The sequence below is a fragment of the Plectropomus leopardus genome, chromosome 5 (genome assembly GCF_008729295.1).
Source record: "Plectropomus leopardus isolate mb chromosome 5, YSFRI_Pleo_2.0, whole genome shotgun sequence".
NCBI lineage: Eukaryota > Metazoa > Chordata > Actinopteri > Perciformes > Serranidae > Plectropomus > Plectropomus leopardus.
Window position 1 is genome coordinate 19956002 of NC_056467.1, and position 144179 is coordinate 20100180.

Genomic DNA, 144179 nt, shown 5'->3' on the forward strand with positions numbered 1-144179 from the left:
CATCAAACCACTAGATAAGGTTAAACTGATCCTAGATTTAAGCAGGTAACCAGTAAAAATTATTTTTTTTTCTAGAGCAACCTGGCCAAGACGGCAGCATCAACACTGTTACAACAATAACAAAACTCAAGCAGACAAATACAACTGTCACACACTGCAAAGGAGCAAGCACAGCCTCCAGTTAAAATACAATACAAAACAGATAAATACATAAACATGTTAAATTTTCTAAAATAATTTCAGTGACAATTTTAGAAGCAATCACAGTGACTGAGAGTGCTATATTCACAATTGCTTAAGATGGACTTAAATTCCCTCATATCAGCTCAAACAATCTCAGGTCCTTGTGTGAATTATTCATATCAGAGGGGCCAGCATATGTTTTTTTTTTTTTGTTTGTTTTGTTGCCAAGCTCTGTTTAAACTGTGGGAACTAACATCTGTACAGAGTACAGACTTACTAGTGAAGCAAAATTTAACTAGAGCTCAAAGATCTCAGGTAATTTACCATAAGCTATAGAAAAACATGTGTTTAATGGTGTCCCTGAAAAGAAAATACTGCATTTGTTTTGTGTTTTAGGTTGAGATCAAACTTACAGTCAATTTCCTGTTGTATTGTTTTTGTATGACGATTTAAGGCCTGCACTTTTTAATAATATGCCCTTATTTCTGAGGTTTTTCTTTTTGGTGGATAATGAAAAGAAAGAGCTCTTTTTAGGAATTAAACTGTTTTTCTTTGTTAGCAATATTGTGTTATATATGGAAAAAAAAAGTTATGTACACGTCAGACAAATGTTTCACAGTTCCAGCAGTGTTTTTATGTGTTGTGGGCTTGGCACTTATATATGTATGACACAATAAATGATACAATTAATAAACAAAGTAAGTAGATCACCTTACAGTATTTGAAACAATATGTTCGTTAATAACCACAAGACAAAGTCAGCACTGACAAAATGCATTTTGGAGTTCAGATGTTACAACGGTGTGATCAATTGAGTCATACCTGTGCCATGAATACAGGTTGTGTTCCTTTTTGTTGTGTGTTTTCTTTGTGAGACAGTAAGAGAAAACTATACAAACACATAATGGACACGCTGCAGAGCTACTAAGCCTGTAGGGATTATCTCAGACCTGTATTTCTGGTTTGGCTTAATGATAGGTAGCATCACAAGTCATGTAGGCTGGGCCAAGAAAACACTGATTAACATGGCGAAAAGGGGAAGAAATGAAAGGATTACACACAGGATTCATGTGCAGCATTTTGTCTAAAAAGTTTTTATTATGTATCTCATTGTGCAGACCAGTTGCTCATATTAAAAAAGAGATAATTGTGATATATAAATAGTAATTGACCCTGACAGTAACACGAATCATGCTGCTATTATGTCTTTTTTCATTTAATTCTTTTAGCAGCTGTTCCTATTTGTTAATTCAGTACATTTTATGAAAAGCATGTGACTGAGTGTCATGGGCAAACTAAAGACAGCCTTTAATTTGCTGTAATATATTTATAAATGAAGTATAAAATAAGGCAAAGCTATTCACGCTGGTTGAGCACTGAACACCATTCATACTGTTGAAGGAGGGAGACACAAACAGCGTCAAATCAAATCAAGTAATGACCTGAAAGTTGAGCTAATTCAAAGCACAAAAATGCCCACCTTTGTATGCACACAAGTGCAGTGAAAGAGGCGCTATTATGTATGGCAAATTCTTGTCTTATTTTTAGTGAATGCAGTTCAAGTTCAGTGGCTGTAAAGAAATGAGAATGATCGGAGAGGGAAAAAATAAAGCTATAACATATTTCTTTTTAAACACTGTGGCCCCCGAGCATTCGAGAAAAAAAACCAAGTGTGAATGCAGGCGTTGATTTTCCACACGACGCACTCGACACATTTGGGAACCCACAGAATGGTAAAAATGAAAACAACGTGTAAAACAGATGTGTTGCCCTGATAAAGCGGAGCAGCTCGGCTCGGCTTTGCAGAGGGATTGGAGATTGATGTGTTTTAAGGTGCACAATCGACACAGTTTGACAGTGGAATTTAGGGCGCTCCATAAATACATACAGTGTAATTAGAAATTCTTTGCATATCCACAAGCTGAAGGGGGTCAGAGGACGTGGTCAGCAGGAGTGACGCCTCAGGAGCAGCTAGGGTTCAGTGTATTGCTCAAGGTCACTTCAACAACAGATATGTATGCATGCTGACACTCTAACCACTGGGCTGCCCTGCTGCAGCAGTGACTGGATTAACAACACAACAATCTGATTTGAATAGCTAATCTGATTAATATCTGTGTAGCAAAACATTGCCTTTAAGGAAAATATCAGTCTTACTTTCTTAATCATGTTATAGTAAAATGGGAAGATCATGAACTTGGGAATACCTTGTGCCAAGTGTGAGTCCATTTCATCTTTTACCCATTCTGAAACGACCAAGTTCAGCAGGTTTCCAGCAGCCCTGCTTTGTTACATTTGCTGAATTTAGATCCACCGTGTAAATTAAGAATGGCATAAAATACATGCATCATGAAACTGAAATTATTGTGGTTGATTTGCATTATTGATTAGGGTTGAATGATTTAACAATTTAGTAGGATTGGGGGAAAAATGATACAGTCTATAGGGATATTTTGCATGGCAATAATGTTTTGAAATATGGATGCTGAGTATTTTTATTATATGATTATTAATATTTCAAATACAAATAAAATATTTAATTTTCCTAGGATAATAAAATCTCTTACTCTCGACTCTTTATTCCACTAGATGATTTTTGCTGCAAAAAAAAAAAAGGATTGGAGGATGATGAACAGACTGAAAACTTTATCTCATTAGACAAAACATTTTTTCTCCCTTGAAAGAAAAAAAGATTAAATTGCAATATAATTTCAATAATATTATATTGTGACTAAATTATCCTGATAATAGTGTATTGTGGGGCCACTGGCAATTCACAACTCTGCAATTTAGACAGGCATGTTTAGTCTGGATCATATTCCAACTATGTAATAGCATTTAGTTACATTTATATTTGACTTAATTTTTATTTTTTGCAATTGCCCTTCATAGTTTTCCATATGAAACAAAGCAAAACCCTTTCACTGAGATCACTCAAAAAACAAACAAACAAAACAAATCAAACAAAAAAACCCCCAAAAAACCACAAATTATGTAGTATACATAAGTTGCAAAGAAAATTGAGACAAAGGGCTTCGGCATTCTCTAGCCAGGTGAAGCAACAAAGCAGTAAGAAGGTGCTCTTTGGTTAAAAAAAAGTGAAAATATTTGAAAAAAGGCTAAACCAAGGCACTCTTCTCATGTTAAAAAAGCTTTATTTTCAAGGCTAGTTCATAGTGGCAAAGTTGCATTCAAGTTTTTTAATTGTATGCACCCCCCCCCCTTTTTTTTTTTTTTTTTTTAAAAAGGTGCAAATTAATTAGAAAAAAAGAACATTAGTTTGAACCTGTGGCAAAAAAAATCCAAGTAGGTGTATGTAAAAAAAAATCATTTTTTAATCAATTTGCGTTTTATTTCTAAATCTGGTTAATGATGATTGAAATAATACATTATTTCATGTTGGTTTTCCATCTTGCACAGCTGCACACTGCTCAGTGTGCTCCTTAATGCTCTCCGGGTGGGATTTTTTCTTTTTTCTTTATTAGATATGGCTTCCAAGTAGCCTCCTGGCATTATTTTTGTATGATCTTTGCTCTCCATAAAACATAATGATCACACAAGACTACAACCCCAAAATATCTGGCGCTCACACTTTCGTGCATTTTTATGTAGGCTAATAAAAATAAAGAGCACTTTAATGCCAGCTCGGTTATTTACCTGTAATATCTGTATGTTGATAAAAAGCTATTTAAGCAATTATAATGGCGTTATTAAGGCAACACTCCTGTGAGCCGACTCCGGTCCGTACTCCCGCTGGTGCCCGGAGGAGCGGTGGTGGTGATCCGGTCCGGGTGTTCCGGCCGCCCGGTCCTCTCCACTGAACTCCAACCCCCGCGCTCTCTATCAGCATCTCATTCCTGTCTCAATATGTCTCAAGATGGCGGCCAATGCAGGATCGATGTTTCAATATTGGAAGCGCTTTGACTTACAACAACTACAGGTCAGTTCAACCTCTGTCTCAACCGTCTCTCCTCTATTCGCCTCGGCCGTGTCGCCTCTCTCGGCCGCTGTGTTTTGTGTTTTTTCCGCGGTCGTCTCGTAGGTGTTTCGGAAGAGAATTCAAGACCTCTTCCTCACATTGATGAAAGTGGCTCTCTCGCTGATCAGAAATTGATCCTCTTTGTTCAATTCAACATCGATCGGACACTGCAACTGGGCAAGCCGGGGCGACGCCGCGGGGATGCGCCGAGATAAAAACAAAACGGCGGGGCTTTGGCAGAAAGCTTTCGGTTAGCTTATCTTTATTGCGTGTTGTTCAACTTTTACTGGAGCGAGTAGCCGTAGTTAGCCCGACGCTTTAGCCGTTGTAAGGTTGGATAATTTGGGGGAAAAATAAGTGCGACTCATTATACGGTGGCGCTGTGGTGACACCAACCGTAGAGACGGGCAGCACAGACACACAACACCGCTTTGCTTGTGTTTTTTCCGGTCAAATTTGCAAGTTTAGTTGCGAGTGAAAACATTAGCAACCTTGTCGGCTAACGGTTTTGAAGCAGTTTATATTGAAGTGATTACGGTTGATCAACTCGGCCGTTTTTTTCTCTCTCTTCACGGTGACGGCAATTATACACTGTGAGGTTTTTACAGACATTGCCACGTCTGTGGAAGTGGACTTTCTTGACGCGATGCAATTGAATAAAAATGATGATAGGAGGGGAAAAAAAAAATGAAAGATCATGACCTTGTTGATTATGATGAACTCCAGAAATGTCTCGCGCACGCCGCTAATCTCCGCGTGCACGGAGGAGACCCACAGTGTGAGGGGATATGGGGAAAATATTGGGCCTATTCAGTGCGTGAATATAGCCAGTGTATATTAGAGCGTGTTTGACCTATCACAAGACATTCAGACAATGGCACTGTTGTGTATTCCCGTGGCATTTAACGTGCATTGCTGAATTTCAAATCACAATTTATGAATATTAGCAGCCCAGTCGCCGTCGTCATTTACATATTATGTAGGCTAGCCCAATTGTTCATACATAATTTTAAACATGGCACAGGCTTGGGATTTAAACTTTTATTTAGGTCATGATGCCCCTATGACTGGGTAGACAAAAGGACAGTGAACAAGTCTTCCCAGCGGGCTTTGTGTTGCACTTATGCCACATCATCAAGGCTTCACTTCTCCTATTTATTTGATCCTGTTTGGTCCTCCTACTCGTGCCCCCTTGTTCATGCATTATGTAAAAAAATTTGCTTTCTCTTTTCTTTGCTCACTATCTATCTCCCCCCCCCTCCCTCCTCCCCCTCCTGCCCCCCCAATCATCCTCCCTCACCTCCCCCTCCCCTCCTCTTTGATTTTTTTCCTCCTCTCTCTTCCCTGGCCCTTCACCCTGCTTTCACCCATTTCGCCCCGTCTGAACTGGTGTGTGTGTGTGTGTGTGTGTGTGTGTGAATTTGTCTGAGATCAGTCTTTTTCGTAGATTGACTGCCAGCGCGGACAGTGAAGGCACTGCCAGCAGCCAGGACATGAAAAATGCATCGCATAAGTTTGTGATAAGGCCCTGGGTAATTATGGCAAAGGCCCCTATCACAAGCGATTAGTCAGGACAGTGAATCTGAGCGTGTGCAAAAAGCCTGGCGGTTGGCAGGCCTGTCTGCAGGATAGGAATCAGTCGGAGCTCGTGTGTTTGTGTGCATGTGTGTGCATGTGTGTGTGTGTGTGTGTGTGTGTGTGTGTGTGTGTGTGTGCAGAACTGCTCAGAACATTCACTGTCTATTATTGATGACATCTTATTTACTCTCCCTCCCACTGAGAGGCTCCGAGAGGAAAGCCTTCAGAGAAGAACCTGTTTTTTATTTTCCGTTTTCTGAGGATAATGCAGGGTTAGTGTGATATGATCGTGGTCCGCACTTGGCCTTGTCAGCCAATTGCTTTCTCATTTGTGTCCTCCTTGTGATCGAATGGACAGTGTGGATTCACAGTCTGTTTTGTCTGTGCGCGAGAGGCACCAGCAAAGGAATGTTTTCTTTTTTTGTTTCGTTTGATGATGAAAATCCAACCCAACCTAGATGTCAGTAGCTTTAAGCCATCATAGCGTCTACTCCTCAGGCTCCAACTGCTGATGTTCATTAAAATCCTATTTGATCAGTGTGTCCCATTCCCCGTGTGAGAAACTAGCTAGGTGGTTGTTACAGGACAGAGAATGCTTTGAAACAGCACAGCGAGCTGTTAACTTGTCTTTTCTGCGTGCTTTTTTTTTTTTTCCTCTCCTAGTTCCCCCCACCGCCACTACAAACACAAATGGGTGCAACAGTGATGCTTTTAGCAAGGTCTCGCACACTTGCAAAATGGATCAGTGATTCAGAGATGATGGCAGGGTGACAGTGAATTACAGATGGAGGAGGTTTTAACGTCTGTAATCCCTGTCCGTCCATTACAGAGTTGAGTTTCTTTAGAGGGGATCATCACTCTTCTCTCCTGTTGTTTTTTCTCTTTTTCCTTTTCTTTTTTTTTTGACCCAGTCGAGCACTTTGCTGGAACATTGTGTTTCTACTTGAGAGATTGCGCTTCATTACAGGCGAGCCTTAATAAGATATGAGCGAATGGCTGAGCCTAAACCTATACTTTAGATCTTCTGTGTAAGCTCGGAAAATTAACAACAGACGTTTCTGCTATACGCTATTCCCAATTTAGGCCTAATAGCCTACATCTCACCTCATAACGTTTCCTGGAACAAAGCACCCTAGAGCCATTTTGAAAAAATAGTTCACTATGTTAGCGTACAGCTAAACAGTGACTTAGGTGTAAACTGATCCAGAGCCCGTTCTTATTCACCACCTCCTAATGGGTAAATTTAGGAAAAGGCTTTTGTAAGCTGATCCCAGAGCTGTGGTCAGTGGCAACCTGAGTGGTTTAAATCTCTCAGCGACTGGCCCGCTGTTGTCTGCAGGAGTTTTAGTGTTAATTTATGAGCTGGTTGTCTGAACTCACTGGTGGGATATTTTTACCCCTCTGTTGCTGCACAGGCTGGGGGAGCATAGAGGAAGGGGCATCACGTCATGCTTTTACTGTAGCCAACCGCTTCTCTGCCCAGTGACAAAACCTGGCATTGGGACTGAGGTTTCACTGTGTGTTGGTGGGTGGTGAGCGACTAAGCATGAGTCAGAGTGAGGGACGAGTGCATGTCAGGTCTTTGGTCTGCCCTCGCTCTACTTTGGTCAGGGCCATGTCATCCCACTTTCTAAGAGGTTATAGTGAATCCTTATGAACGGTAGACTCCATACGACAGAGGAATGTGCAGCTCGGAAAAAAAGAAGAAAAAAAAAAAACTTCTCCTCATCTACCTTATCAGTGGCTAATTCTCACCGGAGGCCCATACTCCCCAACTCCTCAGCGATTTATTGTACGTCACACTCGGGCTCAGTTTCTTCACCCTCCCTCTGCTTTGAGGAGTGTCTGCTCTAGACTCTGTTTATCCGATTTAACTCAAAAAAGTAAATACATTTTACCCTCTTGAGTCGATACCAGAATATTTAATGAAACAACTTTCCCCACGTTGTAAAATAAATTTTGACCAATATCATCTGATGTTTGAACAAAAGATAAAAAAGCACTTCACACAAGTCTAAAAATAGGGGTACCCAAACGGACGGAGCTCTTAATGCAGGCTTTATGCAGAAGTGTGTGACTAACAGACATGTTTCCTTATAAAACTAGAAGGTGTGGAAGTCTGTGCTTTGGATAAAAATATCGCATGAATGTGTTTTTGTTTCCACTATTTGTAATTATAGATAAAGCAACCAGAGCTCGAAATTAACTTTTCTGCTCATCGTCCTGAATTCTGCTTTCAAGTGTCCCAGACTTAACACCCAATGTCCCAAATTGAAGCTCCTTTTTTCATTCTACATAATAAATATAGTTTTATTATAAACTATTTAGTATAAACTATGCGCATCACTTCATTTACCCGCTCTGGGCCACCAGGGAAGTTCTGCTAGTTGGTTCCTCCGCTTACATCTGAGTGAAAAAGATGAAATCTTGGTGTCTGGCCACAATTGGCTTTCTAGGCCTGCAACTAAAACTTACTTTCTTTGCCGGTTAATCTGTCAATTATTTTCTTGATTAGTTGTTAGGTCTATAAAATGTTAAAATATGGCGAAAAATGCAGATCAGCGTTTCCAAAAAGTCTAACCATATGCAAAAATGTTCAGTTTACTGTCACAGAGGAGTAAATAAACCAGAAAATAATCACACTTTAGAAGCTTGGAATCAGAGAATAAAGAGAGAAAAAAAAAAACCCCGATGAATCAGCTATCAATTCAGTGGGTGTTTATTTAAGAGTTGACAATTAATCGATTTATCACTGCAACTCTACAGTTTTCATTATTTTCCTCGTGAATAGTTTAGTTACTGTTGTTTATTTATGACTGATCAATACATGTATCACTGCAAAGTGTTGTGCATAAATGCAAACCATCATAGTAAACACATTTTTTTATGCCATTTTAAACACCATAACAGCTTCATTGTATTCTTTTTACTGCTGGTAATCTCCGTCTCTTACGTGCTCGCTGTCTTTCAACATTCGTGTTTTCTGATGTGTCTTCGCTGCTATGTTGTGACCGCCTTCTCTGCATCATAGTCTAGGGGGCTTTCTTGCTTCGCCACCGCCGTTGTTGTTCAGCCAGCTCAGCATTTTGATGACCACGGGTTTGTTGTGCTGTCCCATCTCAGAGAGCTATGATTGATTTTGTATGTGTGAGGTAGCATAGAGCTCATGTCTGACAGTGCCACCTCACATTTTTCTAACGTGAACGCCTTACAATTAAAATAATGTGGACTCCATGACTGTTGTGGTTTTAAGTCTGACTGAAACAACAGATTTGGATCGTTCTTCTCTGGTATTTGCCGTGTTGTTGACGTAGCCTTTAATGCCTTCTACTTGCCCAGCAAGAATTTGGAGACAGTTTTGCATTCTAGTGTGGATGGAGATATTTTATAAAACTATGGTTTTGTGGAGTGGAAGAAAAATAGACACATCCATGTAGACAGGACATGAGACATGCCTCAAAAAAAAGAAAACTGACACCTTAAAGAGAGTAGAATTACTTTTTGCCACATTGACTTTTTTGTGTTTTTACACTTTGAAAAGAATCACCACAACAGATTTCATAACAGACTTATTATAAGCAAATTTAAGTTGCAGCATTCCTCCACAGGCCGATTGTGGACATCTCAATATATTAGAGGGGCCTACTGCCCATGTGGAATTTCTGTATCTGGCTTCTGTTAAAGCATGTTTCCTGCTTTCACCTAACTTTATAACTTTTTAACTTTTCTGCTGCTCAGAAACAAATTGGGATCAGTAACTTATACCATCACAAAAAACAACAATGCAGCTCTTAAGCCAAGGTAGTATTCAGAAAAACTTCAGAAACAGCTACTTATATTTAATGTGGCTCAGAATATATTTGCTATATTGCTTTCACATTTCCACCACTTAATACTAAAACACTTTAAATATAACTGCACAGACAAAACTTCCACCCAACAACCAGCTACAAGAGCACAGGGGGCAGTTTCCAGAGACCTATTTTCAAGTGGCAGGCATTATTTACAGACCCACTTGGAGTCTCTCTCACCTACAGCATCATAGAGTTTCACCGTATCTCATGACAGAAGCATCCATTATTCTGCTGCTCGGTATTCCTGTAGAGAGAGCCTGGGCTTCAGTGACTGGACACTTCTCTTTAGGAGTATACAGGCGGTTTCCACTCGTAAGTTTGAGGATGATGCCCACTTTATTTAAAAATCAAGCGTACACTTGAAACAGTGCCTCCAAACCCGATATAATCTCGTTCGTATTGTTCATCTTGTAATATTAAGCCTACAGTTTTCAGTCAACAGAAATCCTGCATTCCACAGGGTGTAAGTGTCTGCTGTTGTCTGTAGTTGACTGGTAAAGTAAGAAGGTGCAGACCAACAGTGGGCTAAGATCCAGTCTTTAATCTGCAACAAAACACAAATTCACTGTCTTTTTTTGTTGCTTTTGTTCCTATCTTTTCACCTGTCTACCACATGTTGTCAACTCACCGTCATCAAGGTGATCTAGTTCAAAATGCCAGCTTTTTATTAGGGATGCACAATAATGTCGGCACTTGATAGGTGTCAGCCAACATGCCGATTTCTATAACACACTGATTTTTTTTTTTTTTTGGTCAAAGTGAACATGTATAAAACCTCAGGTAAATGATACAGCACAGGTAACAAAACAATATATCTAAAATATTTATAAGTATGTCATAGGGGTGGGCAATATCGAACACACACACACACACAGACACACAGAGCAGGGCGTCTGCAGGACTCCAGTCACCTTTTGGAGCAGTACTGCAATGTGCAAATACTATTAATGTATTATTTGTAGAGCTAGTAGTTTGTTTCCAGCTTACAGTGATCTTAAGAAGTGGTAGTGGGGGTAGTGTGAGCGGTTGAGGCATGGTTATCTGCAGTGCTCAAATCGTGACTATACAGTCATATTTGCAACCACGGAGTACCAGTGTGACTTGCAAATATCAGTAATACATGACGTGGAGTGCCGTCAGTTTGTTGCCAGCTCACAGGGAGTGAGTCCTCGTGGTTAAAGACGTCGTGGTGTCTGTGTAACTCTCTGCTAATGCTAAAAATGACCGGACAGGTCCTTCAACATGGGTCCTGGTTTGATTTAATTATAACAATACGTTTTAAAATTGCATTATAAAAGTACTTTATTCAACTTTCTCATATCCTTATTTATTAAATGTTATTATAACAGCAGTGTATTAAACTATTAAATATTTGACAGTAGCTACTTTAGCTTTATCGTACTTAAATATCATTGTAATTGCAGTTCATTCAATTTTTTAAAAATTTTGACAATAGTTAAAAGGACATTTAAATATTACAATATATATCGAGTATGGTGATATTGCTTTAAAATCTTGCAATATTATTTTTAAGCCATATTGCCCAGCCCTAGTATGATACAAGTATGTATGAAGAGTATAAATGACAAAACTTAAACTAAAAAGTAGGTAAATAAATTAAAATACATATAAAAATAAACTTAAACGAGTGAACAGGCATACAGATAAAGTCGTATTTATTCTGAGGATTTCAGAAAGAAAGTTGCCTAATTGTACCTTTTTTTTGTTGTTTAATGAGCTAAACAAAAAAGTGGATGTATTGATATCGGTTAGCGGCCAAATGATTTGTTTTACTTTGGCATATTGGTTAAAAACCCAATATTGTGCATCCCTACTTTTTACGAAATTGTCAATACTTAAAGGTTTAAGAGGTATGTGACCCGCGTAATCAAACCGTATTTGGATCACACGGTGCATCAAAGAAGGGCTGTAGCATTTTTTTTCAAAGCTGCAACTGAAGATTATTTTTATTTTCACTTAATCTCTTGTTTATTTCCTCAATAGCTGAATAATGATTTGGTCTATAAAATGACAGAATGTAGAATGTCTTATCTTAAGGTTTCTTTTTATCCAACCAACAATTAAAAACCAAAGAGAAATTCAGTTTACAGTAATCGAAAATGCAGAAAATCCTTACCACTCAGGAGCTGGAAGTCAGCTGTGTTTTTACTAGAAAAGCGGTTAATCAATTGTCAGAATATTTGCTGATTAATGTTCTGTTCATTCGAGCAATTTATTAAATTTTCACCAATACATCATTCTTTCCTGTATTTATCATTCTCCAGAGTCATTTTACACTACACATGCAATACATGAGGATTACAGCTAAGCAAGGAAACCTAAGAAATGTGTGGTGGGAATAACTTTGAATAATGACAACTCTGGTGAAAAACTGACTTAAAGCAGCTGAGGAAATCTGAGCCTCTGAACACCATTTGATTGGATGTTAAGGTGCGGATTTCTGATGACCCAGCAAGCCGGGCTTGGATGAGATTTGCAGTATTTTTTAAGGAGCTAAACAAGATGTTAACATGGAAATATAAACAGAGGCAATGGACCAGAAAACGAAAACGGAGTCCCGTTTCCACAAGGTACCACAATGTGATAATTTAGACCAACTGCAGACGGTCACACACTGGTAGCCAGTGTTTGAGAGCGTTTTTGACGAGTTTGGCTGAGCGCACTGCTGAGTTTGAAGCTAATGCAGAGCTTCATTTTGTTCAACAAACGTGTCCCTCTGCATAAGCCTGCCGAAATGTGTTTCTACAGCAAACACTCTGTGGCCTTCAGCGTCTGGTGTATTGGTGAAGCACTCGCCCTACCTAATTTTAGTGTTGTTTATCTCGCTGTTATCAAGGAGTCTGGGCTAAATAAGGCCTGATGTGCAGACCTTATCCCATGTCAACCCATGACTCCAGTATCAGTGTCCTGTTAGATCATTGACCATAGGTATTGAATTCTAATAGGCCTATTGGTGTGTCCTAATGGTCCAAGTATTGAATTATGATATTGGCAAGAGCTGATGGCCTCAGGATTGAATTATGATATTGGTGTGCTGCAGGCTAATGGTTCTTGGCATTGAATTATGATATTGGTGCACTTTGATGGTGTAGGGATTGAATTATGATATGGCCTGCTATCTGCTAATAGCTCACTCTGTGTAATTTTCAATGTCAATCACGGCTTCAGTTGCTGGATCCATAGCCGGCCTTCAGGCTCACCCCATCAGTCACATCTGATGGGAACAGCCTTCAACCTTTAGCCTCGGTTCTCTCTCCAATTTCGGTTACCCTTTCTCCTTTTCTCTTCACTTAATTTTTATGTGTGTTACGGACTTGGAGTTTGTTTTTTTGCTAATGCGGGAATTTTATCATTCTAAAAAAAGGGGGTTTGTGTGAATAACGCAAAGGTGAGCAGTTTAGTGTTTAATTGCCGAATTTAGCTTTAAAATTAAGGGATTTACAGGGTCCCCACGGTCATGGAAAACCTGGATAAGTCATTTTACAATCACATTTTCCAGGCCTGGAAAAATCATTGAACTTGCAAAAATGATTGAAAGTTTTGGAAAAATCAATGGAATTTGTTGTGTCTAGCAAATTATTACATTAATCTAACATAATGATGAATTCATTTTCTGTAGCTGTCAACATGACGTAGCTTTAATATATGTTGACGCGCGACGCCTTGATTTTGTAAATATTTTTCTGCTGATTTTTGAAAAGGGGTTTATGTAAAAAAATGCCCAAAAGAATATACATATTTTTTAGGGGTTTTTTTGCTTGCTATTTTTATATATGCTTGCTATTATATATATATATATATATATGTATATATATATATATATATGTATTTATATAAAAGAAAACCTATTTGGAGCACATTATTTCTTTAAAAATCGCCAAAATTACGTTGCTTTTCATAACCATAAAATGTAAATCCAGAATTTTTTTTTTTGATTTTCAAATTTCTGACAGCCCTTGAACACATCGTTGGGAATGCGATAATTATGTTGTTTTAATATGGAGTTTGAATCTTATATGTTTGAAAAATCCTGTGCAACAGAAAAAAAATGTGGGGTCCTTCCAAATGTTTTGAAATTCTGTCTACGAAAACAAAAACTTCTCATAACGTTGTGAATAAAATGACCAAAAAGTCAGACTGCAGCGAATTAGTCCTAGAGTTCAAATTTTCTCCTGCAATTCCAGGCATGTATCGTCATAGCTATAAGATGATGTGATGTTTGTCGGTTTAATACGTGTGGATTTTCACAGACCGCCTTGTTTAATAAGGGGCCTAATGTCAAAGTAATGGAATTGTAATGGCCCTGAATCCGAGCTAACTTCGTCTCTGCTAAGTGTCCACACCTTTGCAGTGTTTATGTTGCTGAGCTCGTTCCCATTTTGGTAGTTTAAAAGCAACCAGAGCTGTGATGGTCCTGCTGCCAGCTCACAGAGTAAATGGACGGCCTGCTTCTGTGTCAGCCCTCTAAAAATAACACAGACTGCTGGCTGGGCTCAGCAGAAAACTACCACAGATTATGATGATTCAACTACCCTGTATTCACAGGTGCGTGTATGTGTGTGTTGGATGGGGGTGGTTTATGCTTAACAAATTGTTCTCTGCATTAAGTAAGATATTCACTGCTTTAGTTTTACGTCGGAGGTTGACGAACTTTGCCCAGGCGGAGGAACTCAGCTGAGGAAGTATACGCAATGACTGCCTATGTGTTTTTCTTAGTTTTTGAGGTGTAATCATTTAAGAAAAGAAAGGCTGACTTATTTAAGTGACCTGAGCCGAAATCATTGTAGTGCTTGGTCTGCAAATTTCTAAGTGTGGAATTACCCTGCTATTATAACTGCGCAGGCCTTGTCTAATGCACAATTGATAAATATAGGAAAGGTTCATCACAGTTTCTATCAAAATGCTACACAAACAGAGAATCCTGTATCTGTAAAATTCATTGGATGACCTGAGACGGTACCTTAACCCCTCCCTGACATTTGACCCCAGCAGCTGTCAGACTGGAGCCAGGGTTCAGAGGTGGTCTGACCCTGCAGACCCCAGTATGACCTGGGCTGTCTGACTGGTCTAACCTTTAGAGCTAACAGATGATGACTTCACCATCTGTCTTGCTGTTAACAGGTCTAGCCTCCTTGAACTTGAACTTGTTTGGATGTGGAAAGAAGGAAAAAAAACTACTCAAGAAGAGAGAATTGTTTCACAATTAGTCCAGGCTGTCTCCTATGCTTATGTTTTTTTTTTTTTTGTTTTTTTTTTAAGGGTGACCAAATGTGAATTAAGCAGTTTCAAACTTAAGTCTTTGTTTACTTATCTGTGAATAATTTGTGAGATCCTGCTTGAGTCGGAGGAGTCTCTGTATTTAAAAGTGTAATGCTGGATGTGCATGCTAAACTCTGTAGCCTGCCGTCTCATTTTTAAAAGTGAGAGTTGTGCTCTTGAGAAAGGGGGGAAGGGAATATGTGTTTAGTAGACACAGGCTCATCCGCTGACTGCTGTCTGACCCTGAGTTCAGCGGTATGGTTATTAATAGGCCCAGAGGCCTCAACTTCCAGGAGGCCCTCTGATCAGCTCCAGATGTGGAATGAGAGAGGACAATTGTACGTTAGCCTATCCATGTTTCACATGAAGCAGAAAGTAGGGAGATAGGCATTTGGTGAGACTGATAAAGAGTGAGGGAGGGAGGAAGGGAGGGACAGGAGACCTTTCCACAGCAGGAGCGTGTTTTGTGAGTCTTTGTTTTCATGTGTGTGTGTTTTTTCATTTATTACACTCTCTGCCCTCAGACCAAAAGACCATAAAAACGTATGGCATCACCATGGTGACCATAATAACTACCTATAAAACAGCGTGTAAACTGTGAAATAAGACAAACAGACCAGAACAGCCCTGACTGGCTGGCTGGCTGACTGAATGGCTGCCTTCCGCCATAAAACTATTTGAGAGCCAGACTGAAGGAATGCCTTGGAGGCTGCTGTGGCTGTCACGACACATGAAAGGATTAGGCTCTGTGTTTTATCTCCTCTTTATCTGATGGTAATGGATAAGCTGAGTGTAGCCTATCATCTGACGCTTGGGCCGGGGGTTTGATGTTTTAGTAGGGTGACGGTTTGTTGAGTTGACCGCTTTGGTCTATTGATTGCTGTTTGATGGTTTTGATATGTAGGCTGTGTGGAACAGGTCAAGTCTTTTATGCAGTGGAGGCTCCAAATAGCTTTTAGCTGTCCTTCACTCCTCCCATTACTCTAGTGGTTCGTTTGATGTTTGGATCAATCAATAGAAAGAGCCTGAGCTCTTACACATGCTCCATCCTACTTCCCACTGAGCTCAATTCCTCTTTCTTCATTGTGCAGGCTTTATATCACATTCTCCCAACACAGAATAAATGATATAATTACAACCCATTACATAGTCTAATGCAAGCTAATTATTCTGTCATTACTGTAAGGATTAGCTATGCTCATTCTCTCTTTCTCACTGTGTTTCTCTGCCTTTTCCTCTCAAAAGTCGTGCAAGCAGAGCAGAAAAACTCTTACTCATAAAGGCTGAGTAAGACTTCGCCCCAGGACATGCTCTGTTGACGTTGATCGTATAGACCATGGGTGTCAAACTCAGTCAGAAGGCTGAGCTGTGCTAGAAAATAGTGACAGCATGTGCTGGACACATTAAAGAGTCTAGATATATCTAACCTAATGGGGCATTTTCATACATGCTTTTGATTAATGCATAGAAGTCAACATGCTGATTTTATAGGCTATGGCACAACTCCTGCTGATGTGTCATCATCGGGGCTCTAGAAAATGAAATGACTGGGTACAACAGATAGACAAGGCTAAATTAAAATGTGGAAAAGGGCATCATGCAGAGAGGGGATTTAATGTGCCAGAGGCACATGAGAGTGATGCAGACCCCTTTTTCACTGTCCTGTCCCCGTGCCAATAGCATGAAGCTGCTTGTAGTCCTTAAATGGAAGTTTAAGTGAATTACACCAAATCAAATAGGCTAACGAATTGAGAACAGATCAAATCTTAACAAAATTAGATAGACTTTGAACACTGCTCCTTTGTGCAGGGGTCATAGACTTTCTAGGCCAAAAAGACAGGCTCGCATATGAGAATAGGATGATGAGCCTGCAACATTGCAAGCCTGCACCTGTGACCCTGTCATTATCCACCCATGGTTACTTGTATGTGCATTTGATGTCATATAAACTAATAGCGGGCGATGTCAATTGCTTGCCCGAGTCCTTGGGACCCAGGCTTGTGTAAGTGCTACAGGGCTTGGAGAGCCCCACTCTTCTTCCAGACTTGATTAATCCCTATCGCCCCTCTCCATGATCGCCGTTTCCATTTTTTAGTCTGTATCTGTGCACTCATCCCCTCCCCAATCTCCTCTCACTGGCACAGAATGGCTTCCTGGCAGAATGGAGGCATTAATTCAGGGATGAGAGGTGTGATACTCTCTCTCTCTGCTTCTCTCTCCCTCTCTTTCGCTCTCTCTCTCTCTCTATCTGTGCTCTGTTTGTAATGCGTGGCCTTTATCGTAGCTGAAACAGCTCACTACCCTCTGATCCTATCTCAGATCTCAATATCCTAGCCGTTCCACCCTGTAAACGCAGGGATGAAAAATCTTGCCCTTTCACCAATGCATTACACCCTAGCATATCGCCATAGCCCTCTCCTCCCATTGCACCCACCGCACCACTCACCCTTTGTGACACAGGCCTCCAGCTAAATTCGAAGTCCGCAAAATGAGACCAAGTGAGCTGCACTTCCTCCACGCCAGGAACCATCTTAGTCTCATTATATTTGTATTTAGGCTCAGGCCCGGCCTCTGAAACCCCTTGTCAGACAATAGGTCGGGCAAAATAATGACTAGCTCTCAGTAAGCTTCAGGAGAGTTAAGGCTTGGATGTTGGGGAGATAAAACAACAACCAGTCTCTCAGCAGAGAAACATGGATCAATACAAACGAGGCTGTGGTGTAAAAAGCCTGTTTTTGATCCGGGCTTGCGTCAGCGTCGGTGAGGTGAGTCTTGACAGCTCCTGTGCTGTTGGTAGATATGGATCTGTGTTCAAAAAAAGGAGCAAAACGCTCAGGGACCACAAGCATCTTGTTAGACTGTGGAGAGTGGTAGGCTGACCCCCCCCCGCCCCCAACCGCTCTGCACACAAACACAGACACACACGCAGTTGCACACACACATACACACAAAAGCGTTTTAGACCGCAGTTGTCACAGTGAAACTATTGTGTTAGCTCACAGTTAAGAAAACTTTGTGGCTTTGACTCCATTGGCTGAGAGGAAAAGCAAAAACGGAGATTCAGGAGGATGTGACTTGCGTCTTCAAACCCTGTGTGGTTTGTGAAAACGGCGTCTGCTGGCACATTTAAAGTTCTGCACCCTGCTATGTCAAAGGTAGGAAGGCAGACAGGCAGCCAGGATTGTAGTCTCTTATCTGTGCTGCTGTTGTGCTGTGTTTTGAGGGGGCGTGCCTGTGATCTGTGATCATGTACCGTGTCGTTGTAGCAAGCGTGGCTGTCGCTCCCGACTGAGCCACCACTCCACGACTCCACCCCCACACAGTAGGTTTGGCATACAGAACAGTCAGCCGCATAGGAGGTGGAACGCTGCGAGGGGAGATGGAGGGGGAGTTTCGGAGGTAGGCCTCGTAGATTTCAGATAAGACATCTTTCCAGACGCCTTTACTGTTTACTATCATAACCACATAACAGCCTCAGACATGTCAGAGATAAAAGGAAAGATTAGCGGCTGCTCTGGCAGGACAGAAAACTTCATCTCTTAAACATCTGTGTCATGTTGCCAAGAACAGGGCCTGTGAAAAGGCTTCTCACTTTGAAATGCACACAGAAAAGTTTTATTTCAAAATATTAGCCTCTTCTGCACTGTGACTAATATGGTGTTAGTGTTGCTGAGAAGAAGTTAATGTATTTTTGTCCGTCTCTTTGTGCGCCTGGCTTGAATTCAAGAGTGGTGCTCCATTAGATTAATGTGTAATACATGCACCGAATGCGGAGCAGTTAACCTACATTGTGTTTGGACTAAAGGAGCGGTGGCAGACTACTTGGCATGTGTGATTGCAGACGAGGTGTAAACAAAGTGTTTCTAGCAGTTACAGTCCCAATTATTCCCAGCAAGAATGAGATCTGAAGCAAATCCTTGTGTGGTGTTCTCCCCTCTGTGTGCACTCCTGGTCACCGTGGCGGCACAGACGGCAGCTGCAGATTGACTTCATACTGTGTACATAACAATAACTTTGTTGTCATTCCACCAGCCTATCTGTCTCGGCATCGTCAGAGCGTGAGGGCATAAGGAATTCTATGAAGTTTTGATACCTCAATTAAAGTGCGTCTGTCTCCTGTTATCTCATTTAGTCTGTAGTCGATATGATTGGCATAATCAGACATGCCTGATTGGTGCCTCCCATTTAATTAATCAGTCTCACTGTATCATCACCTGTGGCTCATTAGAGTAATTAGAGCGAATTAGTCAGATAGAAGGCCTCTTTCTGCCTGCAGACGAGTGGAAGGAATTTCATTAGGGGAGATGAACACACACACATACACCTTGGGTCTGATGGCCAGTGGTAATAGGATTTGTTTACCCGTGACTGTTATCAGTGATTAGTATTATTACCACAGTTGTAGGACGGAGAGATAGTCATTTCCATTTGGCCCAACCTCCCCTGCTAGCTGCAAACATAGCTCACCATGCCAAATTTCACTGAGCGAACATGTTAGCAGACTTCCTCTTTTTGAAACAGAGTTCAAAAGAATGTGGAAAGACTGGGCTCCCCAAGTTACTGCAGCGGCCTGTCTGTGCATTCATGTGAGAGCACACGCGTGTGGAGCAGTGTGCGGGAGGCTTCTTGGCCAAGTCAGTGTTGAAGTCTCTCTAGGGAGTGTTGGCAATCTGTTCCAATCGTCTTTACAGCTGACCAGACGACCAAATGAACCAGGACAGGGACTGCTGCTGTGGGCCAGTCCAGCCAAGCCGAGCAGGGCTGTTACAGCAATCACACAGACATTACAGCCCACTTAATGCTCCCCTGCACACACCATATTCCATCCTCTGCAAAACTAGACAGTGCAGTCCTAACCAGCCGTAGCCAGATTTAAAAATAGTGCCAGAGTTAATGTGAAATAGTTAAATGAATTAATTCTCCAGTAAATTAAACTGTTTTCACATTTGAAAAAGTAAAATGTTTCAAAGTCAGGCCAAGGAGAGCCAGAGAGAGTTGACCTCGGACCGAGCCTGAAGGCCCTGAGCACGGAGCGCACAACTTTTTAATGCATGTTGTTTGGGGCTCTGTGATGCAGCCGCTACATTGAAGCATCAACACAAGTACTGGTATTCGCACTTTGCCTCTGCAATTAATTACGTTTCTTGTCGTTACATTAGCCATGCATTGTGAAATATAGACCCCTGCAATTTTCATGTTGTTGGATTGTGTTAATTACTTTCTTCATGTCTTGGCTCCTTGTCAAACATATTAATTTGTAAGGTTCATCAAAGTAGCGTGATGTCAATCACTGATGTCAGACATGATAGAAAGAGTCTCGGTGGTATGCCAGATGGCAGAGCCCCTGTAGTTCAGCCTTGCCTAAACTTAACAGTGCTGCAATCCATGAGTTTGGATGCTTGATGAAGCCAACAGAGTGGCTGAATTAATTTGCAGCTAGTGGATGCCTCTCAGTAATTTCTAAATAAACCCCGTAATAAATGACACTTTGGAAATTAAGTTAAAAACCTGCATCTATCCATAGGCCTTTTTTACACAGAGATGCTCTGCAGGGCCACTGCAAATTCCTTTCTTTACGAACCAGAGGAAATCGAAGTTCCAGTGCACACCAGGATCCTCAGGTTGACACTTTATTGACAGCTTCCATTAAAAACAAAAAGGAACAAACTAAGCGCTTTGCATTTCGCTTCATCAGTTTTGCTCTGTGCTTAATTGCCATCAGGTGTGCCTTTTAAATAATCACATGCTGATTGGCAAATAATCAAACAGGTGCAATAGAAAACATCAACAATAAAGGCAATAGCAACTGTAATTGTACTTCACAAAATTAATTTCAACATAAATTTCATGAAATCGAAAAGCAAATGTAATTAGGGATTTATTGCATTTTTTTTTTTTTTTTTTTTAGCTTGCATGATTGCACTTTTTACCTCTTTGTCCAAACTGAAAGCTACTCAGTCTGCACACAGTTTTGCCATTTGTGTTGACCGTCATGACTTCAGATGGATAGTGACAGATGCCACCATTGAAGTCATGATAAAATCGAAAGGTCTTCATCTTTCTATTTAGCCATCTATTAATCTGCTATCTTTAGGCACGACGGTAATATAAACTGCGATGTTGGTGCTGGCAAGGATCAAGTAGCCGGACCAATTGGGCACTGACAGTTCTCACTGCAGAGTTCAGACAGGATATTGACTCTCTCCAGTCTCAAATTAAAATAAATATCAATCCGTTTTAATCATGCAACTATATCACATACATTTTTATAAGCTTGAGAATATCATCTTGAGAGGTAGCTGCATATGGTGGTCCTGTGTAAATATTCTTAAATCAGTTTCAGAGGAAACGTAGCTAAATGTGTCTGACTTTCTATTAAAAAAATATTGCATAGGAAAGGCCTTTGCCAGCACTTTGAAGATTAAAGTTTGTTTATATAAAATACTATAAATACTGTTAAAAAAAAACTCCGATGTGCCATTTTACAGTTGGTCAAAACAAATAACAAAGGTATAAGGAGAAAAGGGGCACCTCCTGTGTGTTTCGAGCTTGAGTCGGCACCTTTGTAACATATAAACTGACCACAGTTCAGTCCGCTTTTATTTTGCTAAAAACCCACGTTCTACAAAAACACCATCCAGCAGAGCAAACACCCAAACATATTTGTTCAGTATTTCACTTGAGGTACTTAAATATGACGACCTGTCTCGCTTATTTGTTGCCTAAAATGGGAATAATATCGGTTCCCTAATGGTCAGTAAGATTTGATGTGTGTGTGAACGGGGGGCAGGCAGCAGGGACTGTGCACTTTTGGATGTTACGCTCTATCAGCAAGATGAGTGTAAAGTCTGCCTGTGTCTGCTGATGTGGGCAGAGAGTTTGCTGCATAGTCAAAACCTGACTGAGTCTGAGGGTCCTTTTTTTTTTTTTCAAACTGAGACCATGCCCATAATTACTTGCCCAGTTGGCATTGAATCAATCCTCTTTCATGTGTGATGTGTTTATTTAGCTTAGCAGTGAGAATTTTTTGGGGGGGAATGGGGATTTGGTAACACATTGGGATATGTGCAGGGTTTTGGAAGGGGATTGGAAAGAATCAAGGGCGTCAGGGATTGGCACATGACCTCCTAAAGCAGGAACCTAGTGGAGGACTGTGGTTGCTTCAGTTAGATGCCAAAAAACAGCACATTAATCAATTCATATGAATAGATTATTGTGTGAAATTCCTTTGACTTTTTTGGAAAACAAGTTGAAAATAAAATTACCGGACGTTTGCATGGGCACATATGCATATCAAAGAGCAATCTGATAAATGCAATACATTTATTATATTCCATTTGAACCCTTTTAAACCTGAGTATAACAGTATAACATAGTATAACATAATAACCTAATTTTAAATAGTTTAAATGTAGAAATATTTAGTTGTGAAAGATATCTGAAAGCAACGCACGAAAACTGATGTCGACCCAGGTCTGAAAAGGTTACTGAACTTTCTCAAACTTCCTCAAGTTGATGCGCTTAATTGTGTCCTGAGGTGCGCAACCCACACACTTCGTTATCTAAACTAATCGGTCGACCATAGTATTTTACCTCCGCAGCGATTGAGAACATGCGCGATATATTTTCAAAATTGATTCCTGGTGTTAAACGGCACAGTTTGAATGATTAACTGCATTATCTCTTCGCTTTTGGGATATACCTAAAATTGTCCTGATTGCTGCTTCTGGCCTCTGAATTCTGATCAGTCTTTAAACTGAAGTGTCTCAGTGAGTCATTATGTTTAACTGATTTAAGATGTATTAGCCTTAAGGCCTAATACGTCAAATTGTGATTAATAGCTACCAAATTTGATGTTAGTATCTTGAACCAACTGGGCCCAATATTCCTGTTCCTGTAGCTAATCTTTACCAATATAATAATTACACCTCTATTCCTGAACTAGAGCATTCATTTTTTGACAATTAATTTAACATGATTAAAATTTATAAGGTTCCTCCTTTCATCAAGCGATGCACAGGCTTCTGCGCACGCTCGAATTCACTAACAGATAGTGCAGCTGCTCCATGGCCACGGGCAGACAGGCTGCTACATCAACTGCTCCATGGGCAGCGAGAGCAAGATGGCATGTAAGCAAGTGAGCAGTCTTTTTTTCAAACGTCCTGCGCTGCAGCGTAAAATCCATTGCAGGGGACAGTCGACTAACATTTGTTATATTTTTTATGGTTTGTGGATAAAATGAGATCACGGCTGGTCAGGGAATAAAACTTAATGCTGATGGGGGAAAAATCTCCTAATTAGCACTTGATCACACGATTTTTTTAGAGGGTTGTATTTTCTGGTGTGAGTTGGAGGGGGGGGGGTGTGGGGAGGTGGGCATGTGTGCGTGAGTGTGTTTTGGGACCTTGTCAGCAGACTGAGCCACAAGGGCCCCTGTGGTAATGTGTGTATTAAATGATTAGTGTGTTAGTTAGCATAACGGCCCTTCAGCAGCGTTTAATCACTCTCAGGGGTGGGCGGCCTCACAGGAGGTAGATGGGAGGGGGCAGGAGAAAAAGGGGGAGGCGGAGTAAAGGGAGAAGAGAGAGATTTAAGCAGAGGAGAAGGTACTGCTGGTTGAATGAGTGAGTGGATGATCTGCAGGGAGTACGGAAAAATGAGGGGGGAAAAAGGAGTGAGCGTGACAGGAGGCAAGAATCCAACAGAAACATAATCCAGCAACACTCACACACTCAGCAGAGAGAGATACAATCTTTACAAGGCCTGAACGTCTTGTTAATGTCAGCACTTGGCCCATCATCTGGAACAAGTCCCATAAATAGCTATTAATAACAATGCAAAATGGATGTGGATAAAGGCGGGCCCTGCCTCAGTCTTGACAACACTGCTGTTGTTGATAATTGTGCTGTTGTTATGTGGGGAGGGGAGGGGTCGTCTGGTGCAGACAGTCAATAATTGTTGTGAACTGTGTGCGGAGTAGTAGTCTATTGCTACATAAGCTGTCATGCCTGACACAGTGGTAACTGATTGACTGACAGGCTAAATGGCTCCAGATATTCCTTGCGATGGTAGCGGATCAAACTACCAGTGGAGCCGGGTTTTCTTTGGCGGGACATCGGTGTTGCGGTTCTGCTCTCCGCCTCTGCTGCTGCACACTGGCTAAGTTCAGCTGAGGCAGGATGGGTAGTCTGCAGCACGCCAGATGGGTCAAGGAGTCGGCTGTCTAGTCATAAAACAGCTCCTTTCTTTTTTTATTCTGAGTGATAACAATGATGCAGATTATAATAATAGAGACGGTAATGATAAGTATGAAAAACTGTGCCGCTCTCCACTCAGGGAGCTGAAAAAGTTGTTTGTTTGTGTTGCAGAAAGAACTAGATGCCACCGCCACACAGCTTGCCAACAGACAGGACGAGAGTGAACAGTCCAGGAAGAAACTAATCGACCTGAGCCGCGAGTTCAAGAAGAACACACCAGAGGTGAGAAAATCAGATATTCACAGACACGCACCAACACACAGCCACGCATACATGCCGCGATTCTTTTGACAATTTGCCTCAGCGTTGCCCCGTGTCTCTTCTCCTCTTCATAAATGTAGCCGTGATTATTTACTGAGAAAGCAGGGGAGGAGGAGACGGCGCAGAGATGCGGGCTTGGCTCCCAAAAATAGTCTCTCCATTAGTTTCCCTGAAATCCTAAAGAGACAAAACAGAAAACCCCTCAGGAGTTTGTATTATCTGACCTAGTTTTTTATGCGTGCGGAAAGTGTGGTCCGTGAGTGTGTATGTGAGAGAGAGAAATGAGAGAAAGGCAGAGCAGGAGGGAGAGAAAGAAAGAGAGTGTGACAACACTACTAAGTGGGATCAGGAGGGAATTCTGTCCTGTTCCTGTGTTCCCATCACTCCTCCTGGGAATATTTGTTTCATCTCTGTTACCAAGGCAACACATTTTAAACCACACAGCGAAAACAAAGTATTGTTGTGTTATTATTGGTAATGTCACCATGGTGAATTATTGATGGTAGTATGAATTATGTATGAATGGAGTAGACTGTGGATAGAAAATTGTCAACTCTCGGTGGAGTTGACAGTAGGCCTATTATAGTTTACCACAGGATGAGGATTGTGACTATTGACTTCAGCTTGTAGCCCACCCGGCGTAGAGGAATATACACCAGAGGAAACTCTACCTGCATACAGAAGATGCTAATTTCACTTCACCCTACACATTCATCTCTAATCTCATTTTCAAGCATAACCACATAACTAGCAACACACAGGAGGCGAAGCAGACACACACACACACACTAACGGAGGTGGAGAGACACACACAAAGAAAACATGCAGAGAGGCGCACACACAAACACACAGAGGCAGATAGCCTAGATCACAGAACAGGACACACACATTCATCAGTGTAACAAGGCTGTGATTTAGGAAGGCTCCTCTGGCGTCTGTGTGGCCCCTGGCATCTCCCTGGTATGTGGAGGAGGAATCTGAGCCAGGCCAGACGAGCGACAGGATTCATTACAGGGCTGTAACAGGCTCAATAGGAATCAGTACTAAAACTCCCGGCGTTTCGAGGTGTACAAGCATCAAGGCTGCCTACCAAATAGGCTGCTTCATAACGTGTGATGGCCTGTGCTTGATTAAAAATGCCCCGATCGTCTTGTGTGTGTTTGGCAAGCTGTGTTTTCTGTCTCTTGCGTAGCTGTGTGTGTGTGTGTGTGTGTGTGTGGTTGACCAGCCTATAGAGTGGGCTGTCAGCTCTCTGTGGTCTGCACCAGTCAGCGGAGATCACAGTCACATCAGATCAGACTGCATTAGGCTGAGCGGGAGTCCGTCTCTGATCCATTATTCAACAACCAGGAGACCGGCCCACGTTGACTGTGTCTAGTCTGCTGAGCTGTACTTGGTGTGAACTGCACTCATGGTCTGCATAATAACACACACACACACACACACACACACACACACACACACACACACGCAGGCTTTTGTAGCATTTTGAAAGTAGTGCAAAGAAATGCAGCGTGAAAACAAAGTTTTCATAATTCATTAGGACTGACACACTGTTGATTTTTTTTTTGAGACTACATCTCACTGTGCTTCCTAAGTTGCCTGAATTATTCATCCAGTTCTTAATTTCCTTTTAGTTAGTCAAGACTCCGCTACCACACTGTTATAAAGGCAAGGGTGGGAATGGTTGTAAAATGTCCCAAAGATTGCTAGCCAGAGGCAGTGGTAGTAAAACAACTTTGTGTGTGCTTGTGTGTGTGTGTGTGTGTGCGCACGCATGCACATACACACGTTTGTGTTTAGCTGCAGGGCAGACAGACAGCGAATGGGAGTTCCATACTCCCTGGAGGATTCCTCGGGCTGGCCTGTCTGCTGTCTGCCGGCAGCTCACACACCAGCCATCCATCTCCTGCTGCCTGGCCCCCTCCACTCCCCTCACTACACACACTCACACACACTCACACACACACACACACACACACACACACACACACAGATTGACCATGGTGTCTGTGTACATTGTTATGTTATATGGTCATAAATCTTTGGAAGTGGAGGGGGCAGGGGGCGGAGCACTGGAGAGTGGTCCAAAGGGGGTTCAGATCCCGGGTGTTGAGCAAAAGCAGTGGCTCACCTCTGCATGTTATTCAAATGTGTTTATTTTTGTGGGTTAAGCGTGTGCTCGCAAGGAAGTGTTTGTGCATGCCTGTCAAACTGCTGCGTTTTGTCACCCCAAAACTTCGAAAAATGCAAGATGAGAGGATAATCGTCTAAACTCAAATAACACCAGGAATTTAATTAACTCTGCCTAAAACATTCAATAAGATTAATGAATCAGCTTCAGTATATTATGGCAGTGTTGAGGCAGCCCGTCATGCAGACGCAGTCTCAACAAAAGTTATGATTTGTGCAAAGGTAGTAATTATTGCAGGACTGCTGGAGTAGACTGCATAACATGAAACAGAGGTTTCTTTTTTTGGTCTTAAATATTTACATTTGTTTCAAGCCACAGTGATAAAGCACACTGTTAGTGGGAAAGAGTGAAATGAAAAAGGTCTTATGCGCTAATTTACACTAATGCTACAGACGCACTTTTGAGTGTTTTTATTTTGAGTGTATTTTGATCGGCTCTGGCAAAACAATGGGAGCTCAACAGAAGCAAAATTTGATAAAAAGAAAAACATCTTTGTGTTAATCCAAACAGGTGCTAGCGCAGGCCATCCAAAAACTTAACTGAAGGAAACTGAAAAATGGAAAATTAGGATATAATCAAAAGCTGATGCAAATGACAGAACGGACGCCACTCTGGTGTTTTCATGAGGGCGTTTTTTGTGTGTGCATGCCTGTCCTGTGTGTGTGTGTGTGTGTGTGAGAAGGGGAGATCCAGAGCAGGGGAGGGGGAGTGGGGGCGGGGTGGAGGTCATTATCCCCAGCAGGGGAATATTGAATTGGCCCAGACAAACAGCCACAACGACCCCTGATGAGGTAACAATGGGGTAGGGTCACTGAGGTCATGACCTGTCCTCAGCCCCAGACAAGCAGCCTGTCTGGACCAACCTGGGATTAGGCTAGCCCCAGACGCTGGTCCCAGGTCAGTTTGGGATGCACGCTTCCCTCAGCATCGGTTAGGCTTTTAGGCAGAGGTTTCTAAAAGGCGCAGAGTCTCTCGAGCACACATCTGTCGGTGCCCTACTTCACATCTTTATTAGGCAGTTTTGTGAGTATGTGTGTGTCCATAAACTGTGCAAATCAAATGTTCCTGTACAGAATGTCCTATTCTGCCATGCTTTTTGCCGTACGCTCCAGTGCAGTTTGTCAGGATGTAGGCTCAGCTAACAGCATGGTGATTTGCATGTTCCCCTGATACATACTCGACTGGCTATCTAATCTGAAACCGCTGACTCGTACTGGAAAGTCATGCAATGGGACTTGCGGGATGAAAAGCATTTGCTTTATAGTAAAAACTTGGTGCGCAGAGACAATTTGCATTAGTCCTACTCCGTGGCTCATTCACTCTCTGTCTCACACGCACTGGTAGTGCCTCTGGGTGGCCCAGGTGGTGCTGCACCTGTTCTTGTGAGAAACGCAGTCCATCAGAGTACCTCGGGGTACAAACCTGGCCTCCTCCCTACCATCATGTTCATCATTCACTCACGCATCGCTCATTATTCATCGGCAGTGGCAAAATGGTTGCTACTTGATTTCAGTGAGTGGCTTATTTGATCATGTGGTCCTCTAAAATTCACGAGGTTTCCTCTGCTTCTGAAAATCTGGGACTGTTAACGTGCACACCAATATTTTACCACGATTCCAATTACGACAATATTTGTGTGTCTGATGCGGGTCATGTCAACGGCATATTACTTTTGGATATTCCAAATTGGGCCTTTTTCCAAATTTAGCCTTTTCTTACCAAGACGTGGGTTATGCAGGTATTATTCGGGTTTTAGGAGCCTACTTTTATGCATGTGGACAACACATTCAGGATATGTCACTTGAGAAGTTTTTACTGCAGTTTGCGACACACGGCCTCTTGGCTGTTTGCGGCCTGCTCTGTGTGTTTTCATGAAGATTTTGTGCACAAACCGACGAGGTGGCTGAAAGTAAACCCCACTTTCTGTTCAGAAGGAAGAACTCATCTAATTTTAACAGGGTTCCCCACATATTCATTCACTCGTGGTGGCCCGCCTTATTTAAAACATATGCTTCCATGTATTCATTTTCTATTTTTGCAGCTTGACTGTTCATTAGGAGTGCAATTTAAATAAACATACTGTTCAGTTATCTAATATATACTGTGAACTGTGCTTGGTCTAAATCTTTACTTTAACTAGCTGCAACAGCTGCTCCTCTCATCTACCGATCTGATCAGCTCGACAGATCAATTATCCGCCCCAACCCGACTCTCCTCAAACTGCTGCTATGGGAGAAAAGAACTCATGGCGAGTTCTGCCTGTGCTTCATTGAAGGACCTGCATAGATGTCCGTATTTATAGAGGGTACCCAAAATGATAAAAAAAAAGTGAAACACACACACAATATAGAAAAATTGGAAATTTACTGACAATGCCCCAACCCCTCCTCCCGTCCCCCTCCCTTGGCTATGGCCATACGTAATTCTGTGGAAAACACTATTTAGAAGAAGAAGAAGGGAGGAACAAGAATTTTGTTAGTCATTTTTAGTCATTATTAGTCAGTTTTATGAGTCATTTGTTTGAAAAACAAAATTACCTTTGTCCTTGATCCTGCTACATCTTTGGAGTTGAAGGATGAGTTTATTAAAATTACCTGCTATTGTGAAAATTCCTAACTCCACACAACTTTTCCCAATGTTAAGTGCTTCTCTATCGTAGAAAAGTCGTGCTTCAACAGAAGGGGCCATGGGATCAAAAAATACAAAAACAGCGAAAAAGTAGCAAGGATTTAAGGAGCTACTGGCTGCTGCATCGACATGTGCTGCTGTTGTCATAACAAATATAAAAAAATGGAATTAAATAAAAATATACCTCTTAATAATAACTAATTTAAAAAAAGACATGGAAGACATTAAAGTCCTGGATATTAAGAGGCTTCTGAATATGTAGAAATATCTCAATGACAGCCTTTTCAAAAAATGTGGTTGAATGAATTCCATAGTTTGACGTGATAGGGACATGTAAGGGCACATTAATCGGAGTATGCACGGCTGCATATAAACAGGAATATTTGTGAAATATATTGATTTTCATTACCCATGTAAACAGCTTAGCAGGCATGTTGTATTTTTTTTTCAGAATAAGGGCAAAAATGAAATATTAACATATTCACTGTCACATGTTCCTGTATTAACTGTTATTTTACGATAAAAATGATCTGTTGTTCATCTTACTTTTGTGACTCACTATTACTAACCTCCTCTTCTCTTTATCCTTTATAGGATTTCCGGAAACAGGTTGCACCTTTACTCAAGAGCTTCCAAGGAGAGGTGAGTGTGTTATTGGGAATTTTATATTGACACAGTGATAGACTCACATGCTCAAGCACAGCATTCAAACAGTGCATATTATAAAGCCTGTTTGACATTCGTTGACTGGTCTTGCTCCCTCTCTCAGTGCCCTTCTCTCCCTTTTCCGCCTTAGTCTTTCCTCTTAAATCGTCATCTCTTCTCTTCTCACTTCTCTCTCTCCTCTCTTCTCTCCGCCATCTCCTGCTCTCTCTCTTGCCACTATCTCATTTCCCCTCTTTCCTCTCCCTCTTTTCTTCGCTCTGCTCTGCTCTTGATTTTCTGTCCTATTCATGAAGTCCTGTAGCCCAAGGGTGTGTTTAAATTGCATCCTGCAAAAAAAAAAAAAAAAAAAAAAGGCACCACAAAACCCCGGCTCTAGCCAGTCACAACTCACCGAATGCTATTTCCTCAGACTTTGTTTGTCTGCATGATTCGGTGGGGTTATTTGTTGATCTGGTGAATCATGAGCCAGTTTTGTTCATTGTGGCTCATTTATTTACTTTCAATTTAATGTTGCGCCTTAGGTTTCGATGTACCTTGACCCATAAGAGGCGACTTGTGTGTGTTTGTGTGTGTGCTATATCGTACTCCCACCATTCCCCTCTATCTCCTCCTCCATCATTTTGGCCTATTTCCATCATGACTCCTCCTTTCTGGCAGCCATGCATTTCCAGTTCACTCCCATATGTGAAAGTCAGAGGGTAGGAGTGGAAGCGGCTGGTTTAGACTGGGGCGTTATTTGGGGTTGGAGTGGGTGGACATTCAGCCCAACAGTATCTTTTCCCCCCCTAGCACACACACATGGACACACACATACACGCAAACAGAATCATCTGAATAGATAGTGACAGGGCTGCTTTGCTATTGGCCATAGAATATTACAGTTTAACACTGGGTTAGTTTCCATATTCTTGTGTTAGAGCAGCAACCACAGCCAGTGGTTATGTAAAAATGCTGTAATTTATAGTGGTCCCACCATGTTCTGCTGATGATCCACAGTCTATTTAGAGAATAGAAACGGCAGCAATATAATTGCGGCTTTGTCAGCTGTTTCCACCATCCTCATGTTGACACACCTCGACGACGTGCACACCAGAACATGCTGAGGCACATAGTGGGTGGTCGCGGAACTGAGAGAGACATTATCTTATGATTATTGAGATAATACTGTACACCCGCGCCAGTCTTAGAGCAGCCCATCAATCAGTCGACTATTTTGCGCGCTCGCATGCCACAACATGAGTAGCTCTGAGAATGTGTAATTTTAGCCTGGCTTTGTTTGCTTACCCCTCCGTGCTTTGATCAAGGACAAGACAGCACCAAAAACCAGAGGGTCTTCCTGCTGAATCCCACAGTAACTCGTCCTTAAGCATTTTACCCCTCGGAGCTTGAATCTTTACTAAGTGAATGTGGAACCGGGACTGAACAATAAAAAGTTTTATCCCAGGAACTTGGGGGTCTTGGTACTCAGTTTAATCTTTGTCATTGAAAGGTGGATGCCCTCAGGTCATAATTATTACCAATAACAGTAGTTTCCACAAGGCCCTCAGTTTGGTAAACGGGTTATGTGTGTGTGTGTACGTGTGTTTGTGTGTGTATGTTGCATGCTCAGTGTTCCTTGTTGGTCCATCGATCAGATAAGCTTTTCCATTATCCAAGGCTTCAGTCTCTGCTTCCCATAGCCTCCCCTTATCAGACTCTACTGGGGCCACACACACACACACACACACACACACACACACACACACACACACACACACGCACACACACACACACACGTGTGTGAACACACATGTCAACTCTGATGAACAGGTTTGGTGTTGGTGTGTGAGAGGTATTAGTACTCGGCATCAGTAATCTCCCATTAGTGGCCTTGCATTTGAGGATCCTGATCAGCCAATGTCACACAGCACATGAAGAGGGTAAAGTACATGATGCAGCATGATGTGAGAATGAGATATAGTAGTGGGGCAGTGTGTGTGCATGTGTGTATGTATGAGAGAGAGCGAGAGAGAGGGAGGGAGAGACAGGAGCCCTGAACATGTCAGATAGACATGAGAGTGTGACAGAGAAACATGTGAGAAAGACTGACACCGAAAAAGATTGAGGGAAAGAAAAAAAAATGAGTCAGGGAACATGGAAGTGACAAGAGGGAGAATTCCAGAGAGAGACTGAGAGAAAGACGTAGAGAAATAAAGGGGGGAGAAAAGAGGGAGGGGTGCTGGCACCAGCCGACTCAGGGCCAGATGTTTTGCGGCTAAAAAACTAGAGATGAATCAAAGCCATGTGAAGAGATTTATTAGGTTCCCATAGGAGCCCAGGCAGTATTACATGTAGCCCGCTCTGTTTACAGTGGCAAGAACCCCTAAACCACCCATCAACTACACTACTGGCTTGGCTGGGAATGTGAAGACTTTATATTTGGACTTATATAGGCTTTTGTCTTTATTCCTTTTCTCTCCGTGAATGTGCTGGAGGAGTTGGAAGGGAAACACAAGGCTGTTTAGTCTGAGTGCGTGAGCCAGAGTAGTCAGCTGTAGCTCTGCCCAGTACAGTAGCACCCTCCGAATGTCTTTATTTGGCATCTGTTTCCCTCGATTTAGACTTTATTTCAGAACCATTTTCGCCTACTCTGTCTGCTTCTCATATTGAAGTGTGACACAGAGACCATAGTAGAGCTCGCCGTCTAATGTTTCCACATTGAAAACAGTGTAAAAGTTCCCCCTGTATCATTTTTAGAATTAATCTCTTATGGATCCAATCTAATGCTGTCCATTTCAATAATATCGGTGATGGAATGCATGCCGTGCCCTCTTGTGTTAATGGCTGCATCAGTAATGGATCCACACTGTATTGCTGCTAAGAGCTGACTGAATAATCTGCCCCTGCTGTGGCTGGAAAGACTGAGCCAGCTGTTTAATGATGTCAGCGTGCTGGAGGGGAAACGAACACACACACACACACACACACACACATACAGACGGACAGATGAACTTGGGCACACACACACACCGAGGACAGACAGACACGCACGGGCACGCGGCAAATGAAACGCATCACTCATCGGCTGAACAGCTGAACTGACTTCACGGGAAGGAAACACCAATGCAGCCGCTGTCAAGACGGCCGTGATCGCATTCAGCATACCGACGCATAGTGAGGAAAGACAGATATATAGACAAGCCTCACTGTGAAATTAATGGGTCTGACTTCGGAGCGTATGGATGTGACACCCAGTTGTGAGGTTGTGTAGCTGACAATTAACCAATCTTTTTCCCCTCTCTCTCCTCGCAGATCGATGCCTTGAGTAAGAGAAGTAAAGAAGCAGAGGCCGCCTTCTTGAACGTCTACAAGAAAATAATCGATGTCCCAGGTAAGTTTCACGTCTGCGTGTGCGTGTTTGTCTGTGTAAGCGTGTTTGTCTAGACACCTCCAGAGTCCAAAATCAGGAGACTCCCTTATCCATGCAGACAGCACCAACAGGGGAAGAGAGAAAGCATGACACCGTCCCTCTGGTGCTCCTTCACTGTGCATCCAGGCGTGTGCAACGCCTTAATATGTCCCCACGAGATCTCATCCCCACTGGTGAAGCCTTTAGAGGGTCTTAACAGAAGGTGCGTCCTGATATGGGTGACAAGTGTGCCCACGATTGGCTGCCGCGAAGTGCACACATGAGCAGTCACGTTCAGCACACTGAGGCCGTGGAGGGACACGGAGCTCAGAGTGTTACAGAACACACACACACACACACCCACACACACAGCTACTGGTTGGAGATTTTCAGCTGTATGGGAGCCCAGGAGGGGCCGTGTATGTAGAAATGAGAGAGAAGTTGAGTTCATCTATAGCGTAAGGAGGTCATCATATTCCCACATGGATAGACCTACAGTAATATCTTTGGATTGTACTGCTCCCAATAAGTCAGCGCCAGCTCTGACGGGGCTATTCTTAACTTGCAGCGAGACAATGATGTAATGCCTGATGCACACACGCACACAGACACAGACCAGCCTGACTAATGCAGCAGTCTTGAAAGAGGAAACAGTGTGTTTTGTTCTGTCTTCTATCAACTGAAGGCCTGGTTAGTCAGCCCAGTGTGCTCTGCTTTAGATTAAAGGTGTCTGGCGAGAGCGCTCAGCACCAGTGGCCCACAAGTCAAACTGCTTTTAACAGGCTGTAGGAGGTTGATTTGGAAGAGGGGGGGACGGGCTATGTGAAGGACGAAGGTTTGATAAGAGGGAGAGAAAGTTGATTTTCAAGGGCACTGCAGCAGATAGGAGTCCAATTCAGGGCGCTCAGTTATGTTCCTTAGCGTTTGTTTGTACTTGTGCATATTTGTATGAGACTATGCAATGTGTGTTTGCGACAAGGTGTGTGTGTGTCAGAGCTTAGCCCTGCATGGTGTGTCACCTTGACAGCACAAAATCAGCATGAAATTCCCCAATCGTTCTCTGCTGATCTCTCATTAGCATAGTTAAGATATCTAACTGCGTCAGACATGACACACACACACACACACACACACACACACACACACCACACACACACATACACAGCCCTTACCCCCAGCTGTAAGCTGTCAGTTCCTCTTATCTGTACAACACACACACATAAACACACACACACATGCAAACTGCTCTTTTAGCTGGCATGCTGATGAGCGTCGCCTGCGTCTCTTGGCTGCCTGTCACCAGTCTGCCACCCATGAGCACCAATCAGATGTGATTGGCCTGACTGACAGGGCTCTCTTCATCACACTGACAGTTAACCCTGCTGTGTGTTCACAGAGATGTTGGTAAAATGCCTCCAGAAAGTTGTCTTTCTTCCCTCTGTCTCGTGTTTCTTTAATCTCTTATTTACCTTTCGCATTGCCTGTTTTACGACGCCACTTTGTCCATCTGTCTGCTGCCATGTTCCTCTTTTTTCTCGCTTTCAAGCCGCATCATAGTGAACACTTTAACTGATCATAGCCCAGTAATCTCTGCCGTTAATATGTCTCATCTACGGCACTGTCTGTGTCTCCCACAGCTTATCTTGCTCTCTTGCTGTGTCAGCAGTTGATTCATTCCGTTTTTTCCCCCATACAAAGTTTATCTCATACAGGGACAAAAGTCTTTGTTGATACAATGGCTGATAGTGTATCATTCAATAACCTTTATGGATAAACAGATTGTGAAAACTAACCATGACCTTTCAGTGTTGTTTGTTGTTAAGCTAGCCAGATCTCTGTACTGTTCTCACCAATCAGTGACCTGCACCAATGTTTGGTACACACTTACTGTAGAGCCGGACCAATACTGGATATTATACTACAACCCCAACACTGTGTAAAATGTAAATAAAAACAATGATTGAACAATGATTTAGAAATCCTTTACAAAAATATATTAATATGAGCACACCGCAAAGACTGATGTTTAATGCTCAAGCTTATAAACGTATTTGTTAGTTTTTTTGTAAATATTCACTCATTGTGTGTGAATTTGATACCTGCAACACGTTCCAAAAAGTTGGGACAGGCTCATGTTTACCAATGTGTTACATCACCTTTTGCTTGTTACAGCAGTCAGTAAGTGTTATGGAACCGAGAACACTAATTATTAAAGTTTTTAAAGCGAAATTTCTCTTCAAAATCCCCCCCCCAAATCCTCAACATTTAAAGACTGTCTGTGTGGAAGAAAAGGCCAAAATCCCACCTGAACATTGTGAGAGTTAAGTTTCTTCATACAAGTGTCTTGAGGCGGGCATGGCAGACCAAGTCTTGGCAGGGGGGAGTTTTTTCTCTAAAATCTGAGGATTTTTCAGGTTCATGAGTGCAGTGCAGGTGGAGCTCTTTGTGAGATCTTTTTTTTCCTGACTAGCAGTTTTTGACTCACAGGGTGGAAAATTGATCTGTCAATCTGTTCTGAGCTGATCAAATCAAATCGATGGATTAAAGGAGCAGCTGCTGCCAGCGAAAGTAAACTTTTAGACCCAGTAAAATGAACAATTTTCAATGCACCTGACATTCTGCTACTCCACCTGTGCCCAGAGTACACGTAAGGTGGCTGGTGCAATGAATACCGGAACAGTATACATGCTTTTCAGCAGTGCTGATAATGAACAGTCCAGCTCCATCTATCTGTGGTGGCAGATGTTTTACTCGTAGCTGGCCGCCATAAATGAATGAATGTGTATGGAAACCCTATGATTTCTTTGTCTGTGTAGTTTTTGTTGAGTTGATACCGATGTCTGGTCTAAATTTCATGTGATTAGCTGCACTGGAAAAAAAAGTGTTTTGAAAAAAATGGCTTGTTGAATACTAATTTCCCCCGCTGTATGTCTTAAAGGATTTGCAAATCATTGTATTCTGTCTTATGTATGTTTTACATGTCCCATGTTCCAACTTTTTTGGAATCGGGGCTTTAGGATGTGAATATTTGGGAATAATTAAAATGATTAAGACATATCCAAGGTAGGATATTTTAACATTAAACAATAATGTTATAATTTACAAAAGATAAAACAGTGGAAAAGATACCAGAAATGAAATCTTATGAAATGTATTGTGTTTGCACATTTGTTAAAATAAACACAGATCCCTCTGATCATTGATGAATCTATGATTAATCAGTATCAGAAGACGTTATTAGTTCTGAATATACATTCAAGCTTTGGCCTACAGCTGTCTGACGCACCACTGACTGTCCCTGTAACTTACCTTGTCATAATGTTGCTAGTAATTATGACATTTTTTGGTGCTTGTCTGAACCAGTAATCCTCCACAGGGGCATCAGAGGTCTAGGTCAGATCCAGAGCAGTTTACCCGGAGCTACAAAAGATTCATTGCCTTGCTCAAGGACACTTTGCTAGGGCGCAAACGCTTGCTCTCACAGGGGCCTTGAATGTAGTTATTCCGAGCTTGCAACACCACCTCGCTGCCCTTGTTTGTGTAATCTGCTTTGCAGTGTGTTAACGTGGTGTGTTTTGTCTCTGCCAGATCCTGTACCTGTGTTGGAGCTGGCTCAGCAGCTGCAGCTGAAGCTCCAGAGGATGCACGACATTGAGACAGAGAACACCAAACTTCGAGAGACACTGGAGGACTACAACAAAGAGTTTGCAGAGGTCAAAAACCAAGGTTAGAGATGGGATACATGCAAAGGCAAACAGTTTGGAATTTTTCCTGACTTTGAGAGGGGCATGGATGTGGGACACACAGTTTATCATAGATCAGCACATCTGAAACTTTCATATACCTCTAAGTATTTGTATAAGTCGTGTACAAAAGTGCATATAAATGGACAGAAGTATCCAAAAGAGGAGTATACAGTGGCTATATCAGAACCAATCACCAGCCAATACGGTGAAGCAGGTTTCTCCAGTGAGAATGAGAAAACTACATATGTATATTTTTTTTATCTGAATCACATTTACAGTGATACAGATCAATGTGCATCATTCTTGTAAAAATAGATTAAAAAGAAAAGAAAAGCATACAGATCTGGGGCAAAAGTGAAAGGACTGGATTTGTTATGAACTTAAAGTTTTGGTGTCTTGGATTTAATGAGATACATTGGCAGTAACATAATAAAATATAATATGTATGTTTTCTTTAGTGTATAATCACCTGACAATAAGAATTGTTGTGTTTTCATTACTTAAGAATGAGCTGTGGATAATTCAGCTCCCTGTAAAAGCTCCTGAACAAATGAACGCTGGAAGAATCCCAACCAGGAGTGCACACTTGGCACACAGATGAAGTTTGCAGCAGTCCTCACAGCTAGATGCAACTAAAAACCTACACAGTGTTCCTTTAAAAATGTAGTATTACGAAATTCCCGTATTCCTGATTCAATTTGCAGTATTGTACAAAGAAAGAATGCATTTATTTTTTGAACATTTCAATTTGGTTACACCAAAAGTAATAAAATTGTAAATATTTGAAAAACTTTCTAATGGCCGCTAGTCTGAGAAATTCCACACTGTAAAAAGTAAGAGTAAAGAACGCTAAAAATATTCAAAATTGCAGCAAAAATCATTTCTCTTATGCTCGAAGGTAATCTGGCTATTATGTGTGCATGCTGATGAACTTTTAAGTGCAAATATAAGGTCAAAGAAACATATTTAGACGCCCTTTTCAAAGGAAGAGGCCACATTTGAACATATTTTAATGCCTTATAAATTTTTAAAAAAACACAAAAAATGTACAAGGTTTTACATTTTCAAATAGGTTTTCAGGGGGAAAAAAACACGAGGCGCAGATTCATGAATAAAAAACGACAGGCTACCTCGGGGTAAAGAAAGATGGAAAAACTGACAGAGGCAGAGAGATGAGTGAGAAGCAGTAATAAAAGTGGTGTAATTTCAGTCGAAAAGGAGGAGTGAGCGAGCGAGAGGGGAATGTTTTGGAATCCCCCTTTCCTCAGTGAGAGTTAATTGGAACAGCTCGATAGCGGCAGGGTTCCATTCTGCCATTGATTTTCCTGTTCCCTCATCCTTTATCCCTCCTTCCCGCCTCAATAGATGGGGGATATTTAAACCCCAAAACACACTGTGGAACTCCCACTCCTGTTAAACGCACACGCCAACCTGCCCGCACACTTGCACACGCACGCACGCACACACGTACAAAAGAGCGCGATGGCCATTGATCCCCGCAACCTAAATGTTTAAAGTTCAGTTAAGCAGTTAAGGGGTAAGAGGGCTCTGAGGGGACTCTCCTCTATTGATTATGTGTCAGAGCAGTGAGACTGGAGTTTAAATCACACGCACACACACACACACACACAAAGTGCTAAGAGCCCTCAGTCAAAGGCAGCAAGCAGCAATGCTCTTTATCATTGTCTCACTCACTTATATCTTTCTCTGAGAAACACTGGCGTGCGCGCGCACACACACACACACACACACACACACACACACACACACACACACACACACACACACACGGAGGCCTATTTATTACACCAGTTATGTGTTAGATTTATTTCAGGCTGCCCCATACAGAGTTCAGCCGTCAGCAGGTTATGGGGTTTCAGCACTAATGCAGTCCTAATGAATACAGCATATCTACTGTTGGTGAATGGTGAATATTCTATACCAGTCATGGATGTAAAGATTAAACCAGAGCCATAGGGGCCAAGGCCTTCGTCCGTGCTGACAGAGAAAGAATGTGGGACATGAAACGCTGTTCCTTAAGCAAAGGTCAAACCCCCCCATCAAAAGCATTATCGTCATCACTACCATTTATCACGTCTAGGAAGCAGCTATAGTCTGTTGATTATGTATTTTGCACGTATTTCAATTCTTCCTTCCTTTTCTCTCGACTTTCTGCCTCCTCCAGAGGTGACCATTAAGGCCTTGAAAGAGAAGATCCGTGAGTACGAGCAGTCTTTGAAGAATCAAGCTGAGAACCTGGCCCAAGAGAAGCAGCTCCAGCTACACAACGACTATGCAGAGAAGGAGAGGTATGTACTTTGTTTGTTTGTGTTGGTGTGCTACAGCAGCGATATGGAGTATGCTTACACAATATGCAAAAAAAAAATAAAAAAATCTGCAGTTATTTTGACAAGTATTATGATGTGTGATTTTTGCATGTCTTTTTTTTTTTTTTTTACTTAAAAAAGATGACATTTTTGTTGGTGTCTTTACCACACAAGCATGTTCCCTTACATATGATTTACAGGTCAGTGTGTCTCAATAGCACTACAAAGCTTCATTTATAATGGCGTCAGGGTTCCTAGATCATAGAAAACCTTTAAAAGTCACTGAATTTCAAAAGTTTGCAAAAGCTTTGAAAAGTCACGATAATAGTAAAGATCATTGAACATTTTTGAAAAAGTAATTGAGTTTTGATGTGTGTAATTAAATTAATTGTTATGGTAATTTTTTGGGGATACCCATCCACATAATGTAATATAATAGCACATTTATTTTCATCAAGTTAACTGCTGACATAGTGTAGCTCTAATATGTGTCAATTCAGGGCAGCACCATTTATATGTATCGTTTCAGCATAGTTATTGCGATGCATACTATTTGCATCAATGGCAAGTAATGCAAATTTATTTGCATTACTCGCCGGGCCTTCCTCTTTATATATATATATATATATATAGGTGAGGTTTTGTTGCAGCGTGTATGCTGGCAAGTGCCACAGACACTGTGAAGGGCATACTTCTTGAAAGTCTTTGAAAAGTCATTGAAAAGTTTTGTCAATGAAAATATGTAGGAAACCTGCAGTGCGTTGTGACACCTTTTACCTGTTTTGGATAATATGCTGATGAATGTGCAACCCTAGTGCGGAGTAATAACCTCTGCGTTATGTGGTCAGACCTTTGGGTCACTGTGCCCTCAGGCAGAACCGCTATGATTCTAATCTTTGTCTGATAGATTTAAAATTTCTGCCTTTATTCAGCAAAGCTATTCACGGCTTAATTATTTCTCCTCAGCTAATAGTCCTTGGACTTTTCCTCATAGTTATCAGTTTAATCAACAAATTGCTGCTTATTGCTTTGCCCGACACTCACGTCCTTTCACAGAAGAATGCACAGACAAAGCCAGCATTTTTGTCATGTGGGTACTTGCCATTCTTCTCTTGATGGGAATCAACACCTCAGACTCCTATTTTCTGTCTTTACCACATTATCTTTCAGCCTTTTTGGTTCCGAATAATTGCCACCACAGACATCTGCTGTGTCTGAAAATACACGGCAACTGAATGAAACCTACCAAATTACTATATAATGGCAAAAATTATGCTGAGGTGTTACTTTATTTTGATACTAAGTATTTCATTTTGATTTAATGGGTTACTTCCTCTCCAAACCCATTTTGAAGTGCGTGATTTTCAGATACACAGGAAGCCTGTGGCAGTAATAAATAAGCTCAAAATTGCTGCCAGATATTTAAGGAACATGAAAAAACAATGCAGGCTAGTGAAATGATGTATTAACTCTTACAAGGGCTCAACTGAGTCACTCTGGTACTCGTTTTTCCCAGGAAGGAGCCCATTCAGCATAGAGACGCAGGCCGCTATTATACAGTCTTGGGCACCCCTTCCTCTTACATCGCTCAGTAAATCCAGATTAATATGATAGTGGCCACTTAGAATCATCAAGTGAATCCACATCACGTTCAGTTTTTTAAATGCAGGTGGAGAATTGACCTGTCAACCTTTAATGTAGTTATCTTCGATAACTGTGTGCTCCTATTTAGAATTAAAGGGATAAATAAATGTGTGCAGAGTTGAAGAGAGATGATGAGCACTCATACGATTAGCTGGTGCAGCCTCAGGGCTTAAAGAGACAGCACATTCTCACTGAGGGGAAGCAGGAGTTGTGATGGATGCATCAAACCTGAAAATGTATCTTAACTATGAAATGCAGCACTGCCAATGTCTCAAAACCTGCAGAAAATCACAACAGGCCCACAACACAGCCACGTTAAAGCTGTAGTTGATGACTTTTGTAAAAAAATAACTTTTGTCATATTTGCTGTCGTGAAAAAAATCGTGTATTCCTTTGCCTACTCTGTTGCCTTGTAGTGCTTCTAATCTTTCCCTCTGGGATTTTGCAGGCTGTTTTTATGATTGTTGGTGCCTTTTTTTTTTTTTTTTTTTTTTTAATCAAAGGAGTTTGTATTTTGCTCCTAAATTACAATTACATAGGATGTACATCATGATGTGATGCATTTTTTTAGAGCCAATTTTGGCGTAAAATAAAACAAATATTTTAAAAGTCTAAGCTGACCACAGATTTTCTTTGTAAAATCAGTCACAGCTAGTCAGGAAGATTTAGAAACAGCGAGATGAGATGGGCCAGCAAATAGAAAGTTCTACCGGCTGGTGGGCGATGCTTGGTGTGTCAGTCGACTATTTCCAAATTTTACAGCTAAACAGCGCAATAAAATATGTTTCTGTAATCATCTGAGGTGAGAAATAGGCAATAATCAAATTATTACAAAATCAAATTATTTTTGATCAAAGTTACTAAATTTGGCAGTTTGACAACAGTTACCACACCATGACTGACAGCTGCGTCATAGACTCCTTAGCTCTGATTGGCTGTTTTTAGTTCAGCACAGTTTAAAGCAGCAGGAAAAAGAGGCAAGACTTGTTTTTTTTTTCACAGATTATCTTTCTCGTGTAGTTCTTTCAGAGTATAGTGACACTTTCCGCAATTATGACCAAAAAGTTATTTTCATAATCGTTGTCAACCGTAACTTTAATGTGCAGTTTTAAGTGTTGCGCCACACTCCTCCATGCAGATATAATGATGATGTATTATGGAAGGCTTCATGTGTCCTCTCAAAAGAAAAAAAATAAGTGGAAAAGATTCTCCCATGTTTTCCACTGCATCAGTTGTTTTTTTCTACATGGGAAATTATTTCCTCTGTGGTGGTTGATCTTTTAGCAGTATTTTGGATACAACTTTCAATCTCTTTTCAGCGACTTTTACCTGCAAATTAAAAAGTTCTTGTCATTGTTTCAGTTTGTCTTAAGAGAAATAGTTTTTAGTTTAGATCACTTAGTGTTAGCTGCATCATATTCTGCTTTAATTCCAGAGTCTGATGCACTGCCAACACCTGCCGGTGTTTTTTTTTTTCACTTCATTACAGTCATTCGAACACTTTAGAAGAAACTTTCTCTGTGATCATTTTGATAAAAAATCTCTAGCCCACTTTCAGTTAATTTGTAAAATTTGTGTTCATTAAATGTACATTACAGAGCTCATATTTCCCCTCGTGTCAATCATCTTGTTTGCAGTGTTAAAGCTCATTGCCCCTTTCAGACGCGCAGCCGAAGATCAATTGTCCAACTGTATTTCCTTTACGTCAGTGTTTTATAGGCCCCTTCCTGTCTGCAGAGAGCTGACTTCCTGTGTCTGAGAGGGGCAGTAAATGGATGGCACCTCTGATGCATTTTATCCTGCAAGGAGTGAGGGAAGGAGGGAGAGAGAGAGAGAGATGAAAGGATGAAGTAGAGGGCAGAAAAATAGAGATGACAGGAGAGACAGATTGGCGGAGAAGGGGGGCATCAAAGAGTGCCATAAAGACCGTCTTTGTGCTAGATTATTGATGTTTTTACACGCAGTGGCAATTTCTCTGCAGAGCCCAACTTTTTATATGCTAAGAATGAATCTATTTTATCCTTGTGGTTTCTGACGCCCCCTCCCCCCCTCTCTTACTCAACCCTTGCTCTCTCTCTCGCTCTCTCTCTCCCCCCGGGTGCAGTGTGCCCCAGTGGCCAGACATTCCTGCCTAATAGGGCTGCTTAATGAGGAGTGGGTTGTGTTGGGAGGATTTTAGTGGGGAAAACACTTCAGAAATGGTGGGAAAATAGAGAATAGTTGCAGTTGCCACAAAGTGTGAACCCTAGATTTACTGACTCAGTATCTCTATCTGTGACTCTCTGCTCCCGGCTTTCTTTTTCTCTCCTTCTGTCTGCCTCTGTAGGAAACTCCAGGAGAGCCAGGACTCCATGTCCTCAAGGTTGGAAGAGGCCGAACACAAGGCCCAGTCCCTACAGACAGGTACCAGCCCACTCAGTCTTTACAAACCTGTGAACAGTTTTATAAAATGGCAGCTTTATCACTGAATGTGAAGCGGTGCTAGCTTTAAAGCCTCTGCAAACTGGGTTTCAGATTTTAAAATTCAGAAACATAATCTGCTTCATCTGGACTTTGTGGGTGTGGTTTGATCAGATTGAAAGTGGCCCAGCAACGTAAGCAAATTATTCAACCATAGCTGTCGATCCAGGCCACTGAGAGAAGCACAGGCAGCAACACAAATACAGAAATATCTCATGTGAAAGAAAAGAAATGTTTTCTTTGTCAGTAAATTGTGCGTTAAAATTGTAGGAAGCTGTTTGACAAAATATGTTTTCAGGTCCTTGAAGTACAGGATTCCTGCAGATCCGTAAAAAAAGTCTTTAAGGATAATGAATTTGCTAATTTTAAAATAAGCCTTAATTGGTATGAAAGTACAGGGTTTCCCCACAAAAGTGAAGTAAAAGTGAAAGTGACACAGCTGCTCCTCTAATCCATCGATATGATGAATGTCAGCTGCCGCCACAGATAAATTCTAAGTCTGTGGGAAACAATGAAATCTCTGAAGTCAGTCAAGTCTTAAAATGCAGACATGAGAATTAAAATTTTAACGAGCTTTCTTTTTCTGGTGTTGTGTTATAAAGTCTCAAAACATAACTGGAAACATCAATTTAAAAAAAATAAAAATTTACTGAATGCCTCTTGCATTAATGTCACGCAGATTAGGATGGCAACACTAATATTTTGTTTCCAGCTGGGATACTCAGAACAGAGGATCCATTGTCTGCTAGCTAGCTGTTACTGTACCCTGGACAACACAGGAAAGAGAAAACTCAATGAAAATTGGCTATTTAACCAAGATTTTACAGCATGGCTGAAAATGGTACAAGGCTCTGTGTATGTTATGCAGAATTTTTTTGAAGTCAAAACATAATAATCCCACATGCAGAGTGAGAAACACAAAATCGCCAACAATTGACAGGTATTTAGGTATTCCCAAAGCTGCCCTCTTCCCCACCATATATAAGTATGTAACAATAACATTTGGGAAAAATTATCCTCGCCCTGATTAATTGATGTTGGTACAATTTTTTTTTCTCTTCGATTTTTTTTGTAAAATCACTCTTGAATTTAATTGCATCAATAAGTGTCATAAAAAGTCTTAAAAAGTCTAACTTAACTCTAACACGCCTTAATCTGAAGGAACACTGAAAAAGTATGGTAGTTCCTCATTTGAAAGCCGACTTGTAGCAGGGGAACTCACAACTTTACACAACTGATTCTTTTTTCCCATCTTTTACAGCACTTGAAACAACTCAGGCCGAGCTCTTTGATTTGAAGACCAAGTATGACGAGGAATCCACAGCAAAGTAAGTGTTTTGGTGATCTATGTGTGTGTTTGCGGGTGACTTCTCCCCTCTGGCTCCTCCATAGTCTGTTCCTGACATAATCATCCTGTTTAGTGAATCTCCTTCCCTGGAAACTCCCCCCTTCTCTCCTAAACAGCTGGATTGTCTCCCACAACGCTCAGCAGCCTCCAAATCCCAGCATTACCCACGCACTGTAAATACTGACAGGGACTGTAATGCATTCTGCAGCCACAGCAAGCACCAAAATAGAGATTTTTTGTGTGTGGTCAAGGCTAAAGCACTCTCTGATTCACCGGGGTCATGACAGAGAGGAGAGGCTGACGAGGGTCACTTTGAGATCTCTTGACTAAAAGCCACACAGGCCTCTAACAGGACCTGTAAGATAAGGTGGCTTCAATTACTAGAGCTGTGGGCATCTATCATTATCGATCTTATAGTGGTGGCGAGGATGAAAACAGAAGCTTTTCCATGTCAGCACTCCTCGCTGTGAAGTGGCACTTTATGACATTCACACTCTTTGTTCCCCTCGGGGTTAGTAGCAAGAACCAGAACCACTCGAGCACCCAAACCAGCATTCACAACGCTTAATATTCTGAGAAGAAAAACAAAGCCTTTCATGGTGTTTTATTGGTAATTGGTGCACTGAGAAAAAAAAACTGATCGCACTTGAACTTTTTCTTTAAATCCAGGACTATTTGTAAAATACTCAAGGACATCTTGTGTGCGCCCTACACACAAAGTACGGCCGAGTCTCAACTTGGCTTTTAAGGTTTTCCCCCACCCCATTTACCATGCCCCAAACTCACTGTGTCTCTCCATTAACAGAGTTGTTAAATTGATTGGCTGTTAAAAACAGATCGATCCCTCTTCTCTCTTCCTCACAATACTTTTTTCCCCTCTTTTCTCCATCCCTTACTCCCACACTTTGTCTTTTATCTCTTGCATTGTGTGTTTGCGTGTGTAAGTGGAAAGGCGACAGGAAGATATTGCATGCAGTATAATGGCACTAATCAATAGGTTTCATGGTCTACCAAGCCCCTCCTCCTCCTCCTCCTCCTCTATATTTCCTTTCCCCATGACTTTATTTCAGCTTCATTTCTTTGCACTTCTTTCTTCCTTTTTCCGTCCTTGTCTGCTCCTTTTATGTCAGAAGAAAACACATTTTGAAAAGACACATATAGCAGGCCCCATTTGCTTACAGAAGCTAATAAACACATGCCGACCCACAACCACACACATCCACATACAAATACACACACACACTCACTCACTCGTGAGCCTGAGGCAGTCAGGGTCCTTGACTATGTGGCGTGCTGTGATCTGAAATTTTAATGCAACGCTTTAAAGCACACACAAACCCTCTCTAACCCTGCACCCTCCCAGTCCTTGGAGTCCTTCCCCCGTTTACTGCTTGGCTGAGCAAATCGCCAGTGTTTGGCTGAACACAACTTTTAACCCTTTGACTGCATATATTTTGGCCTTGCAAAAACACAAACGCCATACATATCATGCACTTTTTCCACACACACACATACACACACTTGCTCTAAACTTTCCACTAAGGAGGACATTGCGTGACAAATCCCCCATCCTCTTGCTGCATTCGCGTAATCTGCCTTTTAAAATACACACTAACACACACATACACACACACACACACACACACACACACACAGGCGCACACACACTCCCTGAGAATTTGGTCGATGTTGCAGTGCCCAGAGTGTGTGAGCTTCAGCGGGAGGCAGGCCTGCAGATGTAGCGTAGCCCCCTCTCTGTGTTGGCGCTGTGAGGGTCTGGCTGGCCGCATTTTACCCGTTTAGTCCCTGTTAAAGATTAATGATATATTGATCCCCAGCCCCACAGGATGCTGTGTGTGTGTGTGTCTGTGCGTGTGTTAGTGTGTGTGCTTCTCTGTATTTCTGTGTGTGGCCTTATCTTTGTATAAAAGCTTGATGCCATTTTGGGAAAACCATTTAATTGCTGATAATTAGGAAAGAAAAGCCTATTGACTGTTGCCTGTGTCCATCTCAGAGCGCACACAAACACAAAATGACGCACAACATATACACACACGCACAGAGACACACTCTCGCAGCTAGCTTCTTTTTAAGCCTCCTTGAAATCCCCAAGGTAACACGCTGTGAAAACGCAATGTGGAGAAAGCCAAGGAAAGAAAAGGAATGGAGTGATGAAAGCTAGAGGGCAAAAAGCAAGTCAGGGGCTGGAGGCTACAGCGAGGAAGAGGGGATAAGAGTGTGATAGAGGAGGGAAATGAAAATCTAAATCAGGGGAATATCCTGCTGGCAGCGAGGACAGAGGCCGAGGAAGAGAGGGCGAAAGATGAGAGAGGGGAGGTGGAAGGGGAGAAAAAAAAGATGAAAGGAGAAAAAATGGAGGGCAATGGGAAGCGAACGGGTTAAGGGGAAAAGGATAGAGGCTGGAAAAGAAAAGGAGCGGTTGAGTGAGGAGCAAGAGAGAGAAGATGATAAGAGATGAAAAGGCCTGTCTGAGATGGAGGAAGTACAGTAGGGGCTTAGAGGCTCTGGGCTTGTTTCAGAAGTCCTACAGTACTCACTGATGTCACCGGGTGCACCCATTGGCTTTCATGGTACAAAAGAGTGTGTGTGGTGTTTGTGTGTGCGGTTGCCCATGCAGCTGTGCATCTACTCTATGGCTCCTCCCTGTGGCTGCTATATAGAGCTTTGGAGGTGCGTTTTGGTGGCTAAAATCAGGATTTACCATTTATGAAGGACCCTCCCTTCACTGTTCAGTGTTTGATGAATTAATTCCACTGGGTGCATTGGCTGGCTGCGGACAGTCCCTGCCCTGCCGAGCGACTGACTGACTGTATCAGGATATGCAGAAAATCCCTTCCCTGTGATCTGCTTTGGCCCTCAGCCTCTAGCTTTGCCTTTATAATTCCCAAATACAGCCAAATCCAAAGGTTATTTAAGAAGACTTTGTGCATCTGTACTTTGATTAAATGATCACATTTGGAGCAGGAGCGGTGGTGTATTTGGGTTGCATTACTACCCATAAACGCTCTCCATTACAAGCTTTTCTGGCTTGTTGGCTCTCTGACCTTAACATTTGTGTGTGCGGGAGCGCAAGTGAGTGCGCACGTGGGACCCGCACACTATAGCTTAAGACAGGATAAAAGCCAGTGAGGTAGTGTACTATTATGTTGCTTAAATGCATACTAGATCCTTTTAACTGTTCGGGAAAGAATAAAAGCGGAGAGTGAAAAGCTCTCCCACCCACATCTGATTCTTTTTGCTGCATCGCCTGTGGCACAATGTTGACCTAATATCAACTGTGTCTGTTTTGTTAAACACATTCAAATCAGTAGTACTCAAGCCTATGGGATATAACACTGTTTCTCATACTGTGACACACAAATACAAAAGCTGCGTGGGCTATTGGGTTCACTATCAAAAGATCGCAGCAAAATCAAAAGGTCTTAATGGACAGCGCAGAGCACATACGCGCTCACGTCTTTGCACTCAGCGCCGCCCATGTTTTCTTATCAGCAAGTAATGTTTTAAATAAACACCTATGAATACAGACTGTGACTTTGCTCTGCATTTAACACCAACCCGGGGGTTTTGTGAAGATTTTCACACATTTGTTTATTGTTACTCACTGATACGGCAAAATGTATTAAAAATTTATCTAGGGTTACACCAAGAAACACACACATTGTGACAACGAATCAATGTTGTGTTCTCATCAAATCAGGAAGACGGTAGACAGCAAACCAGATGTCAATTTAGTGGACAAGAACAGGAAGGTAATATTAGGTGAAACCAGCAAAGAACACCGGCAATGGTAACAGTAGACAGACTGAAGTTGAATTTATTATCTTTTAACTTTTTGCCATCCTCTGCAATGGAATTTAAAACCAGAGAAAAGACGAGTGATCTGGAAAATTAGATTATTGGACGTTACTACAATAATTCAGGGTTTCCCACAGATTAATTTATTTGTGGCGGCCATACACAATTACAATATTTACTGCTACAAAGAGATTTTCTATTTGCTGGATTTGGACCGTTCATTAGGAGTGCTGTTGAAATATATATATACCGTTTGATTAATAACTTCACTGAACTCTTGGAGTGCAGAGTGCACTCTGGACACAGATGGAGCAGCAGAACATCAGGCGTGTTAAAAGTTTACATTCACTTGCAGTAGATGCTCTCTTATCTATCAATCTGATCTGATCAGCTCTGAATGGATCAACAGATCAATTATCGGCCCTGTGATTCACAAACTGCAGCTGAGGAAAAAAAGAGCTCATGGAGAGCTCTGCCTGTGCTGCCTTTACGGACCTGCAAAAACCTCAGAATTTAGAGAGGGGACACAGAATAATACAGGCAGAAGGTAACGACACATATACACTAATTCTGTGGGAAACCCTGTAATACAATGTAATAATAAAAATGTAATATTTTCATTTAATGAATTTTATTCCGTTCTTTGCAAACAATACAGCATCACCATCACAACATATCATCATGAATGTTTCATTTTACCGTCCTGCCATTCCGTCAGACTGTCTGTTTCTCCCATGCGTGTTTCTCATCATCACGTGTTTCTGTGTTTTATTTTGTCCCCTAAGTTTCCTCCACGTATCTGTCATTGTTTGCAGGAAAAGGTATCTCATGAAAGAGGGTTGTTAAAATATTTTTCCAAAGTCCTAAAAGATGTGGCATTACGGGATGTATTCCTGCTGTCTGACCTCTAGCAAGTGAGAGGTGAACCATGGCCCCCATCCAGACCATTAGTCAGACACAATCACACAGCTTCATAGCAGATTAGTCTGCTGTATTAGGACTTAGAGCTCTATTAATGTAATCCCTCTGTTTTAGTGTGGCCTGGGTTTAGGGGCTTACATGTGCACACCCACACACAGACACACACGCATACACACACACTTAAATACATGTATGCATGCACACATTCAAGCTGTTTGGGTTATGGAGTTCACAATCAATGGATTAAGGTGAAATTTAGACAGTAGCTTAATGGGCACGGCACCAGCATCCTCTAAATGTGTTCTCTCTGAACAATTGTGCGTGCACGCGCACACACACACACACACACACACACACACACACGTGTCATGTGCACAGAGTGTACTTTTCTTCCTGGGATTCATCTATCCATTCCTTGTTTTTATTTGTGTGCTCTGTTTCAGTGAGTCTCTTAAAAGCCCTGTCACATCCTCTGTAATAACAGTAAATTTCTTTCTCAGGGCCGATGAGATTGAGATGGTGATGACAGACCTGGAAAGAGCCAATCAGGTAACCCGCTCAGCATCATAACTGAACATTTTTACACTCATAACCCAACAAGTTCAATCATTGCAATACAGAAGAAGTAACAAAGTTGCTTGGCTGAAAACGTTAAAAAAAAAGTTTCATGGAAAAAAATGTGTGTATAGTGATGTAAGTAGTTTTTTTAATAGGACCTTGTCTGGCGATATCCCTTATTTTTCTTTCTGTCCACAAATGTTAAGAAAAGGCCAGAATTGAACAAATTCATTCTACTTACCAGGGTTCCTGCGGATCCATAAAATGTCTAAAAAGGTGCAGAATTTATTTATGTAAAAATAAGGCCTTAATTGGTATTAAAATGTCTTATATTAATTTATTTTTTCAAAAGTCTTAAAGATGCTTCAACATGGGAGGTAGGATTTTATGAAACAATTTTCTCGGACCTATTGTAAAAATCTCAAAAAATGGTAACTTCTATTTTTTTAAAGATGAATTTGGGGGATTTTTCCCTTTATATGGTAGGACAGATATATTAACTTGAAAGGGGGAGAAAGAGGGGATGACAGTCAGCAAAGGGATGAGGGTGGAATTGAACCCTCGACTGCTGCAGCAAGGACACAGCATTTGTACATGGGGCGCCCGCTCTACCAGGTGAGTTATTGGGTGCCCCATCTGTTATTAAAAATGATATACTTGATGCCTCTCATTGCAACGCAACCAACAACACTCATATTTTGTTTCCAGCTATGATGCACAACTATCTGCTAGCTAGCTGTCACTGTATCCTGAAAGACATGCAAATTCTGTTTTACCAAGATTTCACAGCATAGATGAAACTGATACAAGGCAGTGCATACGAGGCTTAATGTACTTTATGCAAAATGTTTTCCAATGGCAAACAGCGAGAGACACAAAATAACACAAAAGAAAATGACGGATATTTTCCAGTTTTGTTCTACTCTTGTCTCCACCATGAGACAAAAATAGTCGTCACTGTATATATTTTGGGAACATTTTCACTAACCTTAGGTTTTTGATGTTATTACATGTTTTTTTTTTTTCTTTTAATTTTGATTATTGTAAAATTAGTCTTCAACTTAATTCAAATTGGAATTAAAATGCATTTGATAGTCTTATATGTAACATGCCTCAAGCTGTAGGAACCCTGACTAACAAGTATCATCTGTGTTTACAAAGCCTGATGCAGATAATTGCTCTGTGCCATAGAGCTCCATTGTCATTCAAAAACTATTAAAATTACATCAGTGAGCCACTAAGTTGCTTTGAGTGGCATGTTCCTTCATTATGTTGAACATGGGAACTACAGTTTATTTTGAGTTGATCCCACATACACCATCTTGCTGTTGTGAATATTCACGAGAGCACCAAATGTCTACTAATCCACAGCCAAAAGCAGTCCCCCCAAAATCCAGAAGTTACTCGTTTGCTAAAAACTTAAGTACCCAGCTTTTCTGGCAAATTATCTAGCTTTTTTTTTTTTATATAAATGAAACTTTCTGTTCTTGACCCATTTTAAAGAGAGAGGCTGGAAAAGTTGGAAAGTATTGAGTTCTGCAGGAGTGAGTCCTAAAACCTGGAAATGAGTCAGCATTTTAGCACTGCCGGATCCCTCAATTCAAAGTCAATGGGTTTTTGGTGAGATGCCGGAAATATAAGCAATCCTATCATATTTCTAGTGGTTCTTTTACATGTATCTTAGTCAGGAATACTAATTTTTAAGCATAATACAGTATTTTTCTCTGTAAATTCTAGGGTATTTGGCCTTTTTCCAAAACATTACAATAGCACTGGATGCAAAAAACTATTTGTTTGTTTATCAAGACAAGGTACTTGTTTTTAGTGTAGCTTACAGGTTTTATGATACATTACCTTATGTCTCAATAATTGTACTAGCATTAGCTGAATTTAAACACATTTACATACATATTAAGAAAATAATTCTTAAATATTTTCAAATATACTTGCTTTCAATGTGGACACACTAGTTTTAAGATATCTGTGGGTTCTTTAAGGCTTGATAATTTTAGTTGTTTAAAAATAAATAAATAATAATAGTTAATAGTAGTTCTTTTGTAGCCTGATGTTTGCTTTTTGTTTTAGGCGAGTCCATTTAGGCTTCAAAAATCCTAAAAGTGCCATTCATTTGTGAAGTTTATCTTGCTGAACAAACCATGTTAGTAACATAAACTTTGGTCTGTAACTTAGCATATCTCCTGCAATAACCCAAAATCCAGTGTAAAAATCCTGATTGTCTTTTTGACGACCAAACCTCCACGTCAGCCTCCAAAAAATTGCATCCCTGCAGTAATCTACTGAAAAAAATGGACTAAACTGCTGTTGATTTTTATGGGATGGTCTTTTTTTATGGGATTTCTCCACAACACCCAAAACATAAAACATTAACAGACTTATCTTTTCAAAATATAATTATTCTTATCTGTTATGAATCTATGAAATGTTGCTTACATTAACAAGTAATGACTTGCTTATCACTGCGAGGGCTGCTGTTTGTTTTACATGTTTATCACACACCTTCTAAACCCATCCAGCTTAAATAAGCCCCCCAGCGTGCCCTCTGCCCCTGTGTTGTAAATATTCCTGTGGTATCTGTTAATGTCATTGTTGTTAACTTTCATTATTAGCCCAAGAGTATGATTTGTGGCTAAAGGGGTAGCATAGGCATGTAATGTTAATATTAGCCTAAAGGTTAAAGCTCCAACTATAATGCCACACACAAACACACACACACTATTCACACTTCTGATTTGAGGTTTACAGAGGATGACAGCATGGCCTCCAGCTCAGTCACAGACTTTTTATATGCTTTTATAAGGAGTAAATGGAAAACAGGATTTTTTTTTTTTTTCTCTTGCGACTAGCAGTCCAACTCCCACCCAGTCAATAACAGCTCTCAATATGGTTGCAATTAGAAACACTGTGGAATCGGCTCCCTGTAACTCCTAATGATGGCAAGTTGGCCAGTGCTGCAGATGATTCCCAACTGGAGCACGGCAGTTTGGCCTTTAATACAAGGCAGCGGGTATCATCTCAGTTCTCTGCACTAATTTGATCATTTCAATTAAGGAAAAATCAACTGTCTGCCATCATCCTACACTTTGCATTCTCTCTACCCTCCTCCACTCTGTAGTATGTGTTTGTTTCTGCTGAAAGAGGATGGACTTCTTTTCTATACCAACAATCAGTCGGCCGATAGAGGATGTTTCTGAAAACGTATTCACGCTTGTGCATCGTAATAAAAACATGTACTTTGCATAAAAATCATTGAGCGGAAAACATATGTTGATAATTACTGGTAACTAAGCAATCTACTGCTTTGGAGGGATGTGTTGTAAAATGGTTTTAGCCACTTAAAAAGTCCAACCCTAGAGGATCAATATCACTTTAAGTGTACATTATATTAGGAATAGTTTCACTACTTTTCCTTGCCGTCAGTCATTTACAATTGAAAAATGAAGCCATTACATTACTCTCTCCGAGGCCAGACTCCATTGAGAAAAACTGTGATTTATTGTTGCTGAACACAGGAGCTACTGGAGCTACTGCTTTGATCAGTTATTTGTGTTATTGTGTGACTTTGGCATTTAAAAGGGTTAGTTTGGATTCACTTAAGTCACACAATAGCACAAAGTAGCTAACTGATCGAAGCAGCGGTAAGTAAGCGATAAGTACACAAAACAACCCCGCTTTAAAAAATCGGAACTATCCCTTTAAGTTGCTGCTAAAAGCCAGATTGCACTTTGATTAAGGGGTGCAACGGCCCTTTTAACAGGAAGAACTTTTCTTCTCTTGGCTGTAATATTCTCTCAACGCCTCTCTGTCTACATGTATTAAGTAGGTTTTCAACTGTTCTGTGGGGTGAGCGGAAAATCGAGACAAGTTGAAGAAATGCCAAAAAAAAGAACATTACACAGTTGCATTGAATCGACTGTAGGACTGAACATGTTTGACAGTGTGAGAATCTGCACTTGTTGGTTTTCTTTAACTGTTCTCTCTTCTCCTTCTAGCGAGCAGAAGCAGCTCAGAGAGAGACGGAGTCGCTCAAAGAGCAGCTGTCCTTGAGTAACCAATCCCAGCAGCTTGGCAGCCCGGCCAAGGCCGACCCCGACATGGTAACACATTTCACTGCTGCGCTGATTCACTGCATGGCTGACAAAGAAGTATTGATGGGCTAAAGATCAGCTCGGCTTTTTGATGCTAGAGGCGATCAGCTGATTGTAGCTTCAATATATGGATTACTGTAGTCGTTGTTCTTAAAGGTTGGGCTTCAGGGTCGCCAGTAATGCATTGATTTATTGTCAGATGTTCTGATTTCTAAGGAAAGATTGCAAAGGTAGCAGGAGTCGATTGGTATATTGATAAACTGATTTATTGAACTATTTTTCTGCCACAATTCACTGGTTGTGATTGGTTGATTGATCACCTCAGGTTATTAATCTAAAGGATTTGAATCAATCAATCAGTGCATTGATCAGCTTCTTTCTGATTGCTGTAGTGATTAAAGCCGCGTTTCCACCAAGCACTTTCGGTATAGTACCCTTGCAACTGGTACGTAATCTGTAGAGACACGACCATAGATTTGTTTAGTGTTTCCACAGACAGTACCTGAAAATGTACCCGTTGTTGTAGGATAGTAACAAACGTCACTGCTTAGTCCAGCTCTCGCTGTATTTCCTCTTTACGGGCGATGCAGAGGAACACTCATCATCCAAAGAGCAGGGTTGCACCTCAAAATTTTCAGAAAAGAAAAGAAGAGGATAAAGTCTTTGCAGTCTCCGTTGCAATTGATGGGATATTAAGAATAGTGGGTTTGTGGATCAAGTCCTTGGAGCAAGAGTGATGATTTCATGTTGACCAATCAACAGACTGCAGTGTTTCTAGCTCCACCATTTAGTATAAGATTGTGTGCTTTGTATGTCAGCAGAGGGGTTAGGATATAAATGGTACAGAGTTGAACTGTCCTATTGGTACCATCGAGAACTATTGACGATGGAAATGCAAAAATAACCGTTCTATTGCGTAAAGAACTGAACTGGACTGCCAGGTGAAAATGAGGCTTAACAGAATGCACCCGAAAGTAGGACTTTCTGTGGTTTTATAAATACTTGTGTAGATTTTATTTTGCTCTGTAGATTAAAGCAACATCTTATTTGACCTTTAGGATCAGCCGACGGAGGTGGCATCCCAGTCAAGTCTGGAGGCAGAGCTCAGGGCCAAAGAAAGGGAGACCGCCCAGCTGGTGGAGGACGTCCAGAGACTGCAGGCCAGCCTGACCAAACTCCGAGAGACCACCAGCTCCCAGATCTCCCAGCTGGAGCAGCAGCTCAGCAGCAAGACTGCCATTCTCAAGGTAAGAGCAGAACACAGCTGCAGTTTTTTGTTTTTCGTTAGATTTAAGTTATATTCAACTATTTTAGCTCTTAATTTATCACAGGACTATTTCTGTGTTCTTGTCTTTTCTCCTGCTTTGTTGTGTGTTGTAATCACACCAGTAACTATATTCACACATTTACTCTGTTCTGTTATCTAAATCTGAGTTACTGAAAAAAATACATGACATATGAAGATCTAAGGATTGCTTTTCTTATTTAATTCATTTTTATGTCATCTCTTTATCTACAGGAACTGGAGGAGAAACTGCAGAAGCAAGCTGACTATGAGGAGGTGAAGAAGGAGCTGAGGTGAGGAGCACACACAGAGGAGTGTGTCTGTGCTTGCGTGTGTGTGTGTGTGTGCGTGTGTGTGTCCAGCACAGATCTATTTATTGCATGCGTTTGATGTCTTTAACAATGTTAAACAAGATGCGTGTCGTCATTTAAGATGTGTAACTCAATTGAGCGCCCTTATGAAGGTGAAGCTTGTATGTCTGTAGTCTGTGTTGTCACTCTGCCCCTCCATCCTTTCTTTGTCCTTAAAGAGACAGAAATAGAAAAGATAGTTTGTTACACTGTTGATTTGTGTGTCTTTGTAGAGGGTTCATTTGGAAATGTATCTCTCTTTCTGTTCTCAGTATCCTCAAGTCTATGGAGTTTGGAACATCTGACTCTGTGCAGGTAAAAGTGACCCCTCCCATCTATTTACACATGATAGGCGTTGTAAGTTCAGGGGACTCCCTGACAGGAAATGCGGACTGGTTGCATTCGCACCACTAATAAGAATGCTGAAGTGACGCACTGTAAGCTGTAGGGTAGTTTAGACAGCATTGTAACTTTCGCTTTGACGAGTCAAAATTGCATTGTAATCCACACGTTTTGCATGTAGGCTCAGTAAAGCCTGAACTTCACTGTCGGTCCATTTGTTCATGTTTTCTTCCATTTTTCATTTCGAGCTGTTGTTTGTGTTTTGTGTTGTTTGCCGTTAACACCGCTAACAACATTTTAGAAATGGCAGCTGCTGCTGTGTTGGCTTGGTTTCAAATAATCAACATAAACTTTTAGCACTCGTGGTTCCTCTTGTGCTTGGAGAGAACCTACTCCGAAAGCAAAATGTTGTTCTTAGAGTTACAGGAAAGGCCTGGAAAAGTCTTAGAATTAATAAAAATAATTGAAAGTTTTGGAAAGGTTATTGAATTTTGTTGTGTGTAATGAAATTGTTATTGTCATTTTCCATGGATTACCTTAACATAGCTCTAATATGCATTGATGTGTGACGTTTTGTTGACTGTCACGTATGTTTTTTCATTTTGTCTGCGTGTTCTGTCTCTCCCTCTATGTACGCCACTTAGCTGAAATTATGTTTGAATAGAGTTTGAATCTGATATGTTTGAAAAACATCGGGCAAGCGGGGCAAGAAAAAAAAGTTACATAATGGGTCCTTGAAAAATTCGAATCGAAAAGTTTGAAATTTTGTTCATAAAAATGTGTGGGAACCCTGAAGAAGGGTTCTTAGAAATGTGAAAAAGTCTCCTGCTCCGAAAACGCCTAATCTCACAGTAATAGTAATTAAGTTATAGATAAAATTGTACATTTGAAAGGGGAGGCAGGGGCCAGGTTATTTTAGAAAGTCTCATTTCATTTCAATTTCACCTATCCCCCATCAGGATTCATCCAAGCCTCTGGAGGTGCTGCTGCTGGAGAGAAACCGTAGTCTTCAATCTGAGAGCGCCGCTCTGCGCATTGCCAACACTGAGCTCAGTGGTAAGTCCATCCAAATGTCAGGTTATCGTACAGGCTGGGTTCATAAACACTGGCCAGGCTGTCTTTGCAAAACCTTCACTCAGACCAGCAAAAGTGGGAAAAAAATGCAGAAGTGGAGTCCAGTATTCATTGGAGCTTAGATGAGAGATCAGCAGCAGGTACGTCTGTTAAGAGGTTGCATCAGGTCAGTGCATACGTACTGTATGTATGCCTAAAGATTCTTTTTCTCTGAGAATACTTATTATTTTTTTGTTAATGATTTGCAATATTGGGTCCACAAAATGCAAAAAGGAAATATGCAAAACTTTTATTATGGTACAGAAATGTTTCTTAAGTCCCACACATTATGGAGAGGAAGAAAATGCATATCTGGTGTCTTTGAGTACCGCAGCATGAGGTCAACCTGAACAGTAGCAAAGTGGCAGTACACAAAAAACGAGGACACCATACTCTCGCCCCTACATCAAGACTCTTGCCCTCTGCAACAGTGTTTATGGGTTTGAAATGTCATGGCTTTAGGCTTGAATAGTTGAATAGCTTTGAATTGATTAACATTCACAGTAAGGGGAGCTTACTGTCTTACTCAATCATGTTATGGTCTCAATGGTTATGCATTAGAATAATATTTCTCCCAGCGCTTCCATCAAGATGGATTCTAGTACTTACAAGACTGAGGAAATAGAGTTTATATCTGTGTTTGTTTTGGTGAATGTATAAATGTAATCAGTCTAACAATTCAGAAGTGAAATATGGCCTTTTCTTAGCACAGCTGTGCAGTCTCTGTTTTTGGTGACATGCATCTGTTTTCTGTTCAGCCATAAAAACTGTTTTTCAGTTCGGTTTTATTGCTCCATTTTTCCTGGATGTTTTGTTTTATGAACTAAAGACTGTGATGCTGCATCTACAATGGAATAATTCAGTGTTTAGGAGCACGTCTCAGCAGCATGGAAGAGGACTCACATGGTGTATTGGCTGTCTAAGGACATCATTTTGCCCTGTCCAGTTACTTCCACTTTGCCTGCGAGAGAGAGGGGGACACTGAGCCCTGGGCCAAGCTAATCTGCCTAAGTGGAACAGTGTCAATTGTTTTGTTTGTCCTTTTTTTTCTTCCAGGCTGTGGCTTACAAGAAAGGTTGAAATCACAAATGCATGGGCACTTTGTCTGGGGGGGTTGGCAAAAAAGGAAAACAAAGTTCACTAATTTGGAAAAGACTTGAAATAAGATAACTTTCAACTTTTGTTTTTTTTTTCTCTCTCTTTTTGGAACCCCTTTTTTGTTGACTCCCCCATAATGCATGGTGTGTTTGACCTTTCTTGTAGGGTCAGCCGGGCGAAAAGGGACAGAAGAGCCCACACCGAAGGAGGAGACCATGCCCAGCGACCCCTCTTCCTCGCCCCCTCCTCCCCCTCCCTCTCTTCCTTCCTCCTCCCAGCTCCCCCTGTCTCGCACTCACACGGACCCCCTCAACACTGCCACCACCACCACCAGCAGCGGCGAAACGCACCCTTTCACTCCTACGGGCATTGGACAGGACTTCTACTCCCCCGTGTTCCCTCTGGTGGGGGGTAAGATGGCTTTGAACTCTCTGATCCAGCGGCAGCTGCTCCAGACCTTCTACTCCAAAGCCTTGCAGGAGTCGTCTGGGATCCCCAGTGGGGCTCTGCTGTTCACCCCCTTCACTCCAACCCTCAGCTCCATCCCTACCTCCACCCCCGGCTCTGGGTCAGCTGCCATCCCTCTGGCGGCCAGCAGCCCCCAGCCACCTCCAGCCAGCCCAGACATGGCTCCTGTTAACGGGAGCAGCACCGCTGGCAGCGCCCCATCCCCGTCACCCAGCCACTCCGACGCCACCACGGGAAGTATATTGGATGGGGAAGACATGGACACGGCAGAGATTGCCCGACAGGTGAAAGAGCAGCTGATCAAGCACAACATTGGCCAGCGTGTGTTTGGCCACTATGTGCTAGGACTGTCCCAGGGTTCAGTCAGTGAGATCCTGGCCAGACCAAAGCCGTGGAACAAGCTAACCATCCGGGGAAAGGAGCCCTTCCACAAGATGAGGCAGTTCCTCGCCGATGAGCAGAACATCCTCGCACTGCGGAGCATCCAGGGACGGCAGAGAGGTGAGTCTTGTGTATCTTTAATGTGCCTATATGTGTGCGTGAGAGTGGGTGCGTGTGTGTCTTGCATGTGTACAGCCCTGCACAGAGCCATTGATTAGCTTGTCAATATGGACTAGCTTTTTATTTTTCTTTCTCTCTCCTAACTCCCATCCTGTGCCACACCTGTGTGTTTTGAGCGAGTTCCTAGTCACGCACTGATCCCAAGAGCCTCTCCTAGCTATCGTGGTCAATACAGAAACCTTTCACACATCAATAGTATTGATTGGTGAGAACTAGCAGGAAGGCAGGGCTACTGTTAACTACGGGTAGATTCGATTAGCCTGGGCCTGCATTTGTGAACGCATCAGGACATTTCTGATTGAAGGTGGTACACAAAAATATAACCACCCCAGTCTTAGAGTAGTCTGTGTTAAAAATAAGGCTGCAGTTAATACGCCCCTGTCTGATACTTCCTATTAAATAATTGATTCATTGCTACTCTGCCTTTGCAGTAGTTTGATAATCCTGTTAGAGGTTTGATTCCTACTGGGGCCACAGATGGTTAAGATCAATGCATTTATGGAACTATAATGTGCACTGGATGGAAGTATCCACACATTCCATATATTTGCAGAGCATTATAGGGCACCATGCAGTCTAGCTGTAAAAGGAAAAAAAAAAGAACACACAAGTGCTGTAACATAGTGTGTGGTATATTGTTTTTAACAGAGGGCTCAGGCCAGCCCCAGCTTAGCCGAGTGTTTCAGGATGTTCCGAAGCGGAGAACCCTCTCCAATACAGCTTCACACACAGGTCTGTCCCCTTCACACACAGAGATTCTAGCACGTTCTGTCTGTGTGGCATGTTTGTGTCGGGGTGAACTGTATCTATGGTGTGTTTGCGCGCGAGTGTGTGTGTGTGTGAGTTGGTGTTTATTAACTTGCGGGCAGGCATACAGATATACATGTGCCTTGAAGGTAACCGCACAGCTTCAGAGACTTGCGTCAAACGAGACGCCAGCATGTGTATTTAGAGATTTTATTGGTAGTTGTTATTCTGTGGGGAGCATTTACTGTACGAACCCTGTAGCACGTGTGCATGTGTGAGCTCCAAAGGGACCAGAGAAATTATGACAATCCCTCCAGTGTAGTTGCCTCTGTAGCTCAGTGGTGGGAATGTTGTTCTTTGTGCTGTGCTATGGTGTAGTTATTGGATGTGGTTATAAGCTACATTATTTTCTTCACCCGCTTTGTCGTTGGTTATCTTCGCTTCTTAATCTGACATGACTTTTCATCTCCTCCCTCGCCCTCTTCCTCTCTTTCCAGGTAACATTACTGCCCGCGTCCGCACCCCAGAGGCCGGTTCAGATGAGGCTATCAAATCTATTCTGGAGCAGGCCAAAAGAGAGCTGCAGGTGCAGAAAGCTGGTGAGTTTTCTTGGGTTTTTTTGCATCTCGAAGCACAGAAGATAATACAATGAGTATTTTTATAAGCACAAAATACCTGGATTTTTGCCCCTGTTCTGAAAAAGAAAATAATCTTACCAACCTGTTTACATGGCTAATGAAAATGACTATTCCACTGACACTGATGTTCACATGCAGCCGTGCATACTCTGACTAATGTGCCCCGACATGCCGTTTATCACATCAAAATATGGACAAGTAGAACAGCTGGAGCCGCTTGTCATTTTGCTTCTTTGCATCAAAAAAGGAAATTTCCTACTGATGGTGGACTTACTGGACCATGCGAGCTCAACCTCCCTCTTTCATTCCTTCAACCTCCCTCTTGAAAAGTTTGGCGCTGTGATATTTGTGGATATCCAAGAACCTGTTGATATCCAAGTCTGTCATAATATTTAAAAGCAGATGTGTTTCTTCTTCCGACCAGTAATCTGGGCTTTTCTGCATGCATCTCTGACCCTGCTTTGCTGACTGTTGGCGAGTTGGTTTGTGTACAGCATATCCATGACAACACACGGAGCTGACCGTAAACACACAAGAGGCCTTGTGTTGCAAACTGCAGTGAAAACCCCAGCTGAGATGCGTATTCTGAATTTGCTGTATACAAGCTCAAATAATGCTCCTAAAACCGGAATAATACCAGCATATCCCGCGTCTTAATCGGAAAATGGTAAATTTGGAAAACTGCCTAATTCGGAATATTTAAACAGAATATGCTGTTTATATGTTCTGCATCAAATTCAGAATATTTTCATATTCTGATCAATAGGGGACTACTGGTGTGCATGTAACCGTAGCTACTGAGGCTACTTTGTGAGCTATTTTTTGAGCGTTTGTTGGTGTGTGTCATGACAGCCCTTTTTTCTCCTCCCTCAACAGATTTGTCCCATGCTCAACCCTCATATGCAGGACTGAAAGGAGGGGGTGGAGGCGGGGTGGGAGGTGGAGGGGGCAGCGGATCAGACGAGGCTATCCGCTCCATCCTAGAGCAAGCTCGCAGAGAGATGGAGGCCCAACAGACTGCACTGGAGCCCATCCTCAAAGCCTCATCTTCTTCGTCTTCCTCGTCAGCATCACTATCTCAGAGGGACCTCCTGAGCTCCTCGCTCACCGCGCCCCTTCCCCCTTACAACCCGCTGGCACTCTCCCTCAAAAAGCCGCCCAGCTCCCTCCTGTCCTCCCCCTCATCCCCGTCTCCCATCCTGGACTTCAGCTCCAGCGTAAAGAGAGAGGGCAGGGCTTCTTCAGGGATTGACATGTCTATGGATGGAGCGCTCAGGCTGGGTCGGAGCTCCGATGGATCGTCCCGCTCTGGAAGTTCTGGAGGAGTGGGTTACTGGAGAGAGCAGTGGTGGAGCAACATGCACACAGACCCCCGCAGGGCCATTTCTAGCCAGACAGGAGAGGAGAACCACAACCAGGAGGACTCCAAAGAGGTGAGGCAAAACAAAGCACGTGTGTGTGCTTTTTCTGCCCTGTTCTGTTTTTACTACTCTGCTTTTACTCTACCGTGGTTGCATGTCTGAGCCATTTTGCATCTGGGTGTTTCAGGGAATATTGAGTGACAGTCTGTCTCGACACAAACCGTGGAACAAGTTGAACCAGAGGAGCAGAGAGCCATACCTCCGCATGCAGCCGTGGCACAATGGAGACCAGGGGCAAAACACACACATCCAGCAAGCTCAGAACCAAGGTAAACAAATCACACACACACACACACACACACACACACACACACACACACACAGAAGCACATGTGTATAAGCATTCACACAACAAGGCTCTTTGGGCTAGAGCATTACTCTGAAAGCCTGATTAGAGCTAGTGGCTAGTTGTTACTGTCAGTCTGTCACTCATACAGTCCCCCCCTCCTCCCCCTCCTCTTCCACCCTCCCTCCCTTCTCCTCCCACCATCCCCCCATCCTCAGTGCTGTGGCAGTGTCAGCCAGCAAGCTGCTGGTTTGTCATGTCATAGACAAGTTAGTGTTGCAGCGCCAGATGGCAGCTCTGTGTGTGTGTGTGTGAGCGCGCATGTGCGTGTCTCTCTTTCTCTCTGGGGGTGTAAACAGCAGCTAATGTACACTGACAGCTCCTCATGACTGCTCTCTTCCAGCCTGCTGAGCTGCACAGCAGTACTACACAGACAGAGACAGGGAGATGAAGGAATAGGAGGAGGAAGCCAAAAAAGCTTCAAACTGAAAACTTAAGCACCTTTGCTGTTTGTTTAACAGGAATTAAATTAGTTGATGTAGTATGACTGAAGTCCCTCCCAAACCCAGCAGGAAGAGGAGATGAAACTCTTGTTTTCTTACATGGTAACATGTCTTCTAACCCGCATGATATTTCTCACCCTGTCTGTTCTCCTCAAGCAGAGGGTACTCCCAAGACATCAGCGAGCTGCAGCCCGGCTCCAGAGTCTCCACTCAGTTCAGCCGAGGAGTCTGTCAACGGTCTCATAGGGGATCAACTTGCTTCACAGCCCTCCAGTCTAAAACCTGCGTCTGAGGATCCCTCAGGCGGGGAGTCTCAGCCTGGCACCCCGCTGCCTCTTCCCGGTCATTCGGGTCTCAGCATCCAGGAAATGGTCGCAATGTCTCCAGAGCTTGATACTTACGCCATCACCAAGAAGGTTAAGGAGGTGCTGACTGATAATAACCTCGGTAAGAAACACGGGAGGTGCAGTCCGTGTACTTTATTTACTCTTTTTTTCTTTCCCCTTCTCTCCCCAATGATGAATTATTCAACCTTTGAATCAGTTTTCTGAAACGACTGTTTCATTTCCCCCCTCTCTCTAACCAGGCCAGCGTCTGTTTGGGGAGACTATCCTGGGTCTGACTCAGGGTTCTGTCTCAGACCTGCTGGCCAGGCCCAAACCCTGGCACAAGCTCAGTCTCAAGGGCAGAGAGCCCTTTGTCCGCATGCAGCTCTGGCTCCAGGACCCACACAGCGTGGAGAAACTCATGGACATGAAACGCCTGGAGAAGAAAGGTGTGTAGTAAAAGCTCAATAATGAGGAAATAAATGCACACTCCACACAGAGAAGCCTCTTGCCTCATGAACAAAAGACTCTGACAGAAAAACTTTCATGTTATCATTATTATCTGCTTTGGCGTGCATTTATTTTATAAATACATTCACAGAAAAAACACAAGCAGCAGCCTTTGAATTACGCATGCACATCTGCACACACAATATCCTTTGTGCAGGACAGCAGAGCATGTTGTGCAGATCACAGTCATCTTGGTGTGATGTCAGTACCAATCAGGACTGCAGACATCACATACTGTATTAGATGTGACAGCTAGGGGACTGCCGGGGGCCTGCTTACTCACAGTCATCAGTACTCCTCTTCATCATCGTCATCATCATAATAATCAGCAGTGTCTATAAGCTCGTATTTTTATCATTTGTTCGCCCATAGCCCTCTATCGCTCCATCGTTCTTTATTCCCCTCTGTTTGCATGATGCGTTTAAGAATCATCAAAGCCAAGAGGCCTCGCCCTCCTCGCTGCCTCACAGTGACCCCTGACATCCCACTTGAAGCTCTCTCTGTAAAGATGGGACGCACATATTTGAACCTGTCAGTAGGCGCAAGCATCCAGGATCAGTTTACCCTCCTGATATCGCAAACCAGTCACAAGGGCAAAAAACAAAACTGACCTTACAACAGCGTGTTTGGGGTTTTGGACGCGTGGGGTTACTCTCCATTCAACTTTGTTTCAGATTATTGACCCCAAAGTAATGCATCCAAATAGCAACGGGGAATAGTCCTGGCCGATAGCAGGGCCCAGAGGAAAGACATGGACCTAGTCTAGAGTAACCATATTTGACCTCTCACCCGAGCCTGCGAGGCAGCACACAACTTTCAGAGTGGTCTAACCTTGCTCTGAGGGGTTTATCCCTCCAACACTAATATATCTGGCAGCATGTATCGGGGTTGAGAAAATGTCAACCTCATGCAAAGCTGCCATGAGCTGTTCATTTTCAGCTGCTGGTGCCCGGAGTGAATGGTGCGGCTTGTTTGCTTTAAAATGGAAGAGATGCTTTCATTGTTAGAGTTCCTGAGAAGGAGGATAGCACCACCTAGTGGCCATTGAAAAGGATGGCAGAATTATTTTTTTAGAATTATGTTTGGTGCACAGTAAGTAACACAGAATGTGTCCTGGCAAGCGTTTTTTAGACATTAAACCACTTTGACAGACTTCTGATGAATAAGACTGTCTTACAGTCTGCATAGCATTTAAGTAGAGCTCAGATTTAGACTTCAGAAACCTCCTGTTTGCAAATATAAATGCACTTGCAAAAAAAATCTAAAACAGCCGAAACAATATAGAACGGTCTAGAGCTGCAACAAACGATTATTTTCACTGCTCATTTATTCTACAGATAACATTCTGGATTAATTGTGAAAAAGTCCATAAGTTAATTGTTAACCCTTTAAATATCTTATGTTGTCTGGCCAACAGTCCTAAACTCAAATATATTCAATTTACTGAATGAACCATGGGACATAAAAGTTTCAGCGCACACCAGAATGTCAGGTTGACACTTAATTAATTGACACGTTACATTATCAACAAAAGGAGTACACTAAAAAACATCAACAACGAAGGCAATAGCAATTATAATACTGCAATGCAAAATTAATTTCAAAATAAATATTACATTCAAGAAGATAATGAGATACAACCAATGTAAGAGTACAACAAAGAAGCAGTAGATCCACACTGCATATATTTCAGATACCATAAATAAATAGTACATATAACCATTAATATTCTCATAATAATATATCAGAAACTACAGAAACTTATACAAAAAAATAGTACAAATAAAACCAAATCCAGATCTACTAATCAAATAGTCAATTAATAACTAACTAATCGCTAACTGATAATTCTCCAATCCATATAGCTAGTCCATTATATGTTTGAACAGGACTAGTTGTATTTAAGATGTCATGCTCACTAACAAAGATACCAGCATCTGTTAACTACAGCGCAGCATCAAAATATACTAAAAATGGAGACTTATTGACAAGATCACCAATCTGCTGCAGATATGTTTTCACTGACATGGTTATTCATAACATGAATGTGTTCACTGAGGCACTAACTCCCCCCTTTTGTTTTTGTGTCACTGTTCAGCTTACATGAAGAGGCGGCTGAGCTCCTTGAGTGATAGCCATTCTGTGGACGTGGGCTTAGTGGGGCCGGACTTCATCCAGGGTTCCCAGAGCCCGGGACAGCAGCACCTGAAGAAGCCCCGGGTGGTGTTGGGCCCCGAGGAGAAGGAGGCCCTCAAAAGGGCCTATCAGCAGAAGCCCTATCCCTCTCCCAAAACCATAGAGGAGCTGGCCTCCCAGCTCAACCTGAAGACCAGTACTGTCATCAACTGGTTCCATAATTACAGGTCAGCATTTTGGAAAAGAGACGCACTTAAATATTGACCCATTGCCCTCTAGTGTTTCATGAGCTTCTTCAGGGGGCATTTGAGAACGTTTTAAAGAAATCTAATTTTATTTTCATTTTAAAAAGAAAAAAAATATTGCTTGCAGTTGTGTTTGTTTGTCTAAAATGAATTTGTATTTTCGCGGTCGTAACTGCCTGTGTACAAATGAATCTTCAAGGAGGTATTTGCATTTGATTTGTGTGTGTAAAAGATCATGTTGTATTGTTAGTTTCTCTCCTGTTCTCAGAGAAGGACGTCAGTAACCTCATGCAGCATTTCGACATCAGTAAATTCTAAGATGACAAATTAAATTTGAGGATTTGAGTAGCGTGACTGAACTCATGTGTCTCCACCAGGTCACGTATCCGGCGAGAGCTCTTCATAGAGGAGATCCAGGCAGCTGGAGGGATGGGGCCTGGCAGTGAGGGGGGCTCCCCTTCCCTCCGAGGGTCCAAATCAGGAGAGGGGGACAGCTGTGATGGGACAGAATCTGAGGGCACAGTGGAGACACGACAGGGACTGGGCATTGGCCTGGAGGATCACAGAGGAGCATGCAAAGACGACATGGAGGTTGAGTCTGAGGCAGGGGGCTCTAATAACTCCCCTGACCAGCTAGACTGCACCACCTCAGGCTTAGCCGGGCCAGGCTCCAGCTGTGGACAGGGTGGACTGGGGCTCTTCAGCCTCACAGAGGCATCCTCCAGTGGCTCTGCCTCTAGTACTAACATCCCAGCCTCTGGCCCTGCCAGAAACCCCAGGGACAACAATCTGCGCAAGAAGAAAGCAGCCAATCTCAATAACATCATCCACAGGCTGGAGAAGGCTGCCAGCAAAGAGGATCCCTCAGAGTGGGAGTTCTAGCTCCCCCTGACCATCCTTCATCCCTCTTGTCTCATAACCTCACGACCTCTAACCTTGGACCCCTCCTGCTCTGTTCCAGTTGGAGAGTGGACACAGCCAAAGTCAAGCTCAGCAGCCATTTTTATCACATAGAAGCTTTCCGAAAAGAGGAAAGAAACAAAGAGTGGTTGGCAAAACCCTTAAAAAGAAGATTTACTGAATACCTAGAAGAACAAAATAAGAGAACTTACGTGTCTCTCCGTTTTTTTTTTAACTGAGTTTTGTTTTTGTACTGAGAAAAGCACTTAGCCGTCCTGCTGGCCTCCGGCCCTGCTGTACCTCCCCCTATCACCAGCCACTGGTGCACCAGACTGGTTAGTCCTGAGCTGGGGTCTGACCCACAGCTGGGGTTGAAACCTGGACTCAGTAACACAGGCAAGGCCTGACACAGCAGCTGTCACAGTGATAGACACTGATAGATGATAGATAGAGACAGGAACTCTCTTACAAGAACTCTCACTTTCTTAAAGGAGATTTTTTCCGCTCTTCTTCTCACCTCCCAAGTGTCCACAAACCTCCCCTCACTCAGTGAGACGCCTCATTTTTCACACTGTAGAGTGACTGTTACAAACCCTTTGCCTTTTTCACTCACTGCGTGTGTGTGTGCGTGTTTGTATGTTAGGGGTTGTGTCAGTGTGCACCTGTTTGTGTGTGTATACACACCCAAAAAATGGTGTGTATGTGTGTGTGTATTCTCTTCTCAATGGCAGCATGTTTTCTTTTTTTTTTTTTTATCTCACTCCTACACTCTTAAGAGGGTAGTGGAAGGCCTGCCGGCTGAGCTGCCATGGTTACTGATGTTAAGAGAGATGAACTTTGACCTGTTGTGTCCCATATCCTATCCTGCTGACAGCCATGTGATGGCCAGAAGGATCTCTAATTCCTCACAAACACACGCACTCATCTGAAGAGGAAGGATGGAAGGAACCCTCTTTTTGCCTCCTTAAACCCTTCTTTTAAGGATGAAGGATGATCTCTTTTTTTGATATTGCAATTTGGTTGCCAATAAGAGATTGCACAGTCTATTGACTCTAAAGAGTACAAAAATAGGGAATTTTAGGAAGCATTTTTAATTAGTACACAATAAAAACATAAAATAAGAGAATAACAAGTTACTGTTTTTAAAAAAAAAAAAAAAGAAACTGAATTAGAATGGAATAATGTTGCGTTGTTGAAATACGATACAATTCACGTAGTACTGTAGCTGTCTGACATGGTGATACTTTACGTGTCTCTTGTTGTTTTCGGTTGTGCACGTCACAGCTTTACACCCAGCACTGGACCTGCTGGGTGTGTGTGTCTGCACCACTGACACATTTTTCTCTGTTCACAAACACACATCTTTTTATAGGCCAAATCAGGAAGAGTGTGTGTGTATGTGTATGTGTGTGTGTGTGTGTGTGTGTGTGGGTGTGTGGGTGTGTGTGTATGTCTTGTGTGCATTTGTATTTGCCTGCATGTAAGTCAGGGTCGAGGTCAATTCACTCAGAATTAAATTAAACAAGTAGATCAATAATGACATTCTTGACTGACAAAATGGATTTTATCGAGTACTTGATGAGTACTTTGCGGCCAAAGTGAATTCACCCCAACCCTGGTATGAGTAGTTACCACTCTCCTCCAATCTATCCTGTATCCAGGGATGTTTTGCATTGAATTCTACTGTATACACTACAAATTATAAGGCATATCACCTCCTCCCTGTCCCACACAAGCCCTCAGTGCCTGTCAGCCTACTGCCTCCCCTTCGTGTGTGTGTGTGTGTGTGTGCGTGTGTGTGTGCGTGAGTGCATGTACACACATGCCTGTCAATACATGCGTGTGCACAAGTGTGTGCGATTGAGGAGTGTTTAGTGTTTCCAATGAGTGAGGTCATATTTCGTATCTACTTGCACACACTACTAGTGCACAACTGACACCCTTCTTTAAGCTGTTTGATGCGTTACCATTACATTAATCTTCTCACAAAGTAGTGTAATACTATGATTTACTGTAGCTTGGTTTTATTGCTATTTTGCATTTATAGTTTGGTTTTTATTCTGCTTATTTATAGGTGCTGTATTTTTCATTTAATGTCTTATCATTTGAGTTGTCTATTTTTTAAGGGATTATACTGTTCCTGAGGGCAAGTAACATTTTTATTAGACGTATAGACTGCCGGCAGTATTGGTTAATATTTACAAAGATGTACTAGTTCTCATTTGTTTGTATATTCATGAATCCTAAAGTTTAGTGTCATTTCAATAGCTTTGAAATAATGTGTTTGCTACAGTTCATGCTCCCGTAAGCATTAAGCTTTCATCACAACAGTTATGCTCTTAAATTGCTAGCTAGAGAATCAAAGGACATATCAAGATCAGTGAATATATGATAGCATATCTCTTTTCCTGTTTTCTATCCTCCATAATGTTTTTTTTTTTTTATTTTATTTTGTGGCTGTTTCTTGGGCAAGCCCAACACTAACGCTCGGCAGGGCATGCAGCTTTCTTTAGATAGAGGTCGCCCACTCGTCAATCACATCATTTACAGGTCCAAGTGTATACACTTTGTCAAATAGGTCAAATAAAATTACCTAAAACTTGAGAACACAAGTTAACTTGAAAAGAGGTCATATCTGCCAAATTGAGATTAGAGAAGTGTACCAGCTAGCAGGGGTGCTACGCCAGATTGATCGCCAGCCTATGATTATGCAGAATTTCTATTGCAGTCCATAACAAAGCACTTATTAGGATCTTTTTTGAAGACTTAACTCGGGACAGGGTCTGTAAACACTACTACAGAGTACGATCCAGGAATCCTGGGAAATGTATGCCTTTTTAAAAAAAAAAAAAAAAAAGTGGGTGTGAACCAAGCACAGACTCTTCTCCGCATCCTAACACTAAAATGTAAGCGTTTTCTACGTGATAAACTGTATTCTTATACAGTAGCCCCTCGTTTCAAACTGCAGATAACTGTGTGACAGAACGGGCCGTTGTCCTGTACAGTTGTAGATACTATGAGTAAACACCTGTTTTGGTTTCTATTCAAAATCTCAGTCCATCCTGAAGCCCCCCCCCCCTTCCCTTTTCCCTGAATGTACATCCAGATATATTGGCAGCCTGTCAAAAGATACTGATAATCTCATTGCACTGCATTTAGATGCATTAGCTAAAATTGGATTTTCTAGTGTATCTAATAATTGTAAAAATTCCTCAAACATTGGCGCTTCCTGTGGACGACTGATGTGAAACATCTGTCTTCTGCAGAATACCGAGGGCTCGCTGCCTTCTGTTGGACTGCTTGGACGGAACAACCACAGTAATGGTGATGAATAGCTACTGTAAAGTTATATAAGCACTTAACCCATTTGCCATTTTATAGCCAGATCCATCGACTCACCCGAACCACGTGAGATCATCAGATTTGTGCCTTTAACTGCCAAGCAGGGCACCAAACTAGTGATGTCATTAGATGTAGACGATTTCACCTGATTTGTTGGTGATATATCTCGACCCAAATTCATTTCTCATACACTTCATATTGGTACTTTCCTCAGCTCTCAGGAGAGGGTTGTATATAATTCCTGGAGTGCGGTGAAAGAGTAAAAACGAGAGAAAGAAGCTTGTGCATTCTCATGACTGACCTCCAGACTCTTATTTCAGACAGTTGTTTTCCCACAATGCATTTCTTATGTTGTACATACCCTTCCTTACCTAGCAGCGGAAAGGCCAGAGCATTGAATGAAGGAGGAAGCATGCAGAAACAGCGTACACTGTAATAACACTGAATTTATTCATAGGGCATTTTGTATTTTTCTGTTTGTGTCAGGTTTGCTGTGACATTAATAACGGCACTACAGGTATTGATAATGACGTGTGCCAATTCTAATGGTTATTTGGAAAAGAGACGTGTAAATACGGTCGATCAAGTAGCTATCGATTCACTATTGTCACAGTATGCTTTTGTTTTGAAGGCAGGAGGAGAGAAGGGACGATTCAGGACTTTTCCATGATCCACAGATATTTTTCTACAAATTTAAATCAGATGATTCTATACACTGTTGAATAACATTGTAAAGGTGTAACAGATGCTGTATATCATATCATGTTTTCTGAAGTCGTAAAGCTTTACTGTATGATCTGTTGAAGTAGTGGTTATTCATTTGACATATTAGTTGTAATGGAAGCCCGAACAGCAGCACTGGTCACCATATTCAGGAAAAAAAAAGAAAGAAAGAAAAACCTCAGATGTTTTTGTAATACTTTTAGAATATATCTTATGAAGTGGGTTTTGTAAGGAAACACTTTCCGAATCAGTGGTGCTGTATGCATAGCACACTCAGTAATACGTACACACATAATACAGCACAATACACTCATCCTTTGAACCCCCTCAACTTTACTTGCGTGCTTTTTTTTTTTTGTTTGTTTTTCGCTGACCTCTCACATTGGCTAAGTCTTAAACCATTTCCTCTTCAGTTATTTCACGCTTAACTGTGCGATTTTTAACGCCCAGAGATCGACTCTGGAGTGATGGAACATTTCAGCTTAAAAAAGAGGAAGCAAAAAGCCAAATAGTGAAGTAGTTATCCACCTCTGTTGAAAGGTTGCTGACAGTTTTCTGAATGTTGCTACCTTGTGTCGTCGCTTCAGTTCACCCATAGCTTACACCACAGCGTAGTCTGACAACCAAATGACCTGGGGAGATCTTCACCCCCCCCTCCTTTTGGAAAAGCTTTAAGATGCTTGTTGAGGCTTTAGCGAGTTCAGAGTGTTTTTTTAGATTTTTTTTTTCCCCCAACCTTGTCATCAACAATGTGGAAGTAATAATTCTCATAACTTCTCCCACTGCTTATTTTGTGAGTGTGTGTGCGCGTACATGTGTGTTGTAGTACAAAAGGCTGCATGACTGTAAAGGGATGGTTAAGATGTTTTTTGAAAGTCGTTTCCCTAGCACTTCTGTCACTCCTGAGATGCTTTTTTCTCCTTTAGGGGTCTCCCTCCCTTTTGTTCTTCCTCATGTATCATTGTTTCTTTATCTTTCTATTTACTAAACGTATCATGTTGTTTGTTCTCAGCACTGTAAAACAGTCCCTTCTACAACATTGAAAAGCAATATCACTGTATGAAACGTTCACAATGTATTTGTTATGATTGACATTTGATTCATCATCATTATTATTCACATGCACCCTAGGTGTGATAATTGAAGTAAATCTCTTTTATACAAATACTAAAAGTGTGCTGTGGGAGTTTTTTTTTCTTTGCCTTGTTGGAAATGTACTTTTGTTGGATGATGCTGTGAAATAAGTATTCTCAGAGAAAGAGATCAGGTAGAAAGTCAGAGTGTAGGAGTGTGTAGCAGTAATAAAATTACAGGATATTGGACTCTTTCTGCCATTTACAGCCTTCACAGGTGAGTTATTTTGGAGACTTAAACATTTGCTTACAAACCTGATTTAAAATAATCTTCAAATTATCTCTTCTCTCCCCTCTGTCCTGCACAGGCCGCTATGCAGAGCTGCAGGTGGAGTTTTCGTCTGCCGTGCGGACCAGCGCCGAGCAGAAGGAGCTCATCCTGAAGCTGGAGCATGACCTGAGCACCATCCAGACCATGTCCTCCCTGCCGCGCCCCGACGCAGACGGATCGGAGGTCAGCAACATGGAGAACATCCCAGAGCCAATCAAAGAGGCCTCTGCAATGTTTACTGGTATGTCTCTTAATTTAAAAGGTTTTTTTAAGGGATCATTCACCCCAGATTAAAAATACATATTTTACCTGTTACCTGTAGTGCTATTTATCAATCTAGATTGTTTTGGTGTGAATTTTGTTTTGGTGTGAGACGTCTGTCTTCTCTCTAATATAAAGGAACTACATGGTACTCAGTGCCAAAAATAAATTTAAAAAACTCAACAGCAATCAATATTATGTCCTCATTACACAAGATAATCCATAGACCTTTTTGTGAGCAGTTTCACGGAGGAACGATTTTCTTTCTATTGAACTAAACCCACCAACTGTCTCATCGGGCTGAAGGAAGTGTTTATCTAGTCATGGATGAGAGATTCGTGTTTGTGACAGAGTGAGATGTGAAGATTAATGTCGTCCTCCTTGGCTGAGCCGTAACATTACCAATAGCTTCCTTCTGCACAGTGATACGGCTCGCCGGTGTAGTTTGGTAAAACAGAAAATAGTTCCTATATGAAACTGCTCACAATAAGATTATTTTGAGTAACTGGGTCATGATTTCTGAGCGATATCTCCTGAGTTTTTCAAATGTATCTGTTTGCTGTTTTGAGCACATTGAGCTGAGTGTCATCTTGTTCCACTATACTGGAGAGAAGGCAGACATCTCCAACACTCTGCAACTCACAACAAAACAATCCAGCTGTTGAGTTGAGTTTAAGATGTTATATTTCTTTATTTAAATGCAAAGCTTTCATTTAAACTGTGAAGTTCAGGTAGTAATCTTAAGATTTTTTGGCCCCAAAAAGCCAATGTACTGTACAGATGTTAGCTGTAAGCTAGGTTTCAACAGGCAGACAGACTTTGTCAGTGGGAGTGCATGTGTGCTCTTTTGTTCAGCTCAGCCTTTTTCCATTATTTCTCTCCACTCTCCCTTTTCATCTGACTTTTGTATCTTTATCAAACAGATTGATAAAGAACATTTCTTGCTTGAGCTAAGTTGGCTGCACATTAGCATTATGTTTCTGTTCTACATATAAAAGAAAAAAACATTTTGTCCTGAAAAGGATGTGAATTCGGGGGCTTTTCTTTTGTTCATCTATTAATCTGAATGTAACTGTTAATTAAGTTGTGTTTGATTTAGTTTTTTTCCCTCTATGTCCAAAAGACAGTTATTTTATCATTGCTGAAACATTTCAAATGAATCTTCAAGCCTTGATGCTTGTGTGAATTTCCCACATTGAAAAGTCTTTGTTCTGTGAAAGGTGAGAGCCTGTGAATGAAGTGTTGGTCCTCACAGAGAAATCGGTGAAGATACTGAAGTCTGACTTGCAGACAGCACAACTTCTCTAATTGAAATGAGGAAAAAACCTGCTGAGCTGAGGCTCTGCAGGAGGTGTGTCTGTTTAAGTACTGCAAACTAGCCTGATTAGAGCGATCTAAGTGTTTGTTTCTTTTCATGTGACAGTCGAGACAGAGAACAGCGTTTAAGGTGTTTGTTAGAGTCAGACTGACACAGCCTTTTTGAAAATAAAACAGATATTAGCATCAAATTTAACAACACAGGTTAACTGTTTTCAAGGTATTTTTGATCATACAACACTGACATATACGTGCATGGTGTTGTGTTGCTCTCAGGTTCAGGCGTGGGCCCCCATCCTGAGCTTCCTCAGGGCCAGATGGACTCTCTGCTCTCCATCATTTCCAGCCAAAGGGAGAGGTTTCGCTCCCGCAATCAGGAGCTGGAAGCTGTGAGTCACGATTTCTCACACACACACACACACACACACACACACACACACACACGCAGACACACACACACACACACACACACACACTGTATTCCTGTGTCTTTTTCAGGGAGAACTAATATCTCGTCTATTTGTTTTCTCCATCCCCTGCAGGAGAATCGCTCCATGCAGCAGACCATGCAGGCGCTGCAGAATGAACTGGACAGCCTGAGAGCAGACAACATCAAACTCTACGAGAAAATCAAATTCCTGCAGAGCTACCCTGGCAGGGTGCGTGCGTGCCTGTGTGTGCGTGCGTGCGCGTGTCTGTGCGTGTGTGTGTTTGTGCATGAATTCTGATGTGTTGCTGAATTTGTTGCATCTGACCCTTTAAACATTTTGATGGAAAATTTTAAGATTTGTCTGTTTTTTTTCTGCGCTGTAGGCTGGAGGAAGTGATGACACTGTGATGCGCTACTCCTCCCAGTACGAGGAGAGACTGGATCCATTTGCTTCTTTCAGCAAGAGGGTACAAGACACACCCTTAACACACACACACACACACACACACATACAGAAATTCTAACTTTGATAACCGACAACTGACCAAACATGGATGACAGGGTGTCATGTTTGCAGCACAGCTACAGTAGAGCTTCATCTGCTGTCATTCCCACACAAAGGCCAAGCTTTTATTTGTCCTTATTTTTTTTCTCTTATTTTTACAGAAATATTTCATGATTGTTGAGAATGAAGCCTTATTTGCATAGAACTAGTATTACACATGCGCACCTCTGGTAATTTGTAATAATTGTGGAGGTCGAATCTGCCATGTCCATAGTCTGTCAAGTAAAAAATTCCACCGCAAATGTCCCATCATTTTTCACCAAACACAGAGGTCCCGTGGTACCAGTAGTCCTGTGCAAATCAGCATCTAGCGATTTGGGGTTGTCTTTTGTTTTCTGTGTGCCTGGTGTCAGCACTTTTTCCCAGTTGAGTATTAAGGAGTCTGCACGGGTAATATTAAATGAGAGTTTGACAGCATTTTTGGGTGAAGGAGGCTCATCTTGCTGCTCAACGTGGAGAGCCTTTCGCAGAAAAAGCAAGCTTAAATCAATCACAGAAACAAAGTCTCAGAGGATGATGACATGAATAACATAGCAAAATGTTGCACAATTGTTTTTTGTCAACACTGTAGGTCACTGCGAGTGTTGCTGTGTTGTGTGGAGTTACAAATGACTGCGTGTCATATCCATCGAGTAATGTCAGTAAAATTGAGTAAAAACAGACTAAACAGATAAAACAGATTATCCCGTGCAAATGTGCCGCACGAAAAACAGACGTGGAGGTAATTTCTAAATCACACGAGGTCCCCCGGTCATACTTGTCCTGTTCCAGTAGGGCTTACAATACCAGTTTAGCCAACATGTGTTTTAAGTAAAGGGATGACTCAGAAAGTTCTAGTTTTGACCATTTTTGTTACTGTCAGTGATGATGATGGAATAGGAGCAACACAACTGTCTCATTTTTAGGGTTTTGTTGAAAGTCATTCTGGGAAAGTTATATGCTTAAAATGACATATTCTACATTACACCTGTTTACCTGAAATATGTCACTGAAGTTAATGCACCAAACACCACAGACTGACAGTATGTCAAATATAAAACATCTGAAAGGGTATTTTTTAGATTATAATAGTACTTAGGTATTACTAAAACATGGTCTGCATGTGGAAACACTTCCCAAAAATGCTGTATTGTTTTGTTAAGGCAAACTGTGTTTGCAGGAGCGCCAGCGCCGATACCTGAGCCTCAGCCCCTGGGATAAAGCCACTCTGAGCCTGGTAAGCCTCACACACACACACACACACACACACACACACACTTCATGTGTTTGGTGTTTGACTAATCCTCCTGTCTTTTTGTTTCTCAGGGTCGTGTGATTCTCTCCAATAAGATGGCCAGGACCGTTGCTTTCTTCTACACTCTGTTCCTGCATTGTTTGGTCTTCCTGGTCGGTTCCCCTTAAACCCCCGATGGGATTCTGATATGACAATATTCATAACTGTTCACTGTGATTATTATTTTTTTTTTCAGGTGCTGTACAAAACCGCCTGGAGCGAGAGTATCGGCAGAGACTGCTCCGCTTTCTGCGCTAAAAAGTGAGTATATTCATCCTGCAGCCGAATGTTAAGTTTTAACATTTATACAACATCATGCATGAACTGAATATGTCATTTTGATCATATTAGCATGTTTTTAAATTTCCTAACGTCTCCCATACTCCTCCAGGTACTCGGACCACCTCCACCGCTTCCATGAGAATGACGAAAACCTTTAGGCTGGTGCATCATGCAGCAGCGTGCACGTCCTGCATTTAAATCTACCTGATCATCCTCCTCATGAGGAAGCAGCTTTACTTTTGTTTCTGCAGTAGCTGAAATCTCCACTAGGGGGCAGTTTAGGGCTTTAAACTGTAAATCAAGCCGTTGGTTGATTCCAAAACACGTACTTCATGATTTAATTTCTTGTTTCTTGATCTTTGATATGTTGCAATTGATATATAAGTCTAGTAAAACTATAACTTAAGGGTCCTTCTTATACTCTGAACTTAATACTGAAAACCAATCATTAATCGTAAATGTGATCTGCACTGCTGCAGCACAAATTTAATTAAGGTTCTGTTGTCTTCCTGTAGCAAGGGACCACAGTACTTGGTTTTTTTTCTGGATTAAGCTGGAATTTAGAATATTTAGACAACTTAATCAATAAAGTTAAGTTAATATAAGTATATAGGTGATATGGTTAACATTATGATATATGTTTGATTGGAGATTGCACTACAAAAGGTGGGTTAATAAGGATTAGGTGGTCATTTTGAGAAGTTATGGTGGTTGAACAATATATGCGGTAATTATTCTTTTCATTCCTTGCCCTACTTGACTAATGTGATTTATTGATAAGTACAGCTTTTAATGACTTGTGTTTTTGGTGCAGAAATAACCTCGCTACTGTTATCTGCTATTCAGAACTCATTTGCTCCTTGCATAACAGCTGAAGGTTTGCAGCAGTAATACACAAATGGTTACTGAGTCTGTTGTCCGTATACTCCTCTCTGGGACAGATTACTGTGCATGTTTACCTGATCTCCGCTTCCTTTAAATATATCTCAAATAAAGACTATGCAGTACTTTTCTTGTATCCTTCTCATTTAAAATGTTAAGATGTGTGAAGACATGGCTAGGTTCATGTTGGCTTTATGGTTTGTGCATGATGCTTACACAGAATTTATTAATGAATTATCACTTTGCAGGAAGCTTGTTTCATTTTATTTGCTGCTTAAGGTTGACTTTCATGACATTTTATATTTATAGCAGGGAATTATGATTGTATTGCATTGTTAATGTAAACGCTTTGGTCAGGGGACACAGGAGAGTCCAACCTCAGTGTAACAGGCCCCTGTTGCCACCCCAAAACAACAGCAGGAAGGGACACAACTAATTTTTTTATAGCTTGTAACAGTGACAGACTGAGAGTCTGTCTTTTGTTTTCCTCATTACATCAAGCCTATTTATTTAAAATATATATATTATATATTGTAGCTGACAACAGCTTCCTCACCAAAATATGTGGCAGAGAGGCAAGAGGGACAGTTTCATTTCAGTGTTGGGGGGTAATCACATATTAAGCAAGAGGTTTGGGGTTCAAAGATTAAATTTCCTGCACAAATCTTTAAATGTAAAAATCTTTTGCATCAGTTTTATGGTAGTCTTTCTTTTCATCAAAATAAAAGTCCTCTACTACTTTCATGTTTTAATTAGGGGGGTATGGGAATATTTTGAATCAGTTCCAGATACACTGCCCTGCAGCTGGAAATACTCACTAGAGCACCAAATGTGTATCAATACACTGCTGAAAATAGTCCCTAATAAATGCGCTATTTACTACTTTTGAGTAATGCGTGATAGGAAATTGCATAACTACATATGTTTTTATAGAATTAAAGTAGGTATTACAAACCATTTGTAAATGTCTCCACTAGGTCTGAGGAAAGTAAATAGCAATATAACAATATTCTCTTTTATGTAAGTCATGATGGTAAAGAGGCGAATGTGGGCTGATAGTGAGCGTTCAGAGGGGAAAGGTCTGTTTAACCATTGAACCAAAAGGAAGAGAAGCGGCTGAAACACACACACACACACACGATAAATGTGCTGATCGGTGATTCGGGCCTCAGCACTGATAGCTGCCTGCGTTTGACTGAATTAAACTGCATTTTTCATGAGAGGCCTCCTCGAAAAGAGCACCTCAGCTCACAGCCATTAAAGACTAACAAGACTGGCAGACCACACACACACACACACACACACACACACACACACACACACACACACACACACACATACTCTCTTCCTCCTCTATCTGCACCCCCTTCTGTGCTTATCAATCACAACAGACTCTGAGCTATCGCAGCACAATTACAGCTTCATTCTCCCCCACGCAGCTCCATTCACCTTTAACCCCAAACCTCAGATACACACCTTTTTATTTCCCCTCCTCCTTCCTGTCGCTGTCTCTCTTTCCTCCATGTCCTTCGTCTCTGCCCATTGACAGCTCCATAAATATTAACAACCTCCATCTGTGGAATAACAAAAGTCTTAAGTAAGCCTAATGGCCTGGGGTTATTTTTACTGCAGCGGACGGGGTCACTGCACATGGACTGATCTTTGGTCGAAGAGCTTCCTTTAATGACAGGACAGTGATGGGTCAGCAATTTAATGTCTGCGCTGTCATGTTTATTTTGAGACTGTTCCAACGAACAAATCAGCAGTGAGTGTCGCCAACTTATGTAGGAGCGTAGAAAAACAATAATGATGGATCACTTCATCGTTCTGTCATAGTTGAGTTTTCATTTCCATTATTGGTTCAGCAGAGGGCAGTAAAGTTGTTTTTATTATCAATGAATTATTTAGCTGACTCTTCTGACTGTAGACGCTCTTGTCTGTGTCTGCTTGCGCCTTCCTCTTGCATTGTTTTCCCTACTGTTTTTCATTTAATGGCTTATGGAAGATAACATTTCCTATTTCCTTTTAATATTTTTAAGGGGACATCTCACCCCAAAATCAAAATACATATTTTTCCTCTTACCTTTAGTGCAATCTAGATTGTTTTGGTGTGGGTTGCAGAGTGTTGGAGATATTGGCCATAGAGTATCAGAGTGCCATCTTCTCTCCAATAGAAAGGAGCGAGATGGCACTCGGCTTGTGGTGCTTAGGCACACAAAAAAAAAGAAAAACTCAACAGCAATGTCTCTTTCCAGAAATCATGACCCGGTTACTCAAGATGATCCACAGATCTTGCAGCTCAGCAGAAAAAGACGCCATTAATGTTTACATCTTGCGTTGTCATGAGCCTCTCATCCATGAGTAGATGCGCACGTCCTTCTGCACAGTGATGTTCTAAGTGGGAGTAGTGTGGTTAAAAAAAAAAAAAAAAAAGTTCATGCATCATCCTGCTCACAACAAGGTCTATGGATTATCTTAACAAACTGGGTCATGATTTTGCAGTTGAGCTTTTCACTTTATTTATTTTTTGGTGCTTTAAACACCACAAAGTGCCATCTAAAAAATGCAAAACGTTTGTTTTTGCTGTCATTTCTTTTATTTTTATTTTATTATTTACAGGTTTTAGTCAAATATCTAAGACGTTTTTTTCATGCACTCAACAAATGTATTTCTCTCAAACTTTGGTCATTTTTTTTTTTAAACTGTTGGCGAGCATATGTTAGACTGGCCTTTTATTGTGACCATCCCAAGGCACACCTGTGTAGCAACGATGCTCTTTAATCAGCATCTTGATAAGCATCACCTGTCAGGTGGATGGATCATCTTGGTAAAGGAGAAGTGCTCACTGATTTGGATTTTAACAAATTGCAACCAGAATTGAAGGAAAGAAATCTATTCAGTGCATTAAAAAAGTCTAAGTTTAAATTTTTGTACAGTGTAGTTCCATTATATTGGACTGAAGGCAGACAGCTGATATCCAACACTCTGCAACTCACACCAAAAAAATCTAGATTGATAAACAGCACTACAGGTAAGAGGAAAAAAAGTGTGTTTTTTTATATTGGAGTGAACTGTCCCTTTAATGGGCATCTGTGTGAATGCCCATTAAAATGTAATATCTGTTGTCATCTTCTTGTATGAACTTTGAAACCACTGACCCCGCAGTGGGCTTTAAATGGCAGCAAGGATCTTTTCAGGGCTGAAACTAACGATTATTTTTGATTATTTGAGTTATTGTTTCATCTGTGAAATATAAAGTCAAGGTGACATACTAAAATTCTTTGATGCTGTTTAAAAACAATTAGCTCAGAGGACAGTTATGAGGACAGAGGACATTATGGTCATGTGTTTGGTAGTGAATTCTGGGATTTGAGGCATTTTACCACCACCCAAGGAGGAGTTTATATTCTGCATTTACATGTAAGGTAAATTTCAAGGTTGATTTTGTTGGGTTTTTTTTCTAGACTATCTTGACCATTTTCAGGCAGAACGCTTTCAAAGCATACAAACAGCTGAAATGTTCTCCAACAGATTTTAACACTAGAATTAATATCAGAGTTATGCCCAAATCAAATAAGACAAGGGAAAGTAGGTTCTTGACAAGAGGGAATGCAATATTCTCAGCAACAGATTATGCAGCAAACTGTAGCCAAAACACCAGTTTTGAATGATATTACCCATCATTTCTTAAAGGAGTCTGAAACCACAAATGTTTGGCCTTTTTTGCTTCATACATGACAATTATTAAAATTGTTGGTTGTATTTTTGTCAATCGGCTGATCGTGTATGAATGATTTTTCTGATTTTTCAGCTCTGGCAGTTTTCAGTGAAGCCTCCGGAGCTGCTGATCAGTCCTGCCTAGAGATGAGTTATGTAAACACTCCATATGAACCCTGCTGATGCTTTAGCCAGTAAGATTTTTTTTTTTCCTCCCAGACATTCCTCCCATTCAGAGGCATCCTCTTCATTCATTTCTCTCTGCGGCTGTGAAAATCTCATTCAATGCATTCACAGAACCAACACACCATTCAGGATTTTTCTCCTTTGTGTTGCTAAGTAGCTCAGACCATAAACTGCAGAGGACTGTTGCATGGATACAAAGAGTGTGCGCGAGTGTGTGTGTGTGTGTTGCCACGGTATTTTGGTGCCTGTTTATGTCTTTGGAAGGTGTCGTTCATTTTGGATAAATCATTCAGTTACAATCTCCCTTGCAAATGTCTCTGTTCTCTTTCTTTCTTCCTCTTCTTTCTCTGCATGAAGTCAGTTCATCCCCCCACCCCCTCCCCTCATGGGTGTTGCTATGGAAACAGGCCTCCTCTGTCAGGTGGCTCCAAGCTGAATGCTCCCCTGCCCTCTGATTTGCTCTGACATCGTCTGGCTGAATCACTCGGCCACGTGATCCCAGATCAGCAAGTCTGGATGCTGAATATGGAGCTCTCTCTCCTTTGCTCCCCCCTCTTGGGGTCCCCTCCCCTCTCAGCCCTGCCTTCCTCTCACCTCCTCCAGGGAGACGGTGATGGGAAGTGACGGGTGGGTTTACATCAAGTCAATTCACAGACAAGAAAGTCATTGTAAGGAAGAAAGAAAACACGTGATTTATATATTCTGTTTGGGCTTAAAAAGTCACACTTAACGGTGTTTCATCAGCTTGATACTAAATTTCTTTTAATTTTATGAGAATTGCTTTTAAATAAAACATTGCTTTTGCTTGGGGCCCCAGAGAAAGTAAAACATTTTTAAATACAATGGATTTTCATTTGCTCTTCGCAGAGCTACTAATTACCAAATATGATCATTTTCTATTTCTGATGTTGAAGCTATTTTGTTTCGCTTTTATTTGAATTTCATTTTAAATTTTTGTTTTTAATTCAGGTTTTATAGTTCAGAATAGGTATTGCAATACAAACACAACACTTTGTGAAGCTGTTGACTCACAGTCATGACATCCGAGTCTCAATAAACATATGCACCAATGCCTCCTCATGATATTTGTGTTGACAAAATTGACCAAATTGACAAAGACTAAAACAAAAGACAATTTTGCTCATTTTTAGTCAACTTTAAAAACCATGCACTAATCAAACTTCATAACCTTAACATTTCTGTCTTTTTTTCTCTTACTTTAGTAAGTTTTTTTTTATACATGGCCCACATGACATGCAAAACATCTAAAACATGCATTTATTTATTTGATGTAATAACAATACTCAATGGACATTTTGTTACTTTCATCAGTTTTCGAGCTTGTTTTGTATAAGTGCAGAAGAAAAGAGAGGGAAATATTTTCATATTTCAGTAAAAGTAGTGATACCACAAAGGTACTCAGTGACATGTAAAAATCCTGCATTACACATTCATTTAAAGGTCTAGTCTGTAGGCTGAAGTTTCATCCAGCAACGAGGATTCAGAACTTAAACTTCTCCTTTGTGCCAAACAGTACAGCCGGCACAGAAACGTGAATGACTCCATTTAGTACCTGTCTTTGATTTGTCTGTTCCAGTCTACTATCGGACAACATGGAGGACTCTGGATACATGAAGATATTAACAGCTCAATCTAAGGTAACAAAAACACAACGATTGTTGTTTTCACATGATTATAAACTAATGAAAACATTGTTATGAATATTATATACTGTTTCTGCCAATAGATGCCCTTAAATCCTACATACTGGACCTTTAAATAAAAGTACAGAAATAACAGCATAATTTACTTAGAGTATTATAGTAAAAGTACTCATTTTGCAGTAAAATCTTCTCTGTGAGAGTTATATGATTGTACTTATATCCAATACTGAAGCATTAATATGAAGCATTTTAGTAAGTAGTAGTAGTAAATGTCCTTCTCACTACTAGCCCTCATGTTTCCTGATGCACCGTAATGTTTATTTCCAGCACATGACTGACTGACGTGCTTTCCTTCCTGTTGTTGTTCCCTTGTGTTGTTTACAGTGTCATTGATAGTGCGCTTTACTGTGCTATCTTGGGCTCAAATCCAAGAGAGTGGCTCAGATGACATCATTGCACACATCGTGCATCATCTCCTGCCAGCTCAGCGGGAAAAAGACAACCTCAGGTACAGGGTGACGCAGAAAATACACACATACGCACACACACACACACAGCAGTATTTCACTAGCATCAGGTCATCTGAGGATCAGCGCTTGATAATTTCTTGTCACCTCAGTTGAAGCGGATGCAAGTCTAAATTGGCGTGACTCAGCTGGCAGACTAACACTTCTGACACTGTGTGATGAGATCCAACTGGGTCTGAAACCAGTTAGTATTATCAACACACACAAGTCATTTTGAGGGGTTCTGTGTCCAAATGTCGTCTTCAGAGAAGTTATTTTAGTCTATATTGTGTTATTGTGTTCAAATTTTCATGGCTGACACACAACAAATTTGCCACTGGTTGGTTTCTTGGTCTCTGCAGAGCTTATTAATGAAATGATTGGTTGCTTTGTGCACTTATAGTAGCTTGTAGGTACACACACAACACATAATGGACAGGTGATATGTAGGGGATATATTTCAGCCCCCCATTAGGGTTTATCCGGTCATGATCTTAAGGTAAGTGCTCAAACAAAGCTATACCTGATAATTCTGAAAGAATATTATATTACAGGTCTCTCTAGTGATTCAGTATTGCACTTCCATTAATCTGCAGGGTTTGCAAGAGACAGATTAAAAAATGAAATATCCAAATAGAAGCAGCAGAGTCAGAGACATCCTAACTTTTAGCAAAATAGCAGAAAAGTTAATTTAGCAAAACAATAAAGGATAATCCAAGAAAAACGGCCCAAAATCTTTGAGAAAAACGTACTTAGTCTTAGTCTCAGATTTTTTGGTTTTGCCCATGTCCAATTCGCTAACATAGAGGGTGGGAGTGTGTAAGGGGGTTCGGACCTATACTGCAGCCAGCCAACAGGGGATGACTGAGATGTTTTGGTTTATCATTTGGGAGCGATTATGTCATCCAGCTTTATAAACAGTCTATAATTGCAATCTATTTGGAAATGTTTTCACATTAGAGGCACATTCAGCAGCAACAAAAAATAGCAAAACAAACTAAAACATGGTGTGTTGAACACTCTGTTGTGTATGTTGTGGTATGCAAGTTCACTGCCTTTAACACGGCAGGGTTCAGAAACATGCTGCATCTGATTAGGTGCTAATACACCCATCAAATGAGAGAAAACTTTAGAGCCAACTGCATGCTGTTTAACACCATCTCACACAGTTTGAGAAAACATTAATCTGTTTCTCCGACTGGACTTCCTGGATTGTATTTAATTGACTCAACAGTGTCTAAAACAACCTGTCCCCTGTGCTGCTCAGTGCGACGTGTCCTCATAGAACAGTTTGCATGATATCACAGGAATCAGCACCCCACAAATGACGTCGCATCCTTAACATGGTATGGTGTCCTTAGGTTTAGGCGAGTAAAGTTACTGTGATTATGTTTAAGGTAAAGGAACATGATGAGGACGTATCGTAAAATAACTCAAAGTTCACAGTTCACATGGTTATGAACATGCGTCTCCTGGGGAAAGTTTGAATTATTCACATCTACCACCTCAACCTGCCCCCTTAAAAGACAGCTTAGGACTGCTTTCTTGTTTACTTTCATCAGCGCATTGGTCACATGATTGCAGTCTTTTAAAAATGCGCCTGTTATGTACAAAACTGGGCGCATTACTTTTCGTAGGAAACCGTACAAACAGTTTCTGAGAACATCACTTATGCATCATGGAAACTGAACCTCCTGTTAGGAAAATTTTGTTTTGTTCCTCTTTTCACATCCCTGCACCTTTAAATTCTTCCTTTTGTGCTCCTTCTCTAACAGATAATTCCCTGTGTTCTCCATGAAGCTTCAGGTTACAGCATTTAAAAGCTTCCCATCAGTAATTCATGCGTGCAGACCGTGTGTTCGCACATTTCTACTAATGCAGGCTGCAGGCGAGTCCATCCCATATTGAATACTTCAGAGGGAAGCAGAGTTTTCTGTGTCCCTCACTCGTGTGTCTTCCTGGTCAGGAGACACTGAGGGGCAGTATCTTATTAAAGCCTGCTGACACATTGATCCTCAAACAGCCTCAGGAGGCCAATCTCCATCTTGACCACTTTAGATGCTTTCATAGGAAATTAGCTCAAAAGCATCTCTTTTTTCTCTCTTTTGTCTGTCAGCCTGTCTCACCTCTCTGAAGTCTAAATAAGGTGTATATTGGAACTCTTGGTCGATGATGCCCACCAAGGAGGCCGTTTTGTCTGTGTGCGGTGTTACGTTATGAGCTCTGCCATCGAACTGTACCATGTGTCTGCACAGAAGAAAAATATAAGCAAGTTTCAGAAAACAGTGACCTGTAGGGTTGAGATGTGGACAAATGTAATACATTGATGGTTGAGTGAAAGGAGTTAGATGTGGAAGTGAAAGGACAAAAAAGTACAGGTGATGTATGAGAGACAGTGACAGGTCTGTGGATGACCAGGAGGCTGAAGCGGCCCCTGCCCCCCGAGGCTCCCGTTGATTCATCCTTCCGGCAGGAAGTGTGTGAGGATCAATAAGAAACAAGGGTCTCTGGAGAGAAACACAGAGCGAGAGCCCTCGCCCAGCCCAGGTCTCTTTTTGTTTCATTAAGCAGCTCCTCGCTCTTGTCTGCGTTTGAGTCAAGGATAATGAGCTTAAAGGGATAGTTTGGGATTTTTGAAGTGGCGCTGTATGAGATACTTATGTAGAGTCAATGTGCTATATACAGTAGCTGGTGGTTGGCGAAACAGACAAGGGGCGCACCTCAAAGGGGTTGATATCAAGACGTATTTTAGCCTCTTTAAAAGAGGACTACCTAGAAAAACCAATATCAGTCAAAGTGGATGCTCTTTATAGAGTATTTCACTGCTTTACCTCACCGTCACACAGCCTTTTCCTTTGACACTACATTTCTCATCCACCACTGGTCAGCTGTCTGGGTCACAAAGTGCTGTTAGAAGTGACCCAACTGAAACAAAACTTCACATTGAAAACACTCTCAATACAGCGTCCAGTTAGAATGATATTGTATTTTTCTAGGTAGGCTTTTTTTTTTTTTTTTTTTTTTTTAAAAAGTGGCTAAAATACTTTTTGATATCAACCTCTCTATACAGCAGGGTAGTGCTAAGTTGTGGTCTGTTTCTGCAAACTTTTCCAGCCAATCAGCAGCGGGGGCTGTCTGTGCTCATGCACAGGACAGAGGACAGACCATGGATGTGTAAGGACAAAGGCAATGGGAGTGAGCAGGACAGTAAATGTGACACTTGCCAGCATCCTGAAAATGTCAGGTATCAATAATCTTTCTCCAGATTTGCTGACTCCACCTTTAACTTTCAGTGACAGAATCAACACAACACAGCGAACATCTTCAGATTTCTTTACACCATATTAATCAGACTTACATTCTCAGCACGATCTATTCTCACATGAAAATCTCTAAACTGCTTCCTTCAGTATTTTAGGCACTGAAGAGGCAGCACTTCAATCACATGCATTTGTGTAATCACTACATGGATCTGTGATTGAGGCCAACATCACAGTCTGCCAGCTCCGACTGAAAAAGCAGATGCAGAGCAGACAATTTAAGAAAAAACACTCAGATTAGATGGTGACCTTCTACAGAGCAGCTCGTCCTCTCCCATTACCACCTGTCTGCGGCCTGACCAGGTTATTATTTTAGCCCTTAACCCCACCATGAAGCCACAGAGTCAATCCTCTCAGAGTGGATTAGTAGTGAAGGTGTGCTACGCTAGAGCGAATCACAGAGCAGTAAACATCAGCGAGCCACGTGAAAAAGTCTCATTTGGCTAAACAACAGTCAATCAGTCTGAAAGGACAATATTAGTGAGAAAACACACACAGAGGCTTCATTCATTCAGTCAATATTATCAACACACACACACACACACACACACACACACACACACACACACAAACACACACAATGACTGCACTTGATTGCACCTTCAAAGTAAAAGCTCACAGCGTCACGTTAAAAGTGGAAAAGAAAATAATATGAAAATGAAAAAGACATAATATGACTTAGAAATCTTGAAAAGGAGCTTCGTGGGGGTCCCTTTTTTTCATTTTTTTTTTAAATGTCATCTTTACAGGAACCAAAAATAAAAGCATTCTGAGCTAACCCACTATTTATTCTCAGTTCACTATAATCACTTGAGCATGAGTTAGTTTCAAAAGCCCAAATAGCTGTTTAATTTTCTCTATTTGTCAATGCTGTAGTCAGTGAAATGAAAACAAAACCTAAAAATCAACAACATTTAACATGCAGCATATCAGGCGAAAGCCCTCCTTCCTATTGGTTCCTGCTACTATATAGGTGAGGCCTATACTTTTGTTGTCTGTTTTTAAAGCCCTAACAAAGCCTGGCATTCGTCAAAACATATTGGCTCTTTTAATCACTTAGCCAATAAAATAAGACTTTTCCATATTTCCTTCCTCATTTCTATATTTTTTGAGTGCCTGGACTGCTTTCTAGCAAAATCAATATGTTTGCTGTTTTCCATGGAGATTTTCTTTGCAAATTCAAGGTGACACGGCATGACTAATTCATATACAAACAATCATTTTGTATTCGTAGTATTCTTTTAAGTCAATGCACAGCCAGTAAACTAAACATGCAAAAATGTAACAATGATCCGACCACTTAGTAAATATTTAGTTTGGTTTGATATGACAAGTTGTTTTAATTAAATCCAAATAAAAATAATCGGCATGCATACTTAAATTATCATTCATATTGGTAACCAGTTTGTATCACTGTATCTATTGAATGCACCAGTTTGCACTTTATGGTTTGCACCTTGCTATTATCTATATTATTAGCCTATGTTTTGAATCTCATGGTAAGCTTGCTCTCATATTTTGCACCTTACTATTATCTAGTTTCTTTTAATTTGCACCTTAGTTCTGCATATTTAGTCACATTACTGTTAGTTTTTATATTTATATTTTATATTTGAACCCCTAATGTGAGCTAGTTATTACATCTTGCACTTTACTATTATCTAGTTCATATTAATTTCATATTTGGTGTATATTGTATTTCATATTTTCTGTACATTGCTTTACTACTTGCTATTTTAGTCCTTGTGTATTGCATGCTCTATATCTGCACTCTAACTTTGTGGTACAAGACCAGCTATTTGAGAGTTTTGTCTCCCTTTTCCCTGTCTGATGCTGGGAAATTGCCTTAGTTAGTTAGCAAGTTGCAATTACCAACACCCATCAACATGTAATAAACATTGCACTTTTGGCCTCCTTAAACTCTGACAGCAGGTCCCAAAATCCAAACATGTTTAGGCTTTTCATTTGTCCGGTAACTTGGAACTTTATTGTGAAAGTATTCACCGGAAGTACCTTTTTTCCTGATTGTGTCAGGCTTGTCAGTGGTCTTGTGGACGGCAGCGCTGAAGGTACAGCAGCAGCACAGTGCGTCGAGCGGAGAGATGGAGGCAGAGCTGGCCGGCTGCGAGAGCGTCTGAACCGGAGAGGAGGACAACAGCTGAAGAGGGGATAAAAACCATGTTTGCTCCTGAATAATCATCATCTTCACGCCAAAAATCAGGATCATCTCAGAAAGCGTCATGAAACCAGTCCTGCATTGAGGTGAGAGCTGCGTTTTTTTTTTATTTCTTATTCAGCGCGTCTGCACCGTCCTGACGGTTGTCATTAGACGTGTTTGCAGAGCCTTGTGCAGGTGGTGTCAGGAGAAAGAGCAGCATCAGCAACGCGATAATAACAGCAACACACCTCCAGGTGCTGAGGAGGAGATGGACCCTTCTGTGGTGTAAGACCCGATTCACCCCTATGCACAGTCAGCCTCCCGGGATGAATCCTGCATTCAGAATCGCCCTTTTGATGGCAAGTGTTCGCGTTTAGAGCAGAGAGGCTTGAGGAGGGTCGTGGTGTGAAAGGGGCTTTTCCGATAATCCATTTAATAGCCTTGAGGGAGTAAAGTCTGGACAGTCTTAGGACGGCCCAGGGCCCTGATGTGATCTGATCTGATGTTCAGGCCCGCTCGAGATGATCCAGAATCAGTGCACCGGCTCGTGACTCGGCGCGCAGGATCCCATTCATCTCCTGCTTTCTGGACCTGGAACTGCCAGCCATTCAGCAGGAGGCTGCATCCCCATTCATGAAGTCCATTACGCAGCCTGCACAACGACCCACTGTTGGCTTTAAATAGGCTCTCTGGGCCTGCAGTAGGCCTGTTTCAGGCCTGCTATTGACTTTCTCTCGTGTATCTTTTTTATAGGCTACACGATACAGTCAGTTAATATGAAGCCTAATAAGCCTGATTATTGCAGGGGACAGGCCTGCTGTTACACAGGCCTTCACATCACTGTCAGATATCATAAAACTCCCATACTGCGTCTCTGGCACTGTGTTGAGATTTTATAGTGACCTAATCGAAGAAATTGTCTCATCATCATTACCTTTGTTTTTAAATTCTATCAGACAAATGTTCCCTTTTTGTGATATTTAAGCAGCATCCCTCTAAAGCTGAATTTGCTTCACTTAAAGTGAAGCTTTTCAGAGCTGATCTGAACTCACTTAGTGTGCCACCCTAGATCTGCTCTGCAGGGGATGGACAGAATAACAAGAACAGCTCACAGTGTGATGCAAAGCCATACATCAGCACAAAATGAGTTATATAGGCAGTTTCACCACTGTAATATTCTGACACTCTGACACTATAAATAGGAACCAAGTCATTGCTTTGCACCTGAAAAGCAATCCTCAAGTCCTTACATTCTAGTCCCAAGTCAAGACAGGCAAATCCCAAGCCCTTAACTTTCAGTTTTGAGTCCTAAACAACTCTTCACCAAATGTAATGCCATTTTATTAAAGTAGTATAATAACAGTATTTTAATTAACAAAAATCATGGATGCTTTTAAAAAATGTTTTTTTTTTGTTAAAACAAGTTTTTGGGATGTTCTTGCATCTGCTTTTGTAATGTTTGACCTCCACATACGTTTAGTGCGCACTTGAAAGTATCTCTGGTATAATCTTGACCAACTGGCACTCAGAGACATAACGAAACTTCTTCATGTCTCTCCTCTGCAACTTGATTGGATGCCTTTGAATTGGTTCAAACATAATGGATCTAAGGAGTTCAGTGTTGACTTTCTGGGAAAGAATAGCGTTATCAGTAGTTGATTCAGGAAATTAAGGAAATTCATTGATTTGTGGCACTCTTTTTGATAACATGCTTTTTAATCTTTGGGACGCTCAAGTCCAAGTGAAGTCATGAGTCATTTATATTGAAGTCTAAGTCAAGTTCCAGGACTTATTTTTATTGATTTTGTCTAGTCGAGTCTCAAGTTATCAAATTTGTGACAAGTACACACCTCTGTTTCATAGTGACCTAAACAATGGCACAGGCTTTTATATAGCATTTATTTCACTGATAGGGACATTGTTTTGTATTTAAGCACACTTTTAAATCAAATTATGTCAATATTATGCAATACTTTGCAAGTGTGTTATTCAGAGCTGACCCCAGTCATGTGATGCTACACTACTGGCTAGAGTATATATCCTTCACAGGGTGAACAGAATAACCAGAACACTTTACATATCATCCTTTTTAACATCACGACAAAAAATATGTGTCATAGGTCTTTAAATCATTGTGATATTCTGATGTTAGTTCCTTAAGACTACATTATGTCTCTGACATTATGTCATCTTTTTTTAGAGACCTGATCTAAGGCAGAGGCTTATTATGTAGTAATATTTCCCTTATTCTCAAGATTCAAGATTTAAGATTACTTAATGTGTCCCTAGGGAAATTTGTCTTGAAAAAACTAAAGCTGCCACACAAAAGTACCTATACGCAATCAAAAGTGCAAAAACAGATGTAAAGTGCATAGTTAAGACAAGTGCAGACATGAAGTGCATTGGAATACATGCATCTCTGCCCCTCATTTTGCACCACACTTATATTCAAATGTCTATAGTTGATCTTTATAACACCTGTACTGTTTTTTTTTGTAATATTCAAGCAGCATCCTTCTTAAGTCAAATTTTGCAAAGATTCTTTAGCTAAAACGTGAGATTTTAAAGTCAAGTGAGACTACACTAACGAGGACAGGCTATAAATTGTGAGTGTTTCTGTGTGTGATGGGAATGAGATAAATAATAAGAACACTTCATAATATCATGCAATCCAAAAATGCTTCGCTCATAATTTAATTTGCACCTGTTGGACGTTTTCAAGTGGTGTTGGGGTAGTTATCCATAGTCAGTGTATTACCTACATACAGCGGAAGTCTATTATCACCTCCTCAGTTTGGAGAAGAAACGAGGGTGCTGAGAGGGAAGCTAAGTTATCAACTTCTGTAGGCGGGAGCAGAAGCAAAACATATTAACCGCCCAAAAAATGATGGTTGTTGATTGTTTTAGATGGGACTTTCTTAGGTGACTAAAACAGGTTTTGTTGTTAACCCCTCCACAGCGTACATTACTTAGCCTTTGTGTTGGACTCCAGCCGGATTCTCCAAACTGGTGACGTGCCGAATGACGACTTCTGTATGTAATATAGTAGATGTCATTCAGCATTTGGCAATGCTTCTGTTTTTGCCCTTCTGACTTTGGATAAGTACCCCATAACTGAACTATTTCTTTAGACAAATCAAACAATGGTAAAAAAAACAAAAAAAAAAAACTGCTGCAACCATACATATTTCATTTCAGTTCAAAATACTTCGTTCATCCCTCCAGGGGCAGTTTGAGGTGAACAAGTTTGTAAACAGAAATACACACAAACAATTTATTCACACATAAAAACATCTTAAAAGTACAAAGTGCAAAAATGTAAGAAAAGAGTTAAAGAAGGTTGTCCATAGCAATGACCAGTCCATAGCTGGCTAACAAAATCCGACACCACAATGTCAAAAAAACTCATGTAACATAGTACAAAGTACATAGTACATGTTATCCCTCTGTGTAATTATCAGGCTGCTTTTTTTCTAATAAACATCAGCTTCACTCTGCGTCACCGAATTAAAAAACCCATCTGTTCCAGTAACTGACACACTTGGTGCTCACACAGGTTGTGCTGTATTTCTCCTCAGCAAGAGGCCTGTGGTCATCTGTGAAATTAGTTAGACCCGGTGGGTGAGAGACAGGAAATGGAAGTCGGTGGCGGAATGTGCGTCTCCCACGCGCCGTCCTTTATCACTGGCTGCCATATGGATGCCTGAGCTCACTCAATATTTACATTGTCGCTGCTTGCTAGAGGAACCAGGAGGACAGACTAATTAATATGCGTTTAGTGTTGAATATCTGCATGATGAGGCCCTGCTACCTTTATTGTGAAGGGGGGAAAAACACAAGCAGGCTGCAGGTCAGTTTGTTAGTCTTCAGATTCAGGAATTTCCATCTTTTCATCACGTCTGGTTTATTATCACTAGTTGCATCTGTCTGCATCCACACACACACACACACACACACACACACACAGAGAGAGACAGAATTCTGCAGCCAGGTGTATCAGTGTCTGGATCAGGACTGTGTACCTTTCATAAGGCAGACATTCTTCTCTTCAGTGCTCCCGTGTCGCGTCAGAACTGATACAAACTCTCCAGACAACATTCAGCTCCAATCAGGGATGGACGAGGTTATCAAGGATCAGGTCAAAGGTCATTGACCGGCTGCTCTGAAGTAGACAGCTCTAAAAGAAGGTCAAGAAAAGGGATCTATCACTGATGACCTCTGCTTCTGCTCTTCCTCCGACTACCACGTCTGATCCCCTTCACTCATCCTTCTTTTCATCTTTGATTTCTCCCTCCTGTGCAGCAGCCACTGCAAATTAGGAAAAAACACGCAAATAGACACGACAAGTAAATAAAGAAACACCGTTACAAAATTGACGACACACATACAATTTGATTTGATGACAAGAGTTGCCCACGGCTTGGGCATGCACATTATTTTTAATTGTTTTTACCCAATTTTTTCTTCTCCCTAGTCCTGCTCAGCTGTGCTTTGATTAGGGTTGGGTATGTTCCCATTTGAAATGATACCAGGACCCTTGAATTTGTTACTCAACAGTCCCTTTTTTTTTAGTACTAACTCTGTCATCAGGAAAATGTACGTTTTGAACAAGCTGCGGGGTGATGTAGTAGACTAAAATGCAATTCTTCTTGCAATTCTGCCCTTTTCCGATTACACATGATTATTTTTCTGTCTCTGTCTGTTTATGTGTGTGTGTGTGTGTGTGTGTGTGTGTGTGTGTGTGTGTGTGTGTGTGTGTGTGTGTGTGTGTGTCTGCTCATCAAGCAGTGATACTAGGTTTTCACTGAGATAATATCAAAAATAAAATAGATCAGACCTAAAACTATGGTGGCAGATTGTAGTTGCAGTGATAGTTTTGGCTCTCTGGAAAGCCGACACAGTGGAGCCAGCTTCCCGGCTTCGAGGCGCTCCTATCTCCTGTCTGAAGTTGAAATTTGTGGCTCTGCAGAGCTCCATGGCCGTCTTTCAGGCTTCAGGTGCTTCGCAGCACTTCTACCTCTTCTCTTAACCCTGCATTCTTACCTAGATGCACGCTCTGCTATTGAAATTTTGCACCGATGGATTCAACGTGAATCGGTACACTATAGTATCAACGTAATTTGGTCAGTACCCTTAAAAGTACCAGGTTTGGTACCGAACCCTAGCTGTGATTGGCTAGTACTAATCCTATCCATGACCTCTTTGCCCTAACCCTAACTGCCTCTAACCTCAATGTGTCATAGTGATGAGTACGAGCCAATCACAGCACAGTAGGGGGGACTAGGTGAAACAGTCATGGGTAAAAAAAAAATGCGCTGGATAAGCAGTGCTTGTTGTTGCCATTTGTGGATCATGACGTTATTTTCGCTATCCGTCAGTGGTGTTGGAAAAAGACCTCACATTTAAGTTTTGCTTAATTTAATGTTGTGATGGCATGACTCAGATATCACAGGTAACGTTAGCCTGTTGCTTATTATTATAATATCTGAATCATGCAATCACTATGACGTATAGACTTCAATAATTTCACAAGTCAAACCATGACAACAACACGTGTGTCGTAGACGTGTGCATCACTTTCTAGTTTCTCCTGGACACAATTTTTGTTCTGTTGCGAGCCTGCATCTGTTTCAAGAAGTTGGTGAAGATTTTTCTTCATTTGTTTTGGTTGTAACTGTTTGCATTTGTTTGTTTTTTTAAGTTAATTTTCAGTGTGTTGAGCTCTCAGGGCCACCGTACTCTTGAGATTTCTATCCCGTGTCTACGTCTACTCTGTACTCTGTCATCAACTCTTTTCCTACCACTTTCCTTCTCTCTCTTGCTGTTTTCACACACACACTCTCTCTCTCTTTCACACACACACACACACACACACACACACACACACAAATACACACCTGGATGTCTGCTGTAATATTCTGTCTGTTGACTTTGGTAGTTTAGTCAGTTTTTGTCAGCGTTGATTCCCTCCTGTCTGCTTTCCTCCTTCAGCATGTTTGTGCTGATATCTGATATCTTTGTCACCTACGTCTGTGCTGCAAAGGAAGTCTTAACTTTGGTTTTAGGGTTTGTCATTAATTGGATTTTTCTTGTTTATATCAACACCCCATGTCTACAATTAGTCGTATTTTCATTATTGATTTATCTAGAGGTTATCTTTGAGAATAATAGACTTATTCTCTTACTTACTTACTTATTTTATAGACTTATAAAGTCTATAAAATGTGAAAAAGAAATAGTGAAAAATACACATCAAGTTCCAGGAGCCTGAGGCACTGATTTTAAATAACTTGCTGTTTCTAATCAGTTGTCCAAAATCTGAAAGTATTAAATTTAAAATCCTATGAAATAGAGAAAAGCCGCAAATCCTGATCTGTGAGATGCTATTAATCACAGGGCTATGTTCTGGCAAGAATCTGGCCATACAATATATATCACGATACAGAGGTTATACATAATAAACATACAACCTCTGTAAATATAATATATAAATCATGATATATTGTGATTTTTAAAAAATCTTATTTTAGTTAAACTGTCATATGATAAAGAATACACCACCACATGCATTAAAAAGTTTACCTTTACTACTTCTTGTTTAATATGAGCAAAATTATTAACGTTTGCCTGTATCAGTAAAATAAATAAATAAAAGTGTTTGCAGGATTTTTTGTAGGTAAACAAATTAAGAAAATAAAAAACTACAAACAATTAAAAATCGATACAGTATTTTTGAGAATAGATACAGTGTCACAAAGCAAAATTGTCTTACATCCATAATTAATGACTTACCAAAATTATTTTTCTGCTTATTGACTTATTGCTTCAGCTCCTCTTATTATACATGCTTTACATTAATACCCGGACATGCATGAAGTGTACATTAAATCATTGAAATATGTATGAACCCAACATAAATACAATAGTGTTGTTATGCTGTTGTTTTATGCAGCACGTTTGACAAACATGACATATCTTAACTCCTCAAATGTATTAAATTAAAATGTAACTGCTGGAATATTTACATCTTATATAAGAACACATAATTAATGGATTCAGTTAGCCTTGAAGATGTTGTGTCCATACAGCGCTGTACTGTACTGAGTGTGCTGTGAGTTGTGTGCTGTGCTGTGGAGCGGGCTAATCTTAGAAAACATAGCAAGGCCCAAACTCCCCGGGGTGGGAGCACACCATCACCAATAATCTTCATCAGCCAATCACTGAGGGGTGTGCCGCTGGCATGAAAACCCCTCGCAGCGACATGTGTTTGGATATAGGAGTCTGTGAAGCTGCATGTACAGTATTTATCTCTGTAAGTGCACGGAGGTATGCGTACACACAGCTTTAAAAACACAAAATCTTGTACATCCGTTATGTTTGGCTATAGTATCGTTTCCTAAGTAGCTCTGTATTACTACCCACAGCACCGCAGTATTAATCGGCCATATGTAATTCTTGGCCCTGCACAGATCGGTCCTGTGAGGGCTCCACAAAGTGTATGGACGTATCTTCTACGATGTGTTTTGCAGGCAGCAGCTGATAGCTTCTCCCTGCACAGTAATGTTTCTTCCTTCTCCTCCCAGTCAGTTTACTGTTACAGACAGAACTCCCAACCATCTGACAGAGATATCAGCCCTGCTCCCCTGGGCACAGAAGCAACAGGAGGGGGAGGAGGAGGAGGAGGAGGAGGGGGCACAGTAGTGGTAGATTTTTTCAACAGATAGGGATGAGATACAGGAGGAGGGGGCTTCTGAGGCCTCAAGGATGGAGGAACATTTTTAGATTCCCCTCGACTCCCTTCAGTCCTGTTTTCTTTACTTCAGTTCCATCAATGGAGCTTAAAAAGACTGAGGGGAGTTGTAGGGATGTGAGACTCTACATGGGGCCTCTGCTCCCGCTCGTCCTGCAGTGCGTCTCCCTTTCTTTACGCTCCCCTTGTGTCCTCCACCTCCACACACTCACTGATTGTTTTAGCAGCTGGCCTATAGAGCAAAAACATAACCCCCCCCTTCCCCCCCCCTCCAGTGCTGGAAACAATTCTCAGGTCCTTTATTTAAGTACAAGATTTTTTTTAAGGATAGTATTGCAAGTCATGATTTCTTATTCAAATTTTTACTGAATAAAAGTATTAAAAGTACATAATAAAAGTACAAGTATTGAGAGTAACATGCATTTAAAGATGTACTTTTAAGGATTCCCCCTAAAAACAGTGTATAGACTCACTTATGATCCACTCTGTGTGTGATGGTGTGTTTTTCTGCATATCCTCTGCCCTCTGCCTGTATTTTCTTATGTTTTTCGTATTTTATGTGTTTGAGATGTTTATGGGCATGTAACCCAAAGGTCCTCAGGAGAGGTCGGGGCTTTATAAAAAGGCAGTAACCAGCTGCCAGACTGTAAGCAAAAGGCATCCAAGAGACACAGCGCCAAAAAAAAAAAAAAAGAAAATATCTCAAGGCAAAACACCAAAGAGTGAATCAGGTTGGCTTTTACTTTCATTTTCAATGACAAACATGTTTACAGGCAGTAACCAGCAATGCTGCCTACTTTAGCAGCTATAATCAACAATTATCAAATGACAGTGTGAAAGGGATCCCTTATACAGAACTTACAGAGAATAATCACCTGATCTGCAGCTTCTCTTGACATTACAGAGCTTTATAGTGAGTTTTAGCTCTTTTTGAATCAATGAAAAAGTCCTAAAAATATACTCGCTGCACACGACCTGATCAGCACCAAACAGCAGACAGACTAGCTGGAGCACTGAGAAGCGTAAGAGCCAAAAAAACAGAGCTAAATGAGAGTGAACAAACAACAAAGACCCTTCATTACGCCAGCTTTGCTTTTTTTATACAGACGCAAATAATGCACACATAATGCCACCTCAGTGTGACTGTAGTTAACAAAATGGTGTTCCTAATTTTCCCAAATATTTCTCTTTGTCGTTATCCTTCTTTTCGTCAGCCGCTAAGTGCTACTAGCAACTTTTTAAATTTCCAGCAGTGACTTGCACACATAACATGTCGTCAGAACGTCACACCCGTCCTTCCCGTGATCCTGTCCTGACGGCTGTTCTGTTTAATCAGAGACCATTTCGGCGTTGTTACTACCTCCCATGGCAGCTTTATAGGGAGACAACTCTGTTCCCCTTTTTCACAGTTGTGCCTTTTATACAGAACAGTGAGGTGGCAAAATGGCATAATATTCCTGCTTCAAACAGGCAGTGTAAAAGGGGCTCAAGAGACACAGTGCCGAAAAAATGCAAATATAGCGAGGCGAAACACTAAAGAATGAATCTGGGGTTCGCTTTTACACTTATCGACAGTCCTGCAGAGTATACTTTTAACTTATTTTAAGTTTCATGTACATTTCTTACAAATGAATATACCGGAGTAAAAATTACAATATTTCCCTGTTTGAAATATAGTTGAGTAGAAGTATAAAGTGGCATTAAATGGAAACTCTCAAATAAAGTAGAAATATCTTAACATTGTACTTGAGCACTTGAGTAAATTTACTTAGTTACTCTCCACAGCTGCCCCCTCTCGTCTGAGCTGTGTGCTTTGCAGTATGTAGTCGGCTTCAGTCTGCTGAGCCTCTGAAAACCTTAATGCTGTCCACTTCCTCCAGCGTCTCATGGCTTAAGTTTCATGCTGACTCGGTGAGTGAATTTGTGTGTGTTGGCGTGTGTGTGGGCGCGGCGTACAGTCAGTTCAGTATCCTTGAGAGAGGCACATCCTCATCTTTGCGGAAGGACGGGAGTTTTGAGAAACACACCTCACTGTGTGTTGTTGTTTTTCTGCTGAATGAGTGGAAAGTTGGCCCAGTGCAGATTTTTTTAAATAGCTGAATGGGTATTGACTTCCTCACATTCACCAGCAGCACGCGCGCACACACACACACACACACACACACACACACACACACACACAGACACAAATACAGGGAGCAAGATAATCATTACGACAACACTTGATGATTAGCATTTCAGCTAACCTTTTGTGGCCTGACTGAATGAATGAATGAATGGATGTTTGGATGAATGAAGTAATGCAGTCATAAAATGGAAAGTGACTTTTAATTTTATCAGCTTTGTATCACTCTATATTAATCAATCAATCAATCAATCAATCATTTATTTGTTTAATGGAATTATACAAGGTACAACCCCAGTGATGTGATCCTGTCAACTCCTGCACTATGATTCAGTACTTTTTGCATCTTCTTGCATTGTTGGCTGATGCTTTATGATTGTCCAAGTTTCCTCTGTGGTTCACATAATCAATGCCTTCTGGTTGTGATTGATTGATGATTCAACCATAGCATAAAAAAATGTTTATAAGCTGTAACAAACAACTTTATTAGTGGTTATTATAATATTTGCATATGCTCTCTAGATCTGTTATAAAACATAGTAAGAACAAATTTTATGTAACCAGTTTGTTGAAAATCCCTTTTATATTTTATATAAATGTTTGTAGTACACTTTCAGATAAGCTATAAAGCCTCAAAAGTGTTCATGCAGCAAAGGGCCGAGGCCAGAATCATAACTGCTGTCACTGCGGCAAATCTCTTCTGACAGCTCAGTTGCCAGAGGAAACATCGTACGTTTCTGCAAACCACAAATATGTTAAATTTGCACATTTCACACATATTTTTTTTCTCTTACCGTGCTACAGCTGTTACTGTGCCCGCCTGTAGTTGTCATGGAAAAAGATAGAGACCCAAACCTCTTTTTTGTACCAGGCTGTAACCATGTTTATTTCTGCTGTAAAGTTGGGCACTTTAACATCTTTTGGGCTTGACCTGCTTTTGGAGCGAGCCTCAAGTGGCTATTAAAGGAACTGCAGGTTTTGGAACTTCTGTGTTGGCTTCATTTTTCAGCCTCAGAGGTTTTTGCTTGGTTGTCATTCAGCCCCCGTTGGCAGAACATTGGAAGAAAACAACACAGTGCTGTTGTGCGCCAAATCAAAATAGCTTAATTTAAGACCCTCAACTTCTGCACTCTAGGTGAAGCAAAATGAAGCTAAATGTCCACAGTATTGGCACTTAAGATTCCTCTGGGACATTCACACAAATAAGGATGACATTTCCTTTACTACTTTTTTCATTATTATTCTCTAATACCAGCTTTTTCTTTACTTTCTAGTGTCTCTATCCATCACAGCATTCCTCTGAAATTCTGACACCAAGTCTCCAAGAGCTTCTCCCTGTGTGCGACAAGCTCAGAGATGATCTTTCAAAGAGCTGCGACTCCTGTGTACTTCCCCTCGTCATTATCCTCTCTCTGATCTGGCATATTGTTTGTTTCAGATCTGTGACAGAGGCATGGAAGAGGGAATGAGAGAGCGGGAGATTGGCTTGTAGTTTGAATGTGTGTGTCAGACTTAATTCCAGAGTGGAGTTTTTTGGCGCTAATCCTTTATGAAAAGATGACCCACATGGATGCTTTTTTTAAAATCACAATAAAGCTTCTTGCAGGAGAAATTCTAGGAAACTCTGCCGTGCAAATGTATGCATGATTTGGTTTAAACTGCAAACATTTAAGTGCATATTGTGAATGAACTGCCAAGAGAAGCATCGGCAGCTCCGAGGATAAGCTTTCACAGCTTGGGGAGTGTTTGCCATCCCTGTGCGTATGTCACCCAGTCTGCCCACGCAGATGATATCCTTTTATCGGAGTGATTTACAGACAACAATAATCAAACCAACATGTGTTTGATTGTGTGATGGCACTGATGCTGCGTAAGTCACTGAGGCAAAGCAAGAGAGAGAAGGGGGGGGTGAAAACTGTCTTTGGATGGAGCTACTGATGCAGTGGGGGTAAGATCAGAGAGAATACAGTTTTATCAGTGATGTGATCAGGTTTGGCACTGATCAGGCGTGAGTTGGAGGCAGCACCTAGGACTGAGTCATACCAACACACACATATATGCTGGGGTGCAGAGCAATGTAAGGATGATGGATGAGTCTTAAAAAACACTCATTATGTATAAAAACAACAGTGAATTAAATTGATGGGATGTGAAGAGGAGTTGCATGGTCAGTTTAATTTTAATCCAAGTAGCTTTTAAACTGCTCTGACACAACTCATCTATAGATAATTCAGATAATATGGGTACTTGAAACCATCAATCGGTAACTGATGAAGACCCAAGCTTTTTGCAGGATTTCTCTTTGATTTCTTGTCACATTGGATCTGTTTATAAGCTGTTTTCAAACCTTCAATGACATGCCAATCCTGTGCATAATCTTCAGCTGTCACAGATTCTGGACTCTGTGTGTTGTTTGTGCTTGTTGTCACCGGGGCTGTAGTTACCACTGAGGACAATGAGGTCATGGCGTCAATGGTTTTAGGATCAGGAGGGAGTTTATAGTCTTTATAGGTTGATTCTTGTGTTCTTTGGACCCAAGTATATTTAGTTTTGACTATTTTCAGGGCAATTAATAAATCTATGATTCATTATTTTCTGTCATTGTGCAGAGCTGACGTCCACCGAAAACCATAGATCTTTAAAAGTAGGTGGTTTTAAACTTCAAGGGATAGTTCAGATTTTTTAAAGTGGGGTTGTATGAGGTACATATCCATAGCTGGTGTATTACACAGTAGATGTCAGTCGGCACGCCCCTGTTTGGAGTAGCAGACTGGAGTCTGACATGGAGTATAAGCAATGTGCTACTGTGAAGGGGTAAGCAACAAAACCTAGTTTAGCCACCTAAAAAAAGTCCTAATATCAGTTTGTATTCAGAATGTATGTTTTGAATATCTTCAATGCTTTACCTTACTCTCAGACAGAGTTAACTGAAGCTGTTGTATCGCTCTCCTCACAGCCGGTCTCCACTGAGTAAAACTTTGATTTAATATCCCTGAATACAGGAGCTGCTAGTCTACTGCTGCCTCATTTTTTTTTTTTTTTTTGTGTCATTGTGTGAATTCGGGGTTTAAAAGGGTTTGTTCGGTGTCAACAAAGTCACACAATAACAATAACTAACTAACTTAATGAAGCAGTGATAGACCAGCAGCTGCCATGTTCAGTGAGCTAAAATTATTTTTGTTAATGGAGTCTGGTGGCTTTAGAGAGAGCTTAGATGGAAAACTGAAGCTGCTAACAGCTTCCCCGTGGGAATGAACTTTATTCTCAGGACAGAATGGTAAAGCAGTGGAAATATTTTTAATATAGTGTACACTTATATCTTTTGGGTGAGACTTTTTTTAGGTGGCCAAAATATGTTTTTTTAATGACCCCCATCCACAGCAGTGCATTGCTCAGCTTCTGTGACGGACCCCTGTCTGCTTCTCCAAACTGAGGGCATGCCAACTGACACCTTCTGTAGGCGATGCACTGACTATGAAAAAGTACCCCACGCAGCCCCTCTTTTAAAAAAATGGAACTATCCCTTTAAATTGTCTTACTGGTTGTAGAAACTTCTCCAAAAAGTGGATTATCTCAAAACTGAATTATCACAAAGCTGAAAACAAGCTTGTATTATCAAGAAAACATTGAATGTATTTTTGTTGTGGGTTCATCTCGTAGTTCTAAAATCTTGGTTCAGTTAAGTTGCACATTTTATATTATAATACTGAAATTTGGGAGTGGGGGATGGGATTTTGTGGTGAAACTAAGTAATTTTGACAGAAAAGAAAGTAAAACTCTTGCGTGTTTTTGTTGCATAACAGAAAATTTGCAATGGAGGACTGCATTTTTCATATCATTTGGTAAAAAATATTACAATGACAAACACATGCTGGTTCAGCAGTCTGCTTCATTCACACATCTTTTATTCTCTGCACCATCACACGTGCAGGCTGTTCCACAACTGTTGTGCGTCTGATCCAAAGCCAAGAGTTACACAAATCCACGCTACATCCACATTAACACTGTGTTCTCCTCCTCTGCAGCCTCTCCTCGGTGGGTTGGCATGGCCCAGTGATGAACGGAGCGGTGGTGCCCGGTAGCCCGGAGCTCTCCTCCTCGTGCCCACTGCCAGACTGGCGAGAGTTCTGTGAGCTCCATGCTCGAGCCTCTGCTGCAGACTTTGCTGACAAGTTCCAGCGCTTCCTGTTGGAGAACCCCTGCTACGACTCGCCCGGTGCCGATGCCAGCTTCTCCCAACACTTTGCCCACCACTTCCTGGAGTGCTTCTCTGCAGCGCTGACCCAGGCCCGAGAGAACCAGGCGTCCTCGCCGGGGGAGGACGGCTCCAACGCAGCACCAAAGTACAGCATCGTTCCTTTCCTGGGAATCCAGGGCTGCCCGCTGTCCTACGGTCACGACCTTTACCAGAGACGCAAGGACGCCGGGGCTTCAAGTGAATCCCTGGACAGCATGGACAGTGGAGGGGGAGGGATAGATGGGGGAGGTAGCGGCACCACCGCCTCCCGAGGCCCCCAACCAACCCACAAGGTGTCTGCTCTGGGACAATCCCGCAGCTCAGAGGACGTGTCGGTTAGTCACCCAAAGGCTCGCTTCAAGAAGGGCTTCTCCCTGAGGAACATGAGCCTGTGTGTGGTGGATGGGGTGAAGGAGATGTGGCACAGACGGGCTTCCCCTGAACCTGACGGCCCCTCTGGAGCCAGGAGGGCTAACGGGGGAGGAGGGGGAGGTGGAGGAGGAGGAGGGGAGGCTGTAGGGGGAGAGAAATGGTCCCAAAAGCTGCGGCTTCCCCGGGGCTCCCAGGGGCACAAGGCTGAGATGCTGGAGATCCAGAGGGAGGGAGCGTTGAGGTACATGGTGGCTGACGACACAAACTGTATGGGTGCTGCTCAGTGGCAGAAGTGCCGCCTGCTGCTGAGGAAGACGAAGAGGGACGAAGGAGGCGAGAGGTTCCTGCTGGAGTTCTACGTACCACCAAAGGTACAGAAACACACGCAGACATGGAGGAGAATGAGGCAGAAAACAGGGATCTTATGCTAAAATGAATAGTTGGTTAATGGATAATTTAATAGACAAAAATAAAAAGTTTATATCTTTTCTTGCACCCCCGCCTTTTTTACCGAGAGCCCACTATCCATAGATGTCTCTGCCTCTCCAAACAAACAGACCAGATGGTAAAAACTGCTAAAAACACTGAATAAAGTAATGTCATGTTACAAATCAGTGTTTCTCCAACACTGTTTGACATCTCGCAGATGTGCAGCCCCTCTGTCACATGCTGTTGTGTGCTAACCTTTTTTCTCTAATAAGTTAATGTGTGCTAACCTTTATCAGATCCAGACATTTGGAAGGTTTTCACCTTGAGCCAAACTATCTGCAGAGGTCTCCTCTCCAAAACTAATAGACTGGGTGATTTAAAATGATAAAACACAGAATACAGCAGCTTCATATTAAAAATCATGTATTTCCAATACTGTTGCAGTGGGTGGCTCGTCCCAACACATGCAAATGTGTGGTCACCTTTTTTCTCCAATAACTTGAGATCCAGACATTCAGGACACTTTCACTGCAGGCCGATAACCACAGAGAGGGTGAGTGGGCATAATGGTGTCAGCAAACTTCAATTTATTTATTTTTTTAAAATGTTGTTTGCGTGTGTCCCTTTTTTTAAAAAAATAATTCTGTGCCTCCCCTCTAAATTTGGATGTTTTTGCCAGTTCGTGAATGCAGTGCAGGTGAAATTCATCATGATTCACTTTTATCTCTTAGCAGCAGTTTGATTCTGGCCATGGATAACTGATCAGTTAATCCAGTCAGAGCTGGTCAGCATAATGGACAGGTCAAATAAGTTTCACTTTGACTGCACCTAGTTTTCTACTGCTCCGTCTGTGACAACAGTATGCTATGCACTCTGAGAGTGCGGTGCAGCTGAACAGTATATACGTTCCAACAGCACTCCTAATGATAGTCCAATGAAGGACAATCCAATAATAGAAAATCTATTTGTGGAGGCACATGAATGTGTGGGAAACTCTGTTATTTAGATATAACGGCTCATTCTAAAATAAGGAAAACACAACAGTTGCTATTTTCAAGCAATTAAACACTAAAGACAACATGCTTTTTATATTGTAATGTATTCCATTCCTGCCAATATGTCCCCATATATATGACACACTAGTATTTTGAAATGATCCTTAAATCTTGTTAAACTTTTCACCAGAGCCACTTCTGTCATAACAAAGTTTTTTTCCAGGTTAGGAAGTCATTATGCCTAGCCAGTGTTTAAAAGGAAGAGGACAAGTGCATTTCCACGTCTACAAGACAAGTCTAATCAAATAATTTACTTAAAGATTGATTGAAAAAAACAATTGAAACATTATTAATTTATTTAGAATAATTATCAGTTGCAGCCCATTATGAATCTCAGATAAAAATCCAGCCTGATAATCCAACCTCTCTGACCGTGAGGGAAGTCGAAACACACACTCACTTGCATGCACACTTTGCATTTGTCTATATGGGATTTCCAGATCATTGCCCATGACCTTAAGGAGGCCATGAGGCTGTGCAGCTGAGTGTGTGTAAATCTGCCTCTGTCCTTTGATCATGGCTGGTGGGAATGTGGGGATAAGCCTGTGGAGAGGGCGAGAGGGGGAGAGGGGTAAGGACAGGTGGGAGGCAAGCGTGGGAGGGGCAAGAAGGAGCTGAGAACCGGAGACTCCATGTGTGTAAGAGTGAGAGAGGAAGCTGTAACATCGATTTCTGTAAGAGGGAGCGGTTCGCAAAGATTTCCTTTCATGTGCAAAAAATAAATATTGATTGGTTCCTTTGGCTGCAGTGACAAACTGAAAATAGTAACCGAAATAGTTTTTGTGAGTCACTCAAACACTCTGCCAAACTCAGACAGAGAGCCACAAGGGGAACATATAAAGTAAAACTAAATAAATGTGCTTAATAATCTGTTACTTTCTATTAACGTACACACGTGTGAAAATTATTATCAGCCAAGATTAGAGGAAACCTCAGAGCAGCGGTTACAGCTGAAGTGACACATTAATTAAACACACACATCTCGACAGGCCTGCCCTGCAGACACTGTGACTTGTTTTATCACTGCCGTCTTATTCAGGTCTTACAAATCATAACAGTGCAGCGTCAACAGAGTTGGAAAGATAAACTGACTCATAAAATCTCTCCCCTGCCTGCTCAGGGCTGACTGGCTGTGGCTCCGTCCCTGTCAGGGCCATCAATCTGCCGGCTGCTCGGTGTGGCAGCACACTGCAGCACACTAACTGCCTGCATTATGACACAGCAGCAGGCCAGGAGACGAGCTCTGCTTCGCACCTCCTGAAGTCACGTGAAATAACTAAATACTGACAGTAGCTGTAACAGAAGTAAGAAGTGTTTATTATCATGAGCAGCTCTAAGAAAATATTAAAAGCTTCTAGTAATGTATTTTTTGGGGCTATTTTTGCTGTTTGCTGTCATGATTTGATTGTTGTTTTGTGAATGAACTGGCCCAAATGAAAAGAAAACTCATCACTATGGATGTTTTTACAATCTTGGATGTTATCTGTATTTACAGAAGGAAAAAAATAATGTGGTTTGTGTATATGCCAGAGCCTGCACTGTCCTTCACAAATATAAAAATGCAATACTACATGTCCAGAACAACCAAACAGTGGCTACTTTTATCTGAGCAATTGGCACATTTTGAGCATTTTTTGGCATACTCTCAAAACTCCCTTGGCTCTCGTTTGGTTTGAGTTGTTTGCTTTTTTTATAGGGTCATTTTGTTACTTACCTGGAGGGTAGGTCATTTGACCATGCAGTCAGTTTTGGTTTTATTTGTCCAGGTTTTAAAATCTTCACCTGTGAGATTTACATCCTGTTTGAAACCTGAGCAAATTGGCTTGTTTTTTTTTCAAAAACATGGGAAGAAGGCAATGAGCAACCAAAGAAGAAATTTGAAAAAGATCCAAGAAAATCACCTGAAAATTGGCAAAAACAAAGAAAAAACAACAAAAGATTTTAAAAAAAGAAAGAAAAAACCTGGAAAATGTGCTAACAAATTATAATAATTTTGTAAAATAATTTTAAATATGTAATTATGATCATTACAAATATAGTTTTTCCATATTTTTTTGTCAAAGCTGCATTAATCAATACTTTTTATATTAATGATATATCAGTAGATATGTATTATGTACAAGGAATCTCCAGCTCTGAACTTTATTCACTGTCTTGGTTTTATTTCCTCCAATTTTGCTGTCAACTCTGACCTTTCTCTCCGAAAAAAACCCAACCCTTATTAAACTGCTCACTACCAGCTCTGCACCGAACAGCAGTCAGACACAGTCAGCAACTAGCAGGGGAACATTTGCGACATTCAGAGCATAATATAATATAGCAGTAAACAACTTTTTGTCACATAAAGATATAGTGGAGTCCTGGTTTTAAATTCTGAAGCCGAGGATGAGAAAAAGTGAACATATTTAAACTTTTAACAATATTGCCATCTACCAGTATCATTGTATTCTCTGCAGGTTACACCTAATTTTACTGTCCTGCTCTCATCCACTGTAATGATATCTGGTTTACTACCGTCTCCCTGATTTAATGTGAACTGTGAAAGGAGCTATATATGACATGAATATATAGACAGACCACGCTAACAAACACCACACTTCTTTCCTGTAAGACTGATATGCCCCAACTAAACATTTCAGCAGACAGTTCCCACTGTAACTGGGCTTCTGTTGTCCGCAGCAGAGAGGTACAGGAAATTGTCAAATGGTTTAATACAGGAAGTGGTTTTTGACATCTGATCCAGAGAAAGGAATTGTGGGTGTGGATGGCAGCCAGCTGCACAGGCAGATCAAGATGAGAACAGTGTTGCTCCAGACAGATCAGCTGATAAGCCTCTGCCAGACCATCAGTCAGCCTCCTTCTCGCTCTTTCTGCCTCTCCTGACACACACACACACACGCACGCACGCACGCACGCACGCACGCACGCACGCACACACACACACACACACACACACACACACACACACACACACACACACACACACACAGCTCACCGCCTCAAACACACTCATTGGATCTGTTAAGATTATCGTCTGGATCCAGCTCTGTGCAGAGGGCAAACTGAGGCCAGGATGTTTTCTGTGTTCACCCTCTTGTAAACTTGTATGTTTGTTACAGTCAATCAACAGGAAAAATTGCTGAGAAACGCAGCGAGAATTAACAGACTGCATAAAAACTGAGCTGTGGAGTCATTTTTGCAGATTGTGCGATGTTTTGTAAATGCTTACCTACTCTTTTAATGTTGGCCTTATTCTATTTGAGAGTTATTTAGTCTCAGGGAAGAGGGGGGCGTAGTTTACAGCTGCGGAGGTTGTGCTAATGATTCAGACTATGTTGCTGCCCCTTAATTATTGTTTCAGGAAAAGTTGGGTGTGTTTCATACTAAAGACAGAGGGTGAAGTGGTACTATTTAAACCTGTACCACTAATTAAACGCTCTCTTTAGGTTGTTTTTGTCATAAAATATAAATTTTGAACTTTAACAAGTGTTGCAGTCGCCTCCCACAGGATGTAATGAAGGATTTAATTTAACTCTGGAGCCTTCATAATCACTTATTTTGGTCTTTGATGATATAACACTGGTGGAAAATCACAGTAGGTTACCACAAAGGGAGTGATGCAGTTTTTTTGTTTTCTAAAGCAGACATATTGACCAAAAAAAAAAAAAAAAAGTTGTTACCCTTTCAAAGATGAAGAGTTAAGGGAGGACGCAGGGGACACATACCCCCTCAATATTTAGAACATGCACATTCGTCTTCCCCCAGCAAAAACATGACGTAGCAGCGGACTTGTATTTGACAAAATGTAACACATTAATACCATAAATTGATGCATAAATGACACAAATTTATGTGTAAAAAAAGTCAGCAGAATGTGTGAAATAATGTGTTTAATGACTAAAATTTGGACCACCAAAACACCATTTGATATGTTGCAGTTAAACTTACACCTTTGTACCATTTTACATGTATTTCTCGATCCACTGTGATTTGCAAGCACAGGTAGCTCCCCTAAAGCCCTTAAAGTTGGTTTCAAATCTTAAGTTTTCCTGATAAAATGAAATTAGGCAACAAGCAAAGGTACAGTTAGGCATAAAACATCCTTAAGTATTATTTATCAATAGTTTAACTAAGAAATGCCGCTAATACGCTTTATCAATGGTGTCGTTCAATTAGATCTAAAAAATGCAGACACAGAAAATAACATAGTGTAGCAGCAGAATTGTTAAGGGTTTTTTTTGAGTCCCATAGATTGATCTTATGCCTTCGTGGTGGTCCCAACCACATTTATTTTACCTTTATTTATTTACTTCTTAGAACAACATTTGTTTTTCACTGTTTAGTAGGACTGTCTCAAATGCTTTGACACTATGAAGCTTTGATTTTTGACATGGTAATGAATTTCCGAATCAGTATTTAAAAGCTCAATTTTTCTCCAACAGCTTCTTGTAAGTGATTCTTTTTCCTGGCTATCATGGTTAATGTGACTGTGACGTGCATGCTAACAAAGTGGCTAATTGTCACATTATTTTGAGTACAACCACTGAAAACTGATGTTTCAAAAAATGTCATCTCATCTTTTATCTTCCCTCTAGGTTTTGATTAATCAGATATTTCCCAATGAAGCCTTTATGTCTGGTATTTGTAACAGCTCTACGGTTTAGTTAAAAGTGACCTTTTATTCTTTTTCACTTCAGTCCTCAAAGCCCAAAGTGAGCATCCCTCTGTCAGCCATTGTGGAGGTGAGGACCACCATGCCGCTGGAGATGCCTGACAAGGACAACACTTTTGTTCTTAAGGTAGAAACTGCACAACTGCACTAACACAACTGCACCTGTCGCATATATGATTCCATACAAAAGCAGATTGTTGGACAATGAGCTAGCACGTGGCCTCGCTCCGATCTGCCCTGTTGTGTATCTTGATGTGGTCCTTTGAACAGAGCTCAGTGTGTGATCCCGGTGTTTGGCTGCTTCCATAGGTGGAAAATGGGGGAGAGTACATCCTGGAAACCATCGACTCGTTGCAGAAAAACTCCTGGGTCGCCGACATCCAGGACTGCATAGACCCCGGGTAAACCACCAGATAAATATTTGCTGTTGGCTGAAGATGGAGAGAGGAGAAGGATGGAGAGAGGGGGGAGAGAGGGGAAACACACACAGTCATTAATCATGAAATTAGTGGAGTTTTTGACAGGTTGCTTTCACACAAACATGGGCGAGCTTACACCGCTGACATTCCTGCTCAGTTTGCTGGTTACGGGATGTTTGTCGGTGCAGCTCAGGACGTAAACAGAAAGATTATTTATGTCCGTGTTTGTAGGATGTGTGTTAGAGTCGTGTGTTAGGACTCTGTATGTTTGTATGTGTGCATGTGTATATGTTCTTGCGGTTCTCCTGACCCGCCTGCTTGTGTACAGTGACAGTGGCGATGACATCGAGCTGGCATCTTGTCCTCACGGACAGGCCTCCAAAGACTGCTCCATGGTGGCCTCTTGCAGCTGTGAGCTGCTGTCTGAGGGTGAGCAAAGACTGTTCTCTGTTTTTTTCCAGCAGCTGTTAAATAACATTAGTATCTTTTCATCCACATGCATGGGTTAAAATATAAAAAAATGTGTTTAGGTGTGTATCGTGCTCCTGAGAGGTCGTGTCCTACAGCAGCAGAGCATTACAGCGCCCCCTCAGTCCGTTGCAGGGAACCCCCATTCACCCAGCACCCATCCCACATGCCTTTAGAGCGCTTCCTCCAGTCCCCCGAGGCCCAGGGCTCCAACTCTGCAGGTAATAACACACACACTAAATATCAAAGCATATGAATACTCAAAAACACTGAAAAAAAGGTTACAAATAGAAAAAAAAACCAAAACATTTATTTGTTTTCAGGTGGCAGTGAAGGAGCAAAAGAGTCAGACGGCGATGCCAGTCTGGCTGGTTACCCATGGTTCCATGGTACGCTGTCCCGCGTACGTGCAGCTCAGTTGGTGCTTGCAGGTGGGGCCAGAAGCCACGGGCTCTTTGTGATTCGTCAGAGTGAGACGCGGCCGGGCGAGTACGTCCTCACCTTCAACTTTCAGGGCAAAGCCAAGGTGAGACGATGACAGAGAGGAGAAATAGCATTATGTGATATGATGGAGTCATATTCACTAAGAGAGACTGGGAGAGTTGTGCGTTGTAAATGTATGGATTAGAGGTGCAACAGTTATTTTTATTAGTTGTGATTGTACTGATAGTTTAGTTTCAGGTTATAAAATAATATACAAAATTCACAAAATTCGGATTAGAAGTTTCCAGAGTCAAAGCTTGTGCCTTCATTTTTCTCACTTTGTCTGACCAGCCATTAAACCATTAAAAAAAAGCATTGACTGCTGATGATCTTGATGAGGCTGTGGCATGCTATTTTTTGTTTATTCTAAAAATTTGAATACATCTTCATACTGGGTTCTCTCAGCGCTCTTGTAATAGCATAAATTTGATAAGACTGGAAAGCTGAAACTCTCGCGGCTCTAATGAGCCCAATTTTATTCATGTGTGATGGTGTCAGTCCCCCATTTTCTTGTTGTAAGACCATTCTTTGAAACTTGACCTCACTGTATAAAATGAACCAATGTTTACAGCCACAAACTCAAGCCACGGGCATTCATAGTTGGGTTTCACAGGTACATATTGACACTAAAGGGTTTTCTCTCAGTTTCTAGAACAGAAGTGCTCGCCGTCCAGTCGCTGGAAAGATTGTAATTCCTACAGAAATCTCCAAATGTCAAAAGTTTTTGATACCATATCACAGCATGGGTTTGACTATGGTGTTCCTCAAGGTCTTGATGTCTTAATGTGGCATTTTGGTGGGATTTCTGACCCTTTAAAAAAAAAAAAAAGACTGCATTTAGCACCCAAACTGTGTAACATATGGTAGCAACCCAAAAATTGCCGCAATAACTTCTGGGACAAAAATGGGCACGAGAATGGCCTTCATATACAATCTTTCAAAGTGTGAAAATGTGTCTGACCAAGAAACAGTGTTAATTATCTTTTTATGACTAAGTAAACTTGGCATACAGTACTAAGCTGCATCTTGACCTAATCTTCAGGTTTCTGCTTTCAGATCATGTTTACCACCACTGTGTGACTATACTGCTGACCTGCTGTCCCCATATTAAGATCCTCTGTCCCTCCTAAAAAAGACAAAAAGGGGCCCATGTTGGTCCTCAGGGGGTTAAAGTGATATTATATGAAAAAAAGAGAAGCTTGAACCATTATTTTTAAAATGTTACTTTATTTACTTTTTTACACGACAGTCAGTTATCAAAGATGTAATTTGTGAACAGTAAACTGTGTGTTTAAATTTATTTATTTTTTCTACATTAGAACACATGAATGACTCCGCCCAGCTGTGGTTTAACTTTCTCATGTCTGTTCTCGTGACATTTTGGGTTGCAGCTCACAGCAGCCTGAGTTGTAATAGTTGTTCAGGCCCTGGAGAAGATGAACTAATGTCAACGTTTTGTGCTCTCTTATGTCACACGATCCATGCGCATCACATCCTGCCAGCCGGCAGTGTTCAGGAAGTGTCAGCTGCAGCCTCTTCCTCTGGTGTCAGCCTTGGCACTCTGTCACTCTGCTCCCACAGCGAGACGCCTCTCCGATAATGTCCTGACCTCTGTCTCGGTCTTTCTGTGTCACTCTGTGTTCCTGAGTCTCACACTGCACTTTTCTGTCTTTTTCTTTACCATCCCTGATTTTTACCATTCGTCTCTTCCTCTTTTATCCTTTCAATCATTAAACTCTCTCCCTTTTTCCCGTCTTCTCCCCTCCAGCACTTGCGTTTGTCAGTGAATGAGAACGGGCAGTGCCACGTTCACCACTTGTGGTTCCACACCGTGTCGGACATGTTAAGACATTTCCACGCCCACCCCATCCCCCTCGAATCTGGAGGCTCTGCTGACATCACATTACGCTCCTATGTACAAGTGCAGCGAAGCTCCACCACAGGTACACAACACAGAAACACAAACTGCTGGTGCACCATCTGACAAAAGCCAATATACAAAGGCTTTATATTTGCACTTGTCCTGCTACTCTGCAGTTCGTTATGCTCGGATTAGATGCTTACTTATGACATTACTATTAGCAGGTGTATGGGAAAGATAAAAAAATTCAGACTTCAGTTAAACTTACAAAACAGATGTTTTTTTTTTCAAATATTCTAGCTGATTTGACCTCTGATTACTTTTTCTGATTAAAATAATCTGGCCAATACTGGTTTTTGAGGCCAATTTTATATTTGAAAGTTTAAAAAGTATGCTAATGTGCTTGATAGTCATATTTTATATAGACACAGACTATTTTTTGAAAAGGATTTTAATGCCAATATTTACTGAGTGGGACATTTTTCTGTTACTTAACGGCTGACACCATATATATACAATAAGCTAATATTAGCCAATATGTGGGTCTACCACTACTTATTACATTGTTTGAGATTTAAATGACTTTGTAAAATTTGAAAGACAGAATTATCACATCCTTCCTCCAGCAAATGAAAAGTTGAATGTATAAGAAATAAAAAAATACTTTTACTCATTACCAAAGGTTTTGGGTGCTACCAAGCTTTGCTTGGTCTGCCATAACAAGTAGCTTGCGGTGGTTTTTATTTGCCGTTTTAAAATGTCAGGGTTGTAATGGATTTCATGTGATCTGGGTTACATAATCAGATTCCAAAAAAATAAGTAACTATAATCAGCCCAGATGACATTTGAAAGATTGTGTAATTGGATTATAGTTACAAGGATTACTTGATTCCATTTTTGATTATGTCTTTAAAATCTGGCAATTTAACAATTAGGAAACTTTTTTTCATGATAACATCAGCAACAAAAATGGACACAAAAGAGAAAGCATGCCCCATGTTGTAGAATACACACAGCACTACACCTGCGGTTTGTCCCAGAGCTATTTTAGGTAGTTTGATTTGACAAACTGTAAATGCTGAATATGCACAATCAATTTTATTTGCATTGGAAATATTTGTACATGTGTAATGAAAAAAAACTGGCATGTGATTTGTATTCAGTAACTGACTACATTTCAGTGTAATATGACCCAACACTGGATAATGCTGTGCAACTGCCATACTGTTATGGCTTTACTAGGTTTTAGCATTTAATGACATTTTGAAAGTGCCTCAGTTATCCATATTCAGTTTCTTAAGCCTAAAAAAGCAAAAATTTAGACTAAAGACTCGCAGAGCTTTGAAATAATTTGCAAGTTGTTTTAAAGTAAGAAGTGTCTCAGCTTGACAGTCACTCCTCCGGTCACTGAAGCATAATGGAGGGTGATTAGAAACTTCCAGAAAGTCAGAGGTGTTGATGGATAGCAGAGGTTTGTCCTCATAGACGGCGGAAGCAGAGCTAAAACTCCCTGAACCTGCCCCCCTCCTCCATCCTCACACTGCTCCTGCCCTCTGCTCTCCTGGCATGGGATGAATGCCCTCCTGTACAGGAGAGTGAGGGGGCGATTATACTGCTGGAGTTTTGCATGCAGGCCGAGACTGCGGCCCCAACCCACCCTGGTGGTCACAAAGAGGCCCTCTGTTTTACCCCAAGGCTGGACCTACACACACTCAAGCACTCACTCCCATACACATACTTACATAGAGTGAGGGTTTGATTCAGGGCGTAAAAAGGCTTCACTGATACACTGGTCAGGCGTGTCTTTGGCACCACTGTTGTCGGTGTTATTGCCCACCAAGAGACAGCATAATAAAGGAGGCCCACACTGCCTGTGTTTACATGCTGCTCTATGAAGGAGCCTTTTGCAAGCAGCTCTTTAGTGTAACTAATAAATATCATCAGATTAATCTATATCACCAAGCTTTTTTACTTTAAAATTATTTCTCTTCTCTTCCAACCACCTGCTACAGATGTGACTGTGCCTCCAGTCCCCACCCCACCCAGGGATGCAGGCTGCCGGACAGATTCAGCCCAGCCTGCTCTCCACCCTCCTGGAATCCCAGCGCCTGCAGGACCCCCTCCTGACGCCCCGCTCTCCTCCAGCACCTCTTCCTCACCCACTGCCCTTCCCTCCCTCTCCCGCAGTGACCCAGGTACCGGAGGAGGAGTGGGAGGAGGGTTACAGAGCCGGAGCAACAGCTCTGAACGCCTGCTGGAGGCCTCTAGTGGTGGATCTGACGACTACCACGATGCTGACGGGACTCGCCGGGCCCGGGCAGTGGAGAATCAGTACTCTTTCTACTAAACGGCCCAGGGCAGGGTTAAGCATTGTGTCGGAGATGACATGGGACTCTCCTCTGGCGATGAAAACGGTCCAAATCACTGGATCACCCATTGTTTTGTTCGTTTGTTTTTGTTTCAAGGCAATTTCCTGTTTCTCTGATTTGGGAAGGGAGGTGGCGAGCGGTGTGTCCGTGCTGATGAATCCCTCAGGCTCTGCAGCTTCGCAGAAAGTCAGTTAACAGTGAAACCAGAAGGAAGAAAATGTTAAGATGAAGATGAGACCAGCGGGGTGAGATGAGTGTAGGCGGCAAAAGCAAAAGGAAGTCATCCAGTGGAGTCATATGGCTTTGATTTATCTCATCTGACCACTTCCTCTTCACCCTTACCCACAGTTCCCTGGGAGCAGAGCCTGTGTCACCGCCCCGCTGTAGGATTGAAAGTTTGAAGTGACCCTGAAGAAACAGTCCCTCCCCTCAGAGCTCCTCCAAGCTCCCGGGAGCATCCCATTAATGTTTATAAAGCTGCTTTGAGTCTGTCCCGGATATCCTCACTGTCCCTGCAGGGTTTCCCCACAAAGTCCTGCTCCGCTAGTCTCCGCTAACATCAGTACAGCAATCATGGGTGTGTTAGTGTTAGCTCAGAGATGTTTTTCTTAAACGTGTACAGCCTAAAGGGTCTTAGTGCCTGACAATTACCTTGGACTTGAACGGACTGTTGCCCGAAGTGACAGGGAGGATGGTGTTGAGATCTTTCATAATCACAAAAGCCCAAAAATGTAATGCAGGTGATACATTTCCAGTCCTATTCTCCTTAAAACACACTGAACATGGATATCTCTGCATACTGACACCTCACAGTTTCATTAGCACACACACTGATGGTCATATGTTGTGTTGCAGATCAGCTTAAAAAGTTCAGTCTGTATGAATATGGCAGGGTGACTTCCATTTTGCTGTCATACCGGGTTACTTCTATGAGTGTGTGGTGGTGTATTAGAGTCCAAATATTTTTCAATGATCGGTGTGCTACAGTAGTGTTTCTAAAACATGGTTTTCGAGGTCCCTCCGTCTGGTGCTGGTTCTGTATCCAAGCTTATCATATCAATAACCTGTAGATTAGATATGCTGTTAATATAGGATTTCACTTTGAAGTAATGCCTTGAAGATATTATTCTATCAAAATCCAGCATTTAGGCTATCGGGGGGACTTGGGACTTGTTTTATAGAACAATGGCGAAATGCGTGCTGTTTGTGCGGCCTGGTGTGGACTGGAATGATACTGGCAGTAAAGGGTACTAGATGACCGTGCTTGGACAGGGAGATGACACATTGCTGCTTTACTTTATGCTGACAGAGTACAGAACTTTTTAAGTTGATAATTTGAAAGAAAAAATACAATGCACACCATAAAATACTCATGTTACTGTAAGAACTGATACCATGTTCCTAGACATTCATAACAACACTTGAGTATTCTCATGTCAGTTACTCACCTCGTGTTATGTTGAATTTGCATTGAAAACCTTGCTTTTCTGGCATAAAACCATGGTGAACAGAGAATCCAAAAACTGAGAAAATTCTTGATGAACTGAGATAAGGGGGGAGAGGATTAAACAACAGCAAAAAACACATCACAACATCCATCTCCAGTTGAATGCTCAGTATTTCACACGCGGATGCATTTTTGCTAAAACCTTGTATTGCACTGGGGCAAGCTTGTATGTTCGGACCCTGCTTTGAGTCCAAACATGACTCGTTTCACTATCGGGATTTCATCCACTTGATCTTGCAAAAGTGTGCACTCACTTGTTCTAAATTTACGTGCACTCTTGAATTAATGGGGGCCTGCCTTCATCACTGTATCCAGTTCTCTTTAAACACATCCATGGCTTTCCCAGGCACGCTACTCATCAGTGCATGAGACTGTTTGTGTGGAAGTATTTTAAACATTAAGGTTTAGGCAAGAATGTATGTGTTTGTGAAGTACTGAGCATACGACTGGATAAATGAGACTTGGATTATGCTGCAGGAGTTTTGTGAGAGTTTGTTAACTGCTGTTTTGATGTAGATTTGCTGTTGTCAAACATGGTCCCCCTTTTATTTAAAATCATTGAAATTGTTTGCCATTTTTGGATTTTTGGTTCATTCTAGAGACATGCCAAAAAAAAGGTTTTCTTCACAAATTCAGCTCAACACACAGTGAGTAACTGGTTTTGAGGAGAGTTAAATGAGAAATCAATTCTGAATTTCTTTGAAAATTAGACATATGGGTATTAGTGTGCTTAAGAGATGCTGATAGGTGGGTTTTGTTACTTTTGGACACAGTCAAGCAAGCTGTTTCCTGTCTTTGTGCAAAGCTACATTAGCCAGCTGCTTGTTGTAGCTTCACATTTATTGTACAGGTGTCAGAGTGCAACAGTCCTCTCATTCTTTCCATAAGCGTACCTCTTAAAATGTCAAACTTTATTTTTTGGGCATGTTAGACACATCTTAAAACATGAACAGGAAAGCGGGAACCTTTCAGCTACTGTATTTCAAACATATGCAAAACTTTTGTTCACTTTGAACAAACATATCAAGAGTCTATGTCTGTCTTTTCAAGCACGGCCATTTAGCTTCAAAGGTGAAATTTAAACTTCAGCCGAGGAGTGGACGGAGCAGTTCATGTGCCAATCTGAATCCTATTTTTTAAAACATATTTATTCCTCAGCTGTTGTAAATGACTTTTTTCCTATCGAGTCTTATTTATGTACAATTGATTGATTCTTTTTGATGAAACATCCTCAGTGGAAGCCGTCTGTTGCAAGAGTCCATCTAACATATCACAGATTGCTCATGCCTCCCTTTTATTTTCTTAACACTTCTTAAAAGCTAAATTTTCTGTTGTCTGACGGAGTTTTGAAGAGTCTGTGCAATTTTGTACAAAGTGATGTACTTGACATACTACTTTATATTTCTGTGAATAAAATGTGAAGAAACGATTGCACATTTTCTGCAGTTATTCACTCATAAATGTCACAATCTGTGGGCGCGACCTTAAATGTTTGAGATTAAAGGTTCAGAAAAATCAAGAGCTGAAGTGTTACAAAGAAATAACCTGGTAAAATGGGTTATTTAAAGTGATGCAGAGTCTAACCTCTATATATTCATCTGAATTAATAACAGAAGTGTGTGGCGTGATGTGTGGTTTTCTTTTGTTTCAGTTCATATTCAATAAAAGAGAGCTAGCCTATGTTCCATAATTAGGGTCCGGTGCAAACACACTTTGAGTTATACGTACAGTTCATACTTTATATGACCACAAGTACACCAGTTTCAAAGGTCATAGTTTCGAATGTTTAACTTGTTGAAATCACCTCAGTTTGACTTTTTAATTAATCTGAGACATTTTCCAGGCTTGGTGTTTATAACCCAATAAGATCTTCTATTTCTATCCACTCCAATGAACAAAACTTTTCTATAATGTCTAGATCTATGATTTCTATCAGAATTCACCCAAATGCACAAGCCTATTTAATGACATGTCTGTAAACCAATCACAGTATTCCACATCATCTAAAATGGACTGCAGGGAGCCACACCCCCTTTTTACACGCATGGCTGACAATGAGGAAGGAAGGAAGCACAAGGCAGGTTTCAGTCTATTTGTCATGTTGTTATTGTCTATATTTGTGTTTTAACTGTGTTTGACATAAACATCATATACTTACACATTTTAAATTGTCATATGAAAGACTTGTACCTTTTACTTTGGAGTGGACGGTGGATGTGAGGGCAAGTTCAGTCTCAAAACTGTGTGCAATGTTTTGCTGTGTTTTCCAGGTTGAATGATATGTTTCCTAAAATTGGGGTGAAACGGTGTGAAACAGGCTTTGAGCTATGTTTTCTCAGAGGTGTGCCCAGGCAGCAGCAATGCACAGCCTCTATAAACCAGAGTCTATTATTTCTGTTCTTAATGTAAATCGATTTTTTGTCCTTATTTCAAACTTCCTTTGGCTACGTAGAGATACGTTTTCCTACACCAATAAAGCCTCATTGAATTAAACTGAATAAACTCTGCAGTGTTAGGAGGCAGTCACCTGTGTAACAGAACAGGGTGTTGAACCCACCACCGTTTGTTTAAATAAATGATTTTTTACATTTCGTAGGGGCTGAACACAGCGTGTCACCAGAAAATAAATAAGGAAAATACTTTTCTAATTTATTCTATAATGGTATAATAAGCTTTTGTCTTATTGATTGTGTTCACAGAATATTCATCTCAGGAGTTGTTGAGAGGAAATACTTCGGAAACTGAGGATATTTTAAGTTGTGGTGTCAAAGACAATACAAAATATATATGCACTTTTTTAAGCATCACTTTATTCAATGATTTCAGTTAACCATTCATAAGGAAAATAAATGATCTTGTTTTGTTAAGACCATTTATTGCAATTTTTACTAGTAGGTGTTTTTAATTTGCAGCATCTTATGGGAAATAAACAGATAAACTGTCAGCAGCAGCAGCAGCTCTAACATGCATAAATATAATTCCCACACAGTTTAAACTCACTCACCCTCAGGCCTCAAGCTGTCACCCACAGATCATTTTGAGGTGCTCAGATGCCCTCTAGAGGTCAGGTCTTATAAGACTGCAGCAGGAAAAATGCTGGGTAATTACAACATAAAATTTTTACTACAATCTTTGATAAATAAAACTAAAATAAGACAAAGCAATCAAATGGTTTTGTTATAGTTGTTTAATACAGCTTCTTTAAACCACAATGAACAATATAACACGAGTCATCTTGTATGAACAGTACATACACACTTTTAACACCTGAGAAAAGGTGAAAAAGCATACTGAATTTCTAATAATCTTAAAATTTCGCTCTTCAAAGTTATATTCTACATTACAGATCCAGTGCGTAAGGAAAGGTAGAGGGATTGTGCGTTGTTCATCATGATTGGCTACATTTAAATTTTCCATCCTTGTGCAGTATTTTGATGAACAGAATTGAATTAGAGCTGCCAAAAAAGGCTGTTTGGCTTCAGCTTTGATGTAGAGAGTGAATAAATATGTGTTTACACAGAAACTTCACAACTGGTTGAATTATTCTTTATGGCAGAGTTGTTCCGATACCAACATCATTATCAGAAATGCTTCTGATAATGCCTAAAATGCTGGATCGGTTATCAGTGAGAACACTTGTCTGTGCATTGATCTAGTACCACGTAATACATTGATGAACTTTTAAATAGTTTTTAAGTATTTTCATTACCGGAATGGCAGTTTTCTAGAAACGCCCCTGCGTACACCTGACCAGTGTGGTGCGGCTGCGTCTGTCCTCTGGCTATTTTGAAAAGTGGCCCCCGAGCGAAGCCAGTTTAGCATCCCTGCCTTTGAGGTATTGAGTACCGACACCCAGCCCTTGTGTGTGTAATGTATGTTTATGCTTTTCAGAGTTCAGACATGAATAAATTAAGAATATGAGTATGTTCAGTTGCTCTCGTGATACAATCGGCTTGTGAGGTGGAACTTTATATCAACACTATGTTCACTCCACACACTAAAAACAGTCATCTTTAGGTCTGAAACTGTGCAACTCTTGCAAAACAGTCTGAGGTAGCACCACCCCCCCGTCTTATCTCCAACTGCCTCAGGGTCCAAACATTCAACCACACGGGGTCACGCCAGGTCGCTGCATCTATTTCAGGGCTTCCTGAGACTGAATAAGAGTAGGCCTGCCATGGCCAGCAGCATCGCCACAGTCATCTCCATCAGCCGAGCCTCTCTCCACCTGCCAAGATTCTTCTTCTTCTGCTCCTCAACGTACTGTTTCCTGGCTCTCAGGTCCCTCTCCCTCTGCAGCTGCTCCCCGTAGTGAGCCTGGTAAAAGGCGTCAAAATCAAACATGGGCTTCCCCCCAGTTTGGGAGAACTGCCTGGCTCTGTGTTGATGCTGCTGCTGCTGCTGGTGCTGATGTGGGGATCCCGTGGATCTGCTCGTGGTCTCCTTGGAGGACGGTCTCCCTGCACTTTGAACGTCAGACCTGCTCAGAATCCCACGGTCGTACTTCCTCCTCAGGCTGATGTTTCCCAGCACTGTGTAAGCCTCGCTGATCTCAGAGAAGCGCTGGCTGGCCTCCGTGTTCCCCGGGTTTTTATCAGGGTGGTAGATGAAGGACTGCTTGTAGTAGGCCGTCTTGATCTGAGACTGAGTGGCACCGGGGGACACTTTGAGGAGGTCATAGTAAGACGTCCTGCTTCTGTAGAGTGGAGGAGCATTTTTAGAGCTGCTGTCACTCCTCCAGCTGTAGCTTCTTCTCGCTTGTAGGGCATCAGGATGTAGTTTCGGCCTCTCTGATCTCTGCTCTGCCAGCATGAAGAGGACAGTGCAGAAAGCTCGCAGCTGCTGAGGGAACCTGAAGGTGTCAGGATGGGTGGAAACAGCTCCTCTGGTCCAGGGTGACATCCTGCCATGCAGCAGCTGCTCCTGCAGGAGAGGCTGCAGTCTCGCTGAGAGGTACAGGGCTGCTGTGTGTTGCAGGCTCTCACTGAAAAAACGGGATGAATCCAGATCCAAACATGTGGTACAACGCAAAGTTTCACTTGATCTCACTCGTAAAAGTTTCTCCGGTCTGCGCCGTGTTGCTCTGCTTCTTGGCTGAACTTCATGTGGATGCCGCGTTGATTGCTCTTTAAATCGTCTGTTAGTGAATGTGCGGTTAAACAGCAGAGATCCGGGACTGTCTCCGGTGCTCACCGCTCGACCCTGGCTGTGTCTGAAGGCTGACAGCCGGTAGCCTCCGCTGCCCAGCCTCTGACCGACCTCTGCCATTTTACCGAGAACACAGCGGCGAGCAAGCCGGAAAACACATGCAGCATCCGGGTACGTCACACACCAAGGAACCAATCAGAATCTTTGTTTACAGGAAGTACTTATTACAACTGACCAATCATGTTGCACGAATGTAATAAACTTTTAAGATCCGGTTTTTAGTAATAATATACTGTCACAGACATTTTCTAAAGACTATCATTTGGTATTTCAGTCACTTATAAAAAATAGAGTCAATATAAATTTTTTTTTTTTGGAAGTAGGTTCAATTTTGAGCGCAATTAAGGCAGATTTTGTAATAATATCCGAGAAATTCAAGGGTTTACTTCTCAAAGGAAATGTCTGAAATGGCCAATATAATAAAAATTATGTGTTAACGTCACATTTAATTATGTAAATTAAAAAAAAATCAGAAATCCCCACTAACGTGGTTAGAATTGAATTAAATAAGTTCATCTCTCAACTAAGGGACTGTTCCTTATTTATTAGAGTGGAGGGGGTGGTGCTAAACAGCAGAGTACATATATTTTTTTAATGAAATGACTACTTAAAAAAATATGTAATTTTTATGTCATCAAAAAATTCTCTGTGTTTTATTTGCATCTCATTTTCTTAAATACTTACTTTTGTTTTATGTAATTTGTTTATTTTTTTTATTTTATTTTATTAATTACTACTGCTTGGGTTATTTTGTAATTTTGGACAGAAGCAATACCAATATGTGTTTTTTTTATATTTGTATTTATTGATTGTATAAATAAAGAATGAGTTTATGTAAGAAAAATATTCAATAATTATGCCTTATTTCGCATAAACAATACATTATGTATTTAATACTTACCTCGGTGAACAGCAGGCGGCGATATAAGCGCGTGTGCTGCTTCTATAAGTTGACGAAGAAGCGCTTTTTACGTTGCCTGCGTGTGACGTCATTGTTCTTCACGTGTGGACAGTCGGCTAACACAACAATTAGCTTGTTTTTGAGCTGATTTTATACATTTATAATTTATCTTCAGATACCGACACACACAGGGACAACCATGGCCTCCAGCTGTCGACGGCCTGAACACTCAGCTCCTCCAGAAGTGGTCAGTGACGCTTTTTATCGTAGGTTTTTAGCTTCGAGGCTAACGCTAGTGTTGTATGTGTTAGCAGGAGCAGTTTGGACATTTAAAGTTTTCCCCGGCGGCTCTCAGATATAAAATACCAGCATTTTAACAGAGAATTTTATACATTTTGACAGGACGATAGGTTAACCACTAAGGGTTTCTCTTTCGTTTGTTTTCTAGTTTGCAGTGATAACATATGATAGGTTTCAGTGGAGTTGTGTGAACTGTTTAATTGATTCATTTGAGTTAATCTGTTGTGCTCTCATCCCCGCAGTTCTACAATGAAGAAGAGGCCAAGAAATACTCTCAGAAGTGAGTCTCTGTTATTTGTGCATTACTTTATTCCTGTCACTGTGGTCGCAATGTTTGGAGAAAAACACAAGAGTGTAAACAAATGCGTATTTTCTGCAATAGTGAGCAGCACGTGTCTACACCGATCAGCCACAGTCAGTGACAGATGAAGTGAATAATATTGGTCATTTCGTTGCAATACATTGTTGTGCTCGGAAAACTTGCCACCTGAAATGCGTGAGTGGTGACACGCTTAATTAAAACTTTTCCATCAATATTTAAGTCTTAACTTGAAAAAACACCTGTGCCATAGTTGATGTATTCGTTGTGTTTATGTGTTATGTGTGTGTTTCATTTATGACTATTTTAACTACTTTTTTGTCTGTTATGTTGGCATGTTAAGGGGAGAAATACCTTTAGTAATTGAACAGATTGTAAATTCCAGAGGGGAGGTTTTCATTATAAGTCCCTCTTAGGTTTCTTACCTCCTATGCAAAATCCTTGCTATGTTTATTTTTTTTAACTTGTTTTTATCCAGTCTTGTGTGGTAGTAAAATTCAAAGTTCAAAAGTCATGCTTTACCAGCTTATACACAGTTGCAGACAAAATACGCTCTTTCACGGTGAAAGCCATGGTGGCACTCTTTAAAGTCATTGGTATATCAATATTCAGAATTTTGTTCGAGGTTGGCTCTGCCCCTTCTGATAAAGCGGAAGATGCAGAAGTCCCTGTCCCTGATTCTGCAAACTTGCGGAAGAGTGATAGTTACTTCTTAGGTGGTAGAATCTGGCTTAAAGTTTACTTAAAGTTTACTCAATCTGATGTCAAATCTGATGGCGCTTTGCTGCATTTAAAGGTTAAAAATGTTTCTTTCCATTGCCAGAAGTCACACATTACACTGTAACTGAAATCTGTGTTTTGTTGCTTCACAGCTCTCGGATGATTGAAATCCAGACCCAGATGTCAGAGAGAGCTGTAGAGCTTTTAAGCCTGCCAGAGGGACAACCATGCTTCCTGCTAGATGTGGGGTGAGTGACAGTGACAGTGTTAACATGCAGTTCCTTAAAGAACAATATATTTTGTTGTGTCAAATAAAGACTTATGTCGCTAGTGTTGAAAGCACTCTCAAAGTCTTGCAGTGTTTGAGACTCACTTCATCTTATTTTTTTTTAAATGAACCACTGCAAAATCCAGAAAGATACAGTTATCTTGTGTGTTAGTGGTGTAAAGTACTCAGGTGACAGCCTGTCCTCTGTCTCTCAGGTGTGGCTCTGGTCTCAGTGGAGACTACCTGTCAGAAGAGGGACACTACTGGGTTGGAGTTGACATCAGCACCGCAATGTTAGGTTAGTTTGACGCTGTTGTATTTCGTCTTAAAGCAAGAGCTGGATGTTATGTCAGTATAATATCTTCTTTTTTTTTTAAACTACATATCATCCAGGATTGTGGTTATTGTTATGTGTTATAGTTTACATGTTGTCTTTAAAGTAAGAGTGAAATGACAGGACTTTTTAAAAAAGTCAGACTGTGGAAAAGCTACATCTACCTGCTCTGTTGTCATGTTGTTATCACTGATGATGATTTCACGTCTTAATATCAATAATGCTTGAAAACATCACCAGTTTTTCCTACAATATTGTGCTGGAAGTAGAATGTCTTTCCAAAATCTCCCAGCTGCTCCTATTCTCTTGAAATTTGAGGTTGACCAGCCAGAGGAGGAAAACGTATAATAAGACAAATATGTTGTGCGTTAAAAGAATACAGGCCCAGGCATTTAGCTTGGCTTTTCATAGTAATAAATAACTTAAAGAATACACAGTGAGGTGCATTTTCAGTTTCTCTGCCCTCATCGAGGCAATATATGTTTATATTTATATTAAGTCTAATGATAAGTCATAGGACTTCACCATACAGAGTTCCTGCGGATCCTTTAAAAGCCTTAAACAAGTTCATTTATCTAAAAGTAAGGCCTTGGTGGTATTAAAATGTCCTAAACCAGGGGGGGCTCTCGCTCCTGGGAGAATGTGCACCCCACACCTGCTGAGTCCTTTGCACCAGCCTGGGTTGGATTCTGACCCATGGCCCTTTGCAAAGAAATCCAAAAAAAGAGTGAAAAGTGGGATTTGATTTGTACTGGCATTGCGTATAAGGCTCGGTGTATTTATGCGAAAAAGTTTTTCAAACTCGGCACAATGGATATCAAGGCTGTGGAGTCCCTCACGTGGAGCAAGAAACACAAAATCACCACGAAAACTTGCCAACAAACAACAGGTATTTACCAGTAATTGATGTTGTTTCATTTTTTTGTTTTGTTTTCTTCAGTTTTGGTTATAGTAAAATTGGTCTTAAATTCTGAGTGGCATTAAAAAGTCTTAAACCTTAGTTACCGTAATCTGTAGGGACCCTGGTTGTACATGCCAAGTATAAAAAAAATTAACCATCGTCTTTTTATGCACTTTTTACAAAGAGGTTTTTGTCTTATCACTCTGGGTGACATTTTAACTGTTGGGCACAATCGCTGTATAATTTCTCCTTTATTTATTTTTATGCACATTATTATGCACATATTTTAAAAGAAGATAAAATGTGGTTTACATTTATCAAATTCCATCTTCCCTGTGACAGATGTTGCAATGGACAGAGAAGTAGAGGGAGACCTTTTATTGGGGGACATGGGACAGGGGATGCCATTTCGACCCGGCACCTTCGATGGCTGCATCAGGTGAAGAAAAGAAGAAAGAAAACATACTTTTATTAAAAAACAAAAAAAACAAGAAGAATTTAGATTTTAATTTAAAATCATTTCTGTCTCAGTTTGTCATTTACGTTTTGCGTTATTCCCTGTCAGTATCTCGGCTCTGCAGTGGCTCTGTAATGCAGACAAGAGGTCACATAGTCCTCCTAAGAGACTCTACACCTTCTTCAGTACTCTCTACTCTTGTCTGGTGAGGTTTTATCACTTATTTTGACTTCTGCGACAAAAATGTAAAAATCTAGAGACCATGTTCTCTGATGAACACATTTGCTAACTTCTCGCTGTTTGTTTTTCAGTCAAGAGGCTCACGTGCGGTTTTCCAGCTTTATCCAGAAAACTCAGAACAGGTGAAATAACATGCATGGTGAAATTTAATTCATAATTTTCCTCCAGATTCCTTTACTAACCTTCTTCCCTGTTTTAAAGCTTGAGCTGATCACGACACAGGCCATGAGGGCAGGCTTCGGTGGAGGCATGGTGGTGGATTACCCCAACAGCAGCAAAGCCAAAAAGTCAGTACCTTTCAAATGCTGGATTTTTATTTAGACATTTTCAGCTGCAGGCTTCTGCAACTGATTCCTCTTTAATGACCTGTAAAATGAGCAGCAGTGTACAACACTAGGCTAATTAGAGCATGATGACATTCGTATTGACTCGACTGTTTGTCACATTATCCTCGTGATGAATTACTGCGCAATAAATGGTCGGCCTGGTTTACTCACACACAGACACATCTTGTTTGTTTCCAGGTTCTTCCTGTGTCTGTTTGCTGGAGTGACGGGTGTTCTTCCCAAAGTAAGAAATGAGAGAGAAAGGAGCTAGATTTAGTGAACATTTTGGATTTCTGTGTTTGAGTTTAGCTTTATTGTGATCATTGTGTGATCTGTTTTTGTTCTTTCCAGGGACTGGGATCAGAAACGTCAGACAGAGGCGTTTCCAACCAGGTCCAATATTCAGGACAAAGGTAAAGATATTCACAGCAGGCAGACATTGATTATTATAGTTTGATGAAACTGTCTGCACGGTTGTAAGTGACAGAGTTCGTTTAAGTCACCAGTTATTTGTTTGTTGGTATGTTTTTATTTAAAGAGATGCAGTGTGATGAGATGCACCCTGAGGCTATCTGAACGTTGAATGAAAATTGTTAAAACATTTTTTTTTTTTAAATTAGCATGTAAGGCTCCTGTAGATAGTGTGGAATTTAATGCCCATATATAATAGTTAATTGTTTATTATTAATTGTTTTTTAAGTACTTGATTCCTTACTTTTTAATGCCTATTATTTGCTGGCATCAGCATCTCAAATATGAGTTTTTGCTGCTTTTCTTCATCTTCTGTGATAGTGTACTGAATTTCTTCTGGGTTTTGGACTGTGAGCTGGGTAATGCAAGTGACTCTTCTATTGTGAAATTGCAATCCCTGTTTTTTACCGTTTTCTTTTTATAGATGCAACAATTAATCGAGGACATTTTCAGTTGCAGCTCTGCTTTGCTCTGAAAAGGATAATCTGTGTTTAATTATTGATTCTTTTATTTTATTTAAAACAGCCATCTAAGAACAGGTCTGGGCCTTCTTAAGTGCAGGTTCAGTCATACCTGCTTTTGATGAAGCCGAAAGACCGACAGAAATCTCAGAAGGGTCATTGTCCTGTCTGACTTAAAACCCTGCCAGGCAGCTTTTCCTCCCTTTTACATCGCAGTGTTCAAGTTGCTCCTCCTGGCTACACAAAAGCTACGCTCACATTACAAGCAAATGTGGCCTGAATCCATTTTTTTTTGTTCTCATGTATCACAGATCTTATGTTTTTCAGAACAGCATGGGTGCAGAAATCTGGGCCACTTTCATATGTGATGTAAATCTTATACATATTTGATCACTGGCTATGCGGCTGCTGTGAATACAGTTATATCAGAACTTTTTGTGTATTTCCCATACGTTCATGTTTTTTTTCCCATGTCACGCTTCACTGCACAGGCATAGATAGCTCACAGTACAGTTGAAACTACAGAAGGCTGCTGTAGCCGTACAGCTGCCCCAGTCACTAGAGGCCGACTGCCAGACTCTTACATACAGTTTGAGTCCTGCTGTGACAGTGTTGTCCTTAGATGCCGACAGATATTGCAATGTAGGACGTCCTCAACTTTTGCCTGAACTGTTCCTGCTACCAGCAATAGCGGCTATCAGAGCTATTCGTTATGGCTTTTTCATTCCTTCGTCTTCTCGTCGATTCATCTTCTAAATGATTATTTGCACAGCTATGTGCTTTGTGCCTTTGTCTCGCAAATGTTCCTTGTGCATGTGTGTGTGACCTTATGTGTGTGAGGTGTTTCAGGGCAGATATGCGTCACCTCAAACATGTGGCCAGTCTAGACAGAAAATCAGATCTGGGGAAAAAATTGTAACTGAGCCCTGTAATGTGAGCGTCGCCAAAGAAACTGTTTGAAACATTTTGCTTCAAAGATGTGGTTTATCAAAAAGAAATAGCAAAAGGTGCACTTCAACTAAGCTAATCTGCCCTATTTTGTCTCTGTGAAGATGCCGGTTCAAGAACATGAAGGGGAAATCAGGGAAGAAGGGACGAGACTGGATCTTAGAGAAGAAGGAGAGGAGGAGAAGGCAGGGACGGTATGTACAAGACTGTGTCTTAAAAGTGTTTCAGGACGAATCATTTGGCTTAATTAATTATCTTGTGCTGAAATAGAAATGCACTAAGTAAAGGAATGTACTTAAGTTTAGCTTTAATTGAATCGTCTCTGATGAGCTGCATTCTTTAACACCTGCTGACGCCCATTCTCTCTCTGCTGTGTGTTTGTCGGCCTGCAGGGAGGTTCGAGCTGACACAAAATACACTGGACGTCAGAGAAGACCTCATTTCTAGCTCTGACTCATGCAGCTGTGCCTTCATTAGCGGTCATCTGTACCAGCCCGCTCACAACAACCCCCCCCCCCCCCCCCCAGTGTAGAGTGTTTGGACTTAATTTTGCCAACTCTTTAATTCAAGTGGATGAAGATGCAGGAGCAAAATGCTAATATGGCCAATCATTTTTACATTTGGTGGAGTGTTTGGCAGTTTGTTTCTCACAGATGGAGGTAAGATTGCACTCTCCATGTTAATGTTGGCTGGAAGATACTGAGCACATAGACAGGTGTCTGTACTGCCTACAAAAGAGACAGAACAAACGTTATCGAATTAAAACAATTTTTTATAAATTATCAAATATCACAGCTTCTATCTCTCATGAGCCATTGACAAAAAAGAAGAGATTTGTTTTAGGTTTGCTGTCTAACGACCTACATGCATTTATGAAGTCTGCACTTTCACAATCCTATGTTACCAAAAAACACCGTGTTATAGTGATATGGTATATACAAAATACAACACATGACCAGATGGTCCTGAATAAACTGGCAGTTCATTACGTTAATGGAGGGTACAAAGAGCGGGGAGTCATGTTGAAAAAGGGCCTCACTCCTAAGGGTAAAATGGAACTAAATTAACTTTCAAAAGGAAAAAAATGACAGATTCTGCTGCAACTATCACTAAAATAATTTTTGGAAATGTCTTTTTTTTTACAAGTTTGATGGTTTATATATAATGTTATCAAAATAGTACACTCATAATAAACTATATTTGTATAGCACTTTTATACTGCTATACATTACAATACCATACAATATAAGACAAAAAAGAATTAAAAGATCATACACAAAATTAAATAAAGGCAAGTTAATAATAATAAAATCAAAATGTAGACTTTTTTTTTAAATGATAAAGTAACTATAACTGGTCTCTATTAAGAAAACAAAACAATACAATGAAGGATTAAGAAAGTTTTGGGTGAGTATAAAACATGTCATGGACATGTCGGGTACCTTAAAAAATAAAGAAAACCAACCAAACGTAACTATGTTTTATTATGCAGTTCTATATGTTAGACACATTTCCAAGTTGCTGGTGTATTATATTCAAATCCTAAATTAATTTCGAGGTCTTTTGCTGCTTCCATACCTGTGCTCATCACGTGCGGCCGACAGAGGTCGCTGTGCGCTTTGGCGCGGATGGAGCAGCCGGGGCGTTATCTCCGAACCTGCTCAATCGATAATCAAACCAAACACCATCTCCCCATTCTGCCGGACTCTGAGGAGGTCACTTTTTGTCAGTGTATCCTACAATCTGTCCTATTGACTGTAACGGAGCAAAGAAAACTCAGAGAGGAGGTTAATTTCAAAAAAGAAAGATCAATAAGTGCGGATTAAGGAGGAAGTTGAAGGTGTGTAATGGGTTAACGGCGGAAGGCCTCGCCTCACCTTTAGTGCGCGTCACCGGGCTCCGTAAAGTGGTCCCACCGTCCAAACCAAAGAGGGGAAAATCACTGCCTCGCGCCGCCGCCACACGCGCTTCTGTCGGTGTCACATCATCCTGTCGCCCTCCGCCACGCCGCTCCATCACCGCGCACACCCAAAAGACACCGGGGACGGGAGGAATAAGAGTGATTTACCGGAACCATGAAGGACCGCATGCAAGAACTTAAACATGTAAGTTGCAGTTTGATTCTTTCCAGTGGTCAGCGTGCACCTGTTGTGTGAATCAGCGTGATTTAAAGACGCTTTTAGAGGGTGTAAAAGCGTCTTCGCAGAGCTGAATGCGTTGATTGAGCAACAGTTGTGACTCTTGGGGTCTGATGGAGGCTGAAAATTTGTGTTTGAGCTATTACCGGCAACAGGCGCATATTGCTGCCAAGCATTACTGTGGGTAAAGCAGGGAGAAGCCCAGCAGGGGTGAATGATTTCAGGCGTTAATCAAGGTAATAGTAATTTTCATCTCATTATCCAAACGCAAAATCACTTTAATAATCCTTCATCATATATATTCTTTAGGCTATTTATAGACCATTGAATCTCCAGGGGGAGTTAATGGGATAGACACTTTGTAGTTAATGGAATTAAATCTTGATACGGTGGTTAATTTACTATGCAATGTTAGATTTTTTAATTTTTAAATTTTTTTTTATCATTTGTCTGTGTAATCTTTCAGAATTTGATAGTTGTCCAGAAAGATTGCAGATTGTGCAGCTTGTGTGGAATTGTGTTACCAGGGATTTTAATTAATGTGTGTGGTTTGATCGATCTGGACAGCTATGGGTGTGTGATGTAAGAAACTGGTTTCAGGTCGCCCATTTCACCTGTTAAATCACTTATCCAAAAATCTGCAACCACGCACATCAAGCGTAGTGTTTTTTTTTTTTTCTTTTTTTAATTTGTAACAGAGTTTATGGAGCTCTGTGCATGTGGAGAGGGATGGAAGTTTCATTTTGGCTTTTGTTTTAATCTGTATCCTCATTTTCTCTAATCATAAATCTTTGGATTTTAGGCCTACATTTTGTAAAGTGGCCATTGTCAGATCTGGGTAATTTGCAGTTAAGCTGAGGAGAGAGGGGGAAACAATTTGCGACTCCTAAGTTTTCAGTGAGGATCTAGCTATGAATTGGTCTCAAAGGAGAAACCACAGCTCTGTCGTGTGTGTGTGTGTGTGTGTGTGTGTGATAGAGAGAGAGAGAGAGAGAGAGGCGTGTCTCCAGGCTGCCATGCTGCCCCCTCGCAGTGCTGCTGGAAGGTTTCAGTTGTACAATTAAGAGAGACAGAAGAGAGAAGAAGAGAAAATCACCTATATCTTCCTCACCAGCTTCAGTGAAACACAAATATTCCACCAAACCATTCAGGATGGAAAGAGATTAAGTGCTGATTCTATTGTCTTTGAATATTTTTGACCATATCTCTCATGTCTGAGAAGTGGCAGCTGGTGCGGGCCCAGCCAGACCGATTTCAGGCAATCCAGACCAAATAAAATTGAGGTAAATTGCATGTCACAGGCTGTTATTTCCCATCAGCACGAGGCTGATATTGTTTTCCTCTTGCAGCCTCAAGTTAATGCAGCTTTTTGAGTCTCATGCAGATGTCTCAGTGGGTTTGGACAAGACATTACAACAGGATGGTGTTGGAGAAATGTGCGGTTGTAAGAAAGCTCTGAACTAGTGTGATGGACTAAGTTGCAGTTGCTTAATTTTTTTTTAAACACTGCTTAATCTGTGTTTTTTAAATTAAAGGTCCAGTATGTAGGACTAATGCTGCATTTACATGGGACGGCAAACTGCGTGTCAGTTGAGTAAATGAGGGCAGGACATTAAAATTCTGTGAGGCCAGCAGAGAATTCAGGTAATGGCAACCGTAGACAGCATCGCAGTCCAAAGTTAAATTTTTAGGAACGTTTTGCTATTCTCCGGAACAGAATTTTCAACCGGATATTATGTAGCTCCCACACAAGGAGAAAACATGGCCAATCTGGATAATGAAAAGCTAATAATTTTGGTGTAATAACACCCGTTGATCAAAAATTGGAATCCTACCAAGATATTACAAGAAGAGCGGACATATAAATGAACACATACAAATGAAAGAATAAATGACTTTTGGAGGGAATTTTCCTTAACATTTTAGAGGGAATTTAACAAACATTTTAAGTTTGCAATAGCACATGAAGAGAGAGCTTCCTTTTATGCCTATGCTGCAATTATTACATAAAATAGTAGCCACAAAATGATTTTATTTAATACATTTACTCAATTTTTTGACACTTTTACACAACATATTGTTATGCGTATATTATATTTTGCTGTCCAGGAGGTATCACCAGTCTGCCGTCTACTGTCTGCCAGATCCCATGTGAACACAGCATTTGGGGGATATTTTTAAGTGTATAACCACCTGAAGAATAAGAATTGTTGTGCTTTTGTTGCCTTAGAATTGACAGTTTAAAATTACATAAGGAGCAGGTCCTCATCTTTAGAGTTCACGATGTTGCACAACCATGTTTCTACCGTCAGCCAGAATGGACAAACCAACCATTAGCCACCAAGCAGCCCCTCCAGGACAAGCAGTGTCATAAAAACAATTTTTTTTAAAATGAGAAGCTACTTTTTAAACCAGTGCCTAGAACCCAAATCATGCATCAATACTTAAAATATATAGACTATATTACTCTGAAATGGGCCATTCTGCATAATAAATAGCCTACTTTCACTTTGAGTAGGCTATTTTAAGTATACTTTAACTCTAATACTTTTGTACTTTACTTGGATGATATTTCGAACAGAGGACTTTTACTTAAAACCGGAGCATGTGAGCGGAGAAGAGCGATGAGAATTCCCGCTCCTTGCGCACAGAGCTGTACGTTCTTCCTGCTCACCCGCTCGGAGGCGTTGCATGCCCCTCCACCCTTGGCTCAGATTTCACCCCGCTCCACTCAATCACTCAGTGCTCGATCCAGAAAAAGAACATAAAAACACCTGCCTTGTATTTTTATTTTAGCTTGTTTTGTATTGTAAGAGCGCAGGTGGTCTCTCTTCGTCATGTTCAGCGTTGCTGCTGCTGCTGGCACCTGCGTCACCTCACTGTCCTCATCAGTGCCAGGGAGGAGGCTTTTATCATGTTGCTGTCGGTCACAACCTGAATTACACGCTATTGCACATTTCACTTTTTCAGTACGCTTTCGTACTTTTGGTAAATGCGATTTCAGAGTGAATCTTTACTGACTGAAACAATGTTTCCACATTCTTTTTCTGGTACCATATAACTTTCATCTGATACTTTTACAGGAATGGTACACCTATATGTATGACTTTTAAAGTTCCTCTTTAAAGTACTTTCTGGGTTAGACATGCTTTAGACACATGGTGTGACTGGTACTGGAGTGAAATTGGAGCGGGATGGAGCGAGATATAAGGTGATGCTCCAGCTTTTTATAAAAGGTGCTCCTTGCTCCAGCCAAAACTCTGCCGCTTGTGCACCGCGCTCCGCTCTGCTAACACGTTAGTGTTGTATGGTATACCAATACTATAAAAGTATCACGGTACCCAGCTGTTCAAAACAATACGATAGCACCTTTTATTAATAGTGATACTTGATGAATGAAAGCGTTTTCGTAAGAGCCGTGTTTCACCTGGTGCAACAGTGAGGCTGTGTGTGAGTGTACGCTGTTCAATGCTCTGCTTTCACTCCCTGCAGGCGTAAGCGTGTGTGGGTGTGTGCCAAGCTCTGCTGTCACTCCCACTGGGCATTGTAGGTGCGCCAAACATTTGTTTGCTGTGATGGTGAGATGCAGAGCGAGAGCTGTGGCTGCTGATATTTCAGATGCTTGTCTTTCCTGGTGTTAGGTTTTTGCCGTGTTATCGTTTCAGTATCGGTATCGAGATATTTTGGGCAGGTTTTGTATTGGAGTCATAATTTTAGTATAGTGACAACACTACTCACATGCTCTGCTTAAAATAAAGTATTTTTACACTGTTGGTACTTTTACCTCCGTAAAAGATAAGAGTACTTCTTCCACAACTGTTTGTTAGTATTTTGGAATATTAAATGGGGTTTCTTTCACTCACACACACAGACACAATTGATGCAGTGTAGTATCTTTCTATCATCTGCAGCTGCCTGTCTGTCCCTCTTTCTCTCTGCTGTCACTTCTAGATGAAAGTCTGTTTTGGAAGTTGTATAACATGACTTCTGACAGAAAATGTTAGTTGGTTCAATGTGTTTGGGCCACAATCTTAAGAGAACACTAATGGCAATACACTGTATTGTCAGTTTGTCCTGATGTGCAGTAGGCTATTGGACATTGAAACATCAGAGCCCTTTAAACCCTCTCTGATTGGTCAGGTCTCGCTCCTGTTGTATTCAGTGACGATGCAAAATTACTCACAGTCATTTCCTTTAGTGACATAACTGCTCATAGTGCAAATGTTTTGGGGCTGAGATGTCCATGTTTGGTGTTGATGGGGCAGGCGAAGCATTTGGGGGGGACATTGACACCCCTCTGTGCCCATGCCTAGAACTGGCCTCACCTAAAATGTTCTCAGAAACAGTTTAAGTTTACTGTTAAACTGTATTATGAGATAGTTTCTTACCAAATGGCTGCCATTGCGTCCAATCGATGATATCATGTCACTTACCAGTGGGAGCGTTTTTTAGTCTGGTGTGACGGCATGTATTCTGCTAGTTGTAGGTTTTCTACCTCTTTAGCAAATGCCATGCCTCTTTTTCTCTATTTTTTCTGGTCATGTAGCACCAATTTCAAAAGTATTTGCATCTTTATGCTGCATAGATGCCCTTGTTTTATGAAAAGACTATCTTTCCAGCAGTGAGACACATCTTTCAATGTAACTGACAGTGACAAAAATTGTTTTCAGGCTTGTAAATCTCACTGCCTTTTCTCGCAACAGATTTGCCACCATCCTAAGTGGCATTTCCCTTTTGAAATTTTTCTTGCTGACAAAAGTTAGTGATGGTTGTTTCTGCATTGGAAAGGTCATCTAAAGTAAGTGAGTGAACCTTTATCTTTGATCTGATTTTTTTTTTTTTTACATCTCTTCTCTGACCCTGTCTAGACTTTCTCTGTCTTCTCAGTTCCAAAAGCACATCCTTGAACTTGAGAAACAAAGCGACTGAGACTTTCAGCTTGGTCCAATCTGAGAATTAGTGCAACAACCTACTGGTAGGGCACTCTGAGTCCTTGCAGATGGAAGCATTGACAATAACATCCTTTTTGACCTTTGGCTCATCCAGTGACATTAACAGCTGGTCTGTACTGGTCTTGGGTCAATCCCCTGCCTTGTTCAGAAGAAGCACTGGTCCCTTTAACAATCTTTTACTTTCAAGGAAGTCTTCAGCTGACAATCCTCTTTAGGCCTCATCTGCAGGTTTCAGCTTAGTTCTGATGTCTCTCCACTGAGTAACATCTATAGCCTCACGGATCACAGCCACTCTGTTTGCCAAAAATGCGTCTCTTGTTTTCATTTGCAACATACTTCAGCATGGTCATGCTATCAGTCCAGAACACAGATGGGATCAAGTCAATCTGCAACTCTTTCCTGATCATCTTGTCAACTAGAACAGCCAGTACAGCAGCAGTGAGTTCAAGTCTGGGGATTATAATTTGTTTTAGTGGTACAACTCTGGATTTTCTGAGCATGAAAGCAAGATTTGCCTTGTTGGACTCATTCTCCATCTTCAAATGGGATGCAGTCCTGTATTCATATTCACTTGCATCAGAAAGATGATGTAACTGTTCTTGCTTGAGTTGTCCAAAGTCCTTTGGCTTGATACATCAATTAACTTTCAGCACAGACACCCGATGTAGATTTGAAAGCCAGTCTGACCATTGCTGTGAGAAGGCTTGGGATATCTTGTCATCCCTGCCAACCATACTCTTACACATTCCCTGCAGCATGACCTTGGGAGGAAGAGTGAATGGTGACAGAAGTCCAAGAGTTTCGTAGATGGAACCAGTGACTGACAAGATGTCTCGTCTTGTGTGAGGACGTTCTTTGGCTGCAATTTTGAACATGAACACATCAGATTCTGAACACCAGTGCAGACCTAGAGTTCTCTCCACAGGTAAGTGGTCTTTGTCCAAATTGAGCACCTTGGTTGCTTTAGATCTATGTTCTTCAGGGGTGCTGGCCAGGACTGCACAGTTGTTGCTCATCCATTTTGAAAGCTGGAAACCTCCTCTGGAACATGCAGTGATGAGATTTTTTACCAGATGCTACTTCAGGCTGAAAATGGGTCTTGTTGTCCTCAGCAACCCTCCCTAAAGCATAATTGGCACAACTTGGTGAGGACTTTGCTCCAAAGAGATGGACCTTTATCCCATAGTCCACCAAGTTCTGGTCACATCACCATTGGGCCACCAGAGAAAGCAAAGTTAAGCTAACATGTTTCTGAGACACCTTCACCTGGTGGAACATTGCTTTAATGTCTGCCACTGCCTGAACCTTGTAAGCAAACCAAACAGAGAGTTTGTTAGGTCAAGTCCTTGAAGTAGTTGATTGTTCAGAGATGTTCCTTTGAAACTTGCCCCGCAATCAAACATCACTCTCAGGGTTTACTTTTTGGGATGGTATACCCTGTGATGTGGAATATACTATACTTTGCCATCAGGTGCGTTTAGCTGATGTTGAGGTACATGTTCAGCATAATCATTCTTGATGACATAAGTGAGCAGGAGTGTATATTCTTGATAATACTCTTGTTCCTTTTGAACTTCCTTTTCAAACTCTGCCAAACTTGTTCAGCAATAGCCAGTTGTTTGAAAAGACATTAGTCTAAAAGTCATTTTTGAAAGGCAGGTTGGTGCAGCTGTGATTCTCTGTAAGATGAATGGAGTCCTCTACTATCTGCAGAAATCTCAGGTCTTCCCTTGACATCCCAACTTCATCAGAAGATTTCTCATTAAAGTCTTGATTGTACTGAGCAAGAGTACCCCTCACTACCTTTTAGTGGACCATCACAACCCACCCCAATAGAATGCGAAAGGCATAAGGTCCATTGTCACAGCTGTTGATTTCCCATGGTTCAAGAAGCTTTGGGGTGTTGCTGTGAATCAGAAAATACACCTTAGCATCAAGATAGGGAACTTTAATCTTTTCATGGGGCCATCTTCTGAGGTCGTCCAGGGTCACAATGTTCTCCTTTGAAACGGGCATGCTACCCTAAGTATAAACATCGGGGAGATCAAAAAACTGATCACTGTTGTGACTTGACACTTCCATATCAGTCAACACAAAGGTTCACAGTGTTCTCCTGGCCCATGGTACAGAGAAATATACTGGTTTTGGTGCCATTTAAATTCACTTTTCTCATCAGATGTTCCGTACAGAAGGTGGCTGAACTACCTGGGTCCACGAAAGCATATGTTTTTAAGGTGTTGTTCCATTCTTTGCTTTGACTTGTACTGGCATTACTGAGAGGACACAGTCTTGTTTCTCGGCCCCAGTATGAGCACAGGTTTGCTGAGACAAAGGGTCACTGCTTGGTGACTGCGTTTCTGGTGTTTTCGGCTTTGGTGTGATGTAGATTATTGTAGGATGCTTTAGGCTGCACACACTGCATATGATGCGTTTTTAGAGAATGACCACCTTTACACTCACAAATAAAACCCAGACTTGCTTGAAAATGGAGTGGAGATACTGCGGTCCTGCTGCTCTGTAGATCTTTTATCCTCAGAGGTGCTGACCGCAGCTGCAGTGGCAAGACTTTTTTCTTTGGTAAGAGGTTTTGATGTGACTTTTGATTTGACAGAGTTGCGAGGTTGTGCTTCCTGTATATATTTCCAAAAAAGAGGGTCGGAGAGAATCTTAACCTGTCGCTCGATGAAGTTGACCAAGTCGGGAGACATGGATCTGTAGCTACTGCAAGCTTTCCATCATATTACAGCATCCTCTAAGAAACAATGAAAATGCACGCGGTGCACCAACATCCTCTGACTTGAATGAAGGCCAGCTCAGGGCCTTTAACCACGTTAGCCGGTGCAATTTTCATTTCACTTCCAAAATGTTTCCTATATCAAAGTTTTGGCTTGTTCCTAGCCAGGCTCCTCTGGCATATGAAAGCAGCTCCTGACAATCTATCTTGTTTGCCCTCTGGTGTAGTTCCAGGTAGTACAGACAATCTTGATGATTTGTCATTTTTCTTTCAATTCCTTGCTCGAAAATGCTGATAAAAGAACTATATTGTAGAGGGTCCTCCTTGAATACAGGTATGGCTCTTGGTAGAAGAGATGGTGATTGTTGTTGAACCAGTTGAGCAGTAATTCCACTTTGTAGTTGAATGATTGTTTGGTTGAATGATTGCTGGTCTGTCCTGTCTTTCCATTTGAGATATGAGTTGTAGGAATATTATGGCTCCTGTGGTCTTTTTGAGTGTTACTGGATACCATGCTGTGTCTGTCTGTCTTTTGTGGGATATGCATATGTTGCTTTGACAAAAAATCATGCAGGAGTTGGTGAAGTGGACGTTGTTCCTGGGTTTGTTCATGCTTGCTCTCTTGTGATGTGATGTGATGTTGAATGAGGCTGTTGTGACAAATGTGGTTAAGGTGAGTTTGTATGATGTGCCTGTAATTTCATTTCTGTGCTTTATGAATTTATGCCATCAGGTGGTGCACTTCTGGGGCTTCCCACTCGACAGCATTCCAGCACAGAAAGCTTAGCATTGGAGGCTGCTGGTTCTTTTTCTAATTTCAGCTGTTCCTTTTTCCTTCTGAGTTTCTTCCTGCTTCATGTGCAGATGTTCCTCATCCGTTTCTAGAGCGTGTTTTTTCTCTAGACCAGCCATGCGTTGAACTCGAGCTGCCTTTTCGGCTTTGGCAGAGGAAGTGGTACTTCACATTTTGGAGATGGCAGATGTGTGACATTTGCGATTTGTGTTCTTTGATGCACCGTCATCAGGTCCTATGTCAGAGTTCATCACTCATGCATTATCCTTCTTTTCATCCTTCATATGACAAGCCCTTTCAGCATCCATCAACCACTCCCTTGCATGATGTAAAAATGTTTCATTATTTTTACATTTGTGGTCAAACCAGATTTGTTGTTCTTTGCATTCATCCTTGGGCTTTGGCATTTCCATTAATCACTAATGGGTTTCAGCAGCATCATTGCACGGTTTGTCAAACTCCTTTAAGAGATTTTCAACGTCAGTCAGAGTTTCTTTTGTTAGTTTCTTTTGTTAGTTTCTTTTCTTTTCTTTTGTTTAATTTTTCTGATTTCATAAAGTTTAGATTTCTTGTGTTTTTTGAACAGGTACATCAAGCCTTTTGCAGTCCTTTATCTTTCCCTTTTTCTGGCAGTATTTCCATATTTTTTTAAAACATCACTTTGTAGCATCTTCATTTTAGGCAAGATAACTTTTTTGCAGCATCATTGTTTTTTTCAACATCATCAGAAACCTTCTCGGCTGCATCAGCTTCTTCATTGTTAGAAGCATCCATTTTCACAGCCTTTCTGTTCAGTATGACATTTAAGCTCATCAACAAGTGTGCATGCGTAAATACGCGTCAGTACAAACCAGTCCAAAGGCACAGGCCTTTGAGTTCAGTGTTCCAACAATCACATGTCCACTCAAAACACAAGCAAGTCATTTCTTACGGTTCCAATTTTCATTCATGTAGGCCACAGTTTTTTTTCCAATGAAAACCCGAACTGCACACAAGAGTTCATTGCACATCCAAACACTGGACAAGAGAAAAGCACATCTTGGCTTATCTGTCTTTGCTTGTCTTACCTTGCCATCTGGTTTGCAGCAGCATTTCGCAATTGTAATGCTTGTGACGATTGCGCTCCAACTCTCAAATGCAGCTCTACGGGCGTCTTTGTTTGCTGGATCCTCTTCACAGCACCTTCACTTGTGACAGGTTCTTTTTTCCTTTCTTTCGGGATGGTTCTTACTCGTGTTGTGACTGCTAAAAAGAATTCCAAAAAGTTCAATAGGCAACAAGAAAGTGAAGCGATCCGGTTTACCTTTGCTGTCTTTTTGCTGTGATTGCGATAAGAACCATATGTTCCCGCGCCTAAGCTCCATTATGTTCTTTCCCTCCACCGTTACTTTAAAATACCTACTAACATCCACTATAACATTGACTCACACCCAATGTGACATCATAAACCATAGAATGTGTCATAGACTACAGACTATTACTACTATCCAGTGGTGAAAATATGTAGTCTTAACACATCACACTAAAATTATATATATATACAAAATAAATATGCCAAATGTCTCCTACAGGATTGTTGTTTCTCTTTTTTTTTCTTATATTTGCATTTGTTAAATTTGGATTCAAAAATATTTTCTCAGTGAAACATTTTTTTGCCTTCTGGTGTGAAAATATTTTTTTGCGCTATGCTTTGCCAATTGCTTAAACAGCTGAGATAATTCCATTGCAAATAACATATTAGAAAGATATCACCTAAGTGTTAATTTTCACTTACAACCTAGAGAACTGAGCTTTACAGACTTTGTTGCTTCTGTCTTTGTGTGTGTTTTTGCAGTCACAGCAGCTAGTTTACTCACCCATGTGCTTATGTGTCATTTTGGCAGGAAATTGAGTCTTGCTCATATTTCTGTGAGCGTGCAGGTTCTGCTCCAACATTTCCCATATGCACATAAAGCTACTTTATGAGCTTAACACCTGCCTACGACTCAGCTCTTCCAGTAGCTTATTAGCTTGCTGCCTAAAAACTGTCAGTCTCAATAACTAAAATGGTCATATAGACTCCCGTCACCTTGTCCCGTCACTCCCAGCTGGCCGAGCAGTGCATTAGTGACAGATGGCGCAGATAAGATGCGTTTGTCAGCCGTCTTCAAGCTCTGAAACCTTAGGGGGAAACATAATGATGAGGTTATTACAGATTTCACACACTGAGGGGACTGTTATCAATCAAATGTGATTGCTTATCTCCTCAATTTTCATGACGTTTTATCAGCTCTGTTGTTTTTTCTTCTTCTGTCATGTTGTTTGATTGACCATATCTGCCTTTTTTGCCATCTCCATCTCTTTTTAATATCTCTTTTCTTTCACCCTCTCGGTAATGGCGAGTCCCTCCATTATTGCTCTTTTCCGTTTAGTAATTCATCAAATTGCTTTCTGTCCTGTTTACTTTCCTTTCTCCCTTCTGTCCCCTCTGTACAGTTAGTATTGGTTCAGGCAGTTCTTTTTGTGTGTGTGTGTGTGTGTGTGTGTCTGTATGGCTGGGGTACTCACTGTCACTGACTGTTTGGCGTTGGAGTGACACATTAACTAATAGGATAGATGTAGAGCACTGACTCAGATGCTCTGTGTCTTTGACTCTTCTTTCTTTTCATTATCTTTTTTCTCTGTTTAAATCCATCTCCCCTTATTCCCCTTTTATCCCTCACCTCTTGTTCTTCAGTCCTTGACCCAATCTTGACTGTTGTCACTTCTTCAGTGACACAGACAACAGTGAGAGGAAAAAAGCCATGTTGGTTGCTGTTGAATTAAACACTGAGGGTCAGAGGTTTTATTTGTCCTTGTTTGAAGCTTTAAGCTTCTGCAAACGGCTCGCTGCTTCCTGCCTTTTCTCTACAGATGAACCTTTATCCTTAAAATCAGTTTTGGAGGGAACAAAGAAGCAACAAATTGCACTGTCACCATTCTATATTGTTAGTATGAACTGCGAAAAAAAGGCTGAGGCATACACACATTATTTATCAGCACATAGAGGCTGCATAATGGCATTAATGAGCCGTGAAATGAGTGTGACCGATCTGGCATTTCACCAGGGACTTGTCTGTCTTTGCAAATGAGGTGACAATTGCAATAATATCAGATATCTGTCAACTGCTAATAGTTATTTCTGAAATGTGTGAATGGATGATCCGTTGGATGGTCGTGTTCTAGTCTGTCCAGTAACGTATGAAATAAGAACTCATATTTGTAATTTTTTTCAGCTGTCTTCTGTGAGATTTCCTTGAAATCAGTGTTTGCTTATGGGTTTTATAGTTTTTACCTTGTGGTAAAATCTTGTTCGCATGCTTCTCATAAAGACCAACAGCACCCAAAGCATCAGCTAGTGGGAATCTTGATAATAAATACTGACAATTCTGTAATCAAACCTTCCCCATCTGCTATGGGAGACTGAGCTTCAGGTCATCTTTGTAACTGCTGCTTAAATTGAATTTGGAATATGCAGTGCTCCCCTCTCACATCATTTCATAATCAATGGCATCGGAGCTGATCTTTAGCAATGCAACACCTTTTATCACAGACACTTGTTGGAGATTAAGGCTATGAACTGTAACCGAGCTCATCAGGCCCTATAGTAGCTCTGTCTGTCTTTGTTGGGTGATAATCTTGAATAATAATATTGTGATTTATTTTGCCAACGTGAGGCAGGCACTTTTAACTAACATGTCCTTCTCATAAACAACAAAATACATTATTTGTATATACGACTGTACTCTGATTTGATGGCTCGATTGGCAGGACAACTTGTCCACCAAAACTATTACCTTACCACAATTGCAAACCATTTTATGATCTGAAATTCTACATTTAAGATTTAGTTAAAGGTATAGTGTGTGATTTAGTGACATGTATTAGCATAAATTGTACAAGTTAATCATAACAGTGTTTGTTTGGTTTTTAATTACCAGAAAGTTACATTTTTGTTACCTTAGATTGAGCCGTTTATATGTTCATTAGGAGCAGGTCCTCTTCCATGGAGTTGGATGTCTTTTCTATGGTAGCCACAAAAGGACAAATCAAACTCTGGCTCTAGATAGGGCCAGTCTTGTTGTCATTTCAGCCAAGGTAGTTTTTCAGTTCTTAACCTCACCTTTAAGTGTAGGTATAAAATTAACCTTATTGGGAAAAGATAATAGGTTTTGGTTGAAATAACTACTCTCAATAAGGTTTTGGCCTTTTGGAGGCAGCAGAAGCATCCTGACATAATGTCAACTTTTAAGTTGATAATGTAAACCATAGACTGTATATGAAGAAGGGCGACACGTCTCCACATACTCCCACTGTACAAAAATGAGGCCAAAATATCCCAGATGGAAATGTAATAATCCTAGGATACCGAAGGAATGACCACCCTACTACTCATGTCATTGGCTAGTTCTTGTTGCGTCCGTTGGTTGGTTTGATTAGGTTTAGGCAAGAGCAGTGGAGTTGTTTGGGGTTAGAGAAAGAATGTCAGGGTAAGCAAATTGGAGTTAGGGTAAGGCAGAGTCAGGAGGACCATTCCTTCGCTAACCTTGGAAATACAAGTTTGCATCCCAGATACGGCCACTGCCATCTGGTGTTGGAGATATCATTTGGAGCCAGAGTCTGCACAATAGTGATCTTTGCTCTATCAAGTTCTTGCCCAAAAACCTGTGTGACCAATCACAAACTGTGCCATTGATCGTGAGTGCACCGATTTGCACGCACAGCTGTCAATCATAACGTCAAAACCCCAGTGTTTTAAAAACTGATTATAACCAAAGAAAACTTGA

General features: G+C 41.2%; 5 protein-coding genes across 7 annotated transcripts in view; 4 read left to right on the plus strand and 1 right to left on the minus strand.

Moving 5' to 3' along the window:
• The first annotated feature begins 4035 nt into the window (after nt 1-4035).
• cux1b (cut-like homeobox 1b) lies at nt 4036-68498 on the plus strand. The gene is made up of 23 exons (XM_042486925.1): nt 4036-4123; nt 24243-24353; nt 29809-29856; nt 33172-33250; nt 36857-36994; nt 39200-39323; nt 43312-43388; nt 44707-44773; nt 50034-50082; nt 54102-54206; nt 55256-55444; nt 55717-55775; nt 56105-56147; nt 57134-57230; nt 58551-59354; nt 60063-60146; nt 60659-60760; nt 61676-62232; nt 62348-62489; nt 63169-63456; nt 63596-63784; nt 65944-66208; nt 66604-68498. The coding sequence occupies exons 1-23, from the start codon at nt 4061-4063 to the stop codon at nt 67106-67108; spliced, it is 4185 nt and encodes a 1394-aa protein (XP_042342859.1). The 5' UTR covers nt 4036-4060; the 3' UTR covers nt 67109-68498.
• Nucleotides 68499-83102: 14604 nt separating this feature from the next.
• LOC121943648 (SH2B adapter protein 2) lies at nt 83103-117506 on the plus strand. Its single transcript, XM_042487223.1, has 11 exons — nt 83103-83166; nt 83557-83680; nt 89033-89260; nt 103057-104011; nt 109822-109923; nt 110106-110197; nt 110544-110644; nt 110746-110904; nt 111007-111209; nt 112935-113109; nt 115040-117506. Exons 4-11 carry the CDS (start codon nt 103088-103090, stop codon nt 115372-115374), a joined length of 2091 nt encoding a protein of 696 aa, XP_042343157.1. The 5' UTR covers nt 83103-83166; nt 83557-83680; nt 89033-89260; nt 103057-103087; the 3' UTR covers nt 115375-117506.
• A 3174-nt stretch (nt 117507-120680) lies between these two features.
• dnajc30b (DnaJ (Hsp40) homolog, subfamily C, member 30b) lies at nt 120681-122188 on the minus strand. The gene has a single exon (XM_042486935.1). The coding sequence runs from the start codon at nt 122169-122171 to the stop codon at nt 121044-121046; it is 1128 nt and encodes a 375-aa protein (XP_042342869.1). The 5' UTR covers nt 122172-122188; the 3' UTR covers nt 120681-121043.
• Nucleotides 122189-123096: 908 nt separating this feature from the next.
• bud23 (BUD23 rRNA methyltransferase and ribosome maturation factor) lies at nt 123097-129540 on the plus strand. Its single transcript, XM_042486838.1, has 12 exons — nt 123097-123259; nt 123555-123592; nt 124504-124599; nt 124835-124917; nt 126197-126293; nt 126420-126516; nt 126623-126673; nt 126753-126838; nt 127076-127121; nt 127229-127290; nt 128862-128951; nt 129150-129540. The coding sequence occupies exons 1-12, from the start codon at nt 123212-123214 to the stop codon at nt 129202-129204; spliced, it is 849 nt and encodes a 282-aa protein (XP_042342772.1). The 5' UTR covers nt 123097-123211; the 3' UTR covers nt 129205-129540.
• Nucleotides 129541-130472: 932 nt separating this feature from the next.
• The window catches only part of stx1a (syntaxin 1A (brain)), a 76945-nt gene continuing 63238 nt past the window's right edge, over nt 130473-144179 (plus strand). For all 3 annotated transcript variants that reach the window (XM_042487062.1, XM_042487063.1, XM_042487061.1), the window contains exon 1: nt 130473-130862. In XM_042487062.1, coding sequence (XP_042342996.1) covers nt 130833-130862 — 30 coding nt within the window. In that variant the 5' untranslated portion in view covers nt 130473-130832. The remainder of the gene's footprint in view (nt 130863-144179) is intronic.

Coding starts and splice junctions, on each gene's coding strand:
- cux1b (XM_042486925.1), top strand. CDS start 4,061: ATGGCGGCCAATGCAGGATCGATGTTTCAATATTGGAAGCGCTTTGAC. Junction 63,457..63,595: donor GCTGACTGATAATAACCTCG/GTAAGAAACACG, acceptor CTCTCTAACCAG/GCCAGCGTCTGTTTGGGGAG. Junction 66,209..66,603: donor AACTGGTTCCATAATTACAG/GTCAGCATTTTG, acceptor TGTCTCCACCAG/GTCACGTATCCGGCGAGAGC.
- LOC121943648 (XM_042487223.1), top strand. CDS start 103,088: ATGAACGGAGCGGTGGTGCCCGGTAGCCCGGAGCTCTCCTCCTCGTGC. Junction 110,645..110,745: donor CTGTGAGCTGCTGTCTGAGG/GTGAGCAAAGAC, acceptor AAATGTGTTTAG/GTGTGTATCGTGCTCCTGAG. Junction 111,210..112,934: donor ACTTTCAGGGCAAAGCCAAG/GTGAGACGATGA, acceptor TCTCCCCTCCAG/CACTTGCGTTTGTCAGTGAA.
- dnajc30b (XM_042486935.1), bottom strand. CDS start 122,171: ATGGCAGAGGTCGGTCAGAGGCTGGGCAGCGGAGGCTACCGGCTGTCA.
- bud23 (XM_042486838.1), top strand. CDS start 123,212: ATGGCCTCCAGCTGTCGACGGCCTGAACACTCAGCTCCTCCAGAAGTG. Junction 124,918..126,196: donor CATCAGCACCGCAATGTTAG/GTTAGTTTGACG, acceptor TCCCTGTGACAG/ATGTTGCAATGGACAGAGAA. Junction 127,291..128,861: donor GTCCAATATTCAGGACAAAG/GTAAAGATATTC, acceptor GTCTCTGTGAAG/ATGCCGGTTCAAGAACATGA.